This window comes from Stegastes partitus, unplaced genomic scaffold (assembly GCF_000690725.1).
Source record: "Stegastes partitus isolate 25-593 unplaced genomic scaffold, Stegastes_partitus-1.0.2 Scaffold1760, whole genome shotgun sequence".
Lineage (NCBI taxonomy): Eukaryota > Metazoa > Chordata > Actinopteri > Pomacentridae > Stegastes > Stegastes partitus.
The window spans coordinates 1412-129103 of record NW_007579491.1 but is presented as its reverse complement, the minus strand read 5'-3'; the positions used below and the strand labels follow the sequence as shown (position 1 = coordinate 129103).

General features: G+C 43.6%; 2 protein-coding genes across 4 annotated transcripts; one reads left to right on the top strand and one right to left on the bottom strand.

Annotated features, from left to right (window-relative positions):
* Positions 1 to 721: 721 nt before the first annotated feature.
* On the bottom strand, positions 722 to 49795 carry zeb1b (zinc finger E-box binding homeobox 1b). The gene is made up of 8 exons (XM_008302119.1): positions 49707 to 49795; positions 16293 to 16448; positions 10757 to 10918; positions 9568 to 9770; positions 9135 to 9240; positions 6978 to 8683; positions 5291 to 5471; positions 722 to 4523 (listed from the first exon to the last, which is right to left on the bottom strand). Exons 1-8 carry the CDS (start codon positions 49762 to 49764, stop codon positions 3790 to 3792), a joined length of 3306 nt encoding a protein of 1101 aa, XP_008300341.1. The 5' UTR covers positions 49765 to 49795; the 3' UTR covers positions 722 to 3789.
* A 4048-nt stretch (positions 49796 to 53843) lies between these two features.
* znf438 (zinc finger protein 438) lies at positions 53844 to 119482 on the top strand. Of its 3 annotated transcripts, XM_008302116.1 has the most exons (5): positions 53844 to 53919; positions 58488 to 58557; positions 99320 to 99413; positions 114965 to 116746; positions 116842 to 119482. In XM_008302116.1, the coding sequence occupies exons 4-5, from the start codon at positions 114993 to 114995 to the stop codon at positions 117428 to 117430; spliced, it is 2343 nt and encodes a 780-aa protein (XP_008300338.1). In that variant the 5' UTR covers positions 53844 to 53919; positions 58488 to 58557; positions 99320 to 99413; positions 114965 to 114992; the 3' UTR covers positions 117431 to 119482. The 3 variants fall into 3 exon arrangements, with proteins under 3 accessions (XP_008300338.1, XP_008300339.1, XP_008300337.1); XM_008302117.1 differs by lacking the exon at positions 58488 to 58557 and having other exon boundaries at positions 53870 to 53919; XM_008302115.1 differs by lacking the exons at positions 53844 to 53919; positions 58488 to 58557 and adding an exon at positions 65045 to 65148.
* Positions 119483 to 127692: the final 8210 nt, after the last annotated feature.

The window sequence follows — 127692 nt, the reverse complement described above, 5'->3', positions numbered from 1 at the left end:
GAATTTCACAAAGATGTGGGATCATCTTCTCATTCTGTCAACACCAATCTACATGAACTAATGTAATCTAATTATAACATACAGCATGTCCACTGTGTTTACCCAAGTTTGACAGACTTAAGACCACCAAACAGAAATGTTTTTTCTAGGAAACATGTAAAATTAGTTCAACAAAGAGCTATTAAGCAGCATGTTCTGAACTGTTTTGTTTTATATTTTGGAAATGTTCCCTTCTACAGATTGTATTTGTAAAGAATGCAAATTGCAAAATGTGATCTTTAAACTCTCAATGACAACATCAAGACAAACCAAGCAGCTTGTAATTGATGTATTTTATTGTGAGATGGGGAGTCATAAAAAATGAACAAAAAGAAAAACAAAAACAATCACAATAAAAAAAAAAGGATGAGGGTGTTAAAAGGGGAGGGGCATATAAAACGGGGCGTGGTCGTGACACTGACATATAAAGTAACAAATTGGCACAAATAAAAACATAAGAACATACGTGAATATTATTTTGGCTTGGCAAAAAGGACAATTTGCGTGGTTAAGGATCATCCTTCAATACAACAGCACACACTCATGCTATTAGACATACAATTAGTTTTCAAAAGTTCAGTAGCTTCATATTAGAGAGGGGAAAGAAAACTAAACTAACATGAGAATGGATGCAGAGAGGTCACAGGTTCCAATTTTCAGGCTTGCAGGGTGCGAGTTTCTCTTTTTTTTTTTTTCTCTCGAAGAAAAACATCTTACATTTGTTCGAAAAACATACTTCAGTATGCCGGAGTCTTATTTTTCCAGGCTTGTGGTTATTTGCCTTTGATTCTTTTTTTTTCCATACTAAAATATATTATCGTATTAATACAAACTACAGTATTGTACACTACATAGTGTAATAAATAACCATAAAGAAATATAAAAAATAAGACACATAAATATAAAAGTTCTCTATGACTAAACAGACATACCCATCTCGTTGGGGGTGGGGATAATACTGCCATTGCTGAAAACATACAGTACACACACTGAAACAGAACATAAAACATAAGAGACAAAAAAAAAAAAATAATACTGACAGGTAAAACATTGTTGAATTAAACTCCTGGGATTTGCCTACATTTTGTTACCTGAAGAGACATCTGAGCATTTCATGGTGTGTTAAACAAGTGCACTGAATAAGCTTTGAAAAGGCAGGACACAGTTAACCATTTTTTTCATCATTCATTTGAAAAACAACAAAAAAAAGAAATGTGCATTGTAATTATTTTAGTTGCTCAGATTAGAAATGAAAGCAAGTCATCTAAAACCTATGACATGAGTATGTGGTAGGCTAAGTTCTACTCTCTCAGGTGTGGTGGCCAGACAAAGTCAACAGTATTCCGGCGTATTGGTTGATCTGGGACCCGGCAATACCTGATCGTAGCTGCTAAGCTTCAACAGCAATATTCAATGGCACTTTGATATGCATGCTTCTCTTGTTTAGTCAGTTTTTTTTTGTTTGTTTTGTTGTTTTTTTTTGCATAAGGCTCTGAGTGGGGGTAGACAGAGGAAGGGTCAGACAGTTTTCTACATCCCCTTTCTTCTCGCTCTGAACAATTAAAGCATTTGTTTGACGTTTTTTGCTGAATCACTTTCTTGATGACAGCCGACGGTTAGCGTAGCTTAAATACTGGAGGCAAGGGGAAATGGCTAGCCTGGTTTGGTCAAACGCCTCGTTTCCACATAGCTTTGCTTGTTGGCGACTATTCGGTAGAATCTACTTTATGATCCAGTGACATAAACGGGACAAGGAATGCATGGTGAGAATCTGTGACGAGGCTGGAAAAACCGCTACAATGTGCTAAATTAGTTCAAATGTGACTCTCAACATAGTCAATAAGCTAAACAGCCTGTTAGCCTTTCTGACATACGGTGTAGTTTCTCTAAAGTCCACAACAAAGTGATCATTTTTTAACGTACTCGAAATTCTAAACTGGAAAAAAGCTAAATTAGTACGTACATAGAGATATGTGGACACTAATTCCGTATGACGTTACAGACCTCGCCCCCTAGTGTTCAACGCAAGCAAATGCGTTTTTTTGCGGGGGATGGATGGAAACTTCACTGCAGCCATGAGAGAGAGAGGTTCATATTTTTCAGTTTTTAGCATCCAGTTTTGCAAAATTTTTGCATGGAGCATTGTGACGTGGGGAGGCCGGCCTTCCAGTTGTGGAGCCAGTTTTATGGAATATGTTGTTCAAAGACGTATGAACGTGGGGCTACCCAGCTTGCTTGTGCTAAACAAGCTAAAGTAGTTTCTTTATAATTGTAGTTTGACGGTAAATATAGGCAAGCAGCTGACTAGCCTGTTGGTCTGTTAGCTGATTAGTTTTTCCAACTTCCTGCTCATACTGGTAGGAAATACCTCACAAAAGTTGTAATTTTTTCCCAAATCCATACATGGAGCCGTGTTGGAAATGTGGCATTACGCCTTGTTTCCACTTTTTATGTTCATAGTTCTGCATGCTATCCAAAGTACGTCCTCTAGTGTTCAACGCAAGGACAGGCATTTCCTCACGGACTGATGGAAACTTGTGCACATCCATGTGAGAGAGGCGCATCAACACATCAGAGATCACAACGGAATCAATCCCATTGGACTGGGTGGCGTTACAGTTGAGTCGTACACTGAGCTATGTGGAAATGAGGCGTTAAAGTAGCAAATGCAACCAAAGAACATCCCGAAAGCTAAAAAAATAACATGCTGCATCTTGTTTAACCTGTTTAGATGTGTAATGACAAGTTGCAGTTTTATGGGGGGTTATGTGCCAAACTATTTTACAGTACAGATTAAACAAACAAGAAACAACATGTTAATTAGTGAACTTTAACAGTGCTAGTAGGTTTCCAGTATTTAAGCTAAACTGCGGTCCGGCTACAGCAGTAATGAGCTAAGAAGCTGCTGGTTGTAGCCGAACATTTATCAGACAAACAAAGTGTTATTTATCTTTTTGATTAAGCTGTCATCAAGAAAATGAATACGTTTATTCCCCAAAATGTCAAACGATTCCTATTAAACACAGATTTCTTTTAATAAAAAAAAAAAAGAAAAGGTATCTATAAGTCTAAAAGGAACTAAACGCTGAAAAGATCGGCCCATTCGTCATTGTTTTTCTTCTTAAGGCTCACAGTCCAATCAAAACGACACAAAAAAATAATTGTAATGCTAACGCCTGCTAGCGTGATGGCATGGTATATCTAGCGTGGTAATACTGAAGGGTAGACAACACAACTCAACTGCTCAATCCATAGGTAAACCAAGCCACTTGTAGTGCACAGGATTTTCTTATTTTCCTTCCAACTTAACAAAATACTGACTTTTTTTTTTTGTTCATTGGCAATAAAAAGATATAGAAATATCTCCCAACTGTACAGCTTTTAAAGGTTAAAATATGAGTGATAAAATTAGTAACACTGATAAAAAGAAATGACCCAAGGTGTTTTAGTAATAAAACATTATCTAAAACGTGTCGGCTCTAGCTTCCAAAGTCTGTATAATGCATGTCCTTCGTTTGTTAAAATTTGTGTTCGTTTTCATCTTTTTCTTTACAAATGGATTTTTCTAACAGTGAGAAATCGTTCTCCTGTGGAAAAGTCACTAGTATTTTTTCAGGCACACCTGGATTTCTACACAGTAGTGAACTGAAACGAACTGTCAGAGTGACCAGACTTCATCTCCTGTGTTCTTCCTCTGTGCGGGGAGAGGAGGAGGAGGATTGTGTCTCATGGAGGAGTCTGGTTCCCCTTTTAGTCAGTATCTCCTTTCTCCTGCGGCGTCTGGTTCTCGTCTTCAGAAACCGTGTTCCTGTTCTCGCCTCCGCTCTCCTCTGTGACCTCCCTCTCTGTTTCTTCAGTCATCCCTCCTTCTGTATCCATCGCCTCCTCTTCCTTCATGTTGACCTCCTCCTCTTCCTGAACACTCCCGAGCACCTCCTCCTGCCTTGTGTCAGCCTCCTCTTTCTCTTCTATCTCCGTTTTCTCCTCCTCTCCTTCCCCTTCTACCACTACTCTCTCAATCTCCTCCTCATTCCTCTCCTCTTGCTCTGCTTCCTCCTCCTCATCCCCTCCTTCATCCCCTATCTGCACCACTTGGATATCATCCATGTCCACCACGCCTTCCTCCTCCTCCTCTTCCTCCTCGCTCTCCTCGTCCTCCCTGGTGCTGCTCCCTCGCTCATCCAAGTCCAGCTGGGAGGGGGCCAGGAGCTGCCTCTGCAATCGGCTCAGGGCCTCCATCTCGGCCTGGGCCTCACTGTCCTCCTCGGGGCTCTCCTGTCCTCCTGCTTGGCTCTGCGTCTCCTTCTTGCAGTAAGAGTAGCGGTGGTTCATGTGCTGGGAGTAGGAGCCCGAGTGGGAGAAGCGCTTGCCGCACTTGTCGCACTGGTACGGTTTCTCCCCCGAGTGGAGCCGCATGTGTTCGATCAAGTGGTGTTTGTGTTTGAACGCCTTGCTGCAGATGCCGCACTCGTGAGGTCGCTTCCCTGCAGACAAAAAGAAAACAAATACGCGTCAACATATTTAAGAAAGGCTGAATTTGTGTTGAGTAAAAAAGCACAGACATGGAAGGAAAACAACAAACACTCCAGCGCAATCACAGCAAATCCCCCACATTGTTGTGTGAAAGGTGCCAAAGCCTGAAAACTGAAAACATTATCTATCATCAATGTATCCAAGGAGAACATTTCAAAACAGTACAACAAAATCACAACAATCGTGCTTCAAAACTTTCAAGGAAACCTCATCCAGGCAGGGAGCAGCTAGTTTCACCTAGGATGAGGTCATTTGGAGCTGAAAACCGTAGTTCCAAGCCAGGTATCAGAGTAATAAAGAAAAAAAAAAAATCTAAAACGCCTCTGAGAACGTTGACCTGAGCTTGGCCACAGAATCATCATCTTAAAGCGGTCCAAATCACTACCAGAGCTCGCCTCTTGCAACATTTGGTACTTCACATGAGAAGCTGGCAGTGCAGAGGTGGGGAGTTGGCGGAAAGAAATTCTCAGACCTCTTCTGTGCATGTTGAGTAATACCTGCTGGAATGGAGGTGTCCACCCTTCTTTACGCTGAAGCTTGAAATCCCCCTTTCCCTCGCACTCTGACTCATCTTTCCCAGGACCCAACAGTGAGAGATGGTGAGACAAGTTCCGGTTCTGAGTTTGTTTTTCTTTTTGTTTTTTTTTTTAGATTCCATCTGTGATTTTTGGCTGTGTTCATGTGTAGGCCTGGGAAACACATGAGAGTTTATATTTACCTGTGTGTTCGTATTTGTGTCTCAGCAGCGAGCTGCTCTTCTGGAAGATCTTGTCACACAGGTCGCAGGCGTACATGCCGCTGTCCGTCTTCTTCATCTTCTTCCTCGGAGGGCCTGAGTCTGAGTCGTTCTGCTCCTCCATCGTGGAAACACCGTCTGAGCCCGTGTCCTGCCTCTCCTCCTGGGAAATATGAGAAGTCACATTAACACACTGCTAGGAATGCAAAATTATTGTTTTACAGCAAAAACACAATTAATGACTCAGTAACCAGTGAATGCACACTTTGCAGGAAATGATTCTGAATCACATCCTACTCATAGCACTGAGAACTCTACCAATCTTTTCCTTGAACAGATGCACCAAACGCACCCACAGGTTTGTCCTGCTGTCCCTCGACTGCTAAAACTCATCAGCTGCTACAGTCAAAGAGGATGTTTGGCATTATTAAGGAGCAGATATATACACAGGGCTTTTTTTTTTTTTTTTTTTACAAGGCAGGTCTATGCCAATCCACTTAACACAAAAGTATAATACAACAACAATAAATCAATGTGGCAGGCAGAGGTGCGGCGTTTAAACAGATTCCAACAGATCAATAGGGACTGTGCAGTAAAGTGCAGCCTCATGTCCTCTGGGTGACAGCCCAGGAAGATCACTCACACACCCAGAGATCTACATCCATCATTACAGGCCCATTAGGTGTCTGCACAATGAAGAACTATTAAGGGCTATCATTTTTACAAAGAGCTGAATTTTGACATTTCTATATATGACTTATTGATTAGATTTTGGATGGTTTCAGACTATCCATCATGTTTTAGTGGTTCTGAACAATAAGAAGCAATGATCTGGACCGTGTCTGGACTGAATGGTTTGACTGATCGCTCCACAAAGATAAAAACCAACTTGATTTCAATCCGCTTGCGTCTTGAAAAGGCTGCTGGATCAGACACTGAATCCTTTTCTGAACTATGTGCAGATCAATTGGTTAGGAGTCAGATCTGTTTGCTGTGGCTAACCACCACAAAACCAGAGAACAAAAAGTTTGAAATGCCGAGAAAAGGAAAAAAAAAAAAAAGAAGCTACAGACACTTTGAAATATTGTCCTTTGTATACAGAAGGCCACACAGCAACTGAAAAGTAGTGACTTGAAGTAATAGTTTCAAATTTCAGGAAACATGGTTTAGAGTTAGACTTTGGTTAGAAACAACTGTTAGCAGTTTGTGTCTGTGGGGAGTATAAAGTTATCACCAGCCACCGAGCCTAGCTTACTATAAAACAGGAAACAGAGTAATCAGCTCCTCTGGCTCTGACAAAATGTAATAAAATATAGACACCAGAGAGTCTAAATCTTTCAGGTTATATCTGCACTAACTGGCAAATTCAGTGATGAAAGAGTGAAAAATTCATCCAGCACATGACCACCTATAAAACCACAATGTGTTGTTTTTAAGCTTCAGTACACAAATTAGATGTAGCATGTTAATTAGCGAGCCTTATTAATTTTGTAACCTTCTTACAGAGCATCTGTTTCCCCTGTTTCCAGTCTTTGTGCTAAGCTAAGCTAACTGGCTACTGGCAGTAGCTTGACATTCATCAAAATGCCAGTGACATCATATGCCAAATTGTCAAACTATACTTTAAACACAGACAGGTAAGCTACAAGGTACATAAATGGCAGCACACCTTGATTCCGTTTAGGTGGATGGTTTCGTGCGTCTCGGTCCCTGCAGGGCTGTTTGCTGTAGTGGTATAGGTGTAAGCCAGCTGGGGGATCAGGATAGTCTGTTGTTTGTTGTTGGTGGCTAGTGCTCTTAAGCATTGCATTGTGGTCACAATGTCGACAGATTTGGCACTTGGCTGGCTGGCGTACAGTGCGATGGGGCTTGTGCCCATGGCTGAGAGTGGTGAAGCCTCTTTCTTTGTGCAAGTTAAGTTCAGGGGTTCATCCTCATTGGTAGAGCCAGAGGAAGGGAAGGGGTAAACGCGGGCTTTAGGCACCACTCTCTCCGCTTCCTCTCTGGCTGGCTTTGGCAGCGACAGGTCTAGGGGTCCCTCAGTGCTCTGGGGGTGTTCGGCTGGGATGGGACCGCCAGCTGTCAGGTTTAGTGGCGAGGGGGAGGCCGGTGAACTGTGAGTGCCGTTGACCTCTGCTGGAGTAGCTTCTGTAGGGCTGTCCTGGGTCACAGAGGGGCTTATAGTGGCTGTGTCCTTCCCTGGAACCAGAGACACCACACTGTTGGCTTCACAGGTGTCCTCTTCCTCTGAGGGAGGTGTTGGGGCACCCAGTGATATCTGACCCTCCTGCATTTTGTCAAACCACTTCTTTACCACGTGGATTGGCAGGCTGACTGAGTCGGAAATCTTGGCCAGCTCATCCTTGGTGGGTTCTGCATTTAAGGCAAAGTAGGCCTTGAGCAGCGACAAGAGGTTCTTGGGCTGGTTGCAGAGTCCTCCTTCTGACAGCAGGGCAGCGACAGCAGACTCTGACTTATCCAGGCCTGCTCCGTTCAGCCTGAGACCATCCTTCTTGCAGTGCTTGAGGGCATGGAATGCTTCCAGCCCCCCAGGACAGTTATCACACAGGAGACAAGTTTTAGTGGTCTTTTCCTCTATTTCTTTAGTCTCATCAGCCCTGTTGCCTCTGATAGTGAGATCTTCTGGAAGTTTCTGGGACTTGAATGTGTCGGCGGTGGTCTGAGACGGTGACATTGGCTCTGGCTCTTTCTTCAGGTTATGGGCTGTGAGCTGGCCCTGGTTGGGGTCCAAACTGTAGTTTATAATGATTTTTGCATTTCCATCCTGACCCACAATAGGCAGACTGATGGCTGAGATGAGTTGCTGCTGTGGGGTGTGGAGCGTTCCAGTGGTTAACCCCGAGTTCACCTGGCCTTTGGCATTGTTTTCCAGCACCTGACGAATGACGTTCCCATCCACTGCCACTTTGAGAGCATTTTGCAGGTCTGCCAGGTTGATGCTGATGGGCGACACCAGCCCCACGGTGGGCAGGACCACGGCCTGGACTGTGCCCTGCAAGGGAGCTGCAGCACCTCCGTTGAAAACGCCACCATTCATGGCGGTCACAGTTGGGGATGTTAACACTGTTGGCTTGTACTCGTAGTCCACAGGTTCAGTCTTGATCTGATTGAGGGGCAGCTGCTCCTGCAGGGGCTTGCTGTGCTCCAGCTTCTCCCGAATCTGAGTGCGGAGGACTGAGGGTGGTGTGGGCAGCACTGGTGATGGACCCTGGGTCTGCGTTTTGGCATTCCCCAAGCGTGGTCTGCCGTTAACTGAGATGACGCTGATGCACTTCTTACTACTGATGTGGGAGCTGTATGAGCCTGAGTGGGAGAACCGCTTCTTGCAGTTGGAGCACTCATAGGGTTTCTCTCCTGAATAAAGCCACGTGTATAACAGAGAGAAAGATAGAGGTGGGGGGGAGAAACAGATTTCCATTAGTGAATGAAGCTAAATGAGCAAGCTAGGCTATGAGCAGTACGACAGGAAAAAGCTCTAATGCATTTCAATGATGCTTAAACGCTGATGTAATGGCACCATTGGGAAATGCCCTTCTCTAATTGCTGTCCCATAATGCCAAAAGAAACACAATTATGGCACATTAAGGAAGAGCACACAATGGACTAAAACAAGATGAAGGATATCTAAATACAGGGAATTGACTGAAACATAAATAAAACATAAATATTGGTTCAGTGGAGAATGAAACATCTGTGACCACCAGAGACGCACAGCAAAGACGTGTACATCAGACCTGCTCACGTGCATGCACACACCCATACGCACACAATATGCTGCCATGGTGACAGGGGGTCGTCCACTTACCACTGTGAATGCGTAGGTGCTCCTTCAGATGGTGCTTGTATTTAAATGCTTTGCCACATTCAGTGCACTTGAATTTACGATTGCCTCCCGACTGTGTGATGTGTCTCTGTCAGATGAGGAGAGAGGGGTCATTCAGTGAGATACACAATGAAAACACAACCTTTGAACTGCGACTAATTCATGTCACTGTGTCATTAATCAATCAAGGGCAAAAGTTCATGTTTATTTATCATGTTTTGGAGGCTGCTTAAAAAAACAGACCAAGCAACGTGGAGCTGCATTTTCTGACTTTGTAAGTCCATGATTACCACAGCAATATATGAGTTCTACTTAAACAAATTATAAATATTTGAAAAAGAAAAGTGTAGATTGATACGTATATATTTTAAGGTGGCAGTATCCAGTCTTAACTAGTGGCTGAAGTGGTTTTTACCTGATCCCGTCCACTCTTGTGGACTGTCATATGCCTCTCCAGTTGAGCGCGGTATGCGAAGCTGTAGCTGCACTCGGGGCAGCTGAAGCTCTCTTCGGTCTTCTCGTGCCGATACTTGATGTGCTCCTTCAGGGAGCTGTAACGCTTGTAGCCCCGTGCACAGTACGGGCAGGTGAGCAGCTGGGAGAACGAATCAGGAGTTCCTGGTTGAAAAAAGTGAAAAGAGCTGTAATGACATATGTGAGAATGAAGTAGGAGGAGAAGACAGGGTTAAAAACACCCAGTCAATAGGGAGGGCTCTTTGATGCTACACTTGGCCCACAGTAACACTCCTATGCTATTTCACCAATCACTGACAGATCCTCCCTCACAGGTAAACAGTACCCAGGTAACCAGATGAATAAAAACTGATTACTGATCTTTTCTTTGTAAAAAAATAGCAGACTGGGTTACCATTGGAGGACTGCATTTCATTTTTTCTTTTGTACTTCTTCCTGACACAAAGCCCAATGATTACAGCTTTCACACGCTTTAAATTCCATAATTTGATTGCCTATTGTGCGTAAAAAGCGTTTCAAAAACACCCACGCATGTAAGGAAAAGTGAGCTTGGTAAATACAAGCCACCCGCCTGGATCCAAGCTGGTTAACAGAGGGTCTCATTTGCCTGGCTCCCACACAGGTAAAGCATTACTGTGTTAACAGGTGATGTATTAAGTTCCCCTGCGGGACAGGTGAGGGCCTCGAGATGGGAATGCACACACATTATCACCCAGGTAGCTGTGAGTCAGAGCTCGCACAGACGTGACAAATTTACCCAGGTGTTACTGTTTCTGTTCCTCCCCTAATGCCCCCCCCACTCCTCCCTCCTCCCTCTCCTTTTTCCCCTCAGTGGTAGCAGGTAAAAGCCAAAAGCCCGCGAGCCATAAAGGCCCCTGTGTGCCGCCCTTAACAAATAGCGGTGTGTGTAATGATGTCGGAGAGTGGCTCTAATGGGGTGGAGTTAACACCTGAGGTGAGACGGGGAGCAGGTAGAGCCATCCCCAGGGGGAGAGTAATTACTAGGTGCAGTAATAGTGTGAGAGCTCAGTGACTGTGAGTGGAAATAGTGATGTGTGTTTTAGCTCGTGTATGTGTGATTTAGTGATACGGCCCCTTGCTGGTGTGCCCTATTAATAAAGATGCCGTACCGTTCTCATCGTGGACACTGGTGTCAGGGGTGCCCTGACGGTGAGGCTCGTCATCCGGAGCCTCTGGGTAGATGACGGCTGTGTCTCCTTGCTGGAGCATCTCCTCTACCAGGGCGTCCGTGCTCACGTCATCCTCCCCATCCGAAACACAATCCTCCTTCACTGTGAAGGGACAAACACACACTGATTACAGTCATGCCTGCAAAAAGGTATTATTGATTACCCTGTTATTTCACCACATGTTTTCTATTGATGCAGGCTGTACATATGAAACCTTAACCTTTGTATATGAAACGCAATAGTCCAATAATGTTACAGCAAGTGTCATGGCTTAACTGGATCTTACAGTCTTTAATGACTCTTGATCATTAAATGTTTACCAGTATGGAATGAGGAGTGGTGTGTCAAGGGAAAAAAAACAACATCCTGAATGCTGCTGTTCACAATAGGATGAGAAAACTAATTAGCATCAGAGGCCAGAGGCTACTGTATGAGCATCACGCCCTTTGTAGAAACTGAATGGCAAGCCTCTATTCACAATGTTAGGTAAGGTACTTGTTGAGACTGGGACTGATAATTAGGTGATGAATCTTGTCCTGATGTATTGCAGCGGATAGATTTGATGCAGGAACGGATGCTCTCTCACACACATACACACACACACTCACACACACACCTCACTTTGTTCTCTGGAGGGGCTTGGCCTTCAGACTGTGCTTAATATCCCAGTAAATGAGAACCTGCATGTGGGAGCCGAGTGTGTTCTTCCTCCACATCACATGAGCCTGGCTAGGTACTAACGATCACTAATTACCAAGCTGCTGCTTATAGGAAGTGTAACCTGAGGATGGACTTTGGGATGCATGAAAGCTTCCTTCCTTCGTTCTATCTCTGCTCTCCCAGCGCTTCCTGAAGTGGCTGCCGGAACCAGGTATAGCATGTCGGCAATTAAACAGAGCATTATTCCTCTATGGATATGTTAGTGTGCCTATGTGTATCATTACAGAGAATAATTACAATGGTGAGCTATCAGCTAAAAGCAAAGTTAGCCTACTGTGGATACTGTAGTGGTGTTTACTGGGCAGATGTTTTATAGATTGATTTAAACTTTCCCCCTGCTTAGCGGAGATTTGAGAATTGTGTTTTGTGAATTGTGTGTGTTGAAGGACAGGGCCAGCTGTGTTCTCCTCGGAGATGGGAACAGGTGTAGCGCTTCATGACTCACCGACACACAGTGAATACCAGTACTCTTACACACAGCCGTACTCTGGCTTCCTCTGGTGCACCTTAACAAAGCCACAAAACAATATGAGCGCTGTCATTTGTTGCTATGGTTATTAAAGACCGTTTGAAGAAACCTCCCGCCCTGTAACAAGCCCGAGAGAGATTATACAGAGAAAGAAGCTGTCTGTTGGTGAACATGTGTATGTAAAGCAGGAGCCAGAAGCAGGTGCTGAGAAAGTCCGATTATGGAATTCTCATCTGACATATGGGGCTGACAACCCCCACATAACACTGAGTTTTTCTCCCATGACCTCAACAGCATCAGTAACACCCGTAGACATGTTTACCACATTTTTCACAGCATCTTAAAGGCAGACTTTTGGGAAATACGCTGATTTGCTTTCTGACCAAGGGTTAGATGGGAAATTCAATACCTAGCCAGCGCCTGCTGGGTTAAAAAAAGTGGACCAGCTAGCTGTTTCCCATGTTTCCAGACTTCACGCTAAGCTAAACTAATGGCCTGCTGGCTGTAGGCTTATACCTAACTGACAGATATGAATGTATTGAAGGTACTGAAGAAGAAAGCGAACCAGCGTATTTCCCAAAATGTCAAACCTCTCTTTTAAATTAACAACCTATTCTTCACAGCTATGTTGGCTGTTGTCAAGAAAAATACTCAAAAACATGTGTTACATGTGGGGAAGTGCTGATCAGACTGTGTTTAGATCCGCTCCCGCGCTCAAAGGCAGCAACCAAACACACAAACAAACCTCTAGGCTACAAAATGTTGAGCATGTGTGTGAAGTAGAGTCCCAGCTGGGGGTCTGTGGTGCAAAGGTATGACAAGCTGTTGTTTTCACTCTGTGTGTGTGTGTGTGTGTGTGTGTCTCGGCTCTTTGTTAAGTACAGAGCCAGGCCAGAGGAGTTCACAGCCTTGCTGAGGTGGCTCCGTGTTATCAGGCTGCTCCCCTGACATGAAACATCACACAGGCCATTTATGTGCTGACGCAGGGATGTGAATGCACCACTGCACAACTAGAAAATCAGTTTAAAAAGCTCCAGAACTCAGGCCCCGTGAGGTTGTAGCAGGACGTTCTGTTGCAGCTCTGATCTAAAAAAGTAGTTTGTTCTGTATTTATTGCACAGTGTAACTCAACTACAGTACGTCTTCGAACAAAATCACCAGACCACCCACTCTCTGCTGTTCTCTTTCCCTTGCTCCTTTCTCATCCTTCTCTGCCCACATCACTGCAACATGATACAAAAGTATCCCATCATGCATTTCCTGCCCTGGCCAACCTTTGCCCTCACTGCTTCCTGTGGTTGTGCAGCCAGACCCGTTTGTAGATTCTATCTTGGATAAGAGACGTAAATCAGCAATCAGGATTCACACAAACAATTCAAATATTCCTCAGTCATTAGAAAAGGTGTTCTACTTTATCACCAATCAACAGGAGGTCAGTCAGAGAGGACATGTGAGGTATCTCCAAATCCAGGATGATTTGCTTATTCTTGGCTCAGAGCTATCAAATATTTGTGCTGTTTGTCCTCACTGGACGGTCTTTCCAATCCTCTCGAGATTCTTCCTTTCCTGTGCAGAGGGGTGGCTCAGTTTTACCATCACAGCATGACATCAGTCACACAGGAATGTAGGTGTTCCTGCGCATCCACAGAGCTGCAAAAATGTTCCAAATGGATTTGTGGCAAATTTTATGGAACATCAACCCTCATCACTCCATGTCAAGCCAACAGTGAGGAAACAGTGTGTATACAGAAAGTGTCATTGCAATGGGAAGCCCTGCAACTTCACTGCAGTTTGGAATAAGCAGTAAAGCGGAACGGCAGAAGTGCCTGTCATACAGATTCAACATACAACCAGCTTCTTCTAAAGTCTATATTTCCACACAGTGAAACTCAGCCTTTCACTGTCATTTAGTGCCACTGGAACCTCGCAATATCAAAGCTCTCCAGCTCCACCCTGCCCATTCTCTGAGATGTAATCATGCTCTACAACTCATTAAATGTAAAGCAGCAGCCCTCCCAGGTCAACGCTCTCTCTACCTTTTCCTCCCCTGGAGTTAGACAGCCTGTTCTTAGAAGAGAGCAGGCTGCAGTTTACTGCACCAACACTGGGCTGCTCCACCACTACATAATCATTTAGGAGTGAATGAGTAATGACAGCGAGCAGGGGGCCCATGATACCATATAATCAGGAGGAATGATTCAGAACAAGAGAAACAGAGACAGAGTGTAAAAAAAGAAAAGGACGCGAAGGAAGAAAAGGAAAGGAGAGATGGCAAAGTGCTGAAAAACCACCTTTATGGTTTTGGAGCGCAGAAGTCTCAGGAGAAGGGGTGTCAAGGCTTTAATTTGAAGCAAACCGGGCTACACTGAAGAGAAGATTAGTGGGTGGTGGTCACTTTTCAAGGCTGCACCAGACACTCTGTTCTCAGAGTGAAACCAACAGAGGGAGGGATGAAGGGATGAGAGACGAAAGATGTTTGTTTAAAGCACTGTGGCTTTCCCGTGTTTCATCAGTCCGATCCAGAGTGACAGCTAAGATGCTGCTTGATGTATGAGATGAGGGCCAGAGAAAAAGTGAGCGTGAGAAAGAGGTGTGTGTGTGTGTGTGTGTGTGTGTGTGTGTGTGTGTGTGTGTGTGTCTTTGTCTGTGTGGGTGTGTACGTGTGTGTGTGTACGTGTGTATGTGTGTGTACGTGTGCATGTGTGTGTACGTGTGCATGAGTGAAGGCAAAAGAAAATATGCCTGATCAGGCATAACTGTGGAGCGCAGCCAGCTCACTGAGCTGTTTCAGTGTAACTCATGCTTTTGAAGTGTTTAATGTTCACGAGTCCCGGCCAAAACCAATGACATTATTCTTCCTTCAACTTTCCCTTTATGCAAGGAGGTACAGCTGGACAACACTGATGAAAATGACAGCATAGTCTGGGGAATAGGTGGCTGCACTGAGCACAGGTCTGCGGTTTGACTGTGTACATGTATGTGAGCCTGTGCAACCGAAACCATGCAACTGAAACTGAAGGTACTAATTGGACAGGAATTTCCAAAAATCCCTCCCTAACTGAAAGTGATATGTCACTGGACAGTTTCACATGTGCTAACCTGACCTCTTGCTAAATCAAAGTCCCCACAGACTCACATCCCTCACACGTGAAAAATCCAGCCAAAATCTGCAAGCAGCAACACCCAAAAATAAATATACTCGCGGTTGAATATCTAATTCCCTTTCATATGGGCTTGTCAGAGTGTTGCACATATTTGGCACCAGCTCGAAACTAACAGCGTCACACAGATTTATATACACATGCAGTATGAGGTCAGCAGCGCAGCACAGAGGCCTTGAGCTCAGGTTGAAACACCAACATCCTTCAGCACCTGCAATTGTTGTTTTGGAGGGAGGAGGGGGGCCGTGACGTCAGCCCTTCCTGTGGCAGTGAGCTGCCTCTGGTGTCACTTCCACATGGTTTGAGGTAAAAAGAAGTTCACGGCGGCCCCTCCAATGCCCACCCGTGCCGTAAAGCTCTCCGCTGGCTCTTTGGTCGCAAGGCTATTTTCTGTACTTGAAGGTCTCTCCCTCTGTTGGCATTGTCTTTGTTTAATATCATGCTTCCTGCCTTAGTTGGAAACCCTCTGCATGTAGTACCTGTTTCCTTACACTCTGTTTCACAATGAGACAAAGCCTGGTACTTTACTGTGTACAGATGTCACTGAGGTATTTCTGAGGTCAGAATGAAGCAACAGTCGAACTGAACAAAAAAAAAAAACAAAAAAGAGGCTATATGACACATTTGCATTTATGTGCTGGAGGCATTTGTAAGTGATGCTCTTATTCTGAGCAGATAAGAATGAGTATGACATTCAGAGATACTTTGCCAGGCTGACGATGGCAGGACTGACAGTGAAAAGAGACACATGCTATAAAAATATATATCTTAAAACGTCTTGTGCTCTGATACTTGAAACGAAGTGAACAATCTGCCAGTGTCATTTTGAGGATACAAGTGGCATGAAAGACCCCGCTTTACCTTGACTCAATAAACTGGCACTTGTCTAAAGGCAATTTTGGCAACTAGTGAATCGATTGCTGTTGTTGTCACTGGCGTGATTTGTCACATTCTATGAAAATAAGATTCAGAAGCAGAAAATACGATTAACTGAGCACTTGTGTTGAACTTTTCCGCAGTGCCGAAAAGTGGAGCATGTTTCAGTAACGAAGCGGCGGGTAGGACGACGAGGGGCGTATTTGCATGATTCAATATGTGATAATAATAAGACGCCCTACGCTCTCACCTCGCTCCCAGCAGTGCTCCCTCGGGTGCTCGTCGTCTGGCAGGGCGCTGTCGCAGTCGGCCCCATCCGCCAGACTGCCTTCCTCCTCCACGATGTGCAGCTTGTCCTCGTCATCCGAGTCTGAGCCGGGCTCCACCACATTATTGTAGTTAGTCACTGCACAAGGAGAGATAGGAGGGACAAAGGTTAGAATGACTGGTCTATTTTTTTTATTCTTCTTTAAAGGAGAGTGAAGAAGCTACACACAGTTAGTATTTTTATCTGTTATAAAAATAATGGGAGGTGTACTGTATGTGCTTCTTAATTATGAGCGCTGAATGTGAAAGGCTATGAGCTGGGGAGGTTAAATATATGTACTATGTCATTTAAATGTCAAAACTATTAAAGGGAATGGTTGAAGGAGGAGGGGGCAGGGAGCTGGAAACACCAATTAAACAAGCCACGGCCCAACTTAAATAGATTAGATGAAACTTGAAATGACCCCCATGGGAAAAAAAAGGGTTGTTAAAGCAGGAGAGAATAAAACGGCTGTAGCACTAACACAGTGAATGGGGGCTGTTAAAAATAATGCAGCCCAAGTTTTTGATGGTTCGGTGTAGTAAAACTGAAGATATGACTCCGAGAGTAAAAACTAACTCCAGAACAACAGGCTCCATGTTGCAGAGAAACGGAGAAAATTCACACTTAGACGTGCAGACACACACACACACACAGAACCGGTGTGTGAGATCATTAGATTGCAGGCTGAAGTGGTGTGTGCGCTGTGTGGGAGTCGGTGTGACCTGGTCGGTTGTGTTATGGGCTGGAGGAGCCAGGAGACACTGAGACAGCCAGCCTACAGAGAGGGTTATTACGGGGAGTAAATTTTCCTGACCGACTGTCTGTTTCAGACGTGTGTGTGTGTGTGTGTGTGTGTGCGCTGAGTGTGTGTTCCTGTGTCTTCTTTTCATTTCCACCGTGTTCTTCCATCTCTCAATTCCACCTGTGTTGCTTCCACCCACTCTCCTTCCATTTCTCTCCCTCCTCCCCTCCTCCATCCCTCTGTTCCACTGAGAGAGCTACAGATCCTCTCGGAGGCCAAATCAATTCTCCAGTGAGAGCAGCCCAGTCAGCAGAGGGCCCGGGCTGCAGCACTGAAACTACCTCTCCGGCTACTTTATCTCGCATCACACACACGCTGCGCGCAACACTCGCACATACACACACCACCTGCATTCACTCGCTGAATATGCACTGCCAGTACAAAGCACCTGAACAGTTTTTTTTTTTTTTTTTTCCAGTCTATCTTCACTCTCCCCAACCCCACTCGCCCACCTCTTTCTGAAGTGGCTGCAAATGTTTTTTGTCGGGGAGGAGGCGTATCTGGGAGAATCGTGAGCCTCCGTTTCAATCAATGAGAATTGTTTCGGTGAGGTCTCTCCCTTTCTCTCTGCATTGTGCAGGTCATTACAACCGGTTGGTATTCACACACACTCGGTAGACGTGCAAGGTTCAGGCTGAGGGGGAGGCGGGAGGAAGGAGGTGTGGGGGCGGGAGGGATGAAAGGTGGCGGAGGAGGAGGGAGAAACACTGTTATTTGGCGAGTCGTTCACAGGGTCATCACTGCTGTGCCGCAGCTGCGAAATCCTATCGGGGTTCATCACGAGAGCTATTTCATTCGCAACCTCTTTCCACTCTTTCACTCCACAATATTACCTGCTTTTTCTTTACCATGATGTGAATGCTATTGTAGTTGTCAAGAGACACATTCAGCTCAGTCACTGGGTTGTGCACATCCTTTGTAACTGGACTGCTATCCAGACAACATGCTTAAATCTGTTTCAGGTTCCTAACAGGGAAGCCAATAGAACAATTGAAGACCTGGGAGCCACAAAGCTTAGATCCCATTCAAATAAACTGATAATTAATTAGCTTTACATCGCATTGTGAGACTGTATGAACTAGTTTGTACTTATTCCTCTCTCTCTTCTTTCTTCTCTGCCTTACACTGCCTCCCTCTCCCTATGTCTGTCTTTTCTGTAGGGCAACTCTGCCAGGTGATGTATTGTCCAAGCAGCAGCCCAAACAGGGTGCAACACTTCATTTTGAAACAGAAGGTACTTTAGGATGAGTCTGAGAGGCTGTTTAGGGCCACAGCCACTCAGGTGTGGAGCTGAGGTCAGCGATTACAAAGGCAACACTCTCCGCCAGCAGTGTCAAGAGAAAATGATCAACTATAAAGCTGTAGAGAGAAAATCAATGTGCTGGTGTGTGCAGACGGGAGGTGGCAACGGCGAGCGGGACAATAAAAGTGGGAGCTGCAAAGTACAGCAAAGAGGGTGAGAGAAAGAGTAAAGGACGGCGGGTGGTGCTGGTGGTGTGTGTGTGAGGGGGTGAACAGAGACGGCCATCCTGTGCCAAATGGTTGGCGGTGTTGAAACAAAAGTGTGTGTTCCAACAGGAGATGTAACACCTAGCATCAACAAAGGCTGCAGTCCCTTCTGGCTGACCGGCTGAGCGTTTGGACAGCTGGCCTCATTAGCACTAGCATGCTAGCACACAACAGGAGGACGACTCCTACGCATCTGAGCGAGAAAGCATTGGTAGGTGGATGAGGTGAAAAGCTTACTTCTGAAAGTTTGCTTTTCTACACAGGTTGCAATCTGTTGAACACCTGAGAAAATAATAGCCGCTAAGCATGGCTTTGGCTTTAAGATAGTCTGTAACCCCGAGCTGTAGATCACAACTTTGCAAGAGCCTCCCACAAAGAAACCTTTTGTGGAGCTGGGTAATGAGACAATGTCAATGCAAGCTCAATAGCCTCACCATAACTTTTCTTAATAACACATCACATCACATGATAGGCCAAGCTTTCACCTAAAGAAACTTTGCAGTTTCAGCTGTTACTTACAGTCGAAGACAAGCTGATGTAACTTAAAGCCTCTCGATATGTTGTACACTCTTCACCTTCACATATTTGCGACATGCTACAGATACACTCTGCGGCTGGCAATGGCTGCAATCCCTCAGTTATACCTTCATAAAAGACTGAGGCAAAAGCTGACTGAATTTCTTCACCCTCATAATCACGCATAACCCTTGTCCTTCCTTTCAAAGTTCCCAGAGTCTTTTGAAAGACAGTGCCAGACAGTCCATGTCAGCCACACTTAAATAAGCCTGCTGGAGAGAGACGCCTGTGTTGTTATGACACCTGCCAGCCTGTATCAATTACTTGCAAAGGAATGGGTGACTGGGTGGGTTACTCCCAAAACAGGTCCAGTGTTACTTCACTGGAGGGGCTCACCTTGGCAGGCGTGTCGTCACTGATCTGTCACAAGCAAGAACATGAAGGGCCATATGTCCCCTAACACAGATTCATTTTGTTGATTCTGAGCACTTACTGTCCTGTAATTATGTAAACATCCAGGCACTTATTTTAGATTATTGGTGTTTGATCTCGGCTTGATTGATGAATATTTTCAAGAACTTAAAAATCACTGCAGAGGAGTACCCATACAACAGCAGATAGCTCAGTTTGTACTTTCCTACACTGAGGCGTGTCCGATAGGAATGGCAGTATCTCAGCCTCTGTGGGAGTAAACTATCTCTGTGCTTTGAGGCCCTCAAGGTGTGAGTGACTGGCTTAATAATGGAGCTGTAGATTTGGGCACAGAGAAACATATATAGCCTGTGAACAAACACATTACCAGCTGAAGTAATCTTTTATCTTGATTCATTACCTATGAGGACATCTGTAAGGAACCTATACCTCTTATGTGCAGGCCAACAGCCGACCAGAATGTGTAGGAGGTATGTCTGGAATGTCCAACCAAAACACTTTTCTCTGAGTTTGGCTCTTAAAGAGACAGATCAAAGGGTGTGCTCTCTCCCTGCTACTAATTTCAGTCAACTGACTGACACGTATTGTGAGGTCTGCTGTTGTTCTGCTTGTGATTAGATGGATTGACTCATTGCGACCAGCAGCAACTCTTTGTCTGCCCTTCTACCCCTCTTCTGTCTCTATATTTAGCCTTGGTACAGGCTCCCTCATTGAGGTACGCCACTTATCTCATTCGGAGCTCAGGGCCAAGCAGGCAGCGGTGAAACTACCACAGGCATCCTCAAAGAGGACAGACTCTGCCGTCACAAAGTCTGCCCTTGCGGCTCTGCAATGCCATTTTCTCAGGGAAGCCAACCACTACAAAAAAACCCAACTCGAACCAAAGTAAAACAAAGCAGTGCCATTCAAAACCTCAAGTATGCCGTCTCAAGGTGAGGCGCCTCATTCAGCGCTGAGGTAAACGCTGCTGGTTTTGTTAAAACAACAGCCTTCCTCCCACAGAGTCAGGAAGGTCAACTCAAGTACCGATAACAAAGCAAAAGAATTGGGGATTTTCATGGCTAGCTTGTTCGCAGGCCATTTAGGTCAGGCAAAGGCTGCTTTTTTTTCTAGCGATATAAGTGTGAACACATAACAGTGTCCCTTCACATAATCAGCTAATTGTAGAGTGCACTAGAGGTCCCAAGAGACTGTTTCCTAGTAAGTTTACCTAGTCACAGCTAGGACCACTCATATCCAGGCTTGTTTCTCCACAGATACACACAGCACAACACGCTGTTCTAAAAACTCCCCAAGCAACATCAAATGACTCTTACTCACTGTTCTAACTTGAGCTGGGAAGGCAAAAAAGCAGAAGCACTCATATGGGCCTGAGGTAAAAATGGCACCTAGCACTCCTGTGAATTAGTCACTTTTAATGCAGTTCTGTTTTTTCTTGTGCCACAATTGCTAGTGATACAAATCTAACTAGATGTAATTGGGCAAATAACAAACAGATGTGACATATGCAATATACAAAAGATCACGGCATCAAAGTCAAAGCACTTCAACAACCTGTGGAGCAGAGCTCTTCATAGGAATCATTTCAGAGGTGAGCTAGAAGACAATGGGCTCTTGTCTTCCTAATGGCGCTGATCAAGGTTTTAGCACGTGAGCTAATGAGCCTCCGCGGGTCACTCTTCTCCCATCTGATGAGCACTTTCCATGATAACACTAATGCTAATGGAGGCTATTGTTCTCTTAATCTGCATGATGACACTTCGAAGTGTAAAGGAAGTCAGTGGGTGTTAATGAGTGTAGGGAAAAGCAAAAAAAAGAAAAAGAAACTAAACTGCACCTCAGAGAGTGTGGAATGCTCTTCAAAAAGAAAATTACTAAAGCGTGCCTGTTATGTGCTTTGCTTGTTAGGCTACATGCTTTTATTACTCAGGGTTAGTCCTACTAGCGCTGCTGTACTTAAATGAAAGCTAGATAATAGAGTGCATTTCCACCAAGGGGGAGTCACAGGCTGTTCTGGGTACGAATCACGGTGGCTGGCGATGGTTTTCCTCTCCGGGGCTAATGAGCATGGTGATGAGCCACACACATTCTGTTACACTGGGCGTCCTCGGAGAGTTGCTGCTTCTGGCTCCTCTTAGCTCTTCTAAATAAGGCCAGGTGGGCTGTTAGGGACCGGCGGGTGTCTTCACACCACACACACACAATCCGCAGCAATGCCCTGGCCACCAAGTTTACACGTCTCCCTATCCATGTTTATGTTGGAGGTGAGACAGCCCATCCAAGGTAATAACACTGGTATACCTAAATGAGAGTGTGTGTGTGTGTTCTGTACGTTAAGCTGTTAAAAGACATGCTTGGCATCATTAATCATTATAGGCGGACACATGACCACATCATCACACAAGTCCACGATAAACTATTAGATGATTAACAATCTGAACCCCAAACCTGCTGGCAGGAATGACAGGCCTGTTGTTTTTTTTTAAAGAACGCCATTTATCAGAGCTAGAAATTGTAGGGGCAGAAAGAATCCTCAGATTTTCAACTTTCCAGTGGCTATTGAAGTAATAATGTAAAGTTTTAGCAAAAGAACAACCAAAGTAAAGCTAAAAATTGAATCAATCAATTTAATTTCTTCAAAAGTTTGGCAAAAGCAAACCATTTGCTCGATCTAGATTCTGTAAAACACCAACAATTCTGCTCTCGTTGGCGCAATGACAAACCATGACTGACTCAGCTGTGACTAACAGAGACATGACAACAATTTAAGTACTTCTGGCTGAACTGTAGGCTGTGTTTACACGGACCAGGTAGGAGGTTTGTGACAGGAGCAAAAACATCCAGAAACTAGTTCAGGATGTGAAGTTTAATACATTCATGTGACACCAAAAGTCATTGACAAAAAAAAAAAAAACTGATACCACCCTGGAAAACTCCTGCAAACACGTACCTAAATGCTATGCTAGCCACTTACAGTATCTGTGGACAAACCCTCCCTCCCTCCACCACTCTCTGTCCGTCAGTGAAGAGGCCTGCTCCAGTTCTCAAACACTCAGCAGGTCTGTGGTGAGAGAATGCCCACCCAGTCAAGCAGCCCAGCTATATACAGTACAGGCAGGTGACTGAGAACACAGTGATGTAGGAGGTGGGTAAGCTGGGGGAGGAAAAAAAAAAAGAAAAGAGAGAGGTGAGGAGAGGAAACATCTGCTGTAGATTCTGGTAAGCCCAGAGAACCTGCAGTCATGCTTCCGGCAACCACCTTCCTTCTGTTCTCTTTTACCTCTCTGCTCCTTTTTTGAGCTCTTCACGCTTGATCTGTCATTGCTTTTCCTCTCTGTAAACTACATGTTATCAGGCCTATATACCAAATAACAAACTATGCTACCTGGCCTCGATCATACTACAATGCTTTCTCACTGCACTTAATATCACCCCGAACACAGAAACAACTCCAAAACAGCAACATAAATATTTATCCGGAACAGAAAACCTTCAGCACACACCTGGGTAAACACTTGTTTCCCTTCTGTTAGCTGCTGTTAAGTGCAACACATCTGCAATAGCAGGCAGGCAACCGAACCTGGCTAATGTTGCGTTAGCCTCCGTCAGATCTCATTGGAGTGTTGCAGGGAAAATGAAATGTCCCTGTCACCTCTGCTGTCAGACTCCATTCAGGCTGCATTTACAGACTGATGGGTTTTGAAAGCTGCACAGTAGTATAATGGTGTTCTTCTCCTTTGATTTTGCCAATTTGTGTCTGGGGTTGACATTTTGAGTAGAGGCTCTGTGAGGATATTATTAGAGCGACCGCCTAAAGGTATTCCGCCCGTTTAAATGTAGTCAGTTACATCAGTAGCATCAAACTTCATTACATAGCTTGTTTCCTTTTTCTCCGGCCACTTCAGCACTAATGACAGCAACACGACTGGGTCAGCAGATACTGTTGGAGCCCACACGTGTGAAAATCATTCACTCATGCATTAACATTAGGGCAGGACAATGGTCAAATGTATCCAGAGCTGTTATATTCATTCGTCATCAACAAGTGGCCAGACAAACTGTTCTATGAGTTGTCAGACAACAGAATCCAGTTTCCCATCTGATCCAAGCTTTGTCATGGATATACTCAGACAGGTCAGATGGCTGACTGCTTCTAAGCTATGGTTAACATGCTAGAAATGCTATTAGTCATTCGCTGAGCCTGTTAGCACTGTTTCTAATGTGTTCTATAATAGATTTAGAATTCAATTGAGGAATTATAAATACTCAGTTGTGCCTGATTTTTAAAGAAATGTGTGGAAGGAAAATCTACTGATGGAAAACACTTTTTTGAACATGAATCATTAAAAACTGCACAGCATGATTTCCACACGGTGGCTTAACAGCTGAGCTGGGGCACACTGAGGTGTATGTTTAAATATATGCAATGAGCAATAACGATGTTATCCAACCAGGTTGTGTAGTGCAGGTCTATATTAGGTTAGTGTAGCACAGGGCTGTTGCATTTTAGGAGCAGGTGACTGGACATTCCTGCCTGTATTAGGCTTGACAGTTTACTGTGGGGGAGTACAGAGCAGGGAGAATTACACTTGCCTATGAAGAGGGAGGGAGGGAGGTACACGGCCAAACAATTCTCCAACTGGCAAATCTCATTAAATCTTGCTTACCTGTAAGCATACCTTACTGCAAAGACTTATCACAAGTCCAACCTCAGTTCATTAGGGAGGCTGAACATCACAGTCATCAGCACTGTCACATATTCACACTCTTCAATTCTTCACTCTAGTCGAGAATGCGTTTGTTATGTAGATTAATACAAAGATTGCCAGTCAGCAGCGAGAGATGCGCGCAGACAAACATAAAAAAAGAGGGCAGAAAAGGTAAACAGGGGGGAATGATGGCAAGGTGGGAGGAGAGGAACTGCTAATGGCTTAAAAAGACAAAGCTGGCCTGTCACATACGATGCTCATCTGAAGTGATGGCTGCCCCAGGGAGGGAGTGTCACAAACTGTCAGAGACTGAGAAAGAAAGAGCGAGAACATAGAGGGGAGATGGAGGCTGGGGAAAGGAGACATAAAAGGCTGAAACAAGGGTGGCTGCTGCAAGAGCAAAATTAAGTGAATAATAATAAAATGACAGTAAGAGACAACACAGCAGTGACAGGAGGAAATAAAAGTGCAAACCAAAAACAGTAAGAGCGAGGGACAACATTGCGTTGGTGTGTGTGTGTGCCTCAGTAAAGGTCAGGTGTTGAGGCTGTGACTCTGCCTGACAGATGTCTCATTGAGGGGACAGGCCGGAGGGCAAAAGGCAGCACACACACACATTTATACACAGTTGCGCACACATTCATGGACAGGTGGAAGTGCAGAAATAACCCAGAAGTGCCTTTTTGTTCATTGGTTACATCTAATTTTACAACAGTCGCAAGTTCCCCATTTATAGTAATCAGTAGGTCAACACACCTCAGTGAAGCCTTGGCCAAGATCGCTGTTGACAACCTACTGTGGCTTCACTAATTCTGACACTAACACACAAAAGTGCAGCAATAGCTCTTCCTTTTTGTAGAAAATCCTGCTCTTTGTGGCATTTTGACAACAGCTGACCAATCTCCCACTTCCAGAATGTCAGCTCTGTCACAAGACTTCAGAGGCCAGACATCCTGCACAACCCCTGACACACAACGCACAGTCAAACATGCTGCCCGAGGCCATTGCTCAGTTGTCACAGTGGTTTCTTGTTATTCATGTGAAGCGGGGAGAGAAAGGGGTTAACGCCGTAAACTTACATCCACAAAAGCTCTTTTGTCACCTCAATCCTCCACCAACACCCCCCCTGTTAACGTCTTTTCTTTTTTCCCCAGGCAAAGTGGCCTTTCCCCGTGTGATCAGGAAGGGTTGCCCCCCTCCCTCCTCCTCCTCCCCACAACACCGGCCTCCAGGGCGGCTAGAGCTGAGGAGCAGTCAACCAGTACCGCTCACACCATTACCCTGCTGTTAAATGACCATGAGAGTGGACTACAGACGGACTGTCGGATGGACAGCTATGAAAATCTGTCTTGCTAAACCAGGCGAGAAGGACTGAGTACATGTTTGCTTGTATGTACATGTTGCAAAACCTCATGTAAACTGTGTAAGGGGGCAGGTTAGTCCACTGTGCCCCTCAACACCCTCTCGCTTCACTATGGCTGTACTTGCTATGACTAACACATAAAGTATGATTTGCAGAACAGGGGCGGACAGATGAAAAATCACAGGCTGAGTGAGCAGCGCCATTGTTAATGTACCCTCTCAACAGAGCTGATTGGCGAAATGGCTGAGGCAGCAGGTAAACGCAGGTCATCATGTATTGATGTATTGATGGACCCTCTTTTGTCCATTACACCCTTAGGTGCTGGGATGGTGCGTGGGCGTGTGTCTGGTTGCCACCGGCCTGGGGAGACCATTAGTTCGCTGTGTCAGAATTCGAAGGGGAGTATCGACAGTCCAGCTGGGGCAATCAATAGGCACAGATCTCTCACTCCCCTCCGCCATCTATGGTAATGGGCCTACAGTGAGTCAAACACTTCTACTGTGTACTCTGTTATATCACCTCGCCTAGTGTATTCCACCGCTGTAAACAGGAGAAAAATGAACTGTTGCATTTGAGCATGGATTGGGAACAGAAGTGAGCCAGCCAGACTGATGTGAAATTGATTTAATATGCTCAAACTAATGCCACTGCCAACCAAATAATGTTGTTACTGTTTGCGAGTTACATACCGCTGTCTTGTCCTTCATTCAACTTAGTTACGTTCTTTCCTGCTCTGGTCAGATGCTGGTTGCTGCTCCCTGAGGCTCAAAGATGGAGACCAGAGCAGGGTTTCTTTGCATACAGCAGCCAACAGGGTGGGACCTCGATTACCCAAGCACACTGCAATCATTGGACTGGACTCTCGGGACTATCCCATGTGATGTCACCCATAATGTGAGGTCACTGAGCAGGGAAACAGCCAGACATTTTCTGGGAGAAAGTCTGCTCTCTATTTCATGTCAAGTACACCCAAGTAGAAACATTTAAGACCTCTGTCTGATAACATTTTGGTCCTTGGAGCAAAAACTACATCTGTAAACATGATGCTGTTTGATCAAAACAACTTCTCTTGTTCTTTTCTGCTAATGTTTTGTAATGAAACAGTGACTTGTGCCTGTGATCCCAGTTTCCCAACATTACGCCCAAAAGCAAAAATGTCCCCTTTGGAGTTTCACCCTGCAGCTAACCCTCGTCTTAGTGCAGCAAATATCAGCCGTGACATAACCAGTCACATTACTGTTATCATCGGTTCTTGACATATTTCCTGCCCTGTGCCTTGATGAGTTATTATAGCCTACAGTTGTGGGGATACGATGCTGCAAGAAGCCTAACATGGACAGAAGAGGAGCCCGCTCTTTGTGTGTGTGACAGTACAGATGCTGAACAGGGTCAAACAGAGCTGTGTTTTGCCTGTGTGAGCTCCCTGCTGTTTAGGGGGGAATTCCACTGGGCAGTGTGTGACCCTGAACACTGGCCTTCCTGTTAGACTACGGTGATGTGACTATGTAGCCGAGAGGAAGAGAGAAGAAAGACAGTTCTGTCCAAGGACTAGCTCTTCTTGTCACCCCACCGACATGAGTGTGACTTGTGCTGATGGTGAGGTTAGAGCTGATGATACATTCAATATCTATATAGATATATAAATAGATATATATATATATGTGAGTGTGTGTGTGTGTGTGTACGCGCGAAATGTTGTCAAACAGATCAGTGACAACACTGGCTTTTAATAAACCCAGCAGTAGTGTGTATGTGTTAGTGTCTTAGTGTGCATGTGCAGCTTGCTGAAAGGTCCTGGGCGTGTGATTGATGGGAGCTTTAGCACAGTAAACACATGCACACACAAACACACACACACACACACGGAGTTACAAACACACACTGGAGGTGGGTGGAGAGAGGGGTGGTCATATCCAGCAATGCTCCGCTAACATTATTCATCCTGTGTTCATCTGTATGAGCTGAGCCCACCGCTCCCCATATTGATGAGCCAGGCGGTGTGTATTAGTCACTTTATTTACATGACTACAAACACACACATAGGAACACACATTAATGCAGCCCCTGTGGGACTAAGAGCAGAGAATGGAGGCAATTTAGAGCATTTAGTCTCTTTTTCTTTTGTCTTTCTTCTTTTTATACTTCTTCCATTTGTTGTTTGGATGATGGGGTGATTCAGAGAAAAGGAGGCTGGGAGAAGGCGGCTGAGAAGGAGAAAATGGAGAGAGAGAGCATGCAGGGAGGAGGAGAGGTTATTTTGGAGTCTCTGAACTGTAATCACCACCTACAGCTGCTTCCTCCCAGGTGCTCCAACTGGACATCAACAGAGGGAGGGAGGGAGAAAGTAAAGAAGTGAGAACAGAGAGAGAAGCTGGTTCTCCAGAAGAACAAGAAGCACTCGTGGAGTAGACGTGCTGGTGTTTGTCTCGTTCACAATTACCCCAAATTTCCATTTATCACTACATAACTAACCTTACACGCATTCTAATATCTTAATTTTCCACCGCAGGCAGACTGCAGTGTGTTTCCACAGGTTTCCTCCTGCTGAGCCCCTGCAGGCAAGGGGGAAGTTTTATCTCAGGAGTAAGAGGAAGTGGAAGGGTCTATCACAGAGCTGACATGACACTTCCAGTACCTGCCAGAGGAGACAGGATGGTGACTACTTTCAGAGGAAGCTAGTCTGGCTGTGAATTATGCCAGACAGCGTGTGACTCGCACAAACACAGCAGGTGACACCAACTAATCAGTCGAGTTTAGTCTATGTGGGGTAACCTGGTCTACACACCATTAGTGACTTAGTTTGATGAAACTGAATGAATATGAATGAATTAATATCAGATGATGTATACATGCGTCATAGTACATCACAGACAGTGTAACTCAGGTACAGTGTAAATGTGTGTTAAATGCCACAATGCAGTAATGCTGTAGAGGTGTGTGTCTAGGTTAATCTGATAGCCTAACACTGTTAGTTCATTATCCGGCTTACATCCTCTCAAGACCATATAATGAGCTGATGAGGGCTGACTTCTTCAATGACTGCCAAACTGAAATGGGTTCAACACGCGGGACACAGCAAGGTCGAGTCCCCATACAGTGGAACTAACTTCATCAACATCAGCTTGTCATAACATCAGCATCTAAATGTCAACCCGTTTGCCTCAAGCAAATGTGTGACATACTTAAATAACTGAGAAAAGCATCCTTAAAGCGTACAGCATAGGACTCAAACAAAATTGAAGAGTACAGTACACTGTACATGCATAGCACATTTAGAGAGCACAGAAAGTGTATTACCACACATGTTCCACTTTGCTTCACCTATGATGCATGCGCTAGAAATCTTCCACCATGAGGCACAGACACATTCAATCATACACCCAACAGCCGCACCCAAACACAGTTATAGGTGTTGCAGTATAAAGCCTTAGAGGCCAGAAAATACATCATACAGTGTTTCCCATGCATTACAGCAAAACCTTCCACATTTCTGCACCAGTGGTCTTGTGTTCAAATAAAATCTCTCCATATGGAGGGTTGCGGGTGCGTCCCTCTAAGTCATCCATGGCAGCCTCCCATTATTGTCCAATAAAAGTAGTTGGCGCCATGTGAGCCGTACATGTCACCGCCAACAGCCCCACTGTCTGCTGCATTTCCACTGTTGGCTGCACACAGTAACATGGTAGACCCACCGACAAATATGGATTAATATACCACTATAGTGAATACACAAACGTCTCAAGCACACACCAGATTACAGTGAGAGATAAAGAGCGAAGGCAGTGGAAGTATGCCTGAAAGACAAATTATGTAAACACTGCGTTCTCATGTGTAGTGTATAGGAGGCTGTCTGCCTTATATTTAACACAAAATTACTAGCACAGACTAGGTGGGGAAAAAGATTCAATAACTTGTGAAATCATTATTTTAAGCATCAAATCGAGCCTTAAGTCAAGTCAAAACTCTTTGTACTGTGACAAAATTTTACCTTGCTCCTGAATCAAACACACAAGCGCACACTGAAATGCCTGTGCACAGACACATATCCCATAAAAAAAACCCTCCATCTATTCATGCGTCAACAAAAAAAACAGCAGAAATAACAAAAACAGAAGCGCTGAAAACCAACAAAGGTTAAGTGTGCAACATTGTCATCCTGTTAAAACCAGCGCTTCGAGCCTGGCCAAACAAAACCTGGCTGATAAGCTCGGCGGTGGCATCAAAGCCTTACAGATTATAGATTACCATCAAATCAGCCCCTGCACTGCTGCGATGGACAGGCACCTGCTACTTTACTGTAATGCCCCTTATCCACTGGGCTGGTGATTAGGGCAGGAAATGTGTGTGTGCGTGCCTGTGGGTCTGATCTGGACTTGTAGACACAATAGCTTTTCATTAATGAGAAAGGTTTCCATGAAACAATGGGATTGCAGGTGATACCTGAGCAGGTTGGACTGTTCTTTAAGTCCTCAGACATTTGTGTGGCTATGTTTGCTTTGTGTTAACTCATGCCTGAAAGTTATTATACATCTGGTCTATGGTTATCTATAAGCATGTGTTCATATCAGTGCAACTATGTACACCATGTAAACCCGGTGACATGTTAACTGACTGCAATTAGTGTTCAGGTTTTTTTTAGTAAGCAGTGTAACAATGGCACAGTGCCAGCCTCACCCTTCCCGAAACATACTGTCACAGCAGTGCAGTTTGCTGCCTCTCTGCCCTCGTCACTCTCCTCTGCCAACAGCAGTGTGAGGATTAAAGGAAAATCCTGACCTCCTCGTCCACCTCTCTTTAATGCCTACGCTCACTTTAAATGGCTCCTCCAAAACTAACTAGCTGGATTACAGCGCAGGTGCTCAACCAATCCCCCGCCCACCTCTGCTGAGCATTAATCAGATTTAATGTACGTACGCTGATGCACACAATGACACACGTTACACAACCAAAAAAAAAGTCTGTGTTTAGACAATGAATTTTGCTCCCACTGGTCCCTGACCAATCGTGCCATTTAGGTGAACTGATTGAGATGCAGCCTGCAAGAGGCTGGGGATGACAGTCCACAGGATATGCTGATATTCAATTTACCTGCCGCGCACAGCACCCTCCTCCACACATGCCTCCCCACACCCTCAAAATTCCACCAGCGGGGCAGAAATGCTCACTCCTGTCCATCTCCCTGCTGGAGTCGCTGGCCAAGCACTTTTCTCCATTTTCATCGCCATTCCTAACCTTTATCTCACTCCTCTCCTCCCATCGTCTGCTGTCCTCCTCTCTTTATCTTGGGCTTTTTTTCAGAACCAGGCTCCTCACAGGGAAACAAGGTTGTAAAGGTGGGAGATGCTCATATTGTTTGGCTTGCGTGTGTACTCGACATGAAACAATATATAAGAGAACCTAGGGGCTCATATCCTAGGGAGGATTTTGGCGCACTGCCAGCTAAAAGCCACAGCTAGAGGTATTTGTGTGCACGTGTGGTTTTTGTGCCTTTGTGCCACTGTTTTACAGTATAAATATTTCAAGATGATTGCAGGCTTCCTCAAATGAGGGTTTCAAGGTCTTTACTACCTTTTTATGCCAATTTAAAATTGCATAAGACCAAATTTCGGATCATTGAAACAACAGCTGGCAAGCAACACTTACAGCCCTGCACTGCATTTCTGTCTTCCTACAGCATCACCATATAATCTGTCTTGTCACAAACTGGACTCACCGGCATCAGGAAAGACCCACAATGTATATTTCATTCATGCCCACCCATTTGTTATGTACGGAAAACTAGGTGGGTATACTCGCACTGCGGCCGTTTGTCTTTCTAATGGAGGGGGAAACAGCAGCGGCTACAGGCAGAAGAACAACTCTCATGCTCCTTTAATGGGAATGAATAAAGGATGAGTCGAGGCTCAGACACCAGGTTAAGACGCTGTTTAGCACCTCTGGCCCAGCGCCCGGTGTTGGAGGCAGGGATAGAAAAGAGGGACAGATGGTAGAAAGGGGACAAAGTGAGGGATGAGAAGAAGACATCAGGATGAATATCAAGATCAATAGACGAGCTGGTGAGTGATACAATATAGTTGGGATGGGTGTAATGTGGTGTAAGACAAGAACACTATGGAAAAGAGCTGCACCAGTTTCCAGTGACTCTGGTAACTTGTAAGGGGATTTTTCTAAACGGCAAACTACGAAGCAGAGAAAGCTACTTGTTGACACTGAGTCTGGTTCCATACGCCTCCACAGACCTCTTCTCTTTGATCCACCTTGGGAGAAAATGAAAGGCACTAGTAAAGAGAAAAAAGCAAAACAGGGAAGAGCGAGGACCTGGGAAGAGGGATGTAAAGCAGGGCCTTTGACAAAGCGCTCATGATCATAGGGAGGAGGTTGGAAGGAATAGGTGGTAGTGGGACACTGTGCCAAGGTAGCGTAGCTTAAGCTTGATTTATACTCCTGCATTGGATCTACGAAGAGCTTGGACAGGAGCCTACATAAGTGGCCTGCACTGTTTGAGCATTTACACTTGTGCTCTTGTGTCTGTGTCACTTTTCAATTACACTGCCATGTTGCTAGTTAATGGTGAGGCTTACATGCCACTGTGTTGAGCTTCTTTGTGTGTGTTGCAATTATTGGACAGATATTACAATTGCAATATGGGTCACAACTTTAGTGGGAAGAGTCTTTTTTTTGCCTTGTGTACCAAAACAAGCATGTTCCCTTGTGTTTGGAGAATATCACTGTAGGTTGGGTCATCACTGTAGCACCACAATGGTGTATTTATGATGTATTTTGTCACACATTCTACCTTCATCAAAAAAAATTGCTCAATAATAATTTTGGCTTTTGAACTTGGCCATATTGGGGATATTTGGATTAATACTAATACTTCAAACAATAGCAATGACATGGAATTTGTTAAAGTTACAGCTAATAAATGCTGAGTAACGATAACTTTTACGGACATGACTGGAAAGCAGAAAAGTGAGAAGACATCAGACCTTATTGAGCTTATACACAGATTGGTGGAGCTATGACAACAGGAAAATGACATATCCCTACATCAGCAGAATACTGCTTCTGGCATTTGCATTATGAGCAAACTGGATACAATTACAGCCTATTACATTTTACATTTTGTTTCACAGGAGCATTATCTTTCCGCAAATCAGAGTAAAATAAACCCACCAAGCGCACTAATCACAGCGGTTGCAATCTGAGTTGACGCAACGTGGAGTTACATTTCTGGGTAGGTACACGTCAGGCTACGGCGTACCTACGACATACGTTTAATGAAGACGTATGAATCAAGCTTTTGTCACCTACTATGTCAATAGTCGTCTATCAGTTGCCACTGTGGGCAGGGAACACGCAGAACAGGCGCTGGAATGTTGATGGTGCCAGTCTGCTACCTCAAACGCAGTCATAATGACTGCCACCTGCCATGGGTTATGGCAGCTACAGGGAGCTCATGGCAGCAGCCAGCAGCACCTGTGATCAACAGTCAGATCACCACATTAAAACGAGCCTGAAGGATTAGACTCGTACTGGGGGTAGAGTTGAAGAATGTCTGAAGAAGCCACAAATAGGGAGACACTTTTCAAGATGCTTTGCTCCCCTGCACTGGGATCATTGGAAAGAGGAATGTAGGTGTTGTGAAGGCCAAACGATTTCATCGATATGAGAAGTAAATTAACTTTAGCGTGACAGCAGCATAGACAGCTTTTCAAGAGCTAACCAGTCACACTAAGAAGAGGCACGGCTTTACACTTCATACAACACCTAACACTACAATACTCAAAATAGAGATAGGTGGCAGCGTGATAGTTGAGCTACTCCTCATGTCATAAAAAGTGGGAAGACAGTGTTAGGTAGTGTTAAGTTTGCTGATATTGACGATGACCCCAATTAGGCGGCACATTTTCTGCTAAAAAAATGCAGAACAGTGTGAACACGACTTCCTGCACTTTCCAGCTTTCAAAGTCCAAGGAGTATTTGAGGAGCTGTGGGTGATGCCTGGTGCCATGTGACATGGTGTGAGTGCATCTTATTTTAGAGTGAGAGGTTGAGATAAGGTGTTAAAAAGAGGGGAGGGGGAGGAATGCTGAGCTGTCCTTGTAAGCTTCGATGCGCTGTGGATGTCAGCTCCCCTCTCAGGTTAAATTCTTTGATTACAACCGCTCCCAGCTAATAGTCAAAGAAAATCCCCTTTATTGCATTTGTCCTGATCCAGACCATTTATTATAAGACATATTTCACTTCAAACTGCAAAGATTTACCCTGTAATAGTCTGTCCTTTTCTTTGAGTGATCCTGACATCTCCAAATGCACTCTTGTTTTCTTTCCTCGTCTTCTTCTGTGTGTGTGTCTCTCTCTCTCTGTGCCCCACGCAGCAGTTTATTTAGCTGCCATGTTTACATTCCTGTTCAGTCAGCCTCTCCCAGGGGAGGATGACTGGATCCGAGCACTGTAGCTGAGCTCTCTCTCTCTCTCATAGCTCAAGTCAGTTACACGATGGTTACTACAGATTGCCGTGGCTGACACATACAAGCACACAGTCAAGACTCTTTGTATTTGGCTCTGACTAACAAAGGAATACATGTATACAAACATGTAACAACCAGGTCTCAAGGAAATGCAAGCATGCAAGATGAAGACACTGTGGCATCACTGGCACAACCTGTCACTCTAACATGGCAAAGAGAAGCACTCGTAATTTCTTTCACTGTAACAGTGACTATGGGCGGGGCCGTGGGAGGCTAATTGGATGGATCTATAGGACGTCCTGAGCGCTCAGGTCCCCAGCACTTCACTGGCCTCATCATTAGACTGACTGGCTCCTGTGGCCTCCGGCAGAGTGCTGTCTGCACGCCCTAATGACCGCTGACTCACTCAGCACGCAGCACCGCCGCCACATTAGCCCAGCCTAGAATAGCCCCAAATAAAGAGAGATGAGAGGGGAGTGGGGATGTTCGGCGCCCCTACAGTCTTGTAAGACATTACTCTAGGCCACATACGATATCTGTGCTTTTTGATTAATTTGATCATAAACTCACTGTTGTAATAACCTGGCTGACTGAGTCCAGCCCATGCAGACCTGTTGTGACTTATAGGACACTGCTCGATAATACAGTGTCAACATATACAATTGATTAGCTACTAGCTACTCAAGCTGATTTATTTTGGGAGCCATGCATTGTTGTAGCGTGACAAATTATTACGCTATCAAGGAATGATTTTAAAAAGCACATTGTAAGTAGACTGATCTCTTTTTCCTGCTTTCAATAAATATTCATTTGAGAGTTGTTTGCCTTGTTCAAGTGTCTCTGGATTGGCTGTGCTTAATTATTAAGAGTGTGAATTAATTCTGATGGGTTTGAACATTATTTAATCTATTCATGATGCAGTGGGTGGTGCCTGTCAGGTTATAATTTTTGGACTGGAAGTGCACTGCTGAGAAGGTACCACATTTTAAGGGGACTGCACTGCATTGCAAGTCGCAATAATAAGGGAATATGTAAACTTCAGAGATGCTACTAGGAGGACGGATTTGGACAAAGCCAGGTTAGCTGTTTCCCCCTACTTCCAGTCAGTATGCTAAGCTAATTGGTTCCTGGTTGTAGCTTCATATTTAGCATACAGACAAGAAATGAAAGCAGCAAATCAGCACATTTTTTTAAAGCTATTCCTTTAAGTGCCTGATTAAAAATGAGATACAGTGACAACTAAATGAAAACACTGCACAGAACAATATAGAGCCTGGCTCAGCAGATAGCCATGGGTTAACTAGGCTGTAAAACCCACACGATGGCAGGACAGAGGAGTGCTCTGTGCTCAACTGACCATAGGAGGTAGGAGGAAGCAAGAGGGTGGGATGGAGACAGGGAGAGTTTTTGTACTGTTGTTTTTTTTAAAAAAAGAAAGAAAGACAGCAGTAAATCTCCTCCATCAACATGGCTTCCATGTCTAACAAGTGTTCAGGTTATAATTGCGGCCAGGACAGTAAATTAATTTGGATGACCAACAGTTTTGATGGACAAACAATGAAATAAAAGAGGAGGGGCACTGCTTTAATTTTGCTGAATGTTCATCAGCGTGTGAATGTGTGTGTAGGACAGAGAGAGAAAGAGAGAGAGGACACATCTGCTAGGGATTTGGGACTGGGTGATTTCACCTTCTGTCAGGAGACAGAAAGAAAGAAAGACAGAAAGAAAGAGAGGGGGAGCGAGTGTAAAGGAGGCATGGCCTGTCTAAAATACACCAACTGAGTGCAGTATCAGCCAAAAATACTCCTCCTAACAAGTCAATACTGCGTATCGATTACTTCTGTGCAGGGCTTATGCAACATCACCACCTCAGTGTACAATTATGGTGTAATCACTGTGTGCAGGCAGGGGTTTGCACAGCAACCTGCTTGCCCTGTAGAGACGGAAAAGTAAACTCTTCATGTGTGCCATGGGGTCCTTAAATCAAACTGCACAATGTGAACTAATGGCCTGGAAACACTGAGAGAACTGTGCTCGCATAGACCCATATATAGAGACAGACGCAGGGAGAGAGTACAAAAGAAGCAGGCGGAAATGGAGGGACACGGGCGTGTTAAATGTTTGCAGGACTCTGAGAAGGCCTCAGTCATGGAAATGACTTCGCGATGAGAAGTATTCCGCATTCATAAATCTAGAAGAGATTGAAAGCAACACAAAGCGGAGGTGGATGTTCTGTTCAGGAGGAAAAAGAGGTAGAGTGGAGCCAAAGTTTGGGTGAGCCATCTCTGAGCGAGATGCAATCACCTGTACTCATCACTGTCCAACCTTTCTTTCCTCCTGCTCTTAGTGCACCATTTACTCCTCCCACTCCTCCTCATCTTCCTTCTCTTCTGAAACCCAACGCAGCACCATTTCCACCGGGACTCTGATGTGAGCTCGGAGACAGCCGTGCTTAATCGATAGTGCCAGGTTGCCAAGACAACCTTGATTTCCTGTCGCCGTTTTCGCCGAGCGCCGGTGATTGCGCCGGGTGTCCGTTGCACCTGCCGCCCTCTCCTCTTCCCCCTCCTCTACCGTCTCATCAGGCTCTCCTTATCCCTTGCCTCCCTCCCACCCCCTTTTGCACCATATAGCCACCACAGACAAAAGGGGAAGACAGATATACAAAGGCAAAACGGATTAGACCCGAGAGGTTGGGTTTGAACAATCAAAACACTGTATTGAGTGCGAGGCCACATGTGCACACACACATGCATGCAGACACGTTTTAAACAAACACACACGCCCTGTCATCAGTAACAAAAGCAGGCTGTGACAGCTATCATATCTACCTAGCAGATGATGTCACTGCACCTGGGGAGCGTTTACACTCAGCCCCCCTCTCTCTCATACAGGAGGGGTCGGCACCTCCTGTTTTTTTTTTTTTTTTTTCATTAATGGAGAGCTCATTAATCGTGGCTGATAACGAGGACGTGGGACAGGGACATGATTAAGGGGCTCTCTCTCCTTTAGCTTGGCGCCCTTGGGGATAAACAGCCCAGTGTGTGTGTGTGAGTGTGTGTGTGTGTGTGTGTGTGGGCCGCATGTTAAAGCAGGTAAAGGAGACACACACCCGCTGCTATCTCTAGGACATCTGTGGGAGAGAATACTACACGTGTTTTCACTTTTTTTGTGATTACAGCCACGGTCAGTTTAGTCATTTGTATCCCACTGAGAATTTACCAATGTCTGTGCATTAACCCATCTTCCCTAAAGTCCGTTGTTATCTGGATTCTCTTAAGGCCACAGGTTAACACTTAGTGAGCTGAAACAGAGGCTCTGAGAGAGGAAGTTGGGACTTAAAACAAATCTCTGTGGACTTTTTCCTTTGCTTTGGTAACTCCTGAACTTTTTCTGCACTCTCACAGAGAAACATTTCTTGAGGGAAAAGCTTTCTTCTGCAGGATATTCAGTCTATTGTGATAGAGGCAAGTCATGATCTAAATATTCTGTATTTTAAGTGTTTTAATCAAAGTTTGTGCTACATTATATAGTAATTTGTCAGTTCAGTGGTGCATCACACTAGAACTGGGACTAATTTCTCAGTGTGAAGCATCCTGTAGACTATGAAATTATTGATTGCAAGTTAAGAGAGTAATATGATTTGTATTTGTTAGGCTGTGCTTTGAGTGTGTGCATGTTTGCCTGCATTGTGCTTCAGACTTAAATGTCAATGAGACATCCACAAACAGTCCCACTGCGAACCGGCAACTTGTAATTAGATAACAAATGCTCATTTTGATAACATTTGGGCAGATCATTCAAGAAATTATCAGGAGAGTGTACAAATGCAAGAAAGAGGCCATTAACTGTGTTTGATCGAGCAAGTAAGTTTTGCATAATACCAAAAATAAGGTTTGTGCAAGCTGTGAAGCATGAACGTTTAGAACTACATGGTATGCAACAAAATAGATGATATAAAAATAATAAGATGTTTCTGTCTTAACAGGTCAGAATTGACCCACAAATGTAATGGATGTAACTAATCCACAAACACAACAGGATGTAATGATGTCTGAGCCAGAGAGCAGAGATCAGCCTGTACATACATGAGGGCTTTGTACCACAGCAATCGTTTAGTCTTACACACACATTAAATCCAATCTGTCTGGACCAGGACCCTAATCCCCTCTCCACGGCCACGGAGACAAGCAGACAGTAATCCTCCATATTTGTATATTAATAGAAACAGTCTCAGAGGAGGCCTCTCTATATATCGTGATGTATGTTTTATTAGTTTGTTAATCTGCTTGTTGATCAGAGGGCCTGTCCATTTAAACCTGGGTTTTAATAAAACACGGCCAGCCCAGCCTCAGGGATAAGCTCTCAAAGGACAAGAGAAAGAGTATGCCTGGGTTCAATAGACTCATCATCAACAATAAACAGCTTTACATCAACGTTATCTGTCACGGGCCAATACAATTATTAGTAGGAATTCAGCCCTAGGCCTCTGCCCTTTCCAAGAAGAGGGCTAGATAAAACCTGACCCAAATATAGGCCTGCTAGCTTGTTACTATAATGCACGCTTCAATCAACTCTAGTGTTATTTCTGAGGGTGTACTTTAGAACCATTGTGTGTGTCCACATTGCCCTAAGAATCTCTCCCTGTCCTCCTGAGGACCCTCAGACACTGATTTGGTTAACATGCCGTTCCACGTCAGCAGACACAGCCAGTGGCGTAAAGGAGAGGCGCAGAGGTGAGATTCCTTTGGATCTGAATCACGTTGGAGTCGTCTGCTCACCTCTCAGCCCGTCTAGACGCTGTGTCACTGCCACACCCCGCTGGACATCTGTCCTGATTCAATAGATTTATCAGACAGCCATTCGATTAGAAGGGCACTGCTTTAAATTAGCTGGTGAGTCGGGGAGTGATGGAGGCAGGCCGGTCAGGAGGGCCATTACAGCCTAGGGGACACTGTCCCTCTTGCTTACCAATGGTCTGCCGTCGCCAGCGATCACACTGATGTCTGTTATCACTTCAACTACAATGGCTGCTGATGCAATGATTAAAATGGTACAATTCCCGGTTTAAAATATTTGACTCTAATACAGAGGTGTGTGGGTTCAGCTTGCAGGCACTTTTATGGTCGGCATCAATCAAAGTGACTTCTATAGGGTAAACAAACAAACAGCTTTTAAACATCTGGTTAGGAGAGATAGAGAGAGACACCCTAGTGAGATGTGTGGTTTTCCTCTGAGATCTGTTGATTAAGAGGAAGGATGGAGGGAAGGCCAGAAAATGACCAAAAAGGAAGGACAGAGACTCAGAGACAGTTCACAATTAGGTCAGAATTCAGGTGGAGGTCAGGAATGCACTCACAAACCATGCTTAACGCAATGAGCCACACACGCACGGAAAAACACAAAAAACATGGCCTTTAAATGCAATACAGCCTGACCATGTGACTCTCACGGGGTAATCTCATGGGAGCATCCCCCACCCCTGATGGACTATAACAACAGGAAGTCAGCCTGGCCTGCAACATCACACCACACCTACAGATAACTGCTCCCTGCCTCACACACTGTACTTGTTAACACACAGCCACGCAGAAAGACAAAAATGTACCCCTTCTTTGCTCTATTCCAGCCTTCCTCATCATTAATGTGTTGCATTTATCAGTCGTCACAGTTAAGTTTAATCCCTCTAAAAGTGTGCAGTGTGGGGCAGAAGAATCGATGGCACGGTGCCCACTGCTGCCGGCGTCGGTGGCGAGCAAGGCGCGCTGCAGCCTGGCACTGAAACAAGGAGAGGCCAAGGCTGGCAGGGGGTGGGCTTTTCAGTCACTGAATAGCCCTTGTTTATCTAGGTCCCTCTGGGAAGTCAGGACACTGCAGTGAATAGGAGCCAGTTAGCAGCGATGGCATAATAAGACTGGGGGGAGGACGGGGGTCATTGAAATTCAGTGCAGGCCACTGTCAAGACAAACCTCCCTTGCCAGCTGTGGCAGCAACTTAAAGGAGCAAGGGAGTGTTTTCTAGGGCTCAGGGTTTTGGGAAAACAACACAACATTAGGTGACCAAGCAGCTTTGATGTGACATTGCTTACTCAACTAAAATATCAAATGAGAGGTGGAATCTGATGTTGCAAAGGAACAGAGGAATCTTTAGGAGTTCAGGCGACTGTTTCACTACAGCTCAACAAACAGGCGCACAAAGTGTCTAATTTAAGTCATCAACTTGATCAAAAGACACTGACTGAACTATTGCATCATTATGAGAACGTGTAACACCAGAAGTGACTGGAAGCACTATCAGGCATTAGGTAGATACAGCCGTAGTTTTTTTCAGGCCTGTTTCCAAGTCTCTGCAGGATAGCAAGATCCAGCGCAGTCATTAAATGGTGTGTAGCAGAGGAGCCAAATCTTTTTGAATATGTCTAAAAAGCCAAGCTGTTTTTCTTTTCCCTCCGTGTGGCATGAAGAAACCAGGCGTACGGACTGTCTTAGCAACAGTTTTAGTCCTTTTTCCAGGCTTTCATGTTTTTGACCCCGGTTTGTGGTCTGTGCAGCCCCTGATGAGGATCCTTAAATAGGCTGCCACAGGTGCTGGGGGCCGGGTGGGTGAAGGAGGGGGGAGGTGGCCTGGATGGGAGCAGGGCCGCAGGAAGCCTCTTGTTTTCACAGAGATAAAGGGCTTTCAGGTTGCATCCTGGGCCGTAATCTCTCACACACTTCCTGGTTTTGTTCACGGTGAGGCAAGAGAAAATGACAAACTAACCTTCGCCCTGAGAAGCTGATCGATAGCTTCTGATGAGACAGGATGTGTGTGCGATGTCGGTGAATTTGAAGAGCATAAAATGACAAAGAGACAGCGCAGATTTGATTTTAAGCCGTGTTCATTAATGGCTCTTGATCAGGGCTGATTTATGGGTTCATTTATTCCGAGTGCTGGTTCATTACTGATGATGATTATAAAAGTATGCATATAATTTCTTTTCTGACCTCTTCATTTGCTTTTAGAGCACAATTAACATTGTTCCAAGCTCTTACATCCTAATTACAGAAAAGATAATGCTCCCTTCCTTCAAATTCAAGTTCCTACTTAACCAGTCACTTAGTGCTGGCCTTGTGTTAAAAAAGATCCATTTACTAGAAATTTGCATGAAAGGGGTTTATTGAAAAGTTGGCATTGAGGAGAAGTGCAAACTTCAGAAGAATAGGCAACACATTCACAGCAGAAAAAAAAGCTCACATTCCACCTCTTTTCTCTGCTCCTCTCACATTTTCACTATTCTCTATTCTGAACATGTCCTTCTTGAGAAGGCCAGCATTTGACCGTGAGCCACACCCTGTTCTCCTGCCAGAGGAAACTTTCAATCTCTGCCTCCCTCCCTCACTCTGGCTGTAGCTCTGGCTCTCTCATACTTTTGTCAGGTGTTATTTATGAGTGCTGTATAGCTGAGTTGCTGCATGCCTACAGCACCTGCTGGTGCTGGAGAAACAGAGCCAAGACAGCTGCCAGAGCCGAATGAGAGACAGAAAAGGAGAGAATACATAGGACTCATGAGTGAGAAACTTTACGAGAAAGAGAGATTTAGAAGGTTGCTGAAGCACGGCTGATGGTGGGGCAATAGCGTGTGGCTTTGTTGATGTTGTAAGTGCACTGGCATGCAGCTAACAGATCATACGACTAATGATGGGTTTTATAATGAGAACAGTAGGAACAAACAAACAAACAAGTGATGAGCAAGCACTAATTAATAATGTTGTACAACTCCAAACATGATCAATTAGAGGCTATGCTTCATTGACTTGCGGGCAAAAGTCCCGGCGCCACTGTAACGAGAGAGGGGAGGGCCCTGTCAGCGTGAGTAAGAAGACAGATGTAAGATTGCCTGGTCATGGAGATACGCGAGTATCTGCTCCCTTCCCTTCACTACACACTACACACATACACACACGTATATTTATGAAACGTGCTTGGGGAGGCCCCATTATGTTTTCACTGTAAACACCTGAATGCTGGTAGCAGTGATCTGAGCCAGGACAGGTGGGCTGAGACAAGTCAAAGGTTACTGGCTTGATTCCAGTTCCCAGAGTCAGAGAGAGACCCAGAATAAAAAAATGTACTATATACTTTGCTCTTGAAGGTCTTCTTTTGTGTACTGCAGGTGCTTTTGGGGTTGAAGCCTCGATGTATCGACTGGTCAGTAAAAGCAAGAACACAAACCTAACCTTAACCCCACTGCACACAATATCAAATCCAAAATGTAACTGTAGCACAAGCCACAGCTTTAAAACTAAATAGTAGAACACCTGTTTGCAAAGTCTACACAGCAGGCCTTCAACACTGATAATGTGGCCATGAAGTTTATCATAGCGGTGAAATAATTTCAGTATCTTCTAAAAGACATAAAAGTCTTAGAATAATTCAAGATATGAAGTAATGAATATATGGAAACTTTAAAAATGTCAAAATTCACACTAGATGACCTTTTTTTTTTTTTTTTTTTTACATAACTTATAAAGGTAAAGCCAAAAACTAAGCCAAACTAAACGATGTCTAAAAGAAGTGAACTGCAAGGATAGCCACCTTCGTGTTCAGCAAGGAGGGATGCAGAGAGAGAGCCATTGTTAACTGGCATCAATCAGCCAAACAGCTGTCCATTACAACCTTAAGAATAAAACAGCATGGCTCCAGCAAGAACTGCAAAGGAAGAGGCAGAAAGTGATGTCCACAGTGGTCTAATGGTTATTTACACATCTGTGTCTGGTGCAATACTAGCGTTAACAGAGACATTCAGTTGGTAGACATGAGAAACAAGTCAGGAAGGGAACAAACTATTTACACATGCATTTATCATTCAATAACAGCTACTAAGCTCTAACAGCCCTGTTTAGTCTTTTTAAAGAAGAATTTGATGATGTAAACTCATCAGGAAAGCAACAACTGTACACAACAAACACTAATTATTTATACATTGAGTAAATCATTATAATTACACTAAGTACAGAAAGAAAAAAAACGTGTATTTGTTTTAACATGTTTACTGCATCAATAGTAGTATTCTGTCCTTTGCCTTTCTTTTGTATTTTTCATTCACAAAGACATACTGTAGTTTCTTTCAGATAACAGTCACTTAGTGTGTCTGGGCTTGGCTGCCTCCTTCAGTTAGGTCATGCTGGTGGGGTCATGGGGACCTCAACAAAACGCTCATGGGTTAAATGGGGCAATGTGGATGCTCCATGTCTCCCTCTATTCTGCCCTCCCTCTGTTTTCAGGCTCGCCATTCTCCTCTCATTAATCCTGTGTGGATGTTTATCCATGTTGACATTCAGCATAGCAGCCGGCCTTCTCTCTGACTAACAAACAGGGTGACTAAGGTTTTTTTTTTTTTGCTGGAGCTGTCACAGGGCTAGGCTAGCCAAGCTAGCTCAATGCATGGGCTTGGGGGACATGGGAGCACTCGATTTGTTAGTCACTGTGGCCCTTGGGACATCACAGCCAGGCTGTGCTACTGAAATCAGAATGTGAATATGAATGCGTACCCCCTCAGGAGGGCCATTATCAGTTCTGTGTGCTATGGAGAGGAAAATCAATATGGTCATCATAAGGGGCTGGCAAAAAGCCAGCCACTAGGCTGTGTTCAAAGCACAATACATGGCAGCGGATTACTCTTCATCTGATGTCATCTAATTTCATCCCTGTAGACAGAGACACTGTGGGACGATAATTAGGTCAAGCACATTTAAAAAGGACTACACATCCAACATCAGTGTAAAAAAAAACATGACAAAAAGACAAAAACTAGCAGTCAGGTGGTCTGAAGTGAAGCTACAGCAGAGGGTCGCCCTGATGAGTTTTTGCCACAAACACAAGCTGGTGTAAGAGCCCCTTACCAGGCCCGCCTTCTGCCTATTGTGTCAGTCCAGTCTTTTTCATTAACCGCTCCACTGAGGATCCCAAGGAGGGGTGGGGATAGATGGGCGGGAAGGGAGAGAAGGAGGTGGAGGTGGTGGTGGTGGTGATGATGTGGGGACAAGGAGGGGTCTGCAGACAGACCCAAAGGGACTCAGTGTGGGCCTGAATAGCAGCCACCAAACAGATGATTAAAAACACACATCAACTGACAGCGCTGGACACACCGTACACAATATTTACCTCCACCAGGATGACAATTTACAGGCAATCTCTCCCTCAAGTATACACACTACTAGAGAATATTATCTCTCACCCCCACACCTGTAGGGAAGGAGGGAGAGAGTAGGAGGGAACAAGGAATGGCTCAAGTAAAAGAAGAAAAGAAAAGAAATAAAAAGAAAAGATAAAAGAAACACAAAGAAAAGGAGTTAGAGAGTTCATAAGGTTGCAAATACACCTGTCTGCCCATGACTCACTGCTTTGGAGTCAGGAGAGGAGGGCAAAGGAGGCTTTTCTGCTCAGTTAGCTTACATGATACACTTAACTGAGCTCTCCTCCCTGCACTGCATCAAATACCAGCCTACACCACTTTCCGTGTCAGTATCTGTGTTAGGGTCAAGGCTGTTAGTGCTGTTGCAGACCAACACATCTCACTCCACAACAAGAAGCATGTCAGTGTGGATGCTGCTCCACGCGTTGTGTCGCGTCAAAGCAGCAGCTCTGGTTACTTCAGCACCAAATGATCTTTCACGCTGGAGAGAAGCAACCCAGCCGCTGTTCCGAGGGGGGGCACATTTTGCTCCAACGGTTGTGTTTTTGTTCAGTTCACTGAGCTGACATGCTGTTACAAGCTCCCACTGCCTGCTCCATGTATTACCCCATACTACCCCCATTATCCCACCCCCCCAAGTCAGCAACTCCAGGATATTTGTGTCCTTTCAGGGACAGTGTTGGCGATCTGCGTATGGCTGCGTCATCATCCGTTAGGGAGCCTCCGAGGCTGTCATGCAGATCATGGGCCATGCTGGGGATTTGGGGAAACTCCTGCCTGCTGTGCCAAATTAAGCCTTCACCCTGACATTAAAAACAGCATACTGGGTAGCGCACATTGCCACTTTAAAATACATGGGACAGAAATGCCACGGGGATGCGTTGGTGTTAACATTAAGGCGAGCAAGCGTGACGCAGACGTAAGCTACATTTCCAAGACAAAAATGTCAAACAGAGTGCTGCAACGCAGGCCCTTGAGAGCCCGAGGGCCGCGTGAGAGAGGGATTTGATGAATTCTGCGAACGTTCCACAGATTCCTCCCTCACGGGGACCTTTGGGAAAAGAATGGGTCATATGCAAATGGCATGCACAGTATGGAGGAGAAGTTTCCCACAAGCCGAGTGTGAAAAGGGCTCTCCCTCCCCATGCCGGGCCCTCTGAATGGCCCTTTTCTTCTGCCACTGAAAGTGTATGAGGTAGAGCAGGCAAACTGCAAAGGTAACTAGGCTCTTTCTCCTCAGGCTTTCTCACTAAAGCCTGAACACACAATGGTTCATTTAAGCATTCAGCCACACAAACCCCAATAAAGCACATCCAAGCGCAGTTAAGGGGGTTACTGAAACTGACTCTGGGTTTAAAACTCCTTCTTTATGAAGGGAGAGCACCTTTTTATAGGCTAATGCTCTCAGCCTCCATGGGAGTAGCTAATCATTAAGCTGCCTTAACAGAGGTGGGAGTGTGGTCGTACATCACATAATTTTAATTCCGCCAAATGGTCAGCTGAGGACAGGCCTTTTCCCACCCTGATGGAAAGGAAGCTTAACTGAAACAAAACTTTTTTTCCAGACACTTAAATAAAAGAAAACAAGAAAAAAAAAGGAAAAAAAAAAAAAAGGCAACCTCTAACTACATGGGGTACAAAATCAATTTTGGGTTTCTAGGTTTGACCGTGAAATCCACAGATGTCTGGGAGATAGCTGCCATGTGCATCATGCTTTACATCTGCCAGCACCAGTCCCTCACTTGTCACCTGTTGTCTAATTCTTTAGTCACCTCCGCCGCTTCTCACCAACTCTCTCAACCACCCCACCCCCTTTCGACTCCACAGGGAACATGGAGCCCACAGTTTAAGGGGTCAGAGAGGAATGGAAGGAGAGAAGGAGGGAGCAGAGCAGCAGCTCCAACCCTCCCTTGTCCTCCACTCTTCCCCTGTCATTGAACAGACTTAAACACAAACACAATTGGACATGCTGGAAGCCTCACAATGGCACAGAGGGGGGAAAGTGAAGTCATACTCTAGGCACGCATGGGTGCCTAGGTCAGGGGGCAATCAACAGCACCCCTGGCTACTGTGTCTTAACCCCCTCCCTCCGAAATAAAGAACAAGCTCGAGAAAGGAGGAGTGAGAGGGAAGAGACAGAGCGAGAGCGGAGGCGGGGGGATTTTCTTCTTACTTGGCACTTTCAAATAAGGCTGCTGAGGAAGTTGGTGAAAAGCAGTGAGATAAATGAAAAATTTCCTCCTCTGCTAAACTCTTCACACAACAGGGGTGGACCTTTTAAATGTAAACAGATGTCTTTTAAAATGCAGAAGTGGCATGTGGAGCTACAGAGCCAATCCCCACCTCCTTCACTATAGCTCCAAACATTGCTTGTTTCACAGCACAAACTGTAGCAACAGCTAAACCATTGTTTTTTATTGTTCTCCCACAAACATACAGCATGTGGTTGTATTCAATGGTTTCTAGACAGGGTGAGAGAGTCCAGGACACTAAGCATAGTTTAAGTATAGTTTTACCAGGCCAATAAACATGCTCTTCAACATTACATGAGTTGCTGCCAAGTGCCAAGCCCACAACCTCATTCTCCTGATTTGATGGATGATTCATCAAGGTGCAAAAGTGAGTACGCCTCAGAAAGAGAGGGAGAGGAAGGGAGGAATGCAGGGGGAGAGAAGAGAGGAAGACAGATTAAGGGATGAGACAAATGACCCGTGTGATATTGTCAAATAAACAGAAATCCTAGCTACCTGTGCGCACACTCGTTTCAAAGTATTTCCCTGGCACTGTTCTGAAAACATAGAGAGCACCTCGCGAGCACGGGCACAAAGCTGTCCCAGCACAGCCCTGTTTATTTTTGCAAAGAATGTTAATACCGGGCACATTCCTCTATTCCCAAATTGCTGTGTTAAATTACCGTTGCAGGGAACGACTGCTATTCCTGAGGGGAGCTGACTGGTGAGAAGCGACAAAGGAAGCTATAGTATCCCGCCGATTGCAAACACCTGTCGTCCTGCAGGCTGTTAACACCTCTCTGTTTACAGCAGGGAATGGAGCTCACCTTGATCTCAGCTCCCCCTGCTAGCCAGGAACCTGGCAAAGTCACTGACCATAACAAGCTGGGCACAACTTGAGGTCTTCCTTAATTATAAGAGCACAGGCAATGGGCTCTTATAATTAAGGAGAGACAGCAGCTCTTATTCAAACTTGCTATGACGAAAACCAAGGCTGTGACAACACCGGCCTCCAACTTCATTTAACTTCACTGAGGAATACCTCTCAGTTTATTCACATGACAGATCACCTGTCTTGTCAGAAGGTGGTAGGAAGTGAGGACTTAAAAGCAGACCTTGACAGCACTTTGAAGTAAATGCAAATGAGGCAAAGCAACAGGGAACACATCTGTTTGGTTACGGATGTGACTTTAAATATCAATAGGGCTGTGTCATTACTGAGAAACGTTTAATAAAACCCTCTTAAGTTAAAGTGAGGAGGACAAAAGCAACAAAAGACAAGTAGATATCCTGTAAAAAGCAATAAAAAAAGACTCCCTTCCTCCCACAAGGCTGAGAAATATCCACACCTGGACAGCAGAACCGTTATCTAAGGTGTGTCCACACCTTGCATGTGTCATTCCGGGAATTAAAAAACGCACAGATGAACACACACTATTGAAAAGATTTCAAAAGTGACAATGGAAAACATTAAAAGCGCCGATTGGTGGGGAAAAAAACATGCCACTCTCCACATCACTCATCAGGTATCCACAGAAAATTCACACGACAGCCAGCCCGCAACACACAACACCGTTTGGTCGCATTTTTCCACCCACGAAGTACCGTTTTTAGCACCACATGAGCAATCGGCGCTTACTAAGTGAAATAACACCGAAATTCCTGCATTACCTCAGTTCCTTTAAGCTACACTGGGTGGCACAGGCCAACACATGAGCAGGACTAGTTGATATGGACGCCACATGTTGTTAGAGCCGCGACAAAACAACTTGTTTTCTCAAAGTAAAAAAAAAAAAAGAAAGAAAAGAAACGAAAAGAAAAAACTCTTGAAGGGTAAACGGATTCGCAACAAATCTAAACAGCAGATGAATGAACCTCAACAACTCGCAGAAGTCTATATTAAACAAAACTGACATTTACATGCTTGAAAATAAAAAAAAGAGAAATATGTTAACACGGCAGCCGTGGAGCATTAAAAGGCGGCTACTTTGCAACCATATAAACGACATTTTCACAAGACAATAAGGTGCGCGAAACCCCGAGAGTCTCAAACCGAAATTCTAAAACGTAGGCAAAATGATGTAGCCATGTAAAATGTTGTGGTAAGCTGTGAGCTCTGTTAAAACACGGACACGGAGCAGAGACGGAGCAGAGACTGTCGCGTCCGACCAGAATCAGGATTCCCAGCGCGCGACAGGAGAGGATCCGCTGTCCTTATATGGGCTGCGCTCGCGCTGCTCACACAAACAGCGCGTGAGATATTCCCCGTTCCCCGGAACCTCGGTTAGCTCATCACATCCATGTTCCTACCGGGCCGTCCGCTGTCCGCCACACCGAACATTTACCGACAACAACGTGAGCGGCGCCCTGCCAAAACACTCCGATAAGTTACAGGAGGATGGAAAAACGCAACTGTTCACAACGTGCTTCAACACAGCAGCGCACGTTTCTTCTGTTTTCTGCCTTAAAACACGCGAACGGCTCCGTCTGTGACATAAAAGTAATTTAAAGCAAACAACAGGCGGATTTAAATGAGGCTAAATGTGAGCCCTCGTAGTGCAGCAACAGTGTCCTGTCGCTACCTGCTACGAGTGAGCAAAAGAAAGAGCAAACAGTTGTGTTCTCTGTTTCACACATGTAAACAACGTTTCCGACTAAAGCTCAGCTTTATTTTATGTTTTATTCAACCAAACCAGTTAAAAACTGTCCGCCAACGTCCGCAACTACTACCAGGTAGCCCGCTTCCCCGCAGAAACAGGTCCGAGTTTAAGTGGTGGCTCAGAAACTCGACAGAATGAAATTAAATCAATGAATGCTGAGTCTATAAACAGGGTCAAAGTGTGTTCAAATAAATAAAGCGGTGCAAAGTGGAGACAAAAGCGGCTCCACTCACACCACAGTGAGGTGCGTATAACGGTCTCCGGTGCAGCGGACCGCTAGGCGGAGGAGAGACGCGACCCAGGTATAACGGTACACCACATAGGGCTGGAATACAGCGCTCACTTGCTACTTCCCAGCACTTTCAGTTACTAAAAACCGGACTTCTGGGCTGCCAAACTTTTGGATAAAATTACCGGCAGACAGAACAGCCTCCGGACCGTTTCCCCGAAAGGAAAGGTCCGCTTCCGAAGTAGTTTTACTCACCGTTGGTCCTCCTCGGGTTCGCCTGCTTTCTGCGCTTACACCTGGGGCCATCCGCCATGATCCTTTCGTTGTGTCTAAATGCTGCCGGAGAGTCACCTCCTCTCTCACCCCCTCTCCCCCTCCTCCTCCTCCTCCCTCCCCTTCACCTCCCCTTCTCCGCACCTGGTTTACGACACTCAGCTTTACGACATCACCTTCCCGCACCTCCCCGACCCACGCTGCCTGTACCGAGCACGGAGAGCCAGCGGAGAGAGGGGAGGACCGGACGGAGCTCGGCCGTACCTGCGCTGCTCCTGTTACCGTGTGTTCAGAGCAGATCGCTGCTGGTTGTGCCTGTCGGTGTACAGCACTCATTAGAAGGTGTAGGCCAACGTGATAGTGTTAGTGACTGTGCTAGTTTGAATTATCTGGAACAAACTACCCACTCTACTCCTGGAGGAAAAAAAATAATGATCTCTATTCAGGGGATTGTTCCACTTTGTGTGGTACTTTAGCATAATAAAGGTTCTTTATTTATATTAGAGTTATTTCGTTTGGTAGCAGGTAAAAAAAAATAAATAAATACAGCTGCACCTGAGAACTGTTTCATACATTTCAAAAAATGTGAGAAATGACTAAAACAATTTCCAAATCCATCCACTGCCATCATGTAACATGTTGTTCTGTCTGATAAACAGTCCAGAACCCCAAAATATCAAATGTTTTATAATAGAAGGGATCCAGAAATGCTGCAAGTTCTTACTTTTGTTTTGTTTTGCTTAAAAATAGTTTAAACAGTTACAGGTCCTATTATCAAGATAGAACCAAACAAATATTTTGAAAATGGTTTGTTAAAGAACCTATTTTGCAGAAGTTTTGCAGATGGCGCCTCAAGGAACTATTTTTACATGATTCTATGACGCACCTTTGGGGTTCTTAAGGATAAAAGGTTGTTTGTGGTACTAAAAATGGTTCTTCTATGGCATCACTGCAAGGACACGTTTTTGGTTGCAGTAAACATCTTTAGTTTTCTAATTTTTACCACATTTTTTGTTTGTTTTTATCATGCAAGTTGGAGTTTTTTTTAAATTTAATGTGGTTTATTTTTTTGTCCAGAAATAATTTTTGGTAAGGTGCTGTACTTTATGCTAATGTAGTGCCGACACACACATTACAAAACATCATTAGTGCACATGATGTCAAGAAAACAACTTTAAATATGACATTTTTCCTCAACGTTGTGTTTTAATGTATGTGTTCCTGTGTGTGTGAAGCACAGCAGCAGCGTAGCAGACAGAGCATGTGTGTGTTAGAAGAAGAGGTCATGAGACTGTCATCACTGATTCAATCCTCCACCTAAAGAAAGACCCTGCTGTTCTCCCGAGCCGAGCTCACTGCAGCGGTGATGAAGAGGACGCGGACATGCCAGCACAATCAGCAGGTTCAGACTGCATCCAATCAGACCCAAACCTTCACACACAAACACAGACACACCGCTTATCACACTAAGCTCTGCGTAAATAGAAATGAAAAATCCCGGATCACATGTTTGAGGTGAATTCTACTGGATGCTTGTAGTGACGGGAAAGATGAAGTTTATAAACTCGGCAGGGAATGAAGTGATGCTTGAGGTCCCATGACTTGCAATTATAGGTCAGGGGAGCTGCAGTTGCTGCGAGGCTGTGGGCTATTCTCGAAGCAGATGACTATAAGGTTTCTGCTGCCTGGATCTCTGGTATGTAAGATGTTGTCATCATTCAGTCTATCGCGGCAGCTAGACTGTGTAACCCAGTTTTGCCTCAATTTGGGTGTCCTGTATTGCGAGGACGGACTGTTTAATGGGAGCGTGACATCTTGTAATCACTGGAAATGATTTAAAGAGCAGAGAGAAAGTACCACTTTGGAAGATATATTTGGATTACACTTCCTCGATTTCATCGTTTAACCATACACAGCATTTTATGTTACAAGCTCGATATAAATCTCCCGTGTAAAGTATTTACAGACACAAGGCAACAAACTCCTCATTGCCGGACAATCAGCTTATCATTCAGCTACATGTGACAGCTTGTATACATAGGATGGCAGATCTCAGGGGTGAATAATTCAGTAGCAGCAGAGCGGTCCAGCTCTCAGGGCAGGCTGCCCAGACACACAGTAATAGCTTTAGCATAAACAACACCTCCAAACTTGCTCCAGGTGGCCTCTTCCACCAATAGACAGGCTGCCTGACAGCAGCATGGTGAGGGGAGAGCGCCCAGCTCTCGCCCTCTCCCTCCCTCTCGCTATACCTTTCCTGATGAAAAAGGCCCCAGAAACAGTCTGCATCAGCAAAGATCAATGATGAGACGCTCAGCTAACCGTGCGGTCGTAGCGGTGTTCCCTGCACACCGAGCCTGGAAAAATAGGATGCTTGTTATCCAATGGAAAGTCAGATCTTTCCCATTTTCCTTGGATCACGCTGCTATTAGCATGAAGTCATTTTTCAGCGTCTGTGGAAAACAAAGAATAACAATTATACGACCACTACTAATACGAAATAGCCTGAAGACATCTCTGATGTGTTTCAGAGCAACTGGAGTAAAACGGTGATTTATTTTCTCTGGCGAATCTCTGTGTATTTTGTACCGGAGCAAATTCATACACCGACCAATGGGAAATACACGCCGCTGGTTATGTTGTTAGAAACATGTAGGTGCCCTGCTGACCCCTCTATGATTTGGATGAATGTGGGGTCAGAGAGGGCAATTACAAGACATAGATCTAATTTTACAAAAACAACCAGCTCCCACTAAAAATAATACCTCGGCTTATAAAGACAGATGCAGTTTTTATCAGGAAGACCCTGCAAATCCCCCCCGAAGACGACATACAGGTGCTATTCACCTGAATAATGACATCAGCAATAAAAGCGAGATATTGTCTTAACTAAAGTGGGCCATGAAATGAAATGAAAGGCTGACTCTTGCTCTTCCAATGGGGAGTTAAAACAGAGGAGAGGAGGGGGGGAAAGAGTGAAGGATAAGCAGCCATCCTCCACTACATTAAGGGATCATGCTGCTCCCTGAAAATGAGTATTGATCCTCTTAGGTCCAGGATCGTTTAGGAGATTAATGCGAGTAGTGGTTGAGCTCCATGGTGCTCCACGCAGGAGCAGGGGATCAGCTCTGTGGGACGGCCGAGCCGGAGCAGCCTATCGGTGAGTGGGGACAGAGGGGCCGGGGGGCGGTGGAAGAGGAGGGGGCACATCCCCGCTACCTCTGTGCCATCTGGGCTGTCAGCGAAGAGAATCAGCTGGATGTCCAGAGGTCGGAGGAGTGCAAAACAAAAGAATAAAAAATAAAAAAGCTGGGAGCGAGGGGTGTAAAACAGAAACAGTCTGGGGGAAAGCGAAAGAGTTCAGAGTGTCACCGGCAGGGAGGATGGATGGAAAGAAAACGGGTGAGCGAAGGAGCTGAGGAAACGAGAGTAGAAGAGAGGAACAGAAAGCGCAAAAAGGAGGACGACGGAAAAGGTACACCCTGCCCTGCTCCAAATAGAGAGGAGAAGCAGGAGGCAGTGGCAGTGATAGAGAGAGACACAGCAAAGACTAAACTGCTTAATCTCTCCCAAGAGACGGCAGCTAAATGTGAGGTCCTCCTCCCCTTTTCGCAGACCACCAACCCCCACACAACACTATCACTGCCATTCTGCTCAGCTGCAGCCAAGACTGTTACCCAGCTAAAAGATACACACTCGCACACACACTCACACACACACACGGAGGGTAAAAGTGCTCAGGTGGAGCCTTCAGTGCAACTGATACTGTGGAGATGAGAAAAGATCAATTTCAGCCTACAAGTGAAGCACCGCACTACACAGCCAGAGCTGAGGCAACGAGCAGAGTTCGGAGGAAAAGCCAGTTTTTGATTTATAAAAGCTGCTGCTTTTAACGGTCTGGCTCACAGCAAATAAACAGATCTCACTGCAAGCCTGAGAATTTTCTCATGTCTCTCTCTTGAGGTCAAGTCGGCCCCATGGGGAAACTCCTAAAACAAATATCAGCTCAAGTATTCAGCAGTAGCTGAATGCGAGCTGTCACACTCTGTAACCTAACAATGCACTGTTTTGAGGACTAGATGTCAATCTCGACTCACTTCCGTCTTCCTCCATGGATTTTTTTTCCTCAAGACGGGAAGTAGCTGACAGGCTTGCTGGAGTGAGCCACACCTCAGATATCGGAGTTGGGAGAAAGGTGAGCAGGACAGAAACACAACACAGAAAACTGACATTTGAATAAGCTTCCTCTGTTAAAGGGGCCCTCCACTTATTCTGACCGGCTCAGTGCACTTATCATGGAGGACGAATCAGCCTGTGAATACTGATGGACAGTTTGTTTTGTAGCTAAAATAAAAACCTTGATGGAGTTTCTTAACAGGATGCCTGCATTAGAAGAGGAGAGGTTTGAAAGAGCTGAGCATTCATTGGTAATTGAACTTAGCACATTTACTCAGTTACCGACTCAGGTACACAGTGGAGGTATTTTAGTTTAGTTCCATTTCGTGCCACTTTGTACCTTTGCTTTCCTACAGTTCAGACAGAAAGGTTACAATGTGTGCACCATATACTGAAGGTATTTAGAGAAACTATAGGTACTATTTACGGATGAAGATTTTACACACAGAAGACACAATGCGTTCAGAGATTATTATTCATTGTTATTTAAAAAAATATCTACGTCTATATAAACTGGCTTAAAAGAAATCTAGCCCTACCTTAACAAAATACTAAATATAATGTAGTCATTATTCTGCAGGGATATTTCTATGCATTAAACACTTTTACCTTTGATACTGAAGTTTCTCAAAAAGACAAATCTTCTTAAGTAACATTTCTATTGTGGGAGTTTTACTGTTTTTACACCAGGATCTGAGCACTTCCTCCCCGTGTATTCCTCTACCAGACAGGGAGGGTCTAAGATGCTATCAAACTGCATCATAGGAAGTGTAGGATTTATTCTTTCTGACCCTTCTGAACCAAAAGTCCTGCTTTGATTCTGACCTCTTTAAGACGCTTTATGGAGAGGCAGATATGGAGTTCTGAGGGGGACCACAGACCAGCCAGCCAATCAGCACCTTGATGAGTTTCTGTAGCAGCAGACTAAAGTTTCTCAAAGTCTGAGAGGCCTGCGCAGTTACATAACTTACACTCCCTAATAAACACCCATGTCTTTTATTTCAGTTTCTAATGCTGTCTGGCTTTTTGATAAACTACAATTGTTTGACCACGGCGGCCATCATGGCAAAAATATATTTTCTCAGTCTTCTCTCAGACTTTACAAAGCTCCTCCAGAGCCATAGAAAACATGATAGAACTGTTTTCACAGGCTGAATTGTACTCGCCATTACAAATAAACTGATTTTCACTTGTAAAATCAGTGCAGCGCACCTTTAATCTGAGGAGAAACCGGAGGGAACTGAGCTATAAAAATTTCCTTTATTGTATTTCCTTTCTTTCTCAAAAAAGTCAGGATTAGATAATAACTCTGAGGGAGGATTAGTGTGCACCGGGGGTGAGGAGGGCCCCTCGCAGACTCAGACTCCCCCACACTCATGATTCCAGAGGGGTGGGTGGCCACGGGGCAGAGAGCTTCTGACCTGCGGGTGAACGTAACGCTGCCTGTCTACACAGCAGGCCAAGATATATACTTGTTTTGGCTAGGGAGACGTGTGTGTGAACATATCCTCACACATGCATGCACGTACACATGAATGCACTCGCAGCACCTCAGCGCTCCAGACAGGCTTGCCCCAGTCTTCTTCCTCCTCTTGGGACTGTCAAACGGAGACAGCCATCCTCTGGAAAGCCCAGTTTAAATTTATACTGTATTTATTGGAGCTCCTGTTGCATTTTACTGTTCATTTGTCCTTGCGGCTGGAACAGCGCTTGTGCTCTCTGTGAAGACGTCAAACTTGGTCTATCAAGGTGCTGTTTTTGGAAGCATCTTCTCTCATAGTTAAAACAGGTCTGTGGTGAGTAATACATGACAATTGAGGTGTACTGCAGTGACAAGATGCTATCAAGCTGGTGATGCAGCAAAGATATGTTCTGCAGACTCTGTTCTGCTCTGTCTAGAAAAAGACTGATAGTTTTTATCTGTTTGGAATTGTTACTTTTGTTTTACAAAAGGATTCTTAACTGCCAAAAAAGAAAAGAAAATGCAGAATGAGACGTATCCATGAAAGTGGTTTCAGTCTCATGACGGTAAGTATAGATATGACTGTATGGCTGCGTCCACACTACTAGTTTTAGAACTTTTAAAATACAGATTTTCAAAATGCTGCGAATGCCATTTCAATTTGAAAACTCTGGCATTGTATTTTAGTCTAGACAGGCAAGTACGTATACTTTTGGAAACAACGACACAGACGCCCATGTTTGCTTCCTGGCTTCAGCCTCATCAATCACTACGTGTCCTTCCCTGATTGGTCACTTCCCTGTCACATGACCCTTTTCCAGGAGCCTTGTTTACCAGTAGGTAGTTCAATATGGATGGTGAGTTCCAGCTGTTGCTGACCTTGTTGTCTGTGCTTGCAGCAGTTGTGCAGTTAGATTTAACATTTCATCATCAAGCTTTTATTCAAGTTAATGGTCACATGGTATGCATTTTTTTTTTAGGTCTGTAAGCATGGACAGAGATTATTTCTGAAACTGTGCTAAAATGCTCATCTGTATGGAGATTGTTTTGTTTTCAGATGAGTGGTGTGGACGTAGCCTTTGGTGGTGCTGAAGAGGTTAAAAGGTACAGAACTACTTTCTATAGAAGAAACTACGAGTATGCTCTGTGTAACATGTGGAGCAATAGTGACATTTGTCTGAGCTGCTGTTGATCGTTGTTTTAAAAGCCGACTCTTTTTGCTTGACAAGTATATGAAGGCTCAGCTGATATATGTCATGGTACAAAACAGCACATTGATAAGAAAACATCAGAACACGTTTAGCATCCATCTGGAGTCGTGTTTCACTCCATCTGCTGAGTCCAATAATTGTTCTTCTTTTAGCTCTGCTTTGGTCTCCATCAACTTCTGAGAAAGAAATCTGACTCTTTAGCTGCTAAACGCTCCACCATGGTTGCAGCAGTTGAGCCTTTTCTCAGACAACTGTTGCCTGTTGTCACAGGAAAAGGGTTGATGACAACAAAATAATGTGTTAAAAGAAGTGTGAAGAAACTCTGTAGATGCAGCTCGGGGAAGAAGCAGTGTTGCAAAAAGATTTCTATGGAATGAAGAGTGTCTCTCTTCACTACTTCACATAGTCATATGATCCATTGTTGCTATAAACATATTGAATGGTGCAGCTTAAATGTAATTTTTCAACACTTTGAGGACTACAGATTTATATTTACTACAATTTTACAAGCAAAACGGTGAATACTAACCTTGATCAAACATCAGCAATGTTTTTATTTAGAATACTCTCCGGCTCTTCCTCCCCTCACATCAACAGAATTACATGTGGCAGCCCCTACATATAATGATGCTCACCTCTTATTGATGAATATTTTGTGACCTTTTACACCCAGTTATTCTGCGTCATTCCTACCCGATGATATGAATCTATGTTAGGTTTTTATTACAAGGAAGCACATCTGAGACTTTGTAGTTATATAGGTACAATGGCGAAGCTCTATGAGTAAATAGTGCGTAGGTGGTTTATGTTTGTGTGTGCGCTTATGTTTCAATCTGTGATAGGCCACTGCTGTTTTCACTGGATGAATATGAATACCACACACCTACTCCTTTCCCACACGCACTTACAGAACATCAGAACATTTTTCTCTGCTTATGAATAGCGGCGGAGCACTATAAATGAACATCCAAAATGCCAGCAATTACTATGGTGTCCCTTTACTCAACCTCTCCATATTAAGCCCTGGTTGTCAAACAGATTGTCTCCGGTGCTCCGAGCAGCCTGCGCTGTGAAACAGTTTTCATTAAGGGAGGATTGCCATGGGCCTTAGCCTGGCGGCTTAATGTAATTTCACAGCTCAGCGTCCGTGCGACCACTTCAGGGTCCAACCATGGCCACCCACACCTTTACAAGAGCCAGCGAGAGGTGCTGAAAGGGTGACGGGCTGCTGGTTAGTTTTAGGAGCGAAAGGGGAGCCCCAAAATGAAATTCCAGCACAGGAAATGACTGCAATAATAACATAACAACCAGGAAGGCTTTAGAAATAAACATGTACAGAGATAGCACTCATTTAATGTTTGTAATGAAGTGTTCAGGATGAGGAAACTCACTCAGCAGTGGATGCAGTCAGCACTCTGATGTGGAAAGGTTTGAAGAAATCAAGTGGGATTTTTGTAGTTATATTATGGAAATTATCTATGATGCATTGCGAGATCTGGTCGAACACTGAATTACTCTAAAGCCTTTCCTGGCAGGACTTGAAAGGACAGTATTCTGTATAGAATAGGCACAATGCTCATACTAGGCCTAAGCATCTCTGTGGGGGGGAATTGATGTATATATATGGATATATAGATGATTAGAGTGGTGTTTGTCAAGAAGGGAGCAAATCACTACGTATAGAATATCAGCCTTTAAGGTGTGCTCACACGTGTGCAGACTTAAACACATGTAGTTTAACCTGTGTCTTCACCCTGATCACCTCTTGAGTATTTACCCCAAAGGTGTAAGCCAAGCGTGCAGCAAGAGTCCCTATTAGAAACATGTGGAGAGCATTGCACATCAAAACTCCATGTGACATCTGGACAACACTGAATGTAAGATAGACTAGTGTTTCATTTTCATGTTTTACAGCTTTGGAAAGAGCACGAGGGCCGTGACTTCAATGCTTTGGACAGCAGAAGAGCAACACAGCCAGGCAGAGGTTAGGCTGTTGGAAACCTTAAATACAAACACACACACACACAAATGCTAGGACACACACACTGAACACAGCCAGACAATCCAACAAGAAGACAGAAAATGTTTAATGCAATCGTATCGTCCATCAGTTCTTTGTTTTCCTATAGTTCTCTTTGTCCCTTACACCCATTCATTTTGTGTCACATATGAATCATGCATTTATTTGTGAGAGTAAAATCAACATAAACACTACGTTGATATGTCAGTAGTGATTTTTTGTTCAGATTAATTAAATGAGATTAAACAGCTTAATTACTGAGCTTTGTGTCTTTTAGAGAAGCAAAATGTTTGCAGCAAATTTGTGGGTGATTTGCCAAACAGTGTTGTCACAAGATCGCCTGTATTGGTGACTACTGACGAACTTCCAGCAGCATTCTGGCAATAACAAGAAGTTTGCCACCACTTAGTCGTAAATAGTGCTGCGCTTCTAGGAAAGTTCTCGTAACAAATTTGCCAGGCACACATGTCAGTTTATAATTGATATGAACAGCATTTCTGGCAATAATGGTATTATTCATAGTTTTCTGGCAAACACTTTGTAACCTTTGTCAATGTTGCCAGAAATTTGCAGCAAGGTCACATTTTCATATGCAAATTAGATTTGTGGCCAACTTGCAGTGCACTTCTGACTAACTTAGTGGAAAACTTATCGCCGGTTGGCAGCATGTTTGCCGTGAAGTCATACTCATGTAGTCTTTAATAGTAAGATAGATTTTCTAGGTATTTTCATTGTGGCACAGTGATTTACACTATTGTTACAAAACAAGTTAGTGGCTTTGCTGGCCAGCTGGTCTCCATGTGCCTGCATTGGTTTCCTGAAATTCTTCTGAGGGCTGGTAAACAGATTGTTTAACCTTCAGACAAATGTGTGCCCCAATTTGCAGTCTCACTAAGCTGAGCTAACTGATTGCTGGCTTCATATTTAACCAATATATCTAATGTGAAAGAAAGCAATGTTTATTTTCCAAAATATAATACCATTCTTTTATATATGAAGCTGGAATCAGGAGATCATTAGCCTAGCTTAGCATGAATAGGAAAAAGCTTAAAAAGACTGCCACCAGCACTCCCATTGCTCAATAATGAACACATTCTGTCTTTAATCTATCCAGAAACAGAAATATAAAAATAATGTGATAGCATACAGCTGTATCGTGACAAACAACAATTCAATTTTTTACTCAGCACTGCTTTGTAGCATCGATGGCTAGCTTGTCAAATGCAGTAGTGAGTTGCATTGGTCTTTACTGTAATGACAAGACTTTGGGTTTCTGTTTTTACCTTTTTCTCACTATGTATGGCTTAAACAACAACAACAACAAAAAAGATTGACTGCCTGAATCACTGAGGTTTAGCTCAATCAGAACTCGGCTAACTCTTCCATCTTCCTTCATTTTACATAATATCTGAGGCTAAAGCTCAAATTTTAGGACGAAAATAGCATTACAGTTTTTTAAAAAATACGTTCATATTTGTCTTTTTTTTGTTGTTGTTTTTTTTTAGCAAGATTCAGAAGAAAAGATCATCCCCACTGTCACATTACTTATTTGATATGTAGCTAGAGTTAGCATGATGGGGTTAGCTTAGTTTAACACAAAGATTGTCAACAAACAGAAACAGCGAGACAAGCTCTGTACAAGGAAAACAAATTCTGCCTCCCAGGATCTCTAAAGCTGACTAAATGACATCTTGTTTGTTTAATTCTTACAAAAACCAAAATGCAAAAATGTCAGGTTGTGGTTTTAGCGTAGAAGTATGTAGTAACCAGGACATCCCCTTTTGACTTGTGGACGGTCATTTTAAAGCATCAAGTTTACCCAACAGAACAGCAAGCTACAGATTTGTGACCATGTCAACAATTACGCCCGAGGTGTGTCAAGCACAGTGGGTAAATGCAGCACAAGACTTCTGTAGAATTTAGAACTTCCTGCTGTATTTGGGCACCGCCAACGGAAAGCATGCAATCCAGCAGCGACAACTTCAATTACAACTCTTATAATGATGAATTAAAATGGTATGTATGACGTGGGAAGCAAATTTTGAGCTGCACATGGATCTAAAAAAAAAAAAAAAAACATGAACTGGCTCAACTCAAGGATGCTAACTAGGCCAATATGGTAATGACCTGTCAATCATAGGTGGCCTTTCCCAAAAACATTCTCTGCTTTGTTGTCTATTATCTTAAAAATAGGACTATAATTTACAAAAGGAATACATTGTTGTATTCAAAGTGTCTTGAAACTAGCACTAGAGACAATAAACTCATTTGGAGAATGCTAACTAATATAACATATCAAGTGAGAAATCAGGTTATTTTGTTACAGACTCATACGGTGTCAGACTTCTCTTTTGCACCATAGGAGTAGCTCCCTGCTGGCTATTGGAAAGAATGCAGCTTTAAGCCACTTCAAACCTAGCATTTTCATTTATCTCTTATAAAAATCTATGAAATGTAGGTGTTTTCCCATTTCTAGTCTTTGAACAAAGCTTAGATAAAGCTGCAGCTGGAGCTTCACATTTACAGAACCGACCTGAGTGTGTTATCTTCTGGTCTCACTCCCGTTTTTGAGTATTTCCCAAAATGTTGACCTGCTCCTTTGATGTGGCGTCTTCGTAAACACCCCAGGCTGCCGTGCAAAATGACCACAAGGCCACACATACTGGGATGTGACTTTCAGAATGCCAGGCAATTTTCACCCAGGGCAGCTCCACCATCTGCTCATAGGTTACAGCACCAAACGCATCTCATCCCCGAAGTAATAAGGTTCTTTTAAATAAAAGAACAAACAGTACAGGGATACGCTTTGGAAATGACAAGAAGTCGTAGCTAACACAATGGAACACATGAGTCAAGAACGACAATCAGCCCAACCCTCACATCATGAGTCACAAGCAAGAGACGCTCATGCTTATTCAGTGTGTCCATTGAGGTGTGCAGCCTCTTCATTTAATATTTCCATAAGGTTGCATATGAGTGTACGCCAGGCAGTCCCTGTAATAAGGAGGTAATGTATTCTGCGCCAATGGCAAAAAGGTACGCTTGAAACATCCCTCACAGGAGCAGCAGTTTTCAACTTGACAGTGGACACATACATAATTAAGCCAACTAAAAAAATGAATATTTCATCTCAAAGCATTTTCATCTCCAAACATCAAAACACCTCAACGTCTCACATAATGAGCAAGGTAAATTACTTTTATTCACAGAGGGAATATGCAAGGAGGAATGCTCAGTCAGAGTACCTTGCTTAAAAAATATATCAGCTAGAGAAGAAGGGAGAGAACTTATACCCCTCATTTTTGTATTTTGCCTGAATTCTTTGCGTCCTCAGAGGAACTAATTGTTTTAACTTGCATAAAGATCTAATTCTTTCCTACAAATGTTTGCCTAACCCTTTTTTTCCTTAACTGCAATTGTGTTATTATATTATATTACAATGTCAGCCTTAATGCTCTGTAGGCTGATCTGGCTATAACTCACTCTGACCTGTAATTCATGACATGTCATCCATGAGTGGCCTCAGGACTTTTTGGGTTTGCAGATTTGAATGCACATGCCAATGAAGAGCATAACTTATTCCATAACCTTGCAGTAGTTGAATTTTACTAGTGTGGTCTATGTAAGCGTAGCTTTTGCCAAAATTTCTCCATTTCTCTGATGGCACAGACGTTCTGAAATGCATGAGCTTCCAAAGAATATGTCATAAATCATTGTGCAGTGGTTTCAGATGGCTGTGTGGTACGGAGGGAGGGGGGGGGAGGAAAGTAGTTGCTGTGCACAGAGCGAGAGCAGCACCACCACGCTGGAGAGAATTACTTTGACCGTCAAACCTGACTCAGACTGCCTCCCTGTACACCTTCATAGATGGGAATTAACCTGCCACAGCTTGAAACGCTTTACTGAGCGCTGGTCGATACTGTCATTATCCTAAAGCAATTCTTAATTCTATTTGGCCCTGAGCTAAAGATCCTTGTATTGATCACAAAGTAGGGATGCCACAACTACTTTTTTCTATAGTTAAGACCTCTGCGTGTTGTTGAAAAAGTCCTCAGCTCGCATACATAGTCCACAGCTCAGCGCTCAGCCACACACGTGCTGCCGAAGAACAGACTGTCACTTTGGATGTTTGAACATGTGTTTCAGAGTGATACCTGAGGATTTAATCAAGCAGTACTGTCATGAGACAAAAATGCTAGTGAGTGGTACCTCGGTGTTTCATCAAGGGTAGCAGAAAAAGGCAGCTCTCTTTCATATCCTGTTTTGGGAGATGAGAAATATTGATATTACTTGCCGAGCACTATCAGCGTGGAACAGAGGCTTTCAGTAAAGCAGCAGTGACAACACCTGTACTGAAGTTCCTGATTACACGTCTTTGTTCTTGACGCTTCTGCCTCTGCCTCTCAGTGTTTGTGTGAGAGTGTGTGTGTGTGGGTGTGTGTGTGTGTGATCGAGACAAACAAAGAGACAGAAAAAAAGGAGAAGTAAAATAGCATGTAGCTGAATGCATCATTTTCCGTCTCTGTCCGTCATCCAGACACACAAACATACAGAGAAAGAGAGCATCGCCACCTGCCACAGACTATACACTGTGGCCTGTGACAGTGGTTAACAAAACAGGACATGTGTAGCCCCAGGTGACTCAAATTGCAAAACTAACAACACCATGCTTCATTGCACCAAGAACGCGGTGTGAAACACCAGTGAAAAGGTTGTGTGTGTGTGTGTGTGTGTGTGTGTGTTTGTCAATTTACATGTATGTCTAAATGTGTGTTTCTGCTTATGCATTTGTGTCATAACTGATTCATTCTATAATGTAGTCCAGCAATTAATATGGACTTCATTAAGATTCTTAAAGCAGCCTGAAGCATAAACAAGTAGGTGACGCTGAAATATTGTGAGCATTACGATTGTACGTGTTATTCTTTCTTCTATTGTTGCAGTAAGAAATAAAATATCAGTCCATTTATTAAACTTGTCTGCGTTTGTTTAAAGTTTAAAGTTACCCAAATACTGTCTTCACATCCTGCACTTTGTTTTACTTGAATATTTCAATTTCAGGTCACCTCTTGAGGAAAATATGAATTATCCTAACCTTGCTACATGTATTTATATTTTTGATTGCTATAGTTTCTATTTGTGATACAGAATTATATGTTTTAAATTCAAAAACATTTTATTATTATTCTTTTTAAAATTATTAGTAGTAGTGTTATGGATATATACAGGAAATTAAATTATCCACAAGGATCTGGTACACTGCACTAATATCAGTGACAATTTTGGCCTTATTAATTGGTTTGAGTATCAGCCATAATGTAATCAATTCACATTAAATACAGTTTCTTTGTAGATGTCATTATAAAATTCAGTTTCATTGATTCCGCTATGCAGGCTGCAGGCTCTGTTTTTAGGGCCATGAAAATCCTTCTATAAAAATGGTGCCAATGATTTCTATGCAGTGAAGTGACTTTAAAGCCCCACTCTGGTGATAAATCAAGTTTTTTCTGCTTTGCTAAAATTTCCATATGGTGTGTTTTATATGCTAGAAGACACATTAGTCAAAGCCATGATGGCCGGCGCTGCAGTGTTCCAGTGACAGTTTCAAAAACACAGACTTTGAGGCTTTCAGATGTAACAAATCTAAGGGACAAACACTATCAGCTTGCAGGGTGGGACTTTCTGTTTCATTATTCCTCAGAAGAATTGAAGAGTTTGAACATGTGTGGCTGAGTCACTTCAGAATTACATGCTGCCATAGTGCAGCATAGAGTTGAGTAGTTCTGCTGTGCTTGAGCAGAGTTGCAGGTGAGCTGATGGGAGAGGCACAGACTTTATTTTTCTGCATCTAAAATTATGTAGGCATGGAGGTGCACAGGTTATAAATGACTCTAAACCAATTGGAGTACTGTAGAGAATGTTTGACCAATGCACACCAAATGATAAACTAAAAATCCGTCTTTACGGGATTCAGCTGTATTGCAGTTTTTGCTACTTTCGCTCACATGAAGAATGAATGCTTTCAGCTTGCTTGTACTATGTTCACGTTCTGAAATGGTTTTGCTCTCAGTGTGACAGTGCAGTGGCTTACCGCTGTGCTCTGATGTCTGTGCAGAGCGTCTGACAGTGACAGCTCTGTGTTGTGCTGCTACAGGTTACTACACGGCCGCTCATTGGCTGCTCTGACAGCACACAGCTAAGTAGGTCCCCGGAATTTTACGGGCCGTACCATTTGTGCCCAAGCGGGGTGTTACAAGAAATTCGTGACTATATTATGTGTTTTTTTGTCCACATGGAACACACAATGTTAAATGAAATGTAAACTATAATGCTATGTTTAACTTTTAAGATATTATAATTGTGTTTAGACAGCGGGGGTTGTCGTTGTGGAACGCTGCTGTTGTGGTGTGTGTCACCCGCAGGCTCAAGTCAATGGTTTGGCTCAAAATGGCTGGAGAGAAACAGTTATGAGGATCGACGGTTTTACCAGGTTTTTAAGAAAAATGAGCCGCTCTGTAGTTTGAAGGCGCTCCCTCCACCTAACTGGGGATCCAGGTGAGACCTGTTTAAAGTTAGTTCCACATTTCCACCCACCCCGCTGCTTTTAGACGGAGAAAACGAGGCCAAACACGGCTCGTTTGCAATGTTATCACGGCAGCCTTTACATGCAGCAGGAAGAATCTGTGGCTCTGCTTTGGATTTACTGTATGAATGGCGCCTTGAAAGTCAAATAACAGTCTTCTCAAAGTGCGACTCATTGCGTAAAAGTGCATATGCACGAAACGGCGAGTAGAAAAGTGTTACTCAGGTGTCATACAGTGCGTGTGTAGCTAATGCAGAGCAGGCCTGCGGCTAACCCTGCAGCTGTGCATCGCAGAAATACGTCACCAGGCCAGGATTCCCTGCAGTCAGATGTACACAGACACAAAGCAGACCTGAGGGATGTGTCAGCACACTGGGCTGATTAATACTGCGTTGTCTATAGCCCTGCTTCTGTGCTCAACTCATTTCCTGAATGTCAGCAGTGTTGAGTATGTATGTACCTGTGGAGTGCAGTGTACATCTGAGCCCCAAAGGAGGGAGTTTGTGAAGCTGGATGAGTTTTAGTTTGGACTGCTGTGGATTCACAGGCTTCACAACGAAACCTCAATGCAGCAGTGCGCCTGTTCCCTGGTTAGAGCACATCTGTCATGCACGACGAATTCATTTTGTAACTAGGCTTGTGCAGGTGTGCCCAGTGTTTGGGTAATTTATAGATGTGGCCTGTATTGTGAGATGAGCAGACAGAGGCTTTGTTGTTCATACAAAAGTATCTGCAGCTCTCTCTCAGGTTGTGTTGGGTTTTTGCAAACAGCATTGCAAATAAATTTACAGCAGGACTGAACAGTTAATACATTTAAAAGTAAAATTTGAAACGATTTAATTAGCAATTTGCAAAGGCTGGAATTATGGTAAGATTGTGTTGTTCAGTGTGTCTGACCCAGTTTTCTAACTGTTGTGTCAGTGGTTGTATAAATTCATGTCATCCTTCAGGTGTAACTGTCACACTCTTTGTGGTCTACCATGTGTTAATACCGTGTCACATTTTAAATCTATTGCATAATGAATGTTGAAGTGAAGAGTGACTTTACTTATTTTGCAAATCAAATTGCAATGTCGAGCTGCAAGGTGGCTCGGTGTTAGCATCGTTGTCTCGCAGCAAGAAGGTCGCCGGTTTGCGTCCTGGTGAGGACACCCGGGATCTTTCTGCGTGGAGTTTGCATGTTCTCCCTGTGCAGCGTGGGTTCTCTCTGGGTTCTTCAGCTTCCTCCAACACAGTCCAAAAACATGTTGAGGTTAATTGGTGATTCTAAATTGTCCGTAAGTGTGAATGTGAGTGTGCTTGGTTGTCTGTCTCTAAGTGTAGCCCTGTGATAGACTGGTGACCTGTCCAGGTGAACCTGCCTTCACCCTAAGTCAGCTGGGATAGACTCCAGCCCCCCATGACCCTAGTGAGGATTAAGCGGTGTTTAGATAATGGATGGATGGAAATTGCAATGTCTGTTTTCACAGGTTCTGTCCTAATTTACAGGATTTTTTTATTTTGATCTTCCAAGTTAGTATTTTTCTGAAATAACCAAGTACTTACTCACTTTTCCAAATATGAAGAGACTTTTCAAGACAGCAGTTTAACTTTTACAATCAAATATTGCATATAACATGACAGTAGATGTGCATGTTATGTACTCATACAGCCCGCTCACACTTTAGGAACACTGCTCTTCATTTAAAGTGGAGCACTCGATGCATCTTTTTGCTTAACTGCAAAAGCTGCATGCAGGTCTGCAACCCACGTTGCACTGATTTAGGACAGTTGGAGCTTGACACGTTTTGTTTTGTTGTATTATCAATAGTTCCACCTGTTTGATGTACTTCACCGCTATTTGAACTGATACTGATATTCCTAAATTGACTCATTGTGGCTAAACTCATCATGATTCACTGTTCTGTTTCTCAGTTACGGTCTAAATTTGAAACAATTTATTTGTTGACATTTCATAAAATGTCCAATGTGCAATTACTCCTGCACAGAGTATGCATATGTATCACCCAGTGACATACATAATTTAAAACAGTATTAGAAACAGTGTTGTGAGAGAAGTGAAATCAGTATTTGGGCTGTAAACATTCGTACAGTTTGCGATGCCAGTAGGAAAAGTAGTTGTTTGTGTATTTCTGTATACCACATCTAAAATGAAAGAAATGTCCCTTTTTTCAAATATAAATAAATATCTTGTGAATTTCTCTTGGAGATTAATAACCTATCTATCTATCTATCTATCTATCTATCTATCTATCTATCTATCTATCTATCTATCTATCTATCTATCTATCTATCTATCTATGACACGATAACTGTGTTTCATGCAAAGGCTTAGGTTCAGTCATTTCTCAGTTCTCTGATATTTCTTGTACACACAGCTTGTTTAAGATCTACCCACAGATCTTTCACACAAGACTGACCACTTAATGTTTGCATCAGGAAATGCTGGTATTTAATGGAATCCAGTCTTCCTTCTCTCTGTGCATTGTTCTCTGTGCTGTTGGCTGCTTAACAACCCCGATGCAGAATATTTCTACCTTCATGTCGAACAGTTTTCATCAAGTGCTGCTCCTTTTTTCCTCCAACTGTGCCTTTGCTGACTGTCCCTAAAGAGCTCAACTTCACCTTCATCTGTCCTCTTCACTTGTGTCCAAATCCAGTCCTGGCCTTTCCAGATGTTGACTTTTGTGATGAAGTGACTCTTTAGTCAGCTGAACCTTCCCACGGCTGCTTTGTTGTCTTATGGGGGTTTAGCTTTTCCTTTCTGCTCAGCAGATGCGCAGTTTGAGCTGAAAGTGCTCTCTCACATCTTGTCTTGTCTTCCACTGCTCCCATTAACTACCGTTTCTTAATGACGTTTCAGACAGTGAAAATTGCAAGCTGGAAGAGCTTTGCCGTCTCTTATAGCCTTCTGATAATTTGTAGCCGGTGATTGGCTTCATTATAGATCCTCAGTCGGTTGCTGAGAGGAGCCCATTGCTGAAGTGAAGAGTCGGAGAATTTATAGTACAATTCGAATCAGTTATTTAAGGCCTGTTGAGTTAATAGAAGTAGAAGTAGAAGGTTGTCACTACGGATGTTTTTTTCTTCTCACTTATTTGCCAGGTTGTACTCAAACTTTTGCGTATAACTGTATTTACTGAGCTACTTCTTCACAGAGAAGTCAAAGGTCAGAGTCAGGTCCGGGACATTTGTAGAGCTGGCAGAAAGTTCTTGTGCTGCTCATTGATATGTTGCTTTCATAGTTGAAGGGCCCTGTGGCTCTACATGAGCTACACTAGAAAGGTTGGCAGGAACTGCATGAAGTCTTTTTCTGGCTCACCGTTGCATAGGAAAACTCTGAGATCACAATTTCGTGTGGCTTTTAAAACTTAGATTATAGAAATAGTCTCAGTAAACAGACTGTGTGACTGGGTTTAAAGCCAGTCTGATACAATTCACAGCCCCTTTCCAGTTGCTTCACCAAAGATCAGAGTGAAGATTTAAATTAAACACCTGAAAGTTGTTTAAAGATGGATTTTGGAGATCGGTGAAGGAGAAAATTCCCCTCCAGTCAGAGCCATCTTATTGGAACTGGAAATCTCTCTCACTGTGGTATACAATATGTTCCAGAGTGTTCTTGGTTTTCCTTTCCAGATACGATTTATTACCTTTGCTGTCTGCAGCAGCCCAGCTTTTGCCACATAGCAAAGATGCTGTAAAGGTTCCTGCTTGTCTCAGATCTTCAAGTAGGGAAAGTTAAAAGAAAACAGAATTTTCTTTACAGTATTTTTTTCCTGGAGCGCTGGAGCTGCAGTGTTTTGCTCAAGAGCACCTGAGTGGCAGATCATTAAGGACCAGAGCATTTCTCCTCCTGCTGGTCTGCTGAGTTTTGTCACCAGGGTCTGATGTCAGTGTGACATAATTCAGACCGTGAGATCTGTAAAATAACTCATCTGACTCATGTTAAGGCGACATCATTAGGACCCATAGAGAGGGAAAAAGAAAAGCTTTCCCTGGGACACGTTTTGATTTTAAAACTGCCGTCTCAGTAATATTTTGTGCTGATGATGGAAACCACGTCGCACTGCTCAAATTAGCAAATGCTTTTTTTTTTTTTTTTACGTTTGGCACAGCTTCGTTACAGAAACTTACAACACGACCAACACGTGCTCCACACTGGCTCTTTATTATTACAGTAACCATTGCAACTGAGTTTCCTACCAACAGTCTCTCCAGTATGATTAAGGATGTTGTCATCACTGGGAAGTCTTGCTTTTTGTTTCTGTTGTAGTTGATAGGCTCACAAAAACAGTGTTCATGTGAAAAAAAACTCTTTTATTTATTTATTTTTTTAGACCAAACAACAATAGACAGATTAATGTAGAATGAAAACAATTATTACTTTTTAAAAGTGCCTCAAAAGCAATAATTCTTACAGTTAAGGTCCTAAAATGCAGCAAACTGCTAATAAGAACATGTTTTTGCTTCTGTTTACCAGATGTACAACATATTTGTAGTATGAAACATCTTTAATATGTCAATTAACAACATATTTATCATTAACTTAACTCAACCATTGAAGTCAGCAAAGTTTAAAGCTGAAACGGCCTTTTTTAAATTGCACAAAATAAGAATTATTTCCGCTCCTCTGTCAACCCTGAGGGCACAGCCATCTTGTTTGAATAAACTTTATTGTCAGCGGCCGGAGCGATCAGGGGCTTGCTGCTTTCGGTACGTGTCGGGGAAGCTGAACTGTTTAGTGCGAGGTAGTTTAATAAAGTCTGCACAGTGTCTGTTAAGCTTCCAAGGATAATTGTGCTACCATGCTGGGGCTGGTGGACAACAACTGGTGCAGTGCTGCTAAAACAATCCTGGTTAGAACACTGTGATTTTTTGTCCTGGGACTGCACAGATATAAATAGGCTCGTACCAGTAACTGTCTGGATCACATTCCCCGCCAAACCGAGGTCATGAATATACGTAACGTTACACATCCAGCAGTATCCCCCCCCAAAAAAAACTCAGATTTATTGACTGAAGACCTTGACAAACTGAATAAATAATACATTAAGGAATGACTGACAGCATAAATGACAAGCGTTCATTGATTAAAAAACCTTATAATTCACACGGACGTTTATACTTAACCGACCATAAGAGCAAAACGATTTCAAAAATGAACGGTTGTTTGTACTTGTTCATACTTCTCTTTCCTCCACATTATGCTTACATTAAATCTAAATATGATCGTCGTCTCTCTGACAGTTGTCACAGGTTCAGATCTTGATCTCTCAGACTGAGCCCGGGGATTCTGGTGTTGTTAGATTGCTAAAAGCTTCTTTTGTACTTGTGGTTCTCTTCACAGTTTCAACTCCTGTTTATTCATGTCAGTAAAAAAGAATTTCAAACAGTGTGTCCATCTCTCTACCAGGAAATAAGCTGTAAATAAAGTGTAGTAGAGCATTAAGTATAATTTCTTTTCATATAGACAGACGGGTGACAAATTAAAGAAGGAATCTGAGCGATCCAGTGATTCTCTTATGCTGAACAGTGGCATTTTGCTGGCTTGGTTCGGGTCCCTTTAGAAGGAAGAGTCACTGCGAATCATTTAAAGTGGTTCTGAGTGATCATCTTTATCCTGTGATGATCCTGTGATTCTGTCCTGATGGGAGTGCTCACTGAATGGTTTGATAAAAAGATGTGAATCATAAACTAAGTCCTTGTCAGCTTCCACCTCGGCCCAGCTAAACACATCTGGCAGATTTTGGACCGACCTGGTAGACAGCACCCTCCACCACCATCACCAGTACTAAATGAAGGATTATCTTTTGGAAAAATGGCGTTCATCCTCCAGTAAATTTCCAGACATTTAGAGAATCAATGTCAAGGTGGGCTGAAGGTGCAGCCCATGACGGGCCAACACCTTACCCAGCCCACTTTATATTGGTTTTCCTTTAGTTTGTCTTCTGCCTTCTTTTTTAATTGTTATACGATTTGAGCGATATACCTATTTGCTTACTTTAGTTGTCAATTGTAGATATATCATTATTGGTGTTTGTCTTGGCTGAAAAAGTAAATTATTATTACTTTGGAAAACCCACAGCATCAACAGATTACTGAAGTACAGTTGTGACTTGACAATTCGACCCTTAACAATCTGAAAACCTGCTACCCGACAGGTTTTTAGGAAAAACCCATGAAAAATAGCCTTAACACACCGACAGCCTTGGATTCCGACTCCGACATGACATTTTATGTCACACATAAGGATAACGGCATATTATCTGACTGAACAATCCCACAGATTGGCTACATTCAGACTGCAGGACTTAATGCTCAATTTTTTTGTGAAATCAGATTTTTTTTGCGAGTTCCTTCACATTTCCAATTAAATGTGACTTGTATGTGATCTGCTGTGTGAACTTCATACGACCTAAAAGTGTCCCACATGTGCAGAAGAGCACACAACGATGTCACAACCCACAAGCGTGCTCAGTGTTTACGGAAGTAAACACTGATGATGGCGGTGGCGGTGGGGGAGTGGTGCTGCCTCCGCTAACGATGGTGGAAACAGAAGTGTGACCCCTATCCTAAACTAGCATCAGCATCCAAGTACTGCCTGTGCGTTTTGGCAACTTCCACTCTGTCGGAGTGCTCCCCTGGGGTGGAAGTGTCTCCCCTGGACCACGCTGAATATTCAGATATTCATCATTAATTGGGCCTGAATATCCAGAGACCAGAAAGTGCTATTCTGACCAGCCCTACTAGTTATTATGACAACTATGAACAATAAATATTAACAACAAATAACCGTTCAAGCATCAAGCCCTCCTTGTATCTCGACCTCCGACATAAGAGAAGGTTTTACATTTAGTGTCGGATTGAGTCACGGCTCTGAACTGATGAAAAAATCGTTGTGAAAAGTTGGATTGTTACACGTAGTCATTACTTAATTAGTTAAAAAATGTAGTTAATAGATAAATTTGTCATTTTTCAAGCTGCAAAAATCTCTAAGAATTATAGTTCCAGGTAGTTTTTCTTTGTCTTACATGATAGTAACTTTTACATTTTTGAGTATTTGACTGTTGGTAGGACAAAACAAGACAGGTGAAGATGCCATATGGGTGCTCCAGAATATTGCATTTAGTATATTTTATTGTTTTCTGATGTTTAACACACTGAACAATTCATTCATTCGTTGTTTGCAAAAGTGGTTAGTAGAGGATCCCCATTAAGTAATGCTGGCACCGTGCTGTTCACTAGCAGTGAGGTGTGACGGCAGCAGTGGTTTCAGAGGTGGAGATTTTAAAATCTGGGCTAATTAAATCCAACTGAATGGTTAGATAAGTGGCAAAATGTGATTTATTTTTTCTTAATTCCTCGAAGTGGCCCTTTAAGCTTTGCAGAAAGCCCCATTCTGCTTCAAGCGTCTGCTTTCTGTTTACTCTGTGAAGACTCTTTCTTGTTGTACGAGTGCAGCCCAGTGCAAACACAGTGTACAGTCCATTCAGGCTATCTGCCAGATTACGTGACATAGGCAGTTATAAAGCTAATCACATACTCATAAATCAGCTTTGATTCGGGCTCCACTACATCTGGGAAATTACTTTGCATTTACCTTTATTGTTCATTTCAAAAAGCAGCTCTCTGCTCACTTGGAAAATTGGTTAGCCTACACATTTTTCTCTTAAAGATTTTTTGCCGACTCAGAGCCGCTCTCTGGCCTGTAGATGAGTCAGAGCGAGGAGCGCCCTCCCTTCCCACACACACAGCAGCGTTTGGCGGCGGCGGCCTCCTTTATCACACAGCTCACCATGGGAAATGTCTCGCACTTTTAAGGTTCATCGCAAACAATGATTGTAAAAGAAGAATTACACTGCGCGATATCATCTATCCCTGGAATATGAGTGAGGGGCTGGTGTGTAGAGCCGGCATCCAGTGTAAACGCATGCCAGCGCGAGCGTTTCGTTTTTTGTCGGCGAGCTGCTCCAGTGTGGTTTCACATGTGGCTAGATGAGGAGGGTAGAAGCAGGCAGAGGAAACTTAGATGCTTGTCTAACATTTCCGCTCAATCATAACCAAGATCATGTTACCATAACACACACACACACACACACACACACACACACATACACACACACACACCAGATTTCTGCACTCAGGCGCCACTCATTGCCAGGCTTTGAAGTAACAGCTTAAGTAGTAGAGTAACAAGAAAAAAAGCTGAGAGCGTTCCCAAACCTTGTTGACATTTTACACGGGGGATATGATAATACAGCCAAACATTCAGCCAGTCATTCTGCACGAAGTAGCTCGCAGGTTGGACTGTGTAGCTGCTAATGATTGTGTTTTTCTGAGTTAAATCTTGCTGGAAGGCTTGGCCTACTTTTTCAGTTATGATGTTTCTACATTATGGACACAATATAGGCACGGCAAGACTGAATTAACACGCAGCTCTTTGCTAAGAACTTAATGCGGTGGCTAATTCAGCGACCGATCCGGAGACGGAATTCTCTCGTAGAAGTTTTGGAAGAAAAACCTGAAGTTCGGATACAGAATTAGAAACTCCATCAGCCTATTTAGCCCACTTTTTTTTTTTTTTAGTTATACCTGAATTCTAAGTAGCTGATATGTATCGTATCTGTTAAGTGCTGCCCAAAGAAGTCAGGAGTGGTGGATTGAAGAACAAGGAAAGTGCATCTCTAGCCTGAATAATGAATGGGGACCATATTGTGGATGGAAAAGGGAGGATGTGGTTCAGTAATAGTCTGGTGAACATTTCTTTCTCTGCTAAATTGTTGGTCTTGCTAGACTCTTGTTTCCAAGAAAAGTTAATGAAAATTACATGTGAAGCCTAATGACTGACTTTTACAGGATTTGTAGGCTGCAGGCAGCGAAGGCATATTATTATATTAGGCTGCTCCTTTGAGCATTAGCATAGTTCCTGGCTGTGTTCCACTTCTAGCAAACCATTTTGTTCGCCATGTGCGTGGTCAGAAATGTCGCCGTGTGGCACCATCACAAGACGTTTGATGAGAGCAGACTGCAGCGCTGACCCGCTACGGTAGCAGCGGATGGCTGGTAGCTTTCTATCATTGCTTTGCATCATAAGACTTCTCATAAAAATGAGGTGGTGCTTCCGTTAAGTTCTTTTTTTACAAATCTGGCGAGGAAGTAAGTCTGCCTTCGTTATTAGCGCTGCCGAGGTGCCCTTGACCCCTGAACTTCTGAGCAGCCAACCACAGACACGGGTTGTCCGGGACAGTTTAAGGAACTCTGACATTGTGGAGCAGGGTGTTCCTGTAAAACTCCAGTTGTGCTCGGTCAGTAAAAGCTTTAAAAAAGGAAGTTGTGTTCTGCCACTATAATGAAAATGTGGCTTTTTACTTGCCATGAGTTCCTTTAATCAGGGGGTTTCTCATCATTTTCTATTTTCGTATTGGAATTTTTGAAGTGTGTGGCAGTAACTGGGTTTTTGTTGTTTGGCAGGGTGTTTCTTTAAAGAGCTATTTTCTCTTCAGGGACACCTACCGTATGCAGTGTTTGCTACAAACAGAAACAGTTGCTAAAAGAGAGAAATGTATAAAAGTTCTTTTAAAAAGGATCTCCAGCGCTGTGAAGCAAAGCAAAAGAACTCAAACGCATCATGTAACATTTTCTGCTGCTTAATACAAAAAGGAAAGACAGTGCAGTTTGCATTTTCTGTGACTAATCTACAAGAGAAGTCTCTGATAGAATATAATTTACACTAATTTAAAAGATTATGGATACATTTTGTTTTTTTTTTTTAACATTTAAAAGAACATGCATTCCCCTCGTGCTCAACAACATGAGCGAGGAACACGAGAGAAACACAAAAAAGGAAGATTTGGTTGCAAAAACAAAAGTGCAGCGTCCGTTGTATGGAAATATTTCAACACAGAAAGGATGATGTTGACAAAAAAAAAGGTCACATGAGGCATCACAAGTAGTTAGTTTGATCATTTAAATCAGCACAACAAAGCTGTGTAGGAGAACACCTGATCTGAATGTCAGCTCAGTAAAACACTACGTTGTGCTTTTTCCAGTGTTTCACCAGATAGGAAAGGTTCTAAACAGCTTTTTTACAGCCTTTTTTAAAAATAAATTTGTGTTTTCTATGTACTAGTAGATGCACTGCCCCACCAAATCACCCCAATTATTCCAGAGTCCAATTAGAGCTATTCAATCCATCAAGTGAAACGGCTGGTATGTTTCTATATTGCACTTTTTATAGCAAAAAACAAAGTATTGCAGCCATTTAGTTGGATAATTCAATAAAGAATGTAATCATTGAGTCCCCTCCTTCGTTTAAAAACATATTCCCAAGTTGAATATTAATGCAAAGGAAACTTTCTACGAATATGTCTGACAGTTTAACCAACACGGAGGCAAAAGATACCAATTGGGGCCCTTATTAACCAAAACCCCCATTCTTCTAGTCTATGTGAAACCTGCCTAGTTCTTCTATATGTCCTGCAGTCATGTGGGGCCCAACACATGCCACCTATCATCTCAGTAACATTGTGCTCTTTTGGTGCATATTCATGGAGCAAAATCAGTAAGAAGCAGCTGACACCCGGTACGAGTGGAGCTTCTGGGTCCTCTGGAATTATGGGGCAGCTTTAATTCAGTCTGACAGTTTCAGACCCAGTCCTGAAAGAGTTCGGATACCACACACTGATTGTGGATTTAGTTGTTTTCGTGCTTTGTTTTGGTTGTTTCAGATTTAGTCTAAATAGTAGGCTTGGCCTGGAATAACCTGGAAACCAACTTGAAAAAGGCAACATGTGTAATAAAACTTGAAATAAAAACTGGGCTCTGGAAGGGATCTCTGCTTATTGTGCTGTAGGACAGGTTAATTCCTGGTTCAATGTCGTGGCCCATATATAGAGGGATACATTTATTTATGTCTACCAGCCTAAGTATCTCAATTAGCTCCAGACATCAGGGAAAATAGAAGTCATTTTGGGCCTACGCGTGTTTATTCTGTTTGGGCTCGTGAATCTGAAACCCAAACCTACGCCTTGTCGTTCCTCCGAGGCCCCGCCCACTCCGGCGGTGGGTGCGGCACGTGCATGAAAGGCAGCGGAGAGGCGTTCACTTTCATCCCCTGTCATTTGGCCGCTTCCCAAATATCATGTCTCAGCCCTGCGCCCCCCTCTCGCTGCTCGTTTCTCCGCTCGCCCTACTCACCGTCTCTTCAGCTCCTCATCTGCCGGCGTATCTTTCCTCCAGACACATTTGTGTGTCTCCCTCTCTCTCCATCCCACAGCTATGATTTAGGCGTCAGGGTTGCTCCCACTCCCTCCCAGCCCTGGATCAAGTTACCCTGCCATTACTCAGTCGTTCCCCCTGCGAGGGTGCTCCATGTCAGGCGTAGCGGAGCCTGCCTGCCTGCTCGCTGCCTGCCTCTCCGGACCTGCAGACGAGCTCAGTTCAACCACAGACGCCCCTGGTCAGTGGAGTCTCTCCAGCTATGGCACAGACTCGTTGGAAAATTGCGCAGAGCGGCGGGCAGAGGGGTTAGTGTAGTTTTAGAGCTGTATTTTCAACTTCATATGGGATTAAAGAAACAGTCTGCTTTCATGTGGCTGCAGGACAAACAGGTTGTGTTCCAAATCTTTGTTGTTCTTCTTACCCTCACACCCACTAACACAAGGCTGTTTGCTGGCCAGACTGCGAGCTGCACAACAAGCCCAGCCCTTCCATGCGTCACATTCGACTGGTGATTTGTGGGCCTCATCGTTTTATGGTTATGTAATGTCGGTTCCCTTGACGAGTAAAATGTCTTGTTAAACCCCACGCTGCCCTATTCCCATAAAAGTGAGTGATGCAGGCAGCGCTATGAGGGCCTTGCTATCCCGTTAAGGTTGGTCTCCCATCCTACAGTACATGCCATGGGACTGGATGGGACCCGTCCAGTTGGCTTAGCCAAAGCATGACACTGCAGAAATTTCACTGGCTTGGCTTTATCACTTGATTAATGCATGCTGAGTAAAACTACTAAATCTACTGAGAATTGTGGTATCCTATAGGTCTAATTTATGAGCGTCAGTGAGAGAAGGTGTATACCTGTTTCTCTACCCATGCCCTTTCATAGGGTGTAAAGTTTTATAGAGGCTACAGCATCCTCCTCCTATTAAGCCTGTTGTGCACTCTAGTGGAGCCATAACTCCCTTTCTGCTATCACCAAGCTTTCAGCTCCTCTGTAATTTATTTAGGTCTGACATATGGCTGTCCTGTGCGATGCAAGGTAGCATATCGCAGCACAGGAAGGCCCGCTCAGGCTAGGCTAATCCTTTCTAATTGAAAGGGAGGCAGCGTTGTGGGCCAGTGGCTTGTATGTCGCTCATCTCTCTGCTTGTTTTACAGTAATGAGACGTCTGGGGCCGGGGTACAGAACTGTTTGTAGAGGGAGAAACGGCTCCCGAGCTCCAGGGCCTGTAGGGCCTTCACAGACAAAGCAACAGAGCCGACTGCTTGTTTACTTCTGTCTGTCTGTGGACATTTTATGTTGCCCTAACGCTGCCTTGGCACAGTCTCATATGCCATGCTAATGTTAGATGAGATTTATTTCTTTGGACAGAAAAATACATTTGGGATATTTAGGACAAGGGTAAGGCTATTTAAAGGAAAGGGAGGACATTTCTTTGCCCAGAAGAGAGTCTTCTAATATTAGGCCCACATTCCCTACATCTCCTGTCTTAATCTGCACTGTGTTATTCTGGATATAAAATAGTTACGCTATAAATGCTGTCACTTAAAGTACTGTGACACACTGTAGGCTGTTGGCGGTGTCATTACCACAGACTGAGGATTTGTTTCAGTTTTCCGAACTACTTGAAATTGGTTGAACTTTGATTGAAATTATTGTTTAAACCTAATTGACTTAATGTCTGTATGGAGTGTGCTGTCTGTAGTTTATGTTGATGAAAGCTAAAGATCTTCATAGTATTAGATGCTTACAGCACCTGAGCCCTTAAACAAATCCCTCACAAATCCAGTGTGCATTTACACACCCAGTGTCAGATCCAGCTCCACGTTGTGGTACAGCACAGTCTGATTGCAGCTGTCTTTGTGAGCAAAATACAAGAGAATCATTTTCTCTTTTTACCCAAAGTGCTGTCCTCTCTCAGCGTGCAGCTTAACTGTTATTTTAAGAGGTTTGGTTGCTTCTCAGAGTCGTGCTGTGCTCAAAAACAAAGGTGGTAATCCTTTGTTGTCAACATTTTTAACCGTTTCCATCAAAACACGCCATCTGATTGTCTCCATGAAGACTAAAAAAGCTCTTCACATCTCAGTTGGTGGATTATACGATGACTATCAGGAGAAAGACGTTCCTGCTGAGCATTTTAGATGTAATTTTTTTTTCAGGGATTTAAGCATATTTGCTCATGAGCGTCACTGTATTGGGATGAGCTACAACTGCTACCTTTGGACAACAGTCAGTCACATGAAAACACTGTATTTTATAGTTATTGTAGAAGCACGGGGAGAGGAAAAACACAAGTAAATCTGTTACAGGTTTCCCCAATATAATAGATTAATTCCAGATTTTGAGGGCTGTCTCCTCAGAGAGTTGAATCATCAGTTGAAGGGCAGTAGTCTGACATGTTTCATACAGTCACCGACGCTATAGCTGTGCTCATTGTTGATGACTACCTTTTCATAATTAGTAGCTAGTTGCACAAGTTCCTCAGAATAGGAGTGGTGCAACTAGTCAGGCTTATAAAGTTTAGACATCACCTCTTTTCAAAGTACTTCTGTCAACTACAGTCGTGACTCAATAATTTGACTCTTAACAATCCAAAAACCTTTTTAGGAAACCCATAGAAAATAGTCTTAACATACCAACAGCCTTGGATTCCAACTCTGACATGACATTTTATGTCACAAATAAGGATAACAGTGTATTATCTGACTGAACAATCCCACAGATTGGCTACGTTCAGACTGCAGGACTTAATGCTCAGTTTGGATTTTTTTTTGTGAAATCAGATTTTTTTTTTTTTTTTTTGCGAGTTCGTTCACATTTCCAGTTAAATGCAACTTGTATGTGATCTTCTGTGTGAACTTCATACGACCCAAAAGTGCCCCGCATGCGCAGAAGAGGGCACAACGATGTCACACGCAGCGAGCGTGCTCAGTGCTTGCAGAGGAGTGGCGCTGCTGCTGCTGTTACCGCTGCCGCTGCCACCGATGGTCGAAACAGAACTGTGACCGCTAACTAAACCGGCATCAGCAGCCAAGTACTGCCTGTGCATTCCAGCCACTTCCACCCTGTCAGAGCGGTCCCCCGGGGTGGGAGTGGTCCCCCAAGCACGCTAGATATTTGGATATTCATCATTAATTGGGCCTGAATATCCAGAGACCAGAAAGTGCTATTGGGATCAGCCCAACTGGTTATTATAACAACTATGAACAATGAATATTAACAACAAATGAGCCTTCAAGCATCAAGCCTTCCTTGTATCTCGACCTCCGTCTTGACAATCCGACAGCCTTGCTATCCAACATAAAAGAAAGTATTACATTTAGTGTCGGATTATCGAGTCACGACTGTACTCCATGAAACGCAAACATTGTCACAGAGCGAAGGTTTTCTATAAAAATGTGAGAAACGCTGTTATAAACCCTCTTATGAAAAAAGATAGCGAAGCCTGACCACTCTGACGAGGACAGCATTGATTAAAAGTAGATATAGAAGTTGAACGATAATGAACTGAAATAAATGAATGAATGAGTGTGCAAATTACTGAAGAACAATGTTTTCTCAGACTACAGATAAGAGTACTTCATCCAGGATCAGGCACGTTTTAGGTCAAGCTTTAATTTCAGTGGATGTTAAGGGTCTCTTGACCAGCCAGTAAGCGTGGCAGCTCTAGAGCAGGTAGAAAAAAATGCTGCTATTAACACTTTATCTTGTATAGGTTCAGTCGGTTGTCTGGACTGTTGGGTGACATCACTAATCTTCAGCGCTAAAACGTGGCACAATTCGTCCTTCACAGTGTCTTCACCGCTCGTTTCTTCCACAGCTCCACAGTGCTGTCGAGTAGCAGATCAACATGTGTCTGAAGGGTTTATTCAGAGGTAATCTCAGTGGAACACAGTGCTCAAGTGGTGAAAACACTAAGGGCAGTGACAGCACATATATAGTGGATTTTCTCAGTTTATTGGTTCTATTGCCACCTTGTTTATTTGCTACGAGCAAGCATACGGGCCTTGTATTGCCATTTTCACACAGTAAGGTGACCTGGCAATGCATTAAGGCAGGTCTGCGGCTCCACTCCAGATCCAGTTGGACACGCTAAGCCCTCTACGGCTCACCAGAGATCTCTAAATTACTGCTTTTCACGACCAGAAAAGCACCTCACATGTTTGAGGAGAGGCTTTTTTTCTTTGTTTGCTCTTATGTTTTTCCGTCTCAACCGTAACTGCACACACAGAAAATGCTTGTACATCTGATATCATTCCTTGTGCAAGCCGATACTCTTTGCTGTTAAAAGCACGTGTAGGCAGCACAAGAGTATTACTTCATGTTTTATCCAGTGAGGAAAATATACGCTCACACTCTGAAAGGTATGAGAGTGAGTAACCTTGGCACAAGATACTCGAGAGGCTTAAGGTTAATACTAAACTGCTGTAATCCATTTTTTGGTTGGTTTCAGAGCAGAGATAGCAATGGTTCAGCATGTACCTGTCAGTACTAAATGATTGCTTATTTCCTGCCAGAGAGGGGGGGTGGGGTGGAGTAATAGCAAGCAGCTGCCTCAGCTGGACCTTACCTTTCCTTTCTGTCAGCCTGCTGTTCTCCCAAGCTAGCCTGCATGCCAGAACGCCTACTTATGCTCAAGTCCTTTACTGCTTGTTGGAGATACCAACTGCTGTAGGTGGCGTGTAATCGGCGCTGGACGAAGCTCGATCCACCTTGATGTGCGATAACTTCTCGTTGGAGCGCCGGACAAAACATCACGAGCAAATGAAAAGCATCATTGTTTGTCCAGCGAGCTCGCTCAGCGCCTACTGCTTATGACAATCCCTTTTTATTCTTCCTACTGTGGCTTTCTTCTGTGATTAGCTAAATGCCCCATCGATCCACTGAGTTGAGGCCCCCGAAGCGAGGGAGCCGTATTTATCACACAGTGAGTGGAGCATGCAGGATGTTGCACTGGCTGTCGCTCTTTCATTGGAAAACGATAAACATAAATCTGTGGAATGCGTTCGCGTGATATAAGTCTACGCCGGACCGGAGTAAGGCAGGGAGAGGGAAAAAAGGCCTGATGTGCTTCGCTTTCCTCAGGCAGTAGAATTAGAAAGCCTGAGCTCTGTGGGGTTTGCTGACATTTGAGGAAAAAAAAGCCCACCTTCAGCAAAGGCAGACTTGCAAATCAGTGTCACAAGTGCAGGATTGGTGCTTTAAAATGGGAGTAAGGATGTGAGAGCTTCCGAGGAGCCCCCTCAGCAATGCAGAGGGACTTTGGATAGGGCAAGGCTTCTCCCCGTGAATCACAGCTAATTAACGAAGTAATTAAGATCAGAATCTCTGCTCAGAAAAGGTCTCCGAATTGTCTATACATTCAAATAGGCCATCAAACGGAAACTCCCGTCCATTCATGAAGGGGGTAAATTAAAGCGTTCAGACCCTCTCCTCTCTATTATCCCCGCCGTGTGTCACACAAGGGACATCTGTTGAAAAGAGCAAGGCAATGTTACGGTGAGTTAAAGCCCTCTCCGCTCCATCAGAAGCACTGTTCATAATGCATTCGCTATACACATTTCAACTTGAGTGAATTTATTTCAATAAATAATGTCACTCCAAGGACACGCTTCGATCTTTCCATAGCGGCCATGCTGACTGTAAGCCACACTATACTGTTATCTCATCCCTCTTGTGGCAAATGATAGATTAACAAACAGTTTATAAACAGGGCACTGAGCATGCCTGCAGTTTTATCATCTCTGCACACTGCCAAAATAACCTCCTCTCTTTGTGATGGATGTATTTTCCAGGTTTATTCTGCTACGACAAGCTGCAAGAATATCTGTGGGTACGGACATAATGTTAGGGCTTACAGGGAATTTCATATAGTGGGCACAGAGTGGATACGATTTATGGCTGGGATTAAGTCCAGTGGGGTTTTTTCCTGGTAGGCGCTATTTAGGTGCTGCTATCATCTACTGTGTTGACTCTCTGAATGCACCATCTTTTCCCTGAGCTGCTCCTGAATGCTTGGCGGGACTAGAGGGAAGAGCTGCAGTGCTCTCTGAACGCTCTGTGTATCGGTCAGTGGCTGAATGGTCGACTTCCACAAAGGAGTCGTCGTCCATCATGTTTTCATTTCGGTTACCGCTGAAGTCAGTTTTGAAAAACGGGCCTAATGCGGGAGTTTGAGCTGGCAGTGTGGCACTAGGGATGGAAATGTTGCATTACCTCTGTCCGGTGCTGCACACGTTTTTCTGTTAACGACTATTGGAGTGATACCAGCAGTTCACGGCACCGAGTGGATGAATCCGAATGATTCTGTGAGCTTTTCTTCTGATGCCACCACTAAGTTGAAGCTTATTTAGGCCTTGTCCACACATAGCAGCGTTTTTATTAAACCAAATATCCTCCCTCATACACAGCACCTCGTTTTTAGAAAAAGAAAAAACATTTATCCACACCTAACTGCATAAGTGTGTTGTTAAGCACATTCATAAGCTGCCAAACCTTTAGGTGGCAGTAGTTCCCAAATCCTATCCAATCAGATTAAGCTTCCATCTCTCGACGTCGTAAAATAACCATCCTTAACGTCATCCTTCTCCTGTGTTCTTGTACATGGAGCAGTATCTGGGCTTGTAAAAACACGCAAGCAAAAAGCGCCTGGACAAGAGACACAGTTTTGAGGGCATCCACACTGTTTCCAAATGTAAACTAAGGTCGCACATGTGCCGTAAGGACATATTTTGTCGCAGGCAGTGACGTTTCAAAACTTAAAACCCCGGTTATTGACGTCCACATACAGACGCATAAACAGAGGATTCGCAAATCTTCACTTTGGTCGGAGGTTTTTGAAAGGATCATTTTTAATGCCGTAAATCTGTGCTTTCATGTGGATGACAGGAAAAAATCATAGAAAAATATCCTCGTATTGTGAGATACCCTGCTACGTGTGGACAAGGCCTTAGTTTATGTAGAGCATCGTCTTCGCCAGAGCACATTAAAACTGTTGGTGGCACATGGAACTATTCATTTGTCAGCAGTCTGTATTTATACATGCACTTATTATAAAATTAGACCTGTAGTGACTGGTCAAGTTATCAGATAGGCAACTGGCAGAAAATGAGTCAGCAGCTATTTTCAAAGTCAGAAAATTGTTATATTTAAAAGCAATAATGTCAATCAGTTACTGTTTCCAGCTTCCCAAATGAAATAATTTGATGTTTTCCTCACCGTCTGCCATACACCACACTAAACTGAATATCTTTGGGTAGTGGATTGTTGGTCAGACATAACAGGACATGAGAAAACCCTTCTTGTGCAGCAGACAGTTCTCACTATTTTCTGATTGATTAATCACTTAGACCCATGGTTTGTTCACTGTGGAGGCCACACAGGACAGTGATTGCTTTAAACATGTTTATTTAAACCTGTAGACAGTACTATTGTATGAGTTTGATTGCAGGTAAGATCTGTTTGAATCATTAACTAATCTCTAAAACTTGTGAAAAATAGCCAATAGCATTGCCCAGAGCTCAAGGGGATATCTTCAGATGTGTCCAGGGGTGTCGAATCCTGGTCCTCGAGGGCCGCAATCCTGCATGTTTTAGATGTTTCCCTCTTCCAACACACCTGATTGAAATGATCAGCTCATCATCAAGCTCTGCAGAAGCCTGATAACGATCCGGATCATTTGAATCAGGTGTGTTGGAAGAGGGAAACATCTAAAACATGCAGGACTGTGGCCCTCCAGGACCAGGATTCGACACCCGTGTTTTGTCCCAAAGTTGAGCGTATTCAGTTAACTATCAGGTAACATTTATGAAATGGATGGACTGAAACAACTCGTCGTTTTTTTAAGAGTTGCAGCTTATTATTTTGTCTCGCCTTTGGACAGAATATTTTTGAAAACATGATACATAATTAAGAGATGAAGAAATGTGTGTTCTTCAGCAGAAATCTAGCTGTGGAAATCAGCCCTATTTACGAAACCTTTACTTCTTATTGGGGTTTGTTGTGTTTTCAAGGTATGGTTGTGCAGGGTTTTAACTTGAATTATTAAATTAGTCAGATATATCTCCATAATTGATAATACTGTAGGGTCTTGACTGTACTATTTAAAGGTGAATTTGTATTTTATATAGTTTGGAAGGGTTTAACAGTAATATTTAATATACTCGCATCATAAATCCAACTGTAGGGTCTTAACCTTCATATATAACCTTGTTAGGTTCATTTGCTATGCCAGTCTTATTTTTCACTGTCGTTGTAAATATGCTATTTAAATAATGGTGATTTGACTTGAATCTAGAACTGCTAAATGTCATAGCCAAACTTTGGACCTCAGCGTCTGATGTGGTCACGATGAAGAAACCATCGCACGGCTGCTGGTTTTCCTGTCGACTCTCAGTCTTGTCTTCGGTCACAGGACGGTGCAGGAATAGATCTCCTACAGTAGGTTTTACCGGTTGATTAGTGCTCTCTGCTCAGGCTACAAAGCAAACCCCTGTTTCCTGAGCTGTCTTGTGCAATTTGTGCTGAGCCCAGTGTAGTGCCAGAACATTTCCACTTATGTTTCACCTCAGTCTACACAGTATACTGTGCTGAAAGACACACCGGGTCAAGTCAGTGATGGGGAAATTAAAGCAGAGTCTATGTTGAGTTAGAGGCCACTACCTTTTTTTCTAGTGCTTTTCTTGTATCACATTTGAGTCCTGGGTCCTCGCACATGAACCTACGGAGCACTGGTGTAGGTAGAGACCAGGCTCACAAAAGCAAGAAAGTGTTACTTTCAAGAGACGGAAACTGGTTCTTTTCAGGTTCATAAAAAAACCACCATGTGAACTGACTAAATTTAGCATTCGTAAAAATCTAGTTTGCCTATAAATGCCCACAAATGCTCCCTTTCAGGTTACAGTACAAACTCGTCACATAACCTAAATCACTTCCTCTTCTCTTTCCTCTCAGCCTGGAAGGGGTTACTCTCCATGTTTCCTGTCCAATTCCCACAGCGCCAGCTACGTTCTGATTGCTTTCTTGATGTTAAACATTCCCAGGCTCCTATAACCTTCTAGCCTGCCTCCTCCGTCCAAGAGCCGTCCCAGGTGAACGAGTGGGCGAACCTCCTGTTTTTAAGGATAAAATCTGCACAATTTTTTTTTTTTCTCACAGGGGGTGGGAGATACGGGGACTGGAGGAGCAGAGAGCTGTGCGATGGGAAAGCATTCTTTCTTTGCATTCCGTTTAGCTTGTGTAAGGCTGTGGGAAAGCATGTTTTCCCAACCAAGGTCCATTTAAGACGGTGTTTCTAGTGAAATATGGCTGAATTAAAGCTGAAGGTTCGGTTGTGGAAGAACATTGCGCAACTTGTACGGTAGAATCAGTGACTTCGCGTGTTGCGTCAATACTTTTCCAACTTATTTTCTGAACCTCGAGGTCAACGTGTGCTTCCCTCTCAAACGTCATCCCTTCGTGTTTTTTTCTTCCATGACTCCTTCCCACTCACTTCCTTCCCTCTCGAGACACCTGATCGACGGCTGAGTTATGTTATCTCCTCTGAGTCAGTGCAGCCGTCACATCAGTCATAAAACAAACGGGATCCAGATTGTACTAACATGCCTGCGTGGAGGCTGCAGTGTGGATGTGACCCAGGAGCAGAGCTGGGCCAAGCTGGACTATATTTAGCCCAGCGATGCTCAGGCTAATTGCCCTCCCAGGCCTAATCATTTCCAGGCTCTGCAGCTCACAAACGACTGAAGGGGAGGCCAAACACCCACTAACCTCATGTTAAAGGGATGTCAGCATCAATGGGCCTGTCAGAGTGCTCCGCAGACAAGACAAATTAGCACAATATGCTTCCTCCTCATATGCTATTAGATGTTCTATACGCAGATTGATTTGAAAGGTCCAGTTTTGCTGTCTGCTGTGGTGTATTAATTGAATATGTTTTCCTGCTACTGCATCAGTAATGTGAAGAGTCTTGGCAGCATCCTCTACAGGCGACATTGCAAGGTTGTCTTCAGTTCATGCCCAGTATTCAGGCCCGCATGAGCAGCCTCTTGTGAATGGTAAATCCCTCCGCCGCTGCCTCCTACAGCCAGCTTAGCTCCTCCATGTGGGCCTAACCTGGGCCCAAAAGAGTAATGCTCCAGCGCCTCCACCCCGCTCCACTCGCCTCAGTTGTAATGTGGCGTTGGTGGAAAAGTTTACTTTTGGGTGCTTTGTTCTCACCACCCCCCTGCTCGAGTTCCTGTACGTGTCGAGTTATGCCGCTTCCTGTGCGGTTCCTGTCCCTGGGACATGCCCCGGTTAAACGCAGGGCATGTGATGGTCCGGGTCAAGAGGTGGGGGTTTTGTGGTGAGGGCATGGAAGGATGAACAGGTTGGATCACCTCACGCTTGCCTGGTAGTCGGCTCCAAGCTTCCTTCCTGGTCTATTTCCCAAAGGCATGATGGGAGATGGGAGTTTTCCAAGGACTGTTCCATTTTGCACACCTGGGGTTCGACCAGGTGGTTTGCCAGTGATGAAAATGATAATATCATACATGTTAATGGGCTGTTACTGAAAGGGAGCACATTTGCAGCAGAGGAGTGACAAAGTACAAACCTGATCGGAGTGGATGACTAGGCTTCTCCCTATTCACTGCCAGCACAGGGCTTCTTATGCTTTGATGAGCTTGAAATTAATGACACCGCTGAGCACCTATAGGGTTTTGGAGCAACATGTCAGGCAGAGAATGTGTTTTATGAGGATGGAGCTCCAGAGATGTTGAGAATCTACGACAATAATTATTGAAGCTGTCGTGAAAAGCTCATAGAAGTTCATTAGTTTGTGTCGGGTCGTGATTTCAATCTTTTCTGTGCTTTTGTTAACCAGTAAACCCTTAATTAAGCGTGATTAGTACTTAATCGAGGCTGATGGGATATTTTTACTGCTGCAGTTTTGAGTGTAGTTTTATCTTTTGTGAGTCCCCCAGCTTTATAGAAATGCAATGCTGTCATCACACCAACACAGTAATAAGATTTGTGTTGTTGTCCTCACCATCATCATTCATCCTTATAAAATTCTGCCCTCGTTTTGCTGATAGACCATCTTTAGCATTTCAACTTGTCTCTAATTCAAGCACATTGAGTGTCTCACCGTCTCCTCCACAATCTGACAATGTCTGCGCAGGATATTTGGAAACAATGTGGCTCCTGTCAAAGAGATTTGGCGTGATAAAAACAAGCTCGCTAGGATTATCTGGGCTGTGTGTGATTGTTAGATTCTTGAGGCTACTTTGACTGTATTGACTATAGAATCACTGTGCATCAGTGGTGTTTGTTATTCACTCAGTCTAACCTATAGGGAGTAGAAGGATGGAGGAGTTATTCTTTAAATCGGAACAGAGCAACACATTTTTGAGTATTTTAATCCAACTGAGGATAAGTGACTCACTCACTCTCATAACCAAACTGTTGTGTGGTTGAGCAGATTCTAATTAGGCCTGACATAGAAGAGTTGTCTTTAAGGTTGAAATCTGAGTTTGCCTTCTCAAAAAACTCTCCTCCATATCTTGTAGGCCGTAGGCTGGTCTGTCAAAAGGTGAACTCAGAGCCAGAGGCAGAGAGGGAAGGAGAGAAAGAATAAGTGAACTGTGTTTGTCAGCTTTTTAAACCCTGAAATTGATTCTTCTTCTGCGCTCTTTATTCTAATGACAAGCTAATCCCCCTCTCCTGTTTCCCTCTGTTATAAATAGAGCCTCTTATTTCCCCGCTCCGCTGTGCGCTGCTTCTGAAAATTAGCACTCATGATGAGTCTGCGCTCTCAGCAATCAATTTGCCACACTAAGTCCCTCCAAAAAGGTTACCTGTGGCAACTGAGCCTCGGTCACGTAACTTTGAATTTGCCTCTCCTGCCAATTTTTATTCAGCTAATTAAATAAATGGCTTCGTCTAGAGAGTCAGCTGAATGAAATGTCAAAATATTGATGTTGAATAGTTACAAGATTTCAGGGCATTTGTCATAGGGAGAGGGATAGCGGCTGGTGGAAGTGGTGCACAGGGATGAGGGGGCGTGTCGGCCTCGGGGCTACTTTAATGATATTAGTAGAGATCTGCTTATTTATGAGGCTGTAAGTTATTCATGCTCAGCACGGACTATCCATCACAACTACGTCGGTTCACTGTAGCTTGCTACACTCACACAGCTAAGAAGTGCAGTAGCAGAGTATCTGATAATCACATACTTTATTTGTGCACTATTTATTATTTAGTCATTCAGATCATGATGCTGGAGTAAAATGCTGGTAATTAGCCTGCCAGTTCTACTTTTAACCAAGTGCTGCGACGCAAACAAACTGTTTTGTTCCCTTTTCCCACCTCGCCTCTTACTTATCCTTAATGTCTGAGGTTTTGAGGAATGCCGCCTGCTGTTTTTTTGTGTAGCAGTTTAGCTGTTTTTGCCTCCCACCTGCCTGTTTCTCTTGCTCCCTCTAACAGGTTCAGTATGTTTGGAATGAACTGGTTCCTACGATGTGTCTGACCATGTCTAAAGGCAAAAGTGTTTATAGCTGTTCTCAATGTCCACAGTTGAAGGTGGTGCAGAAAGCCTGCTCCAGGCATCATCCCACTGCCGCCCCAGTCTCCCTCCAAGAGCTCTGTGTCTTTTGTGTGTCTTTGTATGCTTGATGCAGTGAATCACAGAGATGGAAATAAAGGCAGCAGTATACTCCGAGAACAGAAGTGCTTGTCGGATGGTTGCACAGCATCTGAACCTTGTTTTTTTTTTGTGCTACTTTGCGTCTGAGCACCCAATAAGGAGATCCAGCTTAGGAGACATACCCTCCATACCTGTGAAGAGACCCCCCCATGTTTGGCATATCTGCAAGGATTTCCATGACAGGCTAAAGTCATAAAGTGAAACTGGATATGTAACCTTCTAATATCGTCTTGTGAAGCTATAAATACTGGATGTTTCTTTGTCAACATTGTCCCTTCTAGGAATTTGTAGTGTCCTATTCTGCACATGCGCTAAATTAGATTGTGTATTTCAGCTTCTTTTTTTTTTTTTTTGCATACATTTTCTTGTTCAGCTCAACTGCAGTAAGAGCAGATGAGGTTTACCTCTTGCCCCGGTTCTCAGAAGGCAACATTAAGAAACCACAGGGAAATCTGGGTTTTAGGTCATGGAAGTGGTTCAACCCTGTTATGAAAAATCATGGGGAATTTGCAATATTGATTCAGTGACAAAATCTTACTTGCAAGTGATAATCTCATTTCTTCTCTCGTGACATTGGATGACACAAGAGTGCATTTGTTGTTTTGCTCTTTTGATGACTGCGGACCCCTGGTGATAATTGCCTTATATTGTACTGTAAAATGCGTCCTTGGAATTGGAAAGGACACACACACACACACACACACACACACACACACACACCACCTTATTGTGTCCATTTGTGTGCTGAAGTTGGCGGCGGGGCCGGTCTGCGGTGTGTCTGGCAGGCTGCGGGGTCTCTGGGATGCTCTGATAGCGTTTGTTCCTTTGAGGCCCCAGCATGTTGTGGATAACGACACCAGCCTCGTCCAGAGTGTGATCTCAGGCCAGCTCGAAATGATCCAACGTTTCAGCAGCCAGGACCGGGGCAGAATAAAGATACAGCCGTGGATGATTGGTTGAGCACATCATCCGACATGTAACACAGGTTTGATAGGTGATAGCACCCCGTCCTCACTGCTCTGCTCTTTTCTGGCACACATCGACGTCTGCATGCGCCCTCGGAGAACGAGCCCACCCTTCTCGTCTCCTCTTGATCTCCCCCCACAGTTCCTCTCTGTTCTTTCTGTGTCTCTCCCCCCGAAACAGTCTTTCTTCTTCGCCTTCTCCCCTCCCAGTTCCTCGTCAGATCCACAGGGCCAGATTTTTATCACTTTTCTGCGAGTCCTGCGAGGGGAACCTTGAGGGTCTCAGTGGGATCAATTTAAAAGGGAAGCGCTTGTCTCTCCTCCTCTCCTTGGCCCTCTCGGCTGATTGGGTCCGCTCGCCAGGAACTTGCAGGCTTTTGATCTCAGCCACCCCCGTCATCGCCCCCACCCCTGCTCGAAGTTTTTGTCGGAGCTTGGCTCTAAAAAAAAAATTCTGTTCCACTTTCTGAGAAATGTGGGCCCCATCCCCTTTTCTCTGCACCTGTGAGAGACGGAGTAACAGTTTTGTAAACCCACTGGGTGGTACTAACAATCTATGGCGTGATTGACTTCTCTTTGAAGATGTGAGAGCGATCTATCTCTTCAGGTGGAGGTACACCAAAGAGGACCTGTGGTCCTCGGGCAGCTTGCTTGAACAACTGGTGAGAAGTTGCTGGGAGCTGCAATGCATTATTCAGAGCGTGAGGAACAACCCTCTCTGTTAGGAGGAGGAGAAAGGTACGAGGTGGTGCCTGCGAGCGTTCCCATGCTGAGCTTTGTGTTGAAGTCGCATTTCTCTTTGTACGACATGAAGGAACAGTGACCCTGCAGCAAAGGGACTACCATAGACTGCAACAGCCATCCAGGGAGCGCTGTGTCCAGGGTTTGATGTTTTTGTTGGAAACACAGAGCGCTGTTGAGGGTGAATCTGGTTCATTACAGCCTCGGTCTTATTTTAGTAGCTTTGGCCATCATTTCTTCTGGTTTTTGCTAAAATTGTTCTCACCACAGTGTGTAATCGAGAACACAGTAACAGTGCCACAATAAATTGCGATGGGGCAAGAAACACAAGCAGTCATATGATAAACACTTGAGCTTTGCCAACATTTTTTCTGTACTTTGCTTCTGCTTTGTATTGCTTCGAAAGGAGTGGTTATCATCAGGATTTTATAGATATTTATCAATGCAGTAATTCATAAGTGACTTCTCTTTACTTCTTTTTGGCAACTGTCTTTAATTTCTGACAAAATTCATAAGAGTCTGGTTGGTTTCACCTTTAAAGTCTTCAAGAGTTTATCGCATTTTAAGATGCATGCAGCTTTTTTGGGCGTATCATTTCCATTCATCCTGTCATGGCAGTGCCACAGCAGTCCCTGGTGTCGCGTTTCCTTCCATGATAATTATGCTAATGAGCGCCACACAGTGTGGTGTATATTCAAGAAGAAGAAGGCAGTGGTAACAGACCAGCTGTGGGACTGGGAGTGACTGCAGGTACTGCAGTTAAAAATGTCTCGATTCAAGATGTTTGTTATCTACTCAAGTTTGGCACATCTTTCATACAGCCTCCGTTACTGTCAGGTTTGTTGTCAGAAAGACAATGCAACCTGGATTTAGTTTTGTCAAATCTACTAACCAACTGATGTTTTGTGGTTTCATTGAAGAGTACAAGGCTGAGAACTGACCTGAGGGCTACCATGACCAAAGTTTTGAATGACTGATCTGTACTTCAAATTTTATACCCAGTTGGTGTCAGTATTAGAAATGCTGCTCACATTTATGGAGACAATCATAAATAAAGTGTTGTGATTGTAATAAAATGCAGTTAACCGTCAAATGCTGAAGTATAGCTCAGCTTCTGCAGCATTGAGTTAAATTTCTTCTGGTGATTCTGTGAGTTTGTTGTGTAATATAACTGGTTTGCTGAGGGCAGGACAGTAGAATCGCTCTTGTCAGTGTTTGGATAGAAGCCAGACCCCGTCACCCTCCTCCTCTTCATCCTCCTCCTCCTCTGTCTCCTGCCAGGTCACTGGGGGTCAAACCAGAGTTTTTCTTGTCCTACCTCTCTGACCTCTCATCTCTTGGGAAAACTCCAGTCACGACTCAGGATTAAAATTCCTGATAAATTTAGCCAAACCAGGCCACAAGTTTGTGCGCTTTTTTTTTTCATTTTTTTTTTCAGGCCATATCGCAAGAACATTATCTTATTTCTCGCCAGATGGATGGAGTTTCTGAGCTGCAGAGAGAAAAGACCTGGAAGTTTGAGGTGGCTCCGTTGTGAGCGTCTGTCGCTGTAAAGTAATGCACCCCTTATTTCCAGGGCTCTTGGGTCTCTCGGTGATGACATCATCAGTATACTTGTGCACTAATTGAGGTTTAATGCTAGAGTAGAGAGAGAAGGGCTGTAATTTTCCCGCCCCGGCCTGGAATAGAGACGACAGCTTTTCATGTGGTCTAGGCTAATTTAGGCTGCAGTGCTGCAGCTGTGGGACACCTCACACTTTTGTCCTTCTCATTTTGCTCGAAGATTAGAAAAATATGGAAAAGCAGCTTGTTTATAAAGCAAGATAAAGGACTTTGGCTTTGCCCAAGTTTAGACATACAGGAGAATTTATGGTATGGAGCATAAGTCAATAAACGATTGATGAGATTTTAGAACAGTTCTCGTCCAACAAAACACTGACATGGAAATTGGACTTTTAAAAAGTTTTGGTAATAGCTTTTCCAGAGCCTGTTGCAAAACCACCAAAGCTTTTAAGTCAGCTTTGAAGAAATAATCTATTCTCCTCCCCACCTCTGCCTATGAGCTGCACTCATTCTGAATGTTAAACAACACAACACTGCATGGTTTGTGTAGGCCCAGGTAGAAGGAGAGAGAAGAGGCAGCTATGATACGCAGAATGGCATGCAGGATGTCATTAAATTTAGTGTATTGTACGTCCACAGAGCCTGGACATAATGACATCCATCGTGTCGACTAGGCAAACACACAGATACACATGCACACAGACACAAACAAGGGGCCGTACCTGCTCTTTATCCCATCCGCCATATCAGGGCCTGTATAAACATCAGGAGTGTTTGAAGTGGAAAGCCTTAATCAAGTGTAATCACTGACATCGTGAGGTGGTTTCTGCCCTGAGAGGGGAGGGGCAGAGCAGACCGGGGCATACCGGCGAGGCCTGCTGAGACACCTGCAGCAGGAGACCCAGCAGACGCTGAGCAGTGCTCAGCCTCACTGACAGATACATTCTGTGTCGAGGGACAGCTTAGTGTTGCCTTCAATCCTGAAAGCCATATGACAGAATCATCCATCCATTATCTATACATTGTTTAATCCTCACTAGGGTCGCGGGGGGACTGGAGCCAGCCGACTTAGGGCGAAGGCAGGGGACACCCTGGACAGGTTGCCAGTCCATCGCAGGGCCACACTTAGAGACAGACAACCAAGCACACTCACATTCACACCTACGGACAATTACAATCACCAGTTAACCTCAACATGTTTTTGGACTGTGTGGGAAGAAGCCGGAGAACCCGGAGAGAACCCACGCTGCACAGGAAGAACATGCAAACTCCACGCAGAAAGATTCCGGTGCCCCCACCGGGACGCGAACCAGCAACCTTCTTGCTGCGAGGCAACAGTGCTATGACAGAATCAGATAAATGCTAGAACCTGAAACAAATTGTAGGCACCCTTGTAGTTTGTCCATACATTAAGCTGTGATTGTGTTTTCATTTTTGTAAAGCTACTAAGTTGTTTATGTGAATGTGTATTTGGATCACACATTAACGCAGGACCTTGTACAAGACTATGAGGCAACCAGCCAGTGTGGGAAAAATTGCCAGGTGTCACGCCCACCGGTGGAAAAAATTAATGTAATGTGATGTAAAAGCCCAAAATTTGGTAAACCCTGGAACATTCTGTTGGACGGCTGTGGCTCAGGTGGTTGAGCGAGTCGGTCAATGATCGGTTTGATTACACCCTGTAACCTGTATCATGGACAAGACACTTCACCCACCTTGCCTGAATGGATTGTTGAAGTGGTGGTCAGAGCGGCCGTAGGCGCAGAATGGCAGCCACGCCTCTGTCAGTCTGCCCCAGGGCGGCTGTGGCTACGGTCGTAGCTACCACCACCGGAATGAATGATTGACATTGTATAGCATCTTTGAGTGCCTAGAAAAGCGCTCCACAAATCTGATCAATTATTTTTAATGTTCTGTGTGCCACCGATCTTAATCGTTGTATGTTGTAATGAGTTTGCCCACCCAATTATGTACATGCAGGCAATTATTGTTCAGGAGAATTAGGTTGTTTTTGCTTTTTTTTTTTTTTCGCCCACACAGTCTGGAAATAGCTTTTATTATTATTAAACTTTTTTTCAGAGAGAATCATTAGACCCTACTTACTATTTTTTTTAAAATTATTTATTGATATATTAACTATCTACAGTTTTCTTTTTGGTGGCTTCTTTCCAGTGATTTTTCTCTGCAGTAAACCTGTTCAGGTTTATTACTTTGTTAAACACCAAGCTGAGGAAAATTACTCAGTGACGGGACAACCAAATATGTTGGAAAAACATATATAGGCTATTTAATCGTACATGTTACTGCTAGAGGTTTCATTACATCTTTTTCAGGCAGCTAACACAAGTTTGCATAATTAATCGATGGCAAAAAATCTAAACGTGTTTGAGGACATTTTAAATGTTAAAACTCAGCGTGTGACAACATTTCCTCATATCACATAGATCTGCCAGCCTGTATTTTAGTGCATGTGTGATGCATCATAAAGACGGCTCCGTTGTAGAAAAGTGCATTGTAAATAAAGATAATTCATTCATTAGGTCCATAAACGTCCTGGTGGCACATATAGCAAAGGCAGCGCTCTCTGTGGACTTTTTAATGCATGCTGTGCAGTCGTCAAGTTAATGCCAGCAGTGTTATCTGAAGTAGCCGGTTTAATGAGGATGTTGCCTGTCTGTGCAATCAGTGCAGTTTTTAATGTTTTGTGATCAATTATATTGGTAATATTTGTCACGCGCTACACACGACTCTTGGCTCTTTCCTCAGCAGCCTCTCAGCTGAGCGTTCATATAGAGCATGTAGGCGATGTTGGTGTTGTTTTGAAGACGAGTCTAGCGGTCATAAAAATTGCACGCCGAAGGAATTGCACCTTGTTGGTCAAAACTGTTTTATTAGAATCAAAAATTAATGTAATAAAACAGCCAGCTGGACCTAAATGAATAGTTTGACTGGCAGCCAGCCCTGTTAAGCCCATCCCATCTAACTCTGCAGGCCTTGACCGGCGCTGCTTTACTTTTCTTATAGGTGATGCAGGTTTGCATGTGTAGAACTGGTTGATAATCCCCCCATGTAGTGAATCTGCAACCCGCAAATGCAAAACTTGTAAGTTACAAGCCCCTTCCATGACATGCTTTGTATTGTAAAATAGCAAATTACGTCTGCACACATATTTCATGACACTGTGTGAAAAATGTTTATTTCATTCAATTGTCTCATGTCATTCTCTTGGAGCCCTCACTGAGAAATTCTCAGTGATAAAACTGAAATACAGCAGCAGCAGCAGCAGCAGCACATGTATAAACTCAAACAGAAGCTTTTTGGCAGCGCGATGCTGTGATCAGCCCTCATATGGAGGAGGCTGTGAGTGAGAATGAAAATAAGCAGGAGATGTCATTGCACATTGCGTATCAGTGCCTCGGTAATGTACTGTGGCCTCGGGGTGTGATTTAGAAATGAAAGAGTGTTTTGTGATTAACTCTCAGCACATGCATGCACACATACACACACTGATCCTATTGTACCAGTCGGGTCTAGCTGGCCTCTGCCCGGGCCAAAGCCTGTTAACTCCAATTCAGAGCATAGAGGCTGGTAATGAGCACTGTCAGAGTTGACATAACAACCTCCCGCTCTGGGGCTGAACACTGGAGTCAGAGAGAGGCAGAGAGAGAGAGAGAGAGAGAGAGAGCAGGTCGGTCTGTGCAGGGCTGATCCTGGGATCTGTAAATTCACTATTGAAATTCCCAGTCTGATTCAGCTGTGGTTTGGCCTGATATCTGGAAATTTTAGCCCGACTGGCAGTCAGAGCTCACCAAAGACAGTCTAGCTCTGGCCTTTAATGTGCGGTGGTAGAGAAAAGGTAGTCTGATTTCTTATAATTTCTTTTAAAATATAAGCTTCCTTCCCTGCAAACTGCCCTCACTGGGTTTGGTGATCTGAGCAGAGGTTGAAGTTCCAGGTAAATCGCGTTAACTGAAGGACTGCTCTTACTTTTAATTCCCCCATACCTGGAAAGAATTACAATATACTTTGAAGCTTAGTAGTGAAGCGTTCTTGGGGTATTTAGCTATAAGAAATTAAGTTTTCTTTGAATGCAGCTTGGTTTCTGACATCGCAGAGGTGAAACTAAGGCGTCTTTCCCTTAACGTAATCTTCAATATTAATGTAAATGGTGCCTCTGTGTGCAGCTATGGATACTTATTGTACACCCTAATTCAGCCTAAATAAATGTCTTTTTTAGCCATGCTATGGATACGTTCTGCAGACATTAGGTGCTCTTTACTGTCATGCATTTGTTCTCAAGGTTAATATCCACAACAGTGGTTTTGTTGAAGATAAGCATTTTTCTCTCCGTCCCCATCCCGGCTCATTAGAATCAGCTTGTTTAGAGTGGATGACTTGCTGTGTTGTCTGATTTGAGTTCAGGCAGCACAAAAAACAGCCCCCACATTCCAGCATCGCGTGTCCTCGGCTCCCATTTCTCAATAATTTATCCAGACAACTAGAATGATTATTCTATGAATATGCACTAAAAATTCCTTTCTTGTGCTCTTTCTCTCTAAGTTTGTGTATGTCAGTGTGTGCCAGAGAATGTGTGCATGTGAGCAAATGTGTAGCTGTGTGTATGCAGCTCTTTTCCGCCTGAAACAAAGGAGGTGTCAGGGCGAATTAGCCCCCCTACGACTGAACGCCCAGAGAGCTTAGAGATGCACCACAGGTTCTGCTGAGTCGCACATGAGCCGCGGTGTCTGCCTCTTCCCCTCTGCTTCCCCTCCTTTGCCCCCCGCCGCCCTCACCCCCTCTCCACTCCTGAGTTGCTCTAACAAGGTTGTTGGAAGAGGATAAGGCGTGTTAAATGAATAATTTACACAGAAGAGCGCTCCTTATTTATTTAATACAGCTGGATCTGACTGAGTGGGCAGCCTGCGTCCCCAACTGCCGAGACACTGTTGGCTAAACGAGCACTCGCTCAGCTTAATGGAGGGCCGAAGCGACAGGCATTTAGAGAGAGCAAGGGACTGCAAAAGAGAGAGTTTGTTGATATTGTGTGTGTGCAGGTGTGTGTGTGTGTGTGTGTGTAGGTGTGTGTGCTGGTGAAACAGGCCATGCAGAGCCTTGCTAGTGTGTAAACCATGTCGCTGCTGCATGCGCAGTCGTCACACCATGTTATTCTTTATACGTTGGCAGATAACATGAGAGGTCCTCTCACCTATTTCCTGAAATATATGGAATATATTAATGCTCCTCTGAAGAAAAGCAGTTTGAACATCATCTTTTTGGTGCTTCTCTATGACCTCTCAAACTAGTTAGTGTTAAACTAATACATAAGACGTGAGATAAATGATCATATGAACACATGAAGTAAAACATATTGGGAAAACATGTATTCTAAAATAACTTCATATATTAATAAAGCTCAATTCATTATTATAAATGCATCTTCAACACCATTTTTATGTTATATTTTATGTTAATATTCAAAATGCTGTTTTTCCCGTAACTACTTGTGACTTATAATGCCCATACCCCCACCGTTCAATCAGTCACATTCGCCCTCAGCTTCCCAACAGTCTGACTAATTTCCAGCTTGCGAGCTACTTTCCTTGAGCTTTAAAAACACAGCAACCTTCCAGACAGGAGTCCAGCTGACCTGGGCTGGCTCCGCTATAGAAGGTGGTGGCAGTCGTCCATTCTCCCTATTCACTCCTGTCTCCCCTCTGGCTTCCATCTTGTTTGGTTTACTTGTACTTAGGTTTTGCTTTTATTTTGTGAAATACACATCTTTAGTTACACCTCATGTGTGGTCTCCCCTCCATTGCCCACCCCTGAGCCAGGTGGGGACAAACACCAAAGAGAAACACGCTTACCTTACTGCTGAGTAATGGTCCATAAGACAGAAGCCAACCCAGGTGACTAGCTTGTCAGCCAGGTAGCATGTGTAGCCTTGTTAAGGTACATAAAAGGAAGGGTTATTTATTACACATAGTTACTTTGGTAATGTTGCTTTAGCTCGTGGTTAGCTAACTGGTAAGACTTGTATCAGTGGCTGAAAGTTGGGTGGGGGACACTGATGTCAACTTTAATATAGGGATGCACGATATAATGGTGACAACATCAGCATCAGTCGATATTTGTGTTTTTTCCAATATATCGGTATCGGTCCGACAAACAAATTTAGCCGACGTGAAAAACCAATGATTCTCTAACATTAGCGCCTTCGTCTCTACATTTGATATTGCTGCTTTTTCACAGATGTTTTTACTTAAATGGTCCTGGACTATAATGTTAAATATGTTAAAATTTAAATATGTTTTACTTTTGTTACGTCATAAAGAAGCCTATGTGGTCTAGTTTGGTATGGACTTCTTCTGAATACTTTCTCACAGTGCTTACTTATACTCATTTTTCGGTGTGAACAAAATTTGAATATTGACATCGATAATATCGGTCATCGGCGATATCAGAAATCTTAATATTGGATATCGGTATCGGCCAGAAATTTAAATATCATGCCTCACTACTTTAATAGTTTTAATAATTTATTACATTATTTCACACTTTCATTCAGCTATTACTGAATCCCCTGTAGCCAACATTCACTTAAAATGAAGGCACTTTTCATCTGAACAGGGCTGAACTACAGGCTGTGTTCTGAAAATATAGGCAGTAAAGTACATAGTATCGTACCAGAGTCACTATTTTTTCCCCAGTATTGGCAGCACCTGTCCCTTAATCAGGACTGTGCTGTTTCTGTAGAGATGCAGGACTTCATATTGCAGTGATCAATAAGCTTACAGTAAGAGAAAATAGTGACAAAGGAGTAAAAACGTCTAGAAATAATTTGGGGTTCAGAGGGTTAATATTGAACGCTTTGACCCTCTATAATAATCGTCCATAAAATCAGTTACAGTGTTTGTTGTTGTTGTTTTTCTGAACAATTTTAGTGAAAGGCTTAATGTGTGATGTCTCCACAGGGGGCGTTGGAGAGGGGGGGACAGGACCACAACCCGGGCACCATCCAGAGAGAGGAGCAAGGGAGCAGCTGAGGAGGAAGGGATCATCCAATCGGTAAACACTTTGGGTGGTTGTTTTGAGATAAGATAAACTTTATTGATCTCTTGTAGAGAAGATAAGATGAGAACAGATAGCTTTAATCAAACCTTAGACACTATACCTACTGTACTCAGGAGCAGCATTAGGAATACTAAATGTGAGGTACTTGATACTGCATCAACATAAATAATGAAGATATTGACACAAAATAGTCACAAGGAAGAAGTTAAAATTTTGAATCAGAAATTTCACCGTTGGGTGGTGGCTTGAGCGTCTTGCTTTACGTTCTGTCATTATTTTTGCACACACAGGAGGAGACATTAGAGTGAAGGTATCTGTTTGTTCTGTAACAAAGGCAAGATGAGAAACAGTCAGCCTTGTTCCATAATTAAACATGAGCCCTCATTCTGGTACTGAAGACAGGGAATAAAGAACGCTCCGACCATTCAGGTTAAGACCAAAATCCTTGAAATCCTCACTCTGACATCTGGGTAGGTCTCTGTGTTCCCGTGGACGGAGGCAGCCCTACTCAGCAGGAGCGATACATCGCCACAGTTCCTCTGTGAGTGTGTGTGTGTCTCCCCGGAGAATGAAATCCCACAGCTCACACTGACCTCATTATAAAAATAGCTCATCTATCTAGCCATCACATTTCCCTCTATTTCCCCTCTCCTCCAGTCTCTTAGATATACGGTGATCCTCCCTACCTTCCACTCTCTCATCTCTCCATCAGTGTTTGTGCCAGACTTAATGTGAGATTAAAAGCTTATGCAAGTCCTTGTAACGGCAAGGTTTCCCCTGCCCCTGTCATTACCAATCTGGCCCTAATCTGAGATGTCTTTTAATCATGAAACATCCCTGAGCATCGTTAAAGATTGCGTTTACATGATCTGTTAACATTGTCTCTTGGTAAAGCAGTGTCTGCGAGCCATTTTTTCCATAGTGTCTCCTCTCTTTTCTTCTACCTGGTCCACTGCCTTTCTTTACCTCCTCTGCAAGTGGAGCGAAATCCTCCCCATTAGAGTGAACAGCGCACACGTCTGGTTAATTTAACAGCAGCATCAGTGATCATTACGGTCCAAGGCTGGCTTTGATCCTGCCAGACAGCATTTGCTGCGGTTTTAATAACCCAACAAAGACACCTTAGCAGATGCTCAATTTCTAGACTCTAGACAAAGACTGAGACCAAGTGACATTTTTAAAGAGTTTATTTAGCCAGATAACGGCAACAGAGCATTCACAGTTTGTTTTTTTTTCAGTTAAATCCAGCTACGTTTAAAGACTTTGTCACTCTTGAAAGATTTTCATTCAAGCACAGTATCATGAGCCACTGAGCCACTCGACTGGAGCAGCTCAGGCTACTACAGCAATAATAATTAGAATACAAATGATTACAAATAACCGTGTTGTACAGTTTTCAGAAATGTGTGCATCCACAGTCATCTAGAGGGCAACATCGCTGGATTTTGTTTGAAAAAGACAAACATTTCGTTGCATTGAACACCCACAGAATGGAATAATATCAATAATTTAGTGGAAATTCACGTCAAGTCAGACGTTTTCACAAGAAATGTGCAAGTCAGTTGCAGGTATTATTGTTCTCTGAAGGCAGACTATTTAAATTACGCAGCACCTGAACGTGTTCCTTTTGAAAGAGGGTAATAGTGTTTCTTACAAAGCGAGCACCAAGGCATTTCAATTATAGGTCCCAAAATTAAGTCTTGAAATATTTGAGTCCAGTGGCTCATTACTTCTGCAGGAACATAGCAAAAATGAAAGTAGAAATTTTCACAAGTTCACCTTTTGTTTCCACTGTTCTTTGTCGAGTTGCTACCATAAAGTTTGTTCATTGTGCAGAAGGAGATACAACATGCAAGTTCCATGTACTTTCTGGGCTTAACGACTGTGCTGATGATTGTCGTTGGTCAAGCAAACATGCTGTTAAATCAAAACAAAGATTATCACAACAAACGCACAGCCAGACAATTGTCACAGTGCATGCAGTTTAGCAATCTGGAAAATGAATATGTTGGTTGACGTGCTGGTGCCCTGGAAACATGAAGCCAATTAGACCGCTGGTATATAAAAAGTGCAGCAGTCTCAAATTCAATACGATTGTTGTACTCTGCAGAAATGGACAGCAAAGCCTGGACTTTGTCACCCATTGGTAGTAAATTGTCTTGGGCTGCTTCATTCTGATTATTGTCTGTGATAAGAATTGTGGCAAGCCTGATCTCCACAGGACTTAATTTAGAGCCCCAGTGGAACCATTGAACTTAATTCCCAAAAAGTTTCCTGATCCCCTGCTGTAGATGTTCCTCAGGTAGAAAAGCACCTATTGCCATCTGTGCCACACTGGGTTACATTATTTCCCTACCAAGCAGCACATAAACATATCTGCACTGCAGCCTTTTATTAATAATGAACATGTAGAGATCCAATGAAGAAAACGTCAGAGGTTACAGGTTGTTATGTTCTTGCAGGGGAAAAGGGCTACAGTCCATAAAGACAGACATGAGACCAAGACTCCATCTAGTCTGACATATGTTGCACAAGCACAGATATTTTAGCCCTAGAGATTTATTTCAATCATCTTAAAAGATAATACTGCTAGGTTACTTGTGCAAGTGGTTGCAAAGTCGGCTTGCGACATGCTGCACATACAAGTTATGTTGTTGCTTTGACAGTGTAGAGTTACGAGTTACCACCAAGTCCGAGCCTACTTGTTTGTGTTCACCTCTCCTTTGTAACATTACTCTCTCACCTGCAAATCCAGCAGCTTATTCCCCTCAAAGACTATCTTATGTTAAATAAGAACAAGCTGCCTCGCATTGACCTGCTTTTAGAAGCCCAGGCTTCACCTCAACAGGAGAACTGTTGGGATCATCTGCATATTCTTTTGATCTCGCACCAGGTCTCTAGGAGCAGCCGTCATTAAGGAAGTTTGCACAACGTTCCCTCTTCCTCTCATCGTGGCTGAAGCTCTACCACGTGCACTCTTCTCTGCCTAGTGCCCTTCACTCCATCGCAGACCCTTCAAAGTGCTTTACTTTGCTACCGCCCTTCGCTTCAAAGCCACCCTAAGTTGGGTTGAAAGCCAAAACCACTCTTGTCTGTCCTTCACCGCTAAGCTGACGTGTTTGTGTCTGTGCTGTGTTGCCCTTGGGGTGGGTTACCTCCACCTCCACCCCCTCCATCTCCTCTCTTCTCCTCCCCACCTTGCTGTTTATCTGTCTCTGGGCTCGTCACGTCCCTGAACCTGCTCTAATTAGCATCCCACACAACACTGTTTATTTACTCAGGTACCGTCAGAAGGGGAGGGAGGTGAGAATGAAAGAGAGAGTCGGAAAAAGGGAGAAAGAGACAGAGAAGGCTGGGAAGAGGAAGAGAGAGAGAGAGAGAGTGCTGGGAACAGGAAGAGAGGGAGAAATGATTCAGAGAATCAAAGAGCTATGAGACTCTCTCTCATACCGGATGCAGGGGGTAATGATAGTTAGAAAGACATGATGCAGAAAGTCGAGAAAGTGAGAAACAGAGAACTTTCCCGCCTCTCCACGCCTCCTCTCTGCTTTTTCCAGCGTTTCATCTGAGATGCAGAGTGCCTAAAATTAGCAAGCTGGCAGCTTCCTTCCTTCCTTCCTTCCTTCCAGGGCCCCCATTAAAGTTCTCCCATTGCATTGAGTGATCATTAAGGTGGGACTGGGAGCGCAGGTGTTTTCTTAGTGTCCCAGTCGAGGTTGAACAAAAATCTGTTGCAATATTCATCTGTGGGAGTGTTTGTGTGTCTGTGCAGGTTTTCTGCTTGCGAATATATGTGCACTATTATACCACGCACTGCACATCTCTCAGCACAGATGGAGGGACAGGTTAATAAATGAAGGCTGACGGAGGAGGACAGAGCTAAATAGTAATGGACAGGTCCTGTCGTTTACCTCTGCAGACTGTGCAGGTTTGAACATTTGTGTAATAACTCGATCATGTGATTGTACAACTTTTGTGCACAGCATGTTTTATGGTAGTCTTGCTACATATTGCAGCTGTGTCTTTTACGTTGTGTGTCCTACATCTCATATCATACATCTGCTGATGATCACCGATGAAATATGAGGGCGCAGTGCGTTTTAAACGATCTATGCTGTGCAACGTGTCATCCAGCCAAGTCCAAAGGCAAATGTGCTCACAATACATCAGGAAGGTAAAATGCAATAAATCCTACAATTCGGGGCAGTCTCTCCTCAAAGCCATTCGAGTTGAAAAGCGAGATGAAAAAAGATGTAGATTAGAATGAAAAAAAAAAATCTTTAGATAGAAGTTCAAGCCGTCATGCGTTTACACCACTGACTGTATGTAACGATGGATGAATCCTCAGTGATGGGTTTCCTGAAGAGGAGGTTTTAAGCCAAGTGTGGTTGCTCTGGTTGTCGCCATCTTGAGAGTACTTGAGTCTTCCTATCTGCCAGATAATCAAAACATGAGCAACGAGCTGGAGCATGGGTGGAGCTAAGGCGAGCTGTGGACTGTTTTATGACAGCAGACGTCTCACTCAAAGCAGGCATTCCCTTAATTATGCATGAATGTAGGCCTCAATACAATTTAAACAGGTAAAGTATATGAAAGTTTGTCCTTTGTGCAGTTTTCATGAATGGGGAAATTAGCTATAGAGCTCAAAGTTGTTTTTTTGTACTAGGCCATTAACATGTTTATTTTCAGTTGTAAAGTTTGGCATTTGACCACACAGATGTATGAAGATTACTGTAATTTCGGACTATTGAGCGCGCCTGAATATAAGCCGCACCCACTAATAAAAAAATTAAATAATAAAAATATGTACATATATAGGCGGCACTTGTCTATAAGCCGCAGGTGTCCACCTTGTAACATGAAATATTTACGGAGAAAGATTCTTTTTTAAACTTTTAATACGTACCAGTAACATACACAAATATGAACCGTAAATGCTTTTTTTTAAACACGGCTGGTTAAGAAAATTAAAAATACAGCAGCCTACCAGGAAAAGCCATTGATCGCTATCTTCATCTTCCTCCTACACACTAAACCCACTAAAGTCGTCTTCTTCAGTGTCAGAATTGAACAGCCTCAGAATTACTTCGTCACACACTTCCTCAGTGGCTCTTTTGTTGTCGCGCTCAATGTCACTTTCATCTCGAGGCAAATTTGTAAAAAACGTAGAAATCCATAAATTAGCCGCATCATTGTTTAAGCAGCAGCGTTCAAAGCGTGTGAAAAAAGTAGCAGCTAATAGTCCGGAAATTACAGTATTTCACTTTTGGAACCAGACTCAAGTGGCCATTTTAAGAACTGCAGTTTTTGGCACATCTGCATTTATCAAACCCGGAGCTTCCCATTTAGCCGCACACTCAGCCAATTACTGCTCACAGTGGTTGTGATTGCGAGTTTATTTTGGAAAGTCACAAAAATTGTCAGATGAACTCCACACTTTTAGAAAAGATTAGAAAACTTGGTTGGTGGCATTGCCGAGCATGTGTCTTGTTGCACTTGCACACGACACAGTGAACTTCCTTGATATTGTCGTTGTGGCCCTGCCATGAACACATACAATATTTACTGGCAATAGCAAGTGCCAATCCAATACCATTTTACTTGATAAGACACATGTTGTAGTACTTGTTTGTGCCATCAGGTGGAGCCTCTTACTGTTTAATGTTGTAGCGACTAGAGGACGTGGCCAGGTCTATGTTGGCAAGCAGAGAGCATTGTAGGGGTTTTGCTAGTAAAGGGGCACCATGACAAACACTGCTGTGACACTTAATGACCTCTATATGTTAAAATAAGCTGAGAAGAGATAAACCAGCATTGCAGTCTTATATCCAAGTGCCATACGTGACAGCTGCCGTCATGGCCCGCATAATGTGTCCATAAAATAAAAAATAGCGTAAAATAGCCTAAAATAGCGATATAAATGCCGGCTAAACGTCCACTGTACTAAATTGTAGTATAAATAAATCGACTGCTGATGTATAATGCTGCATTTATTAAGAATATTTTTTAGATTACAACATCTGTGTGGCAGTGGATGTAAGTAAAGGATCCAGCTTAGATTTGTGAAAATACCATTGAGTTAAAGATTGGCTTGATGGACCCCTTAGGTTTAGGACCGAGACATCTCTCGTTCTAAGCCACCTGTAAGACTTCTGCTCAACTCTCATTATGTTATCTCTTGGAATGCTTTTTTGTTGTTGTTGTTATTTACTGTTTTAAACAAGATTCACAAAATAAGAGAGTGGGTTAGTTTATCTGGTTTCACATCAGCCTTCCGGGTGGCCTTCTAGTGTTCTAGTGTCTACAGAGGTGCTGGCATAAGGAAGGACACATATTGCCTGTTGAGTCCGTGTGTTTCCTGTTCCATCTTGCAATCCTTATTTTTGAGTTCAACACATTTTTATCTGCTTCCGCATTGGCACAGAAGACAACGTCCTATGTCGCACGTCCACTGGCATCCTTGTTTTTGTGCGTTATCTGCTTCTGTACTATCATACCAGCGTGTCGTCGTTTCCTGCCCTGGTCGCTAGGCAAAATGAGCTCACAGCGGCTTCCTGACATCAGTGACTCTGCACATTTATAAAACAAAGTATCTGTCACTGCAAGTACTTTTTCACAGATTTCAATGCAGCACTGTGGCATTTTAAATTACCCATCCTCGTACGCTGTTTGGCTGAATGATGCCCTGTTGGCGCATATAACCAACGGCCTCAATCACAAACTTTACAACTAACAGGGCCCAAACTTCCTGCAACAGGTTTTAATTGTGGAAATTTCAGTCGTTCCAGTTCTTCCGTCTTGTCAATGTTCAAACACACTTCTTGTCACTCTGAGTTTTGACAGCTCTCATTCCTCTCCTGCTTTCTTTTTTTTCCTCCTCCAGCTCCGTTCCATTTTTCCACCACTCTTTAGTGCTGTTTGACCTATTCAGAAGGGTCTAAATGTCACAGCAGAGGGAAAGGTCAGGTAAAGGTTTAGTGTTGAGCAAAGTCTGGATGGCCAACACGGTGCTGGATGCCTGAGGGCGTGGTGAAGGGGGGGGGAGGAGGAGGGTTGGGGAGGTGCATTAACACTTTGAGACCTTGAACACACACCCCTACACGCTTACACGCACTCGGACACACTGCTGTCACCTCCACTCCACGTCGACGCCACTCAGTTCTGAGCCGGCAGCCATGTCATCTGTGTGCACGTGACAGTGTGTGTGTGTGTGTGTGTGTGTGTGTGTGTGTGTGTGTTGATGTGTGCGGTCATATGCTCATTTGGTTCATCTGTGAACACGGATGATTGAGGATGTTACAGCTTCCCAGGGATGACACATGGCCTTGTTGGACATGGGGTCAGAGGTCGCTGGTTGTCAGGGGTTTACAGCATCCTGCCTTCAAAGGGCAGCGCCTCGGTTTTTATTGAGGGTCCGGCTTCTCTGTAGTGACCACTCCTGAAATCCTTTAGCTATGGAGTGAATGTTTTTGCCTTGCTCTCGAATATTTCTCCCCTTGAAAATAGTTTAGCTAAGAATCAAAGTGATTAGCGTATTTATTTCCTTATTTTTTAAGATGTACGTCAATGAAAGCAAAACATCCAGACTCTCAGATTCATTCTATACGAGGGATAGCAGGCTAGCAGTGGGATTTCTATATTGATTAATCTACATCCACATGCAGGACAGAGCAGCTGGATCCTAATTGGAATGGATTTCTCCCTTCCATTGATTTGCTCAGGTGACAGTGGATGACATATGGTTGTGTGTGCCTGTGTCTGTGGGTGTGTATTTTTGTGCATGCAGTGAATACCGCACAGCGATCTAATGTTCTCACTTGCAACACCTTTTCCCCGTTTGTTGTCCGGTGTAAAGGTAATAGGAGCAGCTGGATGCTACCAAATCGCAAGTCTGTGCGTGTGTGTGTGTGTCTGTATGTCTGTGTGTGTGTGTGTGTGTGTGTGTGTGTGTGTGTGTCTCCGTGTGTGTGCGCCAACTCCTTGGGTCTCTCATTCAGCAGAGCTCTGGGATGAAACAAGGACCTCTGCAAACACTGATTTCATTTTCCCCATGACCGCTTTTGCTTCAGACCCGAGCTCCCCTGCATGCACACACACACACATTTATACACACATCCACCTTAGGATGGAGAGCAAAGATGAGCAGTTAGCATGCACGCAGGAAGAAGCAATCGAGCACAGATAACTCTTAAATCCACTCATGAGGAAAGAAAAATGGAATGATCTAATTTCCTCTTGGACTGCAAGACTCACAGAGTGTTCCTTTATTGTGTTTTAATAAATGTCCAAAGGAGAGAAAAAAAACAAGGCCCAGAGAGAAAATTCTTATCTTTTTAACTACCTCTCTCACATTTACTAATCCCACATGCTGTGTATATGTGTTTGGAAGAGTGTGAGAGCGAGCGAGAGGGAGGAGGCCGGTGAAAGATGGCCGCTGGACATGGCTTCTCACAGCCGGCTGGCCCCGACCCCCCGTGATCTGCCCTCTTATCTAGCCCAGATTCTGGCCTTTCATCTGGGGTAAAACCTGGGGGAGCTTGGCCTCTGCTGGGTTTTTAGCCCTCCCTCCCACATACACACACAGACACTTCATTCCAGACCCCCTCCCTCTCCAGGCTCTATCTGTGAGTCCCAGATGAGCATTGCTCTCACCTACAAGGAAGATAACAAACCTCACACTACTCTGCTCTCTGCTCTGCCTTCCTCAAAACACTTTAGATTTGATTTTTTTTCAAAAAAAGCTAAACACAAGAGAAAAAGAAACAACCTCACCTTTCTTATTGTTTGCTACATTTTCAGATGAGGATGCGTTCGCAGTTTAACTTGTCTTGGTTGTTTTGTCCACATTTGGGTCCAGGCCACTGTCTGCATATACGGGAAGCAAAATGCTGGACTCTGCAGTTTAAACAGTAGTTGGCTAAAAGCGAGGCAAAGCGGAATCAGAGAATGCACCAGGGATGCTACCCAAACACACTGCTCTCCGTGTTTTGACATTTCACAGAGCGGTGCTTTCACCTCACACTAAATTGCATTACTGGCTAACAATAGGTAGGTTGTTTTGGCTGGTCAGCCCATCAGTCTTGGCTGGATCACCTCTTCATGTGACCCAGCTCCAGGTTTAAAAGTGTGAGCTGAAGTTTTTTTTGTGTGTGTGCAGCTCACTTCATACCATTTCATTCCATTCCAGGTGGATGCCTGGCCCATCCCCACACTGCCCTCCTGCTCAACCCTGACCTGTTTCCAGCATAAACAGCAGATCCTCACCTCTCACCCCTCTGGCTTTACCTGATAATCTGTCTCTGTGGATCACTCTCCCCCCCACACGCACAAAAACACCCTTTTTTCTTCTTTTTCCTCTTCAGTCTCTTACATTCTCTTCAGAAACCAGGTTTTTGCACCCTCGCCCTGATCTCTGACCCCGCTCAGATTAGAGCGGCTGGCGTTTCAAATCCAGCAGCAGATTGAGTAGCATCTGTGACCTCCCTGTGCATTTCTCCTTTAACCTTGTTGGGTTATTCTCTCTAAGTCCAGACGTGGTCGTAGTCAGATTGTAGTGACGTTTAAAGCGGGATAGGTTTATGCTTAAAAACAATCTGAATTTGTCCTCTAAGCCATGCAGGCCACTGGTGTGTAGGCGAGTTACAGTGTGGTTTTAAAGTATTCTGACTCTTTCACTTTTAATTGGTTAGATAAACATTTTGGCCATTTGTCTACAACATCCCATAACTACAAAATGAAAACATCTTTTCTGAATATACAAACATCAAAGTATTTCCTAAGAAGTGACTAAATATTACCCAGACAGATTTTCTGATCAGATACTTACCTACATTTTGTCTTGATTATCAGTTATTTTTTTAAGCATTTCCTGATAATTTTATTTTTTATTTTTTTAAGTGCTTCTTTGGCTCTGAAGCAGCTTCCTCTGTCTGTGGTCACCACTCTGTCATCTTGAGCAATTTCCTACCAACAGTTCTATCTGATTGGGTACGTCAGTAGTCGTCAATCAACATTAAAGGATAAACGTTAAAAGTTCTCATGTAGTTAAATATATATTTTTTTGTACTGCGTGTTGTCTCCAAATACCAGTTTTTGGTCTCCTTTATTACTATTAATAAGTATTCAGCCTGGACCCTTATCGGTCAACCTCTAGTGTTTAGATCCTTTGCTGTGCCACTCTTAATTTGAGCTGTACTGTGTCCCCACTTTGCTTTAGTATACTAAGGATCCTGCCCCGCCACTACCTTGTTGGAAGCGAACTTAATTGACTTGACATTTAGTCAGGACACACTCGTGTCTCTATAGATCTTTAAAGTCAAATTGTGTTGATGAATGTATCTTGGCAAGGGTGGAAAAAACAATTCGAAAGCTTTCAATGTTCCAAGGAGAGTATACGATCCACTATTCACTCAGGAGTCCAGGGATAAGAGAAGAGAGCTCACCTTTGCCAGGAAGGTGACAAAGACCCACTCTGGCTGGTTGTTGCATTTCAGAAATCTCTATAGAGACTGAAGAAACATGCCAGGAAAAGTACTATCTTAGTAGCAGTTAGTCGGTCAGACCCTTATGGTGCTGGGGATTAACAGATCCTACGACCGAGTAAGAGATTTGTAGCAGCATACCTGGAGTTCGCATTTCAATTAACGACATGATGTCCACTGTTTCCAGTGCTGTCCGTCTCAAATGGTACAGCCTTCTCAAACGTCAAGTTGGGTTATGTGTCAAGAACTTGTTTTTTTTTTTGCTTAACTGCAATTTTATAGTTCAAAAATGAGCTATTTGGTGTGAACCCCATGTTCTACATCCCACAGAAACCAGAATTTCCACTTGGGGATCTATAAAGTTATTCTCTTCTCTTCTACTCTATTCTATTCTATTCTATTCGTGCTTATTGCAGCATGTATTAGCATACTGGATAAAGCATGGTGGCGGCAGCATCATGCTATCAGTGTGTATCAGTCAACATGTGAAGAAACTTTCTGTAAATGGCTTTCGTTTGTGTGGCTTTAACAAAGATTAAAAATGGCGTAGTCCTCATGTATATTTCTTTATCTAAAGGAAAATTGTAGCTTTTTTTTAACCAATGAAACCTTTTTTTGTTTTTGTTTTGTTTAAATAAATGGTAAACAAATTCCTTGAGTAACTACAGAGTGAACTGAAGTTCTTGTATTGAAAATATATTTAAAATTCACATTGGATGAAGGTAACAAAGTGAGTTAACTGTCCGGATATAACTCTAGCTTTTGTTTTCTGTCTGCCTTTGACCGTAGTGTCTCTTGTAGTCTCCCAGCTGTGTTCAGATCATCAGTAACTGACAAAGGTTTACAGGTTTGGCTCGTACGCATCTGCGGCTCTGGCTTTTTTCCACTTAGTTTCTTTTCTTTCGGTGCTTGAATACCACAAGAACCACCTGAGGAGAACAGAGAATGATGACAGGGCAAGTTGACCACCACTGTTACATCAACAAGTGAACAGACCATTGCCTGCTCCTCTTCCTTCCTCTCATGTCTTTCCTTTTTTTTCTCTACCCTCTCCCATGTGGGTGAACTGCTGAAGGAGAGAGTTGTTATATTGCTAATTATGCAGATAGAGGCGCACACCGAGAGGAACATCCCAAAATGTGAATGAAAGCATGAAAGGAGCAGACACACACGGAGAGGAATAATGGAAAGACAGGGTGGAAGGAGAGCAAAAACACTGGGAGACATGAAAGTAGCCCAGAGTGCTTTTTTCAAATATTAATATTGCTTGGCCTACACCAGTGAAGGAAACTGTGCCACTGATCCATTCTCTGTAGTGAATAACTAAACGTGGCCTGGGGCCGTGTCATCATCGCCGACGCTCACCTGTTGTATCGGCGTGCTTCCTGTGGTACAGCTCAAAGAGCACAAGTGGTGACTGTAGGGCCTCTGGAGATCCATGAAGGTCTGCGCTGTGAAAATACCAGATGTTGTAGAATCCGTTACAGATACAGTGGTTCTCAGCAGCCTTTTTCTCAGTATGGTTTAGCTGTCTTTCAATTGGAGTATGAAAATCTGGGCAGTCTGTGATAACTGAATGCTTTTGTCATGGTGCTGAAAAGGTTTGCTTCACAACAGAGCGGTATCCTGGGTTCAAGGCGGTTTTGTTCCATCCATGGAGTTTGCTTGTGCATTCCTTATCCCCATTACCTTTCAGCTGCCTTCGTGGTGTGGTCGAAGGATGGAAATGTTGATGAGTCGGTCAGTCAAGCACTTTTGCTCAAACTGTAATATCTTAACCACTATTTTTTTGTGGATACAGCCGACTTAGGTATGCCTGACCTTGTATCTACCATGGCACTGTCTGACTGAGTTTGACACCTCACCTTTGGTCTTGAGTGTCATGTCTCAGATAGTCTGGCTTACTGAATGTGCACCACAGACATTTTTCTCCTCAACTACTGCTAATTGCGTGTCACCATTTTTAAAATCCCCTCTGCTACGGTAAACAACAACAACCACCTCTGAGCAGCAACCTACTACGGGAAAAATGTCTAGTTTTGCTAAAGATTTACCAGACCATGTGGAGAATAAGTCTGGCCTAGCCCGACTATATCTGAACAAACTATTCTACAAATTGGACAAAATGGACTGTTTGGGCACATTCATTGTCCTCAGAGAATGAATCCTACTAAAGTTGTTTATCCCACTCACCTACTTTCTGTGTTGGGGCACCAGTATTTCAAACTGTTAACCTGTTTAAAGTCACAGCTTACTCTTTCTGAAGTGGCATAAAACTGTGTGAAGACATTCATGGTTTCCAGATGATAAATCTTAATCACTTTGGTGATCCCCTGACATTTCATGTAGAGTGCCCCTTGTGTGGTTTTGGATAATGACTGAGTTTGTTGCACTTTGTTGTTGTTACACAAGATGATTTGTTACAACTTTGGTGATCCCCTGACTTTTTATTTAGCTCCCTCTACTGGTCAAACGTAAATGTGTCCAATGCTAAAAATTGACCAAATGCCAGCAAAATGAAACCCTGTGCATTGTGTTTGGGGCTACTGAGGTAATGTTACCATGCGTATATGCTAAATTATATTAGTGTCTGTGGGAAGCATTACATGCTAAACATTCGGTCATTATCCTCGTCTTGGTGAGCTTGTTTCTGAGCTGTTAGCTGGCTTTAGACTTCTATTCCAGGGAAGTAATGAACAGATCATCAAGAGAAAAATGACAGTACAGTACAATTCCATGATTTCAAGTCAAGTCAGTTTTATTTGTATAGCGCAGTTAACAACATATGGCATCTGACAGAGCTTTACATGGCAAGGTACACACCCTACATATTCATTGCACCATGATCAGTGGTACAATGTGAGGATTACTGCTTTCTAAGTATTTTCATTTGCCTTCATGGGTTATTGGATCTTCTCCTTAGATTTTGTACACAGCTACATATGCCCAAGGATGTATCATTTTACAAAAGCAAGTTCATTTGTCATCATTAGAAAACACTATGCGACAAAGTACTTTAATCTGCTATCTGCCTCCTCCTGTTTCTTTCTCTCGCTACTTCCTCCTACCACATGCTTGTCATTGTGGCATCTGTCTGACTGTGCAAACACATCAGAGTACAGAGTGTTGTAAAAACACGGCAACTCAAGAACACCGCAAGACTGAAACATCAACAAATGTGGTCGATTTAATTGTTGGGTCACCTTGGTTAATAAATTTGCATATAACTCTCTGAACCTCAAGCTGTTTTTGGGTATTGTTTGTTCCTGTCACATTTCTTAATATTTTTACTCACTGTGGACTCATCTTTCACTGCAATTAGAGTTATTTTGCATGAACAAATAAATGAAAATTTAATTTGTTAGACTATTTGTTCTACAAAATTTCTTTTGGATTTTACCAATTCTGGAAAAACTACTTTGTTTCCAGACCTGTCTCCTCTCTGGCTTGGCCTCTTGATTGCTGCAGGATTGCTAATGGATTCATATTCAAATATTTTTAACATTTTTATTTATTTTTTTGAAAGATAGCTTGCCTTTTAAATCTGTGTTAATGAGAATAATTGTTAGGACAGGCATTGTTTTTCTTCCTGTACACTGACCGCCCTGACAAGCATTGCCTCAACCCCATCCTCCCATTTTCTATACCTACATGAAATGCCCAGAGGGACACACATCCCACAATTTTATTCCACTCTGTGTTGAGCCAAAGTCACAGTCAAACTGGAATCAACTATCCACACAGAGGAGGAATATCTCCAGTTTTATGGAGTCGTAATGCGGTAGGGGTACTGTATAAATAATCTCTCCGCACAGAAACACTTCCAGCTGTTAAACAATATGCCCTTTGCAGTTTTTCCTTTTCCTCTCTTCTTTTGAATGTTTAAAGCTTCTTGCTTTGAAAGTGAATACAGAGCTTTTTTTTTTTTTTGTATTGAGAAATGATTTTGTTGAATATTTGCCTTTTGCAACACCTCCAGATTGTTGCACTTTATGCTGATTAGTATTGCAGTGGAGTTGGACCGTTGCCTGTATCAAATGCTGCTATTGAAAGTCAGGTCATAATGTGAAATTCTAAACTCGGGGTCTGTTTACAATTAGGCCCTTTGAAGCATTCCACTGTAATCTCTCCCTCCTTTTGATATAAAGATACAGTATTGATATAAATGAAGGGAATTTTGCCTTTGTTTTTAAAACCATACCTGTGGCTTTTGATTGATGGATGGAAACTGTACGGTAGATTGAGATAATAAAGACTTGTTTAAAACCTCACTCTGAGGTTATAGTTTCCCCATAGAGTTCAGGAGTATTTTGTATCAACACAGTCAGAAAGGCGAAACACAGTGTGGAAAAGCCTCCGTCCCACTGGGCAACCATGAAATGTTATTTGTGAACAAGGGATGATGAAGCAAATCCAGGGCTTTTTTCAGGGGCATCCTTGTTGCCTTCGGCCAGGCCGCAATGCTGGTCAGTGGACGGGGAGATGAGAGGGGAGTCCCTCTTCATCTGGTAAAGATCCTGCCATTGGGCAGCTTTCACGCTCTACTGCCTGATCCTTCCAGGAAGTGAGGGGGCTACAAGGAGCACCCCGCAGATCCTCAGCATGTAACACGACTGCATGCTGAGCCCATATCAAAGGGGGCAGTCTGTCCTTAGCCTGGGGGAGAGACAGTCTGCTGTTTGGGACCAGAGAGGCATGGGTAATAGGACAGCTTGTCACACTTGCCTGTATCTTTGACAGTGTATGTTTGCCTCTGTCCTGCTTGGGTTGTGAAGTAATGACACCATAAAATAAGCAGACTTTGTGCAAAGAGGTCACATTTATATTAATGATCTTGGCAGCGTCAGACAGGACCAACAAGTCATGTAGCTATCTTGGTTAAGTATGTTAGATTGCACAGATTTAAGCCTGCGGACAAACACAATGCTGCAGTGTTGGCTACTGTTTTGATATGGAAGCTTAAAGCTTGAGGGTTTGGGTTTTAAGGGTCATTTTAAACTGGAAAAGCCTGACTGACCTCTGTACAATCACTGATATACATGTTTTTTTGTGCTTGTGTTTCAGTTGGTAGGAAGTGAGTCCAGCCCATCAGATGAAGAGCCTTCAGTTCCGGAGCATTGCCCCTAAGGCCCCGGCTGTGGTGCCGTCCCCCTCCCCTGCGGTCCTGTCCTGCCAGCCTCCGTCTGCCCTCCCTGAGGCTACCACCGCCTCCAGCCCCAAGTCCATCATTGTGCCCACCCAAAACTATGCACTGATGCAAATAGCAGGTCAAGATGGCACATTCTCCCTGGTGGCACTGCCCCCTTCTGTCTCCTCTCAGACGCCACAACAACAAACCCATACTATCCAGAAAAACCTCAAGTTACCCATTCCCAGATACCAGCCAGTGAGGAGCAAGGGGACCACAGATAAGGTCAAATCTCCACCGCTAGCTGTCAGGGTGAAAACTGCCCCTAAGCTTTCTGTAACAGCGCAGACCAAGTCAGTGGTGAGTGGGGCATCAGCAGCAGTGAAGAAGAAACCGCAAGAGACCAAGCACACAAAGGAAACCCCTGGGCCCAAAGAGGAGCCCTCAGAGCAGGTAATTGTTATCGACCCAGCCTCCTCTGACATCTCAGTCACTGCTCTTCTACCAGACAATGCTGTCCTCTATCCGGGTTCTCAGTTGGAGCGAGTGCCAGATGGCTGTGAACGACCTTCTACAACTGGCCTTATTCAGAACCTCCAGTACCCCTCTGCTGCTGTTAAAAGCTCCCCAGGCAAATCCCCAGAGGAAAATACAACTACAGTGAGACTGTGCCAGTCAAAGCCAGCTGCAGCCCAGCCCCAGCCCCAGAGCAGTATTACTGTCCTATCCCCGGCAATCTTCAGTAAAGCGGTCCAGATTATCCCATCCCCACCTAAGGGGAAACTTCCCATCCTGCCCTACTCTAAAATGAAGAGCACCCTCATCCCAGCTGCCAAGCCCAACAATTTGTCCCCAGAGAAAAAAGGTTGCTCGGGCCAGACAGGACTCACCAGCCCCTTAGAAGCTACATCTAAGACTCTCGAGACAGCTGAAGCCTTGAGTCACAACCAGGTGCCAAACTCTACTTTACAGCCCCAAGCCAAGACCACACTCATGCCTGTTTTGGGAACCCACCAGAAACCACCTGGCAAGAAGAGAGGTAGGAAGAGAAAGACGATGGAAGACATCTTAGCGTTTGAGGCCCGAAAGAAGAGGTCCTTGTCTTTCTTCCGTAGAAGGGTTCCTGAGAAACCACCAGCCGTTGTTCCAGGTTCCAAACAAAAGGAAGTTGATATTTCAAAGAAATACCGCAGCATCCGACCCAAGCCCATGTTGGTTATGGAGACAGTTCCCCAACTGGTTAGTTTGCCTGCCATTACCCCAGATGGCCAAGAGCAGGAACTTATACTTGGTCGTCAGCTCCCCACCACTGCCACAACCAAGGCCCTGGACCAGCCAGCCCCCGTAACCCTCCACCTGAGAGGTGGCTCCCACTCAAGAGTGTTCATAGGAAGCCGTCCGCTCCACCGTTGCCCCACCTGCAGCCGCTGTTTCCAGTTCAAACATCACCTCCAGAGCCACATGAACAGCCACACCAACAGTCGGCCCTACATCTGTCCTGTGTGCCGCAAAGCATACGCTCACTCAGGCAGCCTGAGCACCCACATGAAGCTACACCACTCTGAGGTACGACCACGTCGGTCTCTGTGCTGTGAGTTCTGCGAGAAGGCCTTCGGATATGTCGGTGTGTATTTCAGTCACCTGAGAGAGGTCCACAAGGTGGTGCTGACCGTGGAGCCGTCGATCAGCCATCATGAGGATGACGTGTCTGTAGAAGGGTGAGATTATTATTGATTGTATGAGCTGTGTGAACTTACAACTTTTTACAAACAGTCATAACTTGTTAAGTATTATTCCTTGTTTTCCTCACCAGGCCGAACTCACCTGAGCCATCAGATGAACAGGATCGAGAAGATCCTGTGGAGTTGCAGATTAAATGTGGCCGCTGCCAGGCCATCACTCCCACCTTCGCCGACATGAAGATGCATTTGCTGTATGTGCACGGGGAGGAGGTCCACATTCGACTTCACGATGGCCAACCACTACGAGGGGGCCGTGAGGCTGAGAATGAGCTGGTGAAGCATGCTGCCCACTATTGGCGACAGCTAAACGAGAAACGTAACCTGGTGAAGTGTGGCAGCTGTGACGAGGAGTTCTTTTCCTTCTCCAAGCTTAAGAAGCACATCATGTCCCACCACCGTGGAAGGGAGGGTGAGGACAGCGGAATCCTCTCGTCACCAGAAAGCAGTGGAGGCCTCGGCGTCCTTGCTGCAGGCGCAGCCTTTAACTGTGTGCTTTGCAGCGAGGTGTTGGACACGAAGGAGGTGGTTCTGGAGCACTGGAGGAGTCACCACCACTGTGAGCAGCCCGGCCTTCTGTGGGACGCCCTGAGCTCCTACACCGGCCATGAAGAAGGTGAGGCAGACGGAGATCTGGACACTCCAGCTCCAAGCCCACACTAGCCAGCCTAGCCCTTGGATGGGCACGGAGCCCTTTACTGTGGCTCCTCCTCATATACACTCAGTCCTAACAATCAGCAGCACAGGGATAGAGAGTTTCTCTTATGTCTTTTAGCACTAGTTTCATCTTTCACCAGTTGAGACATTTAACTTGGTCCAAAAGAGAAAAGAAAGTAAAATAATGTCAAGCCAATGGTGTCAATTGATCTTTGTGTTAAAAGTCATAAGAGATATTCTCACTAGGTCAGAGAATCCAGTTTTATAAACAATATAATTTTTCATGTTACTTTGATTGCACTGTTTTGTTTTTGGATTTCATTTCGTTTGGAGGTATGTATTTAATATCCTGTTGGAAATTAGATGATTATTTTTTTCTACTGCTTATTTAAATGTTATAAAGGGTAATTTATAACCTAACTGACACAGTAAAACTGTTAAAGGGTCATTTCACCCTTTAGTCTATCTAGCCATGCAGGTAATTTGGTTTAATGTACTTGTTTTTGTAGATGAACTCCATAAAAAGTTTAAAAGTGCGTCGTGTGTGGATACAGTTACAGTGATGAAACATTCACCTTCAGCAGGTGGAGGCCAGAGCCTTGGTGACAGTGACTACTCGCAGGATTAGTGGTGAACTGCTGTAGCGACAAGTTAATTGTGAGCCACAATAGCTCTCAGAGCATCTCTCCATTTTTTCTCTCTACTGTACGACTCTTTATTCCTCGTTGCATTTTGTTCACCACTGTATGCAATTTCTTTGAACAAAAAGTAACTGACGAGTGAAAGTAAAGCTGTCTGATCTAATGAGCTCTGTTAGCTTAGCTTGGCCATTAGAGGAATAATATTTTCACTTTATTCTAAAGACGTATTTGTGCTATTGACATCTATTTAATTCTTGGTGCATCCAGGCGTTTTCTCTGTGGATTATCCAGAGGAATAAAATGGATAATTATTTATAGGGGCATTTTAAGCCTTGATTAAATAGTGTTAGTAGAGAGATGAGGTGCGACAAAGGCCCTCGGTCGCACAGATGGTAATTCAGTTTTTAAAACGTCGTTTTAAAATGCTGAGTGCCACAAACAAATTCCATTCACCTCCATTTATGTAAGGTGGTGTCAGAAATTACAAAGATGTCATCCTCAGTGAAACTACCAAATCTGCATGGCTAGATACCCCTACAGAGGCAGAGAACATGTTTAATTAGTTTGGACTGAATCTTGAAAATACTGAACATATAAGTATAAATGTTACTACAAGAGAACATCGTCTACGATCACAGAGGCTGACAATTGATCCATAGAACTTGGTATATTACAAGTTAAAATAAATTAGTATCTGTACAATCCTCTGATTAAATATTGCTCACATAACAGAAAATGTACATTTTCAGTTATGCTTTGAGCGTCCACCTCACAGTCTAATTAAGGGCAGTATCAGGGTCTTGTTTCAACTTGGACCCAATGAAGGAACACTTTTGTAACCAGCACCCAAGTGACATCCTTGTGGCCTTCTGAAAAAAAAAATAGGTGTTCATGCGTGATGTGGCTTATCATCAGTATGGTCCTCTGTAGGCCAGGTTCTCTCTTATTGACTTGTTGATTAATGCCTATATGTGTATTCTGTGATATGCCAAGGGTCTATTCACACTAGTGATTGTAGAAGTGAGGTTTGCATTTAAGCTTTCTAAAACCACTGACAGAATACCGTTTGTTGATTTAGTAAATACGCAAATAAAACCATTGAATTGCCTACCTGTTGTTGCCAGCTCATGTACGCACCTGTGGAATTGTGTGCACCCAGACTCTGACTAGAGTTCATATAAACTGTTGTCAAGTCCAGAAAAATATGCTATTTTATACTCTAGATTAATAAAGAGGTCTTTTAGTATATTTATGCTTGTGATTGGTCCTTAAAGAACCAGCACTGAGACATTTGTTACGTTTGCTTCTTCTGATTTCGAGGGATGCTTACTGTCTTGTTTCTTGGTTGGGAGGCCGTTACAAAATGGCAAGTAGCTCTGTTAACATTTGTCTGTGTTTATCTTTCATATGAAGAAGAGAAAAAAAAAAATCACAGGGTCAAGTGAATGTACCTGAATGTTTTAAAAAACCCTACCAAAAGTATATATATACTATATAGACTTATTCTATAGATAGAATGTATAGATATATTGAGAAAATATATATATATATTTACATAGAGTAACTAGTGAATCAGCTGCTTTGTTCTGTCACAGTGGAGGAGGACAACCAGATGCATATATCATTGCCAACACTGGCAACAAAAGCCATGTAGAGCTGTCCTTATGTGTCTGACACAAAACGCAGGACTGTGAATGAAGGACGAAGCACTGATGTGGCACTGAGTGAGGCAGCTTCAGCACACTCGAGGGTTGTTCCAGCTCAAATCATCGGGGGCCTTCCGCTCAACCATCTCTCATTTGCTTGAAGCTTTTTGTCATAAACTATGGGTATTTAAAATCCTGTCTGTGAACATTTTAGATTGCTATATCAAGTACTTTCCAAGATAATTATGTTTTTTGGGTTTTTTTTTTTTTTCAAACTGCCCGTTGACCCACTTTCAGCACATTTATTTGAACAAAGAAATTTGGGGCCATGTTTGAACAATGTCTCAGTAACTGTTAAAAATGAAGGCGTGACATTTTTACTGTTGGTTCTTATCATGTTATTGATTCCGAATCAGCAATATTGGACAAAGTAGGTCAAATAGCCTTTGGTGATCGGTGGGTGGACTATGAGACAGTCCTTCCACACAGTCCAAAAACCATGTTGAGGTTAATTGGTGATTCTAAATTGTCCGTAGGTGTGAATGTGAGTGTGCTTGGTTTCCCTGTGATAGACTGGTGACCTGTCCAGGGTGTCCCCTGCGTTCACTCTGAGTCAGCTGGGATAGACTCCAGCCCCCCATGACCCTAGTGAGGATTAAGCGGTGTGTAGATAGTGGATGGATGGAAATACTTGGGCACAAAAATTAAATTGACTTATTTTCATTGAACTTTCATAACCCTTTGAACAGGAATGACAAGTTGTGCCACAAAAACAAAAGTTCTGGTCGATAGATTGTTGTTCAAACATAGATTTCAGTGCATGCAGAAAGTGGGTCAACAGACTTATTTGTTGTTATCTTGGAAGCTATTGATTTCAAAGTATAATTTCACAAATAACTTTATAAACATCCATATTATGTTCTGTTAAAGTTTCAGGCGCATCAGAGCTGGTCGGGCAGAAACTGTTCTGTGATGATGTGAGCTGGACGGACCCGGAGTGTTCTGTTCACTGAGGTTTGAGTGTTCATCAGTGGGTTGTCCTTTGTTTTCAAGCCCTCAACACAAACCAGGAAGTGACAGAATTAAGGGTCAGTCTCTTCTTTCCTCAGCTACATGAGAAACAAACATGACTGTCAGCACAAGTCGGAAAGTGAAAAATCCCACATTAGGTGATATAATGTGTTTGGCTCACTTAATATGTTGACTGTGTCTAAAAAACAAGAAAAAGGGAAAAAAAAAAGACTGAAAGTGTTTGTGCTTGTGACTGTTTATGTACCTGAAGAACCTGATGTTTATGAGAATAAAGATATGCTTTGTTGAAGAGACTCTGATTGTAATGTTTCTGTGGGACGGGGGATTTTTAAAGTGTTCTGTGCTTTTTTACAATAACTATGAACACAAGTTTTTAAATTGTGAAAATTAGAAAATGTTTAGTTTGTAGAGGAATGAACATCCTGACATCAAGGTAAACAACAATGTAGGTATTAAGGCTATTTCACAGTTGCCTCATGTTGATTTTAGTTTTGAAGTAATGCAGATATTTGAGGTTAAATTGCACAACAAATTAAGATGATGCTAAAACCAACATTGTTATGTCAACTCAACCCAAACAGTTTATCTGCAAAAATGTTTATCTGCAAACTGCTTTTAATCAAGTGTTGGGAATAAGTCCCTTGAATTACTTTTCAGGGTGCATGCCAGCTAAATGTCCTCCACAGCCCACGTTGACGGAGCCATCTGATCCCCTCAGAGTCTGGGCCAAAGGTCACCCATCTGCAAGTCTCAGATATTGTAGGTCCACAGAAGATGGATAGCTCAGCTCAGAACTTCTACAGAGATAATCCTTAAAGATCCTTCTGGGCTTGTAGGAGAACATTCTGTGCACTGAATTAAAGATGCAGTCGACACTAAATGTAAAATCTTCTTTTATGTTGGATAGCAAGGCTGTCGGATTGTCAAGACGGAGGTCCAGATGCAAGGAGGGCTTGATGCTTGAAGGGTAAGTTGTCCGAAAAGCACTTTCTGGGCTATTTGGATATTAGTGATGAATATTCGGCGTGGTTGGGGGGGACCACTTCCACCCCGGGGGTGCGCTGCGCCGGGGTGGAAGTGTCCGGAGTGCACGGGCAGTACTTGGCTGCCGATGCCCGTTTAGTTAGCGGTCACAGTTCTGTTTTCACCATTGGCGACGGCAGTGGGGGAGTAGCAGTTATGCTCCACTGTTACCATCCGTGTTTACTTCAGCAAACACTGAGCACGCTCGCTGTGTGTGACGTCGTCGTGTCCTCTTCTGCGCATGCGGGACACTTTTGGGTCGTATGAAGTTCACACAGCAGATCACATACAAGTCGCATTTAATTGGAAATGTGAACGAACTCGCGAAAAAATCTGAATTGAGCATTAAGTCCTGCAGTCTGAACGTAGCCAATCTGTCGGATTGTTCAGTCAGATAATACGCTGTCATCCTTATTTGTGACATAAAATGTCATGTCGGAGTCAGAATCCAAGGCTGTCGGTATGCTACGGCTGATTTTTATGGGTTCCGTTCGTTTTTCCTAAAAACCTGTCGGATAGCAAGGTTTCAGTTTGTTAATGGTCGAATTATCGAGTCACGACTATAATTGAAATTTCAATTACCTGGCTAGAAATTCTTAAAATCCCATCTCCATAGGCCAGTATTTTGCATTTCAAAAGTGTCATTACAGGAAACAAGATCTCCTTCAGCACTGAAAGCTCATCGTCAGTGTTTGTGCAGGTTTCAAGTTTTAACATCAGACTTGTCCTGAACGTTGGATTGGACCAGAATTGTAACCTTTTCTCTACAATCCTAAGACGTATGTAAAGTTCTTTAGCGCTCTGGAGGGAAAGGACACTCAACTGGCCTGAATAAATCTAACATTTGGTGACTAGACAGTCACATGTTCTGTATTATTATGGGATGTTTGTAGCGTTAAAGATGCTAGGCTAGTGAGTGTTTTCAAGTTCATTTATAGAAACTCAACTGTTTGGTTTGTCCAGTTTAATTTGCAGGAGTTTGCAGTGGTGGAGTATTTAGATTTTTAACCTAAGTGAATGTACCAATACCCCAATTTAAAAATACTCAGATACAAGTTAAAGCCCTCTGTTCCATGCTTAATTAAAATTATGCATTATTAGTAAAATGTACTTAAAACATAAAAGTATTCATTATACACCAAAGAGGGCTCTGTCAGTGTTCTACAGTTGCACGTTATACTATTATAACTGATGCATTAACGTGCAAGCAGCATTTAAATAATTCATCTGACTGAGTAGAGCTGCTTTTACTCGTGTTATACACTGCCAGGTGGCTTCATTTACTGCATGACAGTTTCCTGTGTTTCGTATCTTTCATTTAATCCTGATAGGTTTTATTTATGTCCTAATCTGCTGTGAGGATAAATGTATTGGAGTAAAAACACAGCATTTTCCTTTGAAACAGAGCAGAACTGAAGTAGAAAGGAGCACAAAATCAAAAATACTCAATGAAAATACAAGTTACCTTTGAACTGTACTTCAGTAAAGGATTAGATCTGTTGAGTGACTTATCCCCACTGGGAGTTTGTGAAGGTTGCATGTTTCACACGCATCCATACATTTTCTATACGTCGTTTTATCCTCTGGAGGATCACGGGGGGCTGCAGCGTGTCCTAGCTGACACGGGGTGGAAGGATCAATTCATGATGAGCAAAAATGAATCAGAGAGTCAGTCCAAATAAACAGTCAGATATTTCAGCTGGTGCCAAACTGCACATACAGCGTTCTGAAGAGAAAGACTCCAACATCCACGGGAGGAAACATTCACCAAACACGTCTCTGAGTGGAACGAGACTTTAAACCTGATGAGCTGGAAACACCGCTGTGACAAGTGTTCATAGGTTTGATGTTTGAGATTTTCACTGTGTTGAAAGTTGAAAATGCAGATATCATTACCTTCTACTGATTGTATTGTTGTTGTTAGTGATAGATGGTTTCAGTCAATCAATCAATCAATCAAACACTATCTGTATTGTGCCTTTTGTACAGGTTTGTGCTGTGCAGGTGACTGATAAAAAGACGGATCAAATACAAACAGGAAGGCAATGAGACTGACGTACACAAGAAAAAAAAAGCTTTTTTGTTTTTTTTTAAAGTTAAAAATAAATACAGTCATCAGACGTTTACGGGATAAATAAGTAAGTAAGTAAGTAAGTAAGTGACTTGATAATCTGACACTAAATGTAAAATCTTCTTTTATGTCGGATAGCAAGGCTGTCGGATTGTCAAGACGGAGGTCGAGATACAAGGAGGGCTTGATGCTTGAAGGCTCATTTGTTGTTCATTATTGTTCATAGTTGTTATAATAACTAGTAGGGAGGAGGGGTACCTGTCGGAGCGCACCCCCGGGGTGGAAGTGGCCAGAACGCACAGGCAGTACTTGGCTGCCGATGTCAGTTTAGGATAGCAGTTCTGTTTCCACCAAAGGTGGCAGCACCGGGGAGTGGCAGATACACTCCACCGTTACCATCCGTGTTTACTTCCGTAAACACTGAGCACGCTCACTGTGTATGATGTCACTGTGTCCTCTTCTGCGCATGCAGTGGGTCGTATGAAGTTCACACAGCAGATCACATACAAGTCACATTTAATTGGAACAAACTCGCAAAAAAAACAGATTTCACAAAAAAAATCCAAATTGAGCATTAAGTCCTGCAGTCTGAATGTAGCCAATCTGTCGGATTGTTCAGTCAGATAATACGCCGCTATCGTTGTTTGTGACATTAAACATTATGTCGGAGACAGAATCCAACGCTGTCGGTATGTTAAGGCTGTTTTTAATGGGTTCCGTTTGTTTTTCCTAAAAACCTGTCGGGTAGCAAGGTTTAGGATTGTTAAGGGTCGAAATGTCACGTCACGACTGTAATTAGAGTCCAATTACATTAAAATCATTGTGGTGACTTGATGTTACATCCTCAGTTGATTATGTTCTTTTGTTTTGTTCCTGGGTAAAATAAAACACTCATTTCATTCATCCTTTCAACAGATTTTCACAGTTTCGACCGGTTTTGAACGTACCGTGTGCTTGTAGCTAAGCTCCTACCACAGCCATTAAACTCACTAGCTGCAGCTGAAAGATGACGAGGAGATGCTTTAGAAGACACGTTCACCATCTCAGTTTAGTATGTTGGTGTGCTAATAGCTATTTAGCACTAAACGCTGACGACAGCTGATGGGAAAGTCAACAGTTTTACAGGTATTTGGTCATAAAGCAAAGTGTTTAAACGCATTTCAAAAACCTGCAAAAAAAAGAAGCTTTAAACAAATAGATTTCAGTTTATTTTCTCCCCAGCAATTAATCGACCCATCATTTCAGCTTGAGTCAAAAGCAAAAAAAGAAAACACAGAAAGAAGGCCCGTACACACTTTAAACCCTGCAGGCGAGTACTATAGAATAAACAACAGACTGAGTGGAGGTCTGAGGCAGACAGGAGGACGGTACAGTCACTGTGTGCTCATCAGATGAGATCCGGAGAATGGGATTAATTGATATTTCACTCTGCAAAGGTGTGTGCATGTGTACACAAGGGTCAAGGAAAGTGGGTTAGCCACGGGGCTCGTAGGAGCCTACATATGCCTCACCTCAGTGCTCCTCCTCCCAGTGGACCTTCCATCTGTCAGCATCACAACATGCTCAGACCTACATGTACACGTGTGCAAATGTTTCTACCTTTTGGCCTTTGATGCACATCACACTGTCTATTTTACTGGATAGGCTGCATATGGTTATAAAACACATTAGAAAAACAAGTTTAAAAATGCATCATGACAGGAAAACTCAAGTTGGAGACGATTTCTGAAAGAAAGAAACGAGGTTCAGAGAAAGGTGAGGCTGCCGTGTTCTGAGAGCAGCGCAGAAACAATGCCTGTGTCTTGTGATGGCTTCATCATTAATGAATGAAGATAACATTAGCACTGATCTCCGTTTTTCCCCCTCTGCCTGTCTTTTTCTGCTTTGCAAGATGGATTTTCAAATTCACACACAGCCCCACCGTGTCCTGCACTTTCTGCTGGTTTCCATGTTGTCTGGATGAGGCGCTCTGTGCTGCAGGCCCGGCCCTGCTACTCATTGCCACACCAGTGTGGAATGCAGGTCCACAGCTCTAATTGATTTGGAGGCGTGTGACCCTGAATCAAAGGTTGAAGTGCATCTCTGCCGTGTTTCCTGCTGCTACTCAAACAAGCTGCCCGAAACACAAAACAACCTCCGTTAGCTCAACTTCTTCAAACTACTCTACAGGCACTCAGAGGTTTCAAATGAGAGTGACTCAACTTCAGGTGGCTTTCAGCTCCGGTGGAACACAGATAAAGCCGCGACTTCACTACATATCGGGACCCAATCTAGCATCGCCATCGCTCCACATCGCAGGCGCAGATAAAAAGGAAAGCGCTATACAGTGATGCATATTTCCCTTTAATCAGAGCTAACGTGTAGCACAGCCATCACGCTGCACTCCCACCTCACCGTGGCTCTCAGGGGGACAGGGGAGATCAAAGCCGCCCCCCTCCCCCACCTCACTTGTACATGATCAGTGGGAAAGAAGGAGAACTGGGGGCTGCTCTCTTTCTTTCTCTTGTTCTTTTTCCTTCTGTGGGTCTTTGAGCTGCACCCTCCCGAAACACCACCGAGGCCTGGAAGTGCTGAGAGCGAGCTGGAAGGCTGAGGGACAAACGGTGGCACTTTGTTTTTTAACCTGTACAGAGAGAACTCTTGGACACGTTGACGTTCTGTCAGAAGAAACTCACTTCCTCTGTGTGTTTACCTGCTCAGCTTTTGCTGTCTCTCTTTTATTTGGCCCTGATGTGCAGACTGAGCCCAGTGGAAAAAGGCCACTAAACACTCAGGGAGACTTGGAATAACAAAACTGGCGTCACTGGGAGACTGCCGGGGGAAGATTTATCGGACAGTAAAAATGTGACCCACACTGACCACAGATGTTCTTGTGAACAACTTAGGTGGGGTGTAATGTGAGTGCAACATGCAATCTTTTGGCCGGCGTACGCTCCACTCCTACTTTCTCACTTTTCAGCGTCGGCGCGCTCCCCAGTCTGTCTTAATACGCTAACGTCCATGAAGCTTCTGTCAGCACGTGCACTATGTTGGTGATACATGTGCACATTCATCAAAGTGATTCTATGGTTTCATCAAAGATTTATAAACTCTCCTGGATGTCAGGACTTAGATGTACAAATCGGTAATCCCACATCTATGAACTCTCCCTCCATCTCTCTCTCGATCAGGAGATGTGATCCGCCCTTCCCTTCCCTGCTGCCTCTCGGTCTCAGGTTTCAAAGCGTCCCGTCTCTCCTCACCCGCCCAGATTAGTCATCTAATGAGCAGCAGTGCTGATCAGGTGAATAATTGATGACGGGCGACTGGAGAAAGGCATCGATCCGAGCTGGGCTGTGGCTCTAAATGGAGCAGGGAAGGAGACACCTCAGGAGGATAAGCAGGCGCAGGTACATCACTGCAACACTCTGTGCTGTTTGGGCTGATTGGGATTCAGATTCTGTGCCTTTGCCAAGGAAAATGATCCGGAGCTACCACTGGAATCATAAATCAGGATCCCCAGTTTGATTAAACTTTGCGTCGACATTGTTTGTTGCTGATGTATTTTTAGAAAGTGCAGGTGGAGATGATAGTGATGTGAAACCTTTATTATGTGGTGTGATTATAACAGAACCTTCCAGGAATCCTCGTTAAGGAATCATTAGGCTTGAAACAGGCTGATCATTTACTTAATTCTTTAGAACTGCATGCACATAGATAAGCACCTATCAGACCAGCTGTGAGCATGACAGTGAAGTAAAACATTTTTGAATCTGGTGTCCTCATGCATACATCACATAACCAACCATAACGTTTCCATAGGCTCTTGTTGTTTATCAAATATTCTCTTTTTTCCCCTTTCTGTAAGGTTTCATG

Coding starts and splice junctions, on each gene's coding strand:
- zeb1b (XM_008302119.1), bottom strand. CDS start 49,764: ATGGCGGATGGCCCCAGGTGTAAGCGCAGAAAGCAGGCGAACCCGAGG. Junction 10,919..16,292: donor GGAGCACTGCTGGGAGCGAG/GTGAGAGCGTAG, acceptor GTCCCTTCACAG/TGAAGGAGGATTGTGTTTCG. Junction 4,524..5,290: donor ACACAAATACGAACACACAG/GTAAATATAAAC, acceptor TTTTGTCTGCAG/GGAAGCGACCTCACGAGTGC.
- znf438 (XM_008302116.1), top strand. CDS start 114,993: ATGAAGAGCCTTCAGTTCCGGAGCATTGCCCCTAAGGCCCCGGCTGTG. Junction 116,747..116,841: donor GATGACGTGTCTGTAGAAGG/GTGAGATTATTA, acceptor TTTCCTCACCAG/GCCGAACTCACCTGAGCCAT.